This window comes from Nomascus leucogenys, chromosome 5 (genome assembly GCF_006542625.1).
Source record: "Nomascus leucogenys isolate Asia chromosome 5, Asia_NLE_v1, whole genome shotgun sequence".
Classification (NCBI taxonomy): Eukaryota; Metazoa; Chordata; class Mammalia; order Primates; family Hylobatidae; genus Nomascus; species Nomascus leucogenys.
In genome coordinates this window covers 98,079,231-98,223,409 of record NC_044385.1, presented here as the reverse complement: position 1 = coordinate 98,223,409, position 144,179 = coordinate 98,079,231, and the positions used below count along the sequence as shown (strand labels likewise).

Genomic DNA, 144,179 nt, shown 5'->3' with positions numbered 1-144,179 from the left:
CTCCAAATAAGCACCTCATGTATATGAGTCAGTTCATAATTTTTGCACAGATGTCACACTCCACAGGATATAAAAACAAACTAAAGATAGCCAGCCATATAATGTGTAGATATATCATCATTACAGATGCTCAGTAGAGCTTGTGCAGTTTTTTTTCCAAAACAAATCTCAAATCTACATATTTTGAAGATATAAATTCCTCATTTGTTATCCTTGGACATGTTCTTTATTTTTTTTAAGTGAATTTTTAAAAAGTTTCAGGCCCACAAAGCTGGCATGCAACTGACACGGCTGGAAGAGCATCCCTACACAAAGAAGATACAACAAAGACAGGCAGTGTGTTTTTTCCAACACAGCCTATGAGAGCCTGCTTAGTGAGAACTAACCGCATCCTCTCCAATTAATTCAGGCTTTTGACTCAGCCATTTGTAGTTCGGTACCCTGACACATGCGATTTCCTGCAAATCTTCCTTTCGGAGCCTGGAACATACAGCAGTGCATCTCTTAGAGCTGGGCAGAAGGAGGAAAAGTCTTTAATATACCATATACAACAATGCGTCTCTTAGGAACTGGGTGGAAGAGGGGAAAATCTTTTATAGATGGTTCTTCCAGTTGGTTCACACACATGATTCATTTGAGCTCTCTCAGCAGGCTGATGGAATTGTGTGACTGCTGCTGCTCCACTATATTTCTATGACAGTCTAAACAGAGGGTTGAGTAAGGTTAAGGTGGTTCTCTGGGAATTCTGGGGACAGCTGGTTTACAAAAAGAATGTCAAATATTGATCATAATCCGTTCCTCAGAGAGCACCCTAGGAGGGAGGGGCCAGCTGGAGGTTTCATTTTGGTGGCAGAATACTGTTCTTACAGGGAGTCTGATAGCCTAGGTTTGAACCCTGACTCTATTACATCTCAGTGTATGACTCTGAGTTATTTCACTTTCTAAGCCTCAGTTTTTGCATCTGTAAAATCAGGATGATAATGGTACTTAGCTTTAAGCTATTGTGAGGATTAAATAAATAATGCATGTAAAGTGTCTGGCACATAGAGCTTAACCCTTGTTTTTATTGTTGACATTCTGCACATTACTCGGAACCCTTTTCTGCAAGGTGTGTGGGAATCACAGGAAACAAAGAAAGGGAAGCATTACTTCAAATGGAAGGAAGTAAACCAGGGAGCCCGTCACATCCAGCAGTGACATAGGTTAAAAAAATACACAGGAAATTCTTTGCCCATCAATGTATTAATAATAATAACAATATAATGGTAATGGTAGTAGCTAACATAAATTTTATCTCATTTACTTATTAAATCAAACCAATATTTTGTGAAATGATTCCAGTATTGGAATAAAAATGTAATTCTTTAATCATTAAAAAATCTTTATGAATATCTTACATCAACTGTGGGGGACCAGGGAAAAGCAGGGAGACTTGTAGAATCTACACCTCCAGAACAACCCACCTCCATCTTCCGGACAGTTCATCTTCTAAAGTGCAGGACAGACTAGTTGGGGGAGAAAGGAGGAAATGAAAGAGATAGAGTAAAAGGGAGGGAGAGAACAAATTTTTAAGTACCTGTTATGTGCCGAATACAGCACAGAGTACATTGTATCTATTAAAAGGGATAAAGATTTCTCAGGTTTTTGGAGTCAGATTGCAATATAAAAGTAACAGACAGAAATTAAAGACAAATGGAATAAGCATTTCCTGATGTAAAACCTAAGCTATCTCTATAATTTAGAATGTGGAGTTAGATAGACTAGAGATCCAATATATTATACTAATGCTTTAGTACTTCTTTCCTGTTCTGAAATTCTCACAGAAATCAGTGAATAGATGAACCTCTTCACCAAATCTGTTTGACAACTACTTTCTGTGATGTCATGAGGCAAATTACAATGTATTATGTTATTATAAATGATAGTAACATGGACGTGTTAGATATTTTTTTCTTTTTCTTCTATTTTCTCTCCTACTTTCTTTAATCCCTTACCTTCTTCCTTTCCTTCTCTACACCTGCCTACCTTCCCTCCTTCTCTCTCTCTTCCCCTTCCTCCCTCCCTCCTTCCTTCCCTCCCTCCCTCTGTTCTCAGTAATTAAAAACTAGATAGAATATTTTTTCAGGTTATAACCCTGACTTTAGTCATCACACTTATTATCACAAAATTTGATTTTTTGTAATTATTCAGTAATCATTTCTTGTTATTATACTAGAGATATACTTTCCTAATCAGAATAAATTCAAGGATACCCAAACTACAATAGGAAGAAATCGGTTAATGAATGTAATATCCATATTTATTGTTCCCTATGTAGGCTTTTTCCTCTGTTATGGATTCTAGAATGTCATACACAAAAAAAGGCTGCAGAGAGATTTCATATCTGAAGTGAAGTTAATTTTAACAGAATGTAAGTAAGGTCTCTACACTACAAGATATGGATTCTTATTTAAATTTAAAAATCCCCCAAATATGAACTGACCACTTCCCCTAAACAAACTTTGCCCAATATATTTTTGGTAGACTCAGGTTAAACACAATTTTCTCTACATATTATAAGTTACTTGGATACATATGAATTAAACTTAGTAATAATAGTTTGCTGTTAATATTAAACCTTGAATTTTGAAAAACAATTCTAACTGACTTTGCCCTTATTGAATACTTCCTATAAAGAGTGACAATGCTTATGGTGCCGACAGCTGGAAAGCCTCTTGGGGATGCACCAGTCTGCAATAAATGAAAAGCTCTTTTAGACTGAATTTTAGTTGTGTATTGTTATTTGTCTTAGAATTCATTTATTAGTCCAGAGATAATGTGACAGTTGACTCTTACAGTAACACAGTACTCATTACCTAGCCTGACAGAGAGGTGCCAACATCCGCTGGAGACTGTATTTTATTAATCTTCATGGCTCATTTGGAAGCCTGGCTGGCTATCTTGTAATGTGCCCTGGTGCTGACTTGGACCAGTATATGTAGCCATGCTTATGACTGAAGAATATAAACTTGCATGATAAGATCTTTCTCCTTTCTCTGACCTGAAATGCAGAAATCTAGTAAACCCAAGTGGAATGCTATAGCATCCAATAAAAATTTCTTCCTGAGAATCCATAGCATTCCTTCTAGATGCTAAGGACCATTTGCATTTAAAGCTACTCAGTGCTTGGTTGGTATACAGTTGTCCCTTGGCATCCATGGGGGATTCACTCCAGGGCCCTCTGAGAATGCCAAAATTCTTAGAGCCTCAAGTCCTTGATATAAAATGATGTCATATTTACATATAACCTATGTATATCCTCCTGTATTCTTTAAATCATTTCTCGATGGTTTATAATGCCTAATACAACATAAATGCTATGTAAATACTTGTTATACTGTATTGTTTATGGAATAATAAGAAAAGTTGTACATGTTCAGTACTGATGCAATCATTATTTATTTCCCCAACTATTTTTGATCTGTGGTTGGTAGGATCCGCAGATGTGGAACCCATGGATATGGATGGCCGACTATATATGCCAAAATGTGAGAAAGATTTAATTAAGTTTAAGGTAAATTTTTGAATGACTTGAAAGTGTAGTTTGCCATCATTGTCTCTCAATTTTTTTTTAGTGATAAAAATCGACTTCTGAGTTGATCCAGATTTTCTTCAAATGTATTAAATTTTCATAAATCATGGCCTTTGGGTCTTTGAAAAATCTTAGGTTGTGTTTGAACAAGTTAAACTAAACATCATGACTCACAGCTTCCAATGCTCTTGCATAGCTGACTTTTTTGTTTTCAGTTGGATTTTTGTTATGAGTATATTTGGGATTTTATTGAATTCTTTACCACTCATATAGAAATCTCTTATATAGTAGTTGCCTATCAAAAATGATTTTCATAAATATTTTGAAAGAAGGTTGAAACATCTCCAAACCATCAAACTTTAGCGACTTTCTGGACACATGAGTTTCTATTTGGTTACTAAATCTCTACATATAATATCCTATTGGATATTTCTATTGGAGTTTTCACTTATTTCTTACCAATTCAAATGTATTTTACTTCATATTTACTGAAAATAGATTTGATTTGGATGTTTTCTTTGGCACTACACTAATAAGGCTAATCAAGATGAGATTCCAAGGCTTAAAAAAATGAAATCAACATGTGGTTTAATTCTCACTACTAATACTACCCTGAAAGACTGTTAAGCTTCTGATAGAAAACAATAAAAAACAAGGAAATTCACTGTTAAAACGGCAGCATACCATATGTCCTTTAATACCTAATTACAACAGGGGCACAATAAGAAAGTCATTAAACCTGCACCCTATTGTGCATAGGTATCAGAGCGCATATGGTGCATTTCAACCATTAGTATGAATTTGATTGCATCTGTGATTTTCTGCTACAACTTTGACTGTATTTTCAAAAAGAAAATGTTGGTAGACATATTGATCATTGAGAAGAATTGCCAACAATGAGAAATGGGACCATTTTTACCCCTATAGAGATAGGTTATTATAAATTGCATAAAGGCCTACTAACAACCTTGTTTTCTCTTCTGACTTTCAGTGTCTTTTGGTGTAATATTTTCCTCACTGAAAATTTCCCATTCAAACAAATTATTTTTACTTGATAGTTGAGAGAATTTGATTCTGAGTCCTAGCAAAATATGCATTTCTCACTAAATACTGCCTGTAATGTTATAAATTTACATGTCTACATATAAAAAATTATAGATGATGAAAAGGACCACCATTTTTATACTTTATATTATGGAGATGGAATTAATAGTGCTGTATAAATGGGATATTCAAAATTGGTAATATTTTTTCTAGGGCATGGCTACAAAGCCCCCTGTATCTCTATCATCTATCTGTCTATCTTTTTAATGCAAATATGAGGTATGGAGGATCAAGGATTAGTAGAATAAAGGCACCAGGTCCATTCATCTCCGTATCTCTAATGTCTAACTTGTAACATAGGCAGGTGCCTGACACATTTAGATGCGTGATAAACATAATTTGGTTGGAATTAGATTTATATAATTGTATATATAAATTGTATTTCATTCATTCATCCATTCATTTTTTTCAATATTGAGCACTTTCTATTTGCTGTGAACTGTCTTAAGTGCTTGGAACACAGTGATGTAAAAAACAGATAAGCCCTCAGCCACCATACATTCTACCAGAGAAAAATCAGCAAGGCAAAAATAAATGTAGTTTTTCAGCTGATGATAAATACAATGTAGGAAAATAATACAGTGAAGGGGGAAAGAGTGTACCAGGGGCTGTGGGTAGGAATTCTGTTGCTTCTCTGCTCTGGAGCCACATGACAATTAGGGTGCAGGGAGTGAGAGACTAGCTGGGAGTCCTGGGCTTCACGTGACCAATGTAAAAAGGGATAAAGGGGGCCAGACGTGGTTGCTCATGCCTGTAATCCCAGCACTTTGTGAGGCCGAGGTGGGTGGATCAAAAGGTCAAGAGATCGAGACCATCCTGGCCAACATGATGAAACCCCGCTCTACTAAAAATACAAAAATTAGCTGGTCATGGTGGTGTTGGGCCTGTAGTCCCAGCTAGTCGGGAGGCCGAGGCAGGAGAATCGCTTGAACCTGGGAGGCGGAGATTGCAGTGAGCCAAGATCGTGCCACTGTACTCCAGCCTGGTGACAGCAAGACTCCGTCTCAAAAAAAAAAAAAAAAAAAAAAAGGGATAAAGGGCAAGTGAGACTCAATCCTGATGGTTTCAGGGCAGACAGTAGGTGCGGAGATGTTGGATGTTAGGAAACAAAAGGATAGGGTCTTGCCACAGGGTCCTGGAGTTCTGGGTCCCCTCTTCAGTCCTGAAAGAGTGATATGGAGGCTAGGAGATAGGCCACCTAATCTGAAGTTCCTGGAGTACCTGGACCCTCATTCCTACTTCCAAAGTTGTTGAGGATGGGCCTGGCTTGGGGGCTCTCCTGCATAGCACATATTGCTTAATGCTGTCATTAACCCAGAACTAGATCAGGGCCTTACCATAGATGACAAAAATTCCGAGGATAATTATTACTGTTCAGGTTTGTTGCTAAGTATATTTTTCCTATAGCGCAATCATCATTTCCTAAATCATCATTTATTTAGAAAGCTTGAAAAAAAATTAAAAAGTAAAGTTTCATGTTTCCTGAAGTCTGTATAATTGAGGATTCTGTCCTGTGTTAAACATTTGTCCTGCAGTACTATAATTAGTTGTGTAGGCTGTACACATCACATATTGTTTTTGCTGCAAAATACCAATTGATCACTATTTATATATGTTGGACTAATTAGATAATTTTTTCTTTTTTCAAAGGGGTTTGACTATTTAGGTTCAGGGAACTTTAACCTTGCAGCTTGCTGCATGCGAGGGACTGGAATCAGACAAAGGTCTGGTCCTAAACCCAGAATAACTGAAATTTACTTCCTGAAGTTTAGGAATTGCTATAATAAATGCTATGCAGAGAAGTGAAATGTGAACACAAGACTTGAAGATGGAGGTTTTACTATTATGTAATTAACAAGAAATCTTGCTAACCTAAGTTTATGTATGTTTATAGAACTTTTCAACACTTAGAATTTTTGGTAAAGGGCAGGGAGAGGGAAGGATCCTGTCTTTAAAACTGAGTTCATGGGTTAAAAAAGAGAGAACTGCATAGTGATGAGGGTCTACTCTTCATCCTAATGGATTCTTCCCTTAGCAGCCTAATTAGCGAGATTTAAATATCATTTCACTTTCCTTGATCCTCATCTCACAAAAGCATTAAAGACCAACCCAATGGGATATAATTGCAAGTTTGAAATATTTGAAGTCAAATACTCATCCATTCACTGAAACATAGTGAAATTATTGTTTTGAGATTTTTCGAGGGATCAACTTTTTGAGAAGGATTAAAAGGGATGCATTTTTATCAAGCTTTCTAGTGTGCAATATGGGTCCTAATTTCTTACATTTGTTTAAATCTTGGATGAATTTCCAAAAATGGCAATTACAGAAGGGGCTGATCACACCAAGATGTTGCTGAGACTTGTGAAAATGGACTCATATATAAGCATTTCCATAAGCAGAGTGAAACTGAATAAATCAAGAGTGAGAGGATTTAACATAAGAGCCCTGAATTTGCAATGGAACAGTGGGAGACCCTACTCCTGCCACCTTTTCCCTCTGTAATAATTTTCCATTTGTAGCATTGTGAGTATAATTTTGCTGCCACTTCCCAGGGCAATCAGCAGTGGGTTATGGAAAGCACTCAGTGATTCCACAATGACTTCTTAGTACTTATAGATTAACCCTCTGCCACTTAAGCTATGATAGATAATCCTTCAGTCCCTATCCCAGCACAATCTTGTATTACAAATACAGACTGTTCCCTAATTTGACTGTGAATGACTCAATGACAGGGACTGTTGTAACTGTACCTGGCACATAGTAGGTGCTCAATAAATGTTTGATTATTATATGTTACTGCTCCACAGGGATGAGGACAGAGCTCTGTAGACAGTAAATCCTCAGTTAATGCTGTTGTGATTGATCTATTTGGCGGGATGATTGTCCATTGACAAATCCAAATTTTCATCTTTTCTTCCTTCTCTTTTCTGCCAAGAAAGTAATCAGAACTTTTTGCTTCCTTGCCTCAATGTCATTGTTTTGCAGAGCAGAAAACATTATTTTCTTGAAGATACTGCTCAACTTCTCTCTGGCATCCAACCCATACTTAGCACTGGCTTTAGTTTTTGAAAGCCCAGTCTCTTTAAGGATGTTATGTGACAGTCTATATTCCAGAAGAGACAAGAAGAGAGAAAAAGACTTGGAGGAAGAAAGATGGAAGTGGCCGCCTCTGGGTTAGGGAGTGAGTTCTTAAGACTACTACAAAGAAATGTCCCATACTCTTTGGGCCCTTGGCAAGATGCAGGACTTGGTATGAAGGGTCATAGGGCATCTCAGAGGCTGGGCCCTTGGTACTCAGGCTGCAACTCTACAGGAATTTCAGTGATGCAGCAGCTGAGCCTGCATCTCTCTTAGGTTGAGATAGTAGCAGAGTGACCACTTAATCACTTGACCGGAAAATACCCTTCACAAGGACTCTGCTTGCTAAATATCTCTGGGACCCCTAAACAAGTGGGTGATGAAGACCCTAGAGTACAATAAGGAGAATGTTTTTAAAAGGCTTATCTCAGTCATGGCACCAAGACTATAGCTGTACAGACCAAGTGAGGCAGAAAGAGGAGGTGCCATGGAAAGAAATGTGATCAAAATGGACATCTATTTGGAGAGATTTAAGGATTTAAGTACAAATCCCTTTCCAGACTTCCTCAATTTTTTCCCATAGTAGCTACGCACTTCATCTTTAAAACATTATTTGGCTGCAACAATCTGAACCTAATCTGCCTTTCAAGCCTTAGCTCCAGTTATACTCCACATTGAACCACATCCAAGTTAGTGTGTTCTTCAACATCTTCCCATTTCAATTGGGATGTTTGAGTGACCACACTGGAATCATACTATTTTGAGATGTTTCATGCCTTGATATCAGTGTGGCAAATTTGAATTAAGCGTCTTGACTACTTGCATAGTTTTATTTCTTATTTAAAAAGGAGTAAGTACAACTGTTATGCAGAAGAGTAATATGTGTCATTATTCTGGAGATTATTACTAATTATAAAAAGTTTAGTGTGATTCATGTAAAATTTAAACATTTGACGTGGGTTAGAAATAGGAAGAAACTGAGAAGTTGAGATAAAAGAATCCTAGGCTGGCCAGCCATTTGCTACTTGATGCACCCCTTTCTTCCGTGTTGTTCTCATCCACACGCATTCTCATACTCAAGTATAAACCCTTCCCAAAGTAACAGCTGGAGTCCAAACAAGATGAAAAATGACAACAGAGTTTAGGAAAAGAGGATTAAAAGCCCTTAAGCTGTCAGGGTCCTGAGGGCATGTGACAGCTACTGCCCAAGCTAGGATCTGCTCTGTGGGAGCCTTTGGGAAGTCAGTGTCTTTTGTGGCATTTGTGACCTCATCTATCTGAAAAAAGATTATTTATATTTTGAGATGGAGTCTCACTCTGTCACCTAGGCTGGAGTGTAGTGGCACAATCTCGGCTCACTGCAGCCTCTGCCTCCTGGGTTCAAGTGATTCTCCTGCCTTAGTCTCCGAGTAGTTGGGACTACAGGCGTGCACCACCACACCTGACTAATTTTTGTATTTTTAGTAGAGACAGGGTTTCACTATGTTGACCAGGCTGGTCTCGAACACCTGTCCTCAGATTATCTGCCCTCCTCGGCCTCCCAAAGTGCTGTGATGACAGGCATGAGCCACCAGGCCCAGCCTGAGAAGAGGTAATTTTAAAAGCTCTTTCCATGCTTTAACCTTCTCAGTATACGTACTGGAATAAGACACACTGGTTTTCCTGATGCATAGAAATAAATCTTGACGAGGAAATGTTTTATGTTTTCTCTTTCAGTCCTTAGTAAATTAAGAGATAAGTGTGAATTTTAAGGAGATTGGACCCCCTCGTTCTTTGTGACTTTAAAATACAACATAACTTATTGCTTCTATTGGAAACATGGGTCTATTTAGAATAGGTATTTGATTTCTCTTCAATCCTTTTTAAGTTTTTTTTAAAACATGTATTATTCAGCATGAGCAAGAAATACATTCTCCATCTAGGGGCTTAGCCCTTTGAATAACATGTGCTTAGGTCAAGGAACTAGTTTTAAAAATTATACTTTACTACCCATGCAGACTGTAAACAATTCAGTTTCAGAGTACCTTATGATCTTACTATTATTACTATGCTTGTTAGAACTCAGTTTTTAAAGCCATCATTTAATACAGGGTGAATCAGGTCACTATGCGGACATGCTCATCAATGATGCAGAGGAAACTGAAATATAAAACATGAAATCAGAAATTTATTTTACAGACATAGTATGAATATATTATTGTGCTACTCTTTAATTTTTAAATGAATTTGAGGAAGAGCAATTGGTTATGTCCAGGGACATAGATTTGTTTCTTGAAATCATATAATAACTGTATAACCTTGGTCAGGATATTTTAACCTCTCTTACCCTCAGTTTCCCTTTCTGCTAATTGAAAAGTTATCACTAAGCACTCAATCAAGTAATTGTTTGACATGAAATAGCTAAACTATAGTTGGCATTTCAACTCAATATCATTTAGAATGTTCAGTTCTATCTCCTCAGAAGAAAAAGCATAATTGTCAAATTATGACTTTTATCAAATGGAAAAGGCGAGAGAGACATACCCAAACCATTGTTTCTTTTCTGCATTTGTAATCTGTCCTGGTAATGAAAGATAGGTTATACAGCAATTTAGTTGTGAATGGTAAAGTGAATGCATAGTATCAAAGACATTAAAACCACATAAAAGTTAACAATTATTTCTGAGATCTTTGAGTTGAGTAAACTTGACAATGAAAAAGTTTAAGATGGGGTAAGGTGTTACTGGTCACTTCCATTCTTGAGATCATTTAAATATTATGCTGATAAAAAGAAAATAGAATAAAGTAGTATTCTATTAATGAACTTAACAGTAGAACCCAATAGAAATATGTGATAAATAAATACAATGTCAAGTTAGAAAAAAATGTTGTAGTTTCATGTTGTTGGTTTGCAAATTGAATTTTTACATAAAAATTACACTAAATGGAACCTCATTATATAGTGATGAGGTCCAGTATGATCCAAATCATTAAAATCACTGTACTGCTTAATGATTCACTAAGTGGTACTGCAGTGCCATAAATTTAGCACTAGTTTCATGATTCAAAACACCAGACTGAGACACCAGCAAATCGTATGTGGATCATTAAATTTACAATGAATGTCAGAGATGAAATAAGGGGGAAAAAACACTTCGAGAGATAGGGATAATATGTGCTCTAAGGTGACATACATCAAGATAAATGATCTTATACCCCTTGTGCTTGGATAATAATGGGGGGTAGTTTTTTTTTGTTATTCCTCATTTCATAATTTCCAGAGGGGCTGGAAGTCTAAACTCCTACGAATTAAAGCAGCTGTCACTTTGTGACTACCCTGTGATCTGTTTCATTTATATTTGTAATATATACATTTATATATGCCATTACATTTTAAACTCAGCTGATTTTGCCTAGACATTATGGCTCATCTAATTTCCTATCATATTAGTTCACAATGATTTTTATGGCTGAATGAAATTTGGGACCGGTATTACATGAAACCTACCAAGAAAATGAGGTTTAATTCTGAAATCCTTAACAATATTCTTTTAAATCATACCGTTGATGAAATCTTAGCCCTATCTTGGTATTTATTCTCTAGAATTGCTGACAATCTGTGTATTGCATCTTATAAAATGCAATATTAAATATGTTAAATATATGCTACCTTCTCACTATTCATAAGTTTTGCTGTTTAGACAACAGAGGGATTCAAATTTGAGAGTACACTGCTTGCATATATGCTTGGGACATGAAAGGCATGTTTTGTTTTGACTACAAGTAGTATTTTCATATAAAGTATATGAAGCATTATGATTTTTAATAGTCTGTTTAACACTAAAAAGAACAAAAAATTGCTATGTGGTATCTCTAACCCGTTAGCCAAACGTGTTAGCCAGCAGTAGTATTTCTTTGTCAAGAAAACACTAATACTTACTATGTGATGGAGATTATAAAGTGCTGGTCTCAGACATGTTATACCAACTTTTGGATCTGGGGTAGTTTGTCATGCTAGGGGTACACCACAGGCTGTTTTAGTCAATTATGCCAATCAAACCCTGTGGACTTTCAGACCAGAACCTTGTCCACGTTAGCTTTATTAAGTAGCTGTATTGAAATGCCTCTGTGGGGCAGATTGTTTCTTTGGTGGTGGGGAGGCGATTGGCTATTTTTAATCTATCAGAAGAGTGGCATAGACAACAACCGTTCTGAGAGAGCACGGGATGGAGCAGCAAACTCAGAGGAGTCATGGAAATCACATCCATTGTTTCCGTGATTTCTCTGTTAAAAAGATCTCTGAAAGTAAAGGCCATGTGCTGGTGGAGATAATTTGTGGAAGTCACACAGAAAACACTGCTTTATCTTTCTAGCTGAGGATGGAGAAGGATGAACTTTTTTTTTTTTTTTTTTGAGACAGAGTCTTGCTGTGTGGCCCAGGCTAGAGTGCCATGGTGCAATCTTGGCTCACTGCAACCTCCACCTCCTGGGTTCAAGTGATTCTTCTGCCTCAGCCTCCCTCATAGCTGGGATTACAGGCGCCCTCTACCACGCCTGGCTAATTTTTGTATTTTTAGTAGAGACAGGGTTTTGCCCTCTTGGCCAGGCTGGTCTCGAACTCCTGACCTCAAGTGATCGACCCGCCTCGGCCTCCCAAAGTCCTGGGATTACAGGTGTGAGCCACTGCACCCAGCCAGGATGAACTTTTTTCTTGAGGGAAAAGGTGTATTAGTCCAATCTTATGCTGCTAATAAAGATATACTTGAGACTGGGTAATTTATAAAGGAAAGAGGTTTAATTGACTCACAGTTCAGCATGGCTGGGGAGGCCTCAGGAAACCTACAATCATGGCAGAAGGGGAGGCAAACACATCCTTCTTCACGTGGCAGCAGCAAGAAGAAGTGCCAACCAAAAGGGGGAAAAACCCATTATAAAACCATTAGATCTTGTGAGAGCTCACTTTCACAAGAACAGCAACATGGGAGTAACCGCTCTCATGATTCAATTACTTCCCACAGGATCCCCCCAACGACATGTGAGGATTATGGGAACTACAATTACAGATGAGAGTTGGGTGAGGACACAGCCAAACCATATCACAAGGATAGTTTGATTCTGGCTACTGGGCCCTGAAGTAGAACATTGAGAAGGAGATCACTTATTCTTTCTTGTAAAAATAAAAAATGCTTATAAATTCTGCTTTTGTTTGAGGGAAAAGTCCAGTTGAAAGATAAAAGAGGAAATTTGCTCAATGAAAGCATTTAAAATTGACTACTGAAACTTTAGGAGTTTTATTAAAGTTGGCTAAATACTTAAGTCAATTTCTTCTTTTGGTAAGAATGTTAGTAGTAGTAAACAAAGACTATACAGAGCCAAAATGAATCTGTATAGTCTCCTCCCTCTCCAAACATTATGAAGGTCTTAGTCTATCCAAGTGAAATACAGAACAAACACCAAAGGCTAAAGAGAACTATAAAAAAGAAATGTATTCACTTTGTCCTTGAAACTTGGAAAACAATTTCTAGAATAAACAGGTTGTGAAAATAGGATATTCTACCAGCTCCCACTGAGCCTAGTATCTAGAAATTGCTTATAGCAGAGGGGTATAGATAATTAGGAGAGAAAATAAATAGGAGAGAAAACAAAACATGCTGTTGCAGTCTTGCATAATAAGACTTAGGACACGATTGTAAAATGGGGCAGTTCAGTAAGGTTCCAAGACAAAGCAAATGGCCTTTGGTCAAACACTGTCTCTGAAAGAACTTTTTTTTTTTCTTCTGCCTCTGAAATTTCTCCTAAATCTGTGCAAAAAGTATATTTTATAAAATTTCTTATTTGCCCTTAATAATTAATCAGTTTCCCTTATTAGTACTTTGTCCAATAAAAGAGGAAATCATTTTGGAAGAGAGAAACATACGACATAAGGGAATGTTCTATTCAGTTAGGTAGATAAAGTAGATCCCCTTCCTCACCCAACTCCCATATCCTTCAGATCTGTGGACTAGTAGGAAGATGATGAGTGGGCTAGTGGAGGAAAATTATCAGAATTATGTCTTTTAACATTCTTTCTTTGAGGTCTCAAGGATCTGAATGGAGAGGAGGTGAGTTAGCCAGATTAAGATGTAAATAGAGTAGAGGGGCTTGTGTTCAACTGCTTTTTTTTTTGAACTATGCATAAATACTGGGCATGGTGCCCTTGCACCGATATGGGGCAGCCCATACATTGTAAGGCAGCAGAGTAGAGGGCTCAGGCAGACAGAAATTTTGGTTTTCACTCCAGGGTCTTTGTTTGTTATGATGCGACATAAGTAATAAGACGAGGGTTGGTGGACAGCCCTGGAGCTTGACATGTCAGTGACTGAGAAGGACAATGGAGGACAGGAGAGGGATAGAGAATGTGGCAGAGACTCAAAGGGATCTGTGGCACCAACAATAATAGGGGTGTAGAGCAGAGATCAAGTCCATAGGATGGGCTACCAAGCAATGACCAACCCCAGAAAAAATCTACCGCTAGCTCATCAACTACAGGTATTAGTTGTGGAGTATAACAGTATGGCCCTATATGGGAATAAGCCAGCCATTACACAGAGGATTCCAGAGAGCGATTGCATGTCCAAGAACTAGTGCAAGTCTAAGAAATCCCATTAATACCAATATCATGAAGTTTGATAAACTTCTCATCATATACCAGGGCACTGTTTTAGGACTGCCACAAAGGAGGCATGGAAAAAATCTAACAACATCTTCCAAAGGCTGATTTAAACTAAGAGACAGAGACATTTTCAATTATTGGCTCAGATTACGTTTAATCCATATTAAATTTAATTTTCCCTCCATTACTTAATTGATCGGAGCCTTCATGAAGAGTATGAAGTAGGTTATAAAGGAGTCACATTTTCCCTGCATATTTGAGTTGTAATGTGATAAACATATGTAATCGTACAGAAAATTTAATCATCTCTATGGTTGTTGGTTCTCTGTGGGTTGAAAGGAGGAGCTGCACTTCCTTGAGCCTGAACAAAGCTGGAGAGATGAGTGGAATGGAGTCTCTACAACTAGGTCATTAGGCTGGAGGCCAACTGAATGTGCTGCCCAGACAAGGCCTCAAGGTCTCATAAAGAAACGCATATGTCTAGCTTGCAGAGTATATGCAACAGCATAATTATGGAGCCACTGGTGAAAAATTTTCAATAGGAAACTAAGAGCATCTGGGATAAATGGCTTCTCCGTAAATGTCTGGCTTGTGTCTGAACGATCTGTTTCTCCAACATTGTGAGCATTGACTATCCATAAAAAGCTCATCATGGTCAGAAACAATGTTCGTTCAGCTGTTGGTCAACAATATAAACGGCCTTGTTTTGATCAGGTCTTCCATCTCTTTAATGTGATTCCAGTACTTAATATATTTTGCATACTAATGCCTTTTGACTAGGGAAATATCTTTCTTGTGATCTCTCTTTTGAATGTGAGCTGGGTTTTTTTTTTTTTTCAGAGAAGATGCTTGATATTTCTTTAGTTTAGGGATTCGAGGTTGTGCTTCAATCATTTTATGAAAAATTTTAACTTAATCTCATTCTAAGTGGGTTAGCTTCCTATCTTTTGTGAATAGAGATGAGGACTAAAGAAGAGAATAAAGCAGAATGTAGAGAGAAGGCAAAGAAATGTATAATTATTTTCCCTTTTTAGCATTGCATGTATTAGTTTATGCAACTATCTATTTTTACTCATATCACCATATTTCTGAACTTTATAGAACCTTGAAATCTTGTCGAAAACTGGGACATAGAAGCAGTTCCCTTCAGGATAGTATCTAAATAGTGGCTTTCAATTTAATTTCCCTTTGCAATGGGGGTTCTGAAAAAATTTGTGTTTTTTCTTTGGGTCCCTTTTCAGATAACCCCTATTATGAACCACCAATCAATGTGTTGTAAATATTATGTTGTACTAAATTTATACAAAGATTCCATCTCCCACCTCATGGAAGCTCAGACAATGAAGAACATTACAAAAAATTGTTTGTTTTTTGGCGGGGGGAAGAAGGGTGAGTGGCAGAGTTCGTAGGAGGAATGTATTAAAAATGGTAGAGACATCAAACATGGAAAATATTTTTTCCACATATATATATGAAAGAGAGCTTGAATTGGGAGTTGTTCTGGGCCTGCTCTGCCTCTAATGCCATGAGTGACTTTGGCCATGTGTTCCATTTCCCATATCTCATCTGTAAAACCAATCACTGATTTCATACAGTTGATATGGGAATAAAAAGAGCTAAGATCTATAAAAATATTTATCATTATAAAATACCACCCAGTCATGAAATATTAACTATATTAGTATTAACTAGATATTGATGAAATTATCTAACATTTTTGCATTTTATTAGCAGATAATCAGTACAGCATGACCCTATTCTTACTCCTATTCTGTGCTCAGAATCATATAGCTGCTGCTTCTCCTCATGTTGGGTATTTTCCTTATCAGGGTGAAAAGAACTTCGGATTTTCCTATCTTTCATAAGCACAAGGAAACCCAATATCCCCATCCATGCTGAGCCTATGACAGCTTATTGACTGTTAATAACCTTGACAATGTTATTTTTCCTAGAGAAAAAGGAGACTTGATGACTTCTTTGTTCAATTTCACCTAAAAAGTAGTCTTGCCTGGTGCACACAGTAAGTGTCATTGGTAGGGAATTGTCCAGGAGGCATTCAGTATGTAAATGTTCTAATTAGATCAATGTAAAAGAGCAGTCGTACATTCTGTTATAGCAGTGTGTCTGGTTCCATTAATAAAACCTCCCGAAGGCATGCACTACTAGTTTTCTCAATTAGTTTGTCCCAGATCATTTCATCTTAAGGTAGGGAGGGGAGAAAGGGTGGAATGAGAGGGTGAAAGGAGGTGGCAAATTTACAGGTATTTTCTTCAGCTGAGACAGCTGCCCAAATTTCTCCCTTGTTCCACCTGGTCACTATATTCGTCTTTAGAAAATCATATCCCTGCATAGTATTTGGACAAATGAAAAATCAAAACACAAATTCTCCCCTTCCTTTTTCCCTAATGGAACAGATACCACCAGCTGGAGCCCCACCTTCTCTTCCTGTTCTTCTTCCCCTTCCTTATTGTTACTTTCCAGAGAAAATATCATTATGTAAAATTCCTAGCACAATACCTGGCACATAATAGCTGTTTAATTAAGCATTTGTTCTCTTCCCTTTCTCAAAGATATAGCATGCCCAGGCCTCTGAAAATGGAGAGCAAGTATGGATGGCTGTTGAATGCATAATAAGGGGACCCAATTCATATGAGGGAAGACATAGCAATCCTTTCTCCTTACATGTGACTTTGAAATTATCAGGCTATATAGCTGTTTGTTTCAGAAGCATCTGACATTTTTAAAGAGAGATATGTGCAAGAGAGCTTTTTTTTAACATCTGAGAGGAGGGGGAGAGGTAAGAGGGTAAAATCCTAGCAGAGAACATAAATACTGTGTGTGCTGTTGGCTGTTGCACTGTGCTCTTCATCTCCCCTCCATATTGTTCTTTCTCCAATCACTTTCTTCCATATTTGGGTGTAAGCCTTATCAATATCATTTCCAAGTTTCTCCCTTCCCACTCCCCCAAGAGTTAAGAAGCCATTGGAGAATATGGAGAGCAGTAAGAGGTTGACCAATAGAGCAGGGAGTCAGGGCAATGGTAATGACAGCTGGTGACAGTGGACAAGTGTAATGCCTAGAGGCTCTGAGTAGCCCTAGCTTACCTAGTCTATTCTAGCATACCTAGTCTACCTATCTAATTCAAGAAAGCCAAAGAATTTGCTTTCGTAAGGTGTGCTGACTTGCTTCAATTGCCCCTCCCATCCCCCTGAAAGACATAAACCAAGAGAAGGTGAGAAGACATAGAAAGATCATACAGTTAGAATTGAAAGTGAGCCTTAGGTTGACTTTACAGTTCTCAATTGCCTATATAATAAACCCTTGTCATTTCTGAGACTCAGGTTTTCCATCTGTGAATTGGAGACAACGTTATCTATTACATAACTCATGGGATAATGTGTTAAGTGCAATAAAGTATGTGAAAACCTTATGTAAATTGTATTACCTTATATACTCTTTGCACATTTTGTGCAGAATCCACAAGTGTAGTATTTGTGGAGCCATTCCAGAGTAGCTGTATTAAGAAGGGTGACAGAAAAATGACTGAATAATGGTTTATCATTATCTGTAGTGCTATTCTACAGAGGAGAAGGAAACAGTTTGTTGATATATATATATATATAAACATATATATATAAATAAATTGATATATAAATTTTTTTGAGGGGCAATAGAAGGGGATACGTTAAAGATAAAAAAGCATTTACTGGTTATGAAGTAATATGGGTGACCATTTTTGGTTACAAACATTTTTTACCTGGAAGTCTTAATGACCAAGATGGGTATGCACTCAGTGTAAGGTTACAATACAAATGTAAAGGGAGATATTGTAGCTAGAAGTGATGATAATGATGATCAACTAGCTTATAAGTTTATCAATTAAATATTCATTTAAACCATATAAAATATCTCTTATTTCTGAAATTTGTGATATTTGCTAATCCTTGACCTACAAAAATGACAATTTTGTATTGTTCAGTTATTCTAGGAACAAAAGGTAACAGAATGAATTGTGTCAGTGACCTAGAATGTATGATTGAGAATGAGCAGGTGGGTTTGGAAAAAGGTGAGGGAATCTGGGTTGCTAAAGAAGGCATATTAACATGTCTAACCATGGATCCTGGATGGAGAAAATCCAGCATAGTCATTATACAGTGTTAAGATGCTGGGAAAACTGGGATGGACTGAGTGGCAGTCTCTGCTTAGAATGTTTTTCTCTCGCCTTTTCATCTGGCTCACCCCTACTCATCCTTCAGGTTAGCTCACAGAAGCCTTCCCTGTCCTAACACAATAGGTTTTGCCTCGCTCTTACATGCTTTTGTAGTGCTCTGTGACTTTTCTTCATAACAGTTGAGAGAATTGTTATTTTGTGTGCACACATCCATGGGTTTAAATATCTGGCACTTTCACCAGATCGTGGAGCTCAGTGAGGGCAGGAGGCATGTGAGGCTTGCTTGCTACTATTTCTCCAGAGTTTCACATAACATCTGGCATTCAGGAGTTTCAAAATGTCAAGGAGTCTAAGGATGGTGACTTTTTAAGTATAAAACCAGATGATAGAGTGTAGAGGAAGAATGTGAATCAGAAGCTTAGGAGAACAGAGGAAACAGATCTGATGTACAGGCCAAGGGGGAAATGGCAACCAATACCCATTGTGACTTGAAAATTTTAGAGCAGACAAATTGACGTTAACCCATTAGAATTAAGAAGAGAGGGTGGCTCTACGATGTAGTTGCAGAAGTGACCTTAGTAAATGAGAAGGCTGCTCCCTCTTCCTCTACTGCACCACTCTTTTTTTTTAAATTATTTTTTAAAATTGACAAGTAATTGTACACATTCACGGGGTACTGTATTAGTCTGTTTTCACGCTGCTATAAAGAAAGAACTACCCAGTAGTCGTTCAGGAGCAGATTGTTCAGTTTCCATGTAGTTGAGCGGTTTTGAGTGAGTTTCTTAATCCTGAGTTCTAGTTTGATTGCACTGTGGTCTGAGAGACAGTTTGTTATAATTTCTGTTCTTTTATATTTGCTGAGGAGTGCTTTACTTCCAACTATGTGGTGAATTTTGGAATAGGTGTGGTGTGGTGTTGAAAAAAATGTATATTCTGTTGATTTGGGGTGGAGAGTTCTGTAGATGTCTATTAGGTCTGCTTGGTGCAGAGCTGAGTTCAATTCCTGGGTATCCTTGTTAACTTTCTGTCTCATTGATCTGTCTAATGTTGACAGTGGGGTGTTAAAGTCTCCCATTATTATTGTGTGGAAGTCTGAGTCTCTTTGTAGGTCACTAAGGACTTGCTTTATGAATCTGGATGCTCCTGTATTGGGTGCATAAATATTTAGGATAGTTAGCTCTTCTGGTTGAATTGATCCCTTTACTATTATGTAATGGCCTTCTTTGTCTCTTTTGATCTTTGTTGGTATAAAGTCTGTTTTATCAGAGACTAGGATTGCAACCCCTGCCTTTTTTTGTTTTCCATTTGCTTGGTAGATCTTCCTCCATCCCTTTATTTTGAGCCTATGTGTGTCTCTGCACGTGAGATGGGTTTCCTGAATACAGCACACTGATGGGTCTTGACTCTTTATCCAATTTGCCAGTCTGTGTCTTTTAATTGGAGCATTTAGCCCATTTACATTTAAAGTTAATATTGTTATGTGTGAATTTGGTCCTGTCATTATGATGTTAGCTGGTGATTTTGCTCATTAGTTGATGCAGTTTCTTCCTAGCCTTGATGGTCTTTACATTTTGGTGTGTTTTTGCAGTGGCTGGTACCGGTTGTTCCTTTCCATGTTTAGTGCTTCCTTCAGGAGCTCTTTTAGGGCAGGGCTGGTGATGACAAAATCTCTCAGCATTTGCTTGTCTGTAAAGTATTTTATTTCTCCTTCACTTATGAAGCTTAGTTTGGCTGGATATGAAATTCTGGGTTGAAAATTCTTTTCTTTAAGAATGTTGAATATTGGCCCCCAGTCTCTTCTGGCTTGTAGAGTTTCTGCCGAGAGGTCAGCTGTCAGTCTGATGGGCTTCTCTTTGTGGGTAACCCGACCTTTCTCTCTGGCTGCCCTTAACATTTTTTCCTTCATTTCAACTTTGGTGAATCTGACAATTATGTGTCTTGGACTTGCTCTTCTCGAGGAGTATCTTTGTGGTGTTCTCTGTATTTCCTGCATCTGAATGTTGGCCTGCCTTGGTAGATTGGGGAAGTTCTCCTGGATAATATCCTGCAGAGTGTTTTCCAACTTGGTTCCATTCTCCCCATCACTTTCAGGTACACCAATCAGACGTAGATTTGGTCTTTTCACATAGTCCCATATTTCTTGGAGGCTTTGTTCATTTCTTTTTATTCTTTTTTCTCTAAACTTCCCTTCTCGCTTCATTTCATTCATTTCATCTTCCATCAGCGATACGCTTTCTTCCAGTTGATCGTATCAGCTCCTGAGGCTTCTGCATTCTTCATGTAGTTCTCGAGCCTTGGCTTTCAGCTCCATCAGCTACTTTATGGACTTCTCTGCATTGGTTATTTTAGTTAAACATTCGTCTAATTTTTTTTCACAGTTTTTAACTTCTTTGGCATTGGTTTGAATTTCCTCCTGTAGCTCAGAGTAGTTTGATCTTCTGAGGACTTCTTCTCTCAACTTGTCAAAGTCATTCTCCGTCCAGCTTTGTTCCATTGCTGGTGAGGAACTGCGTTCCTTTGGAGGAGGAGAGGTGCTCTGCTTTTTAGAGTTTCCAGTTTTTCTGCTCTGTTTTTTCCCCCCATCTTTGTGGTTTTATCTACTTTTGGTCTTTGAGGATGGTGATGTATAGATGGGTTTTTGGTGTGGATGTCCTTTCTGTTTGTTAGTTTTGCTTCTAACAGACAGGACCCTCAGCTGCAGGTCTGTTGGAGTTTGCTAGAGGTCCACTCCAGACCCTGTTTGCCTGGGTATCAGCAGCAGTGGCTGCAGAACAGCGGTGGCTGTAGAAAAGCTGATCTTGGTGAACTGCAAATGCTGCTGTCTGATCGTTCCTCTGGAAGTTTTGTCTCAGAGGAGTACCCAGCCGTGTGAGGTGTCAGTCTGCCCCTATTGTGGGGTGCCTCCCAGTTAGGCTGCTTGAGGGTGCAGGACCCACTTGAGGAGGCAGTCTGCCTGTTCTCAGATCTCCAGCTATGTGCTGGGAGAACCACTACTCTCTTCAAAGCTGTCAGACAGGGATGTTTAAATCTGCAGAGGTTACTGCTGTCTTTTTGTTTGTCTGTGCCCTGCCCCCAGAGGTGGAGCCTATAGAGGCAGGCAGGCCTCCTTAAGCTGTGGTGGGCTCCACCCAGTTCGAACTTCCCGGCTGCTTTGTTTACCTAATCAAGCCTGGGCAATGGCAGGCTCCCCTCCCTGGAGGCTGGATAATTTATAAACAACAGAGGTTTAATTGATTCACAGTTCCACATGGGTGGGTGGCCTCAGGAAATTTACAATCTTGGCAGAAGGTGAAGGGGAAGCAAGGCACATCTTACATGGTGGCAGGAGAAAGAGAGCAAAAGGAGAAACTGTCAAACATTTTTAAACCATCAGATTTCTCGAGAACTCATTATCATGAGAACAGCATGGGGAAAACCATCCCCATGATCCAATTAACCTCCACCAGGCCCCTCCTGTGACACGTGAGGATTACAATTTGAGATGAGATTTGGGTGGGGACACATAGCCAAACCATATCAGGTATGTAGTGATGGTTTGATATGTATAATACACAGTGATCAGATCAGTGTAATCAGTGTATCCTCTTCTCAAACCACTATCATTTTAAGGTAATTGCCTGATTTTTAAAACATATAATTAGTTAATTTGAGATGGGGTCTCACTGTGTTGCCCAGGCTAGACTCAAACTCCTTGACTCAAGCAATCTTCCTGCCTCAGCCTCCTGAGTAACTGGAACTACAGGTGTATACCACTGGACCTGGCTTTCCCACTCTTTGATCTGGCAGATATTGGGAGAAGAATGATATTCATGAGAGAAGCCATTGAAAGACACTGTGACTTCAAGAAGTCAAGTTAGTTTAGTTAAATAATTAATTAATTATTTAATGTTTTTGTAGAGGTGGAATCTTGCTATCTTGCCCAGGCTGGTCTCCAACTCCTGGGGCTCCTCCTGCCTCAGTCTTCAAAGTGCTTAGGCTATAGACATGGGCAATCACACCTGGCCAAGGGGTCAAGCTCTTGAAGAAACAAAAATGAGGAGCAAGATGAGAAATGAGGTTAGATAATGACCCCCAACTGAATTGTGATCTCAGAGGGACAGAAGGCAGGTCCTGAGGGAGAGCCAGGGGTGGGTAGAAAGAATAAAGATGAGGTGGATATAAGGTAGTTTTCAGAGGAGATTGGTTGAATGGGAAAAGTTGGATCTGGTGTAGCAGATGTGAGTAATGTGAAAGGAAGTCCCTGAGGAAAGAATTGGAATGAAGTAGAGGAGAAATGCTCGCTGTGTGGACAGTGTATGTTGAATGTTCTGGACTGTGAGCAGAATGGGTGCTGAAAGTTACAGATAGAATGTGCCCCCCAGAATTCATATGTTGAATTCTAATCCCCCATTTGACGGCATTCAGAGGTGGGGCCTTCGGGAGGTAATTAGGTCATGAGGGTGGTGTCCTCATATATAGGATTAGTGCTATCATATGAAGAGCCCAGAGAGCTAGTTGGATCTCTTTCTGCCATGTGAGTTTACAAGGAGAAGTCAGCCCTCCTTAGAACCCAACCCTGCCGGCACCCTGATTTCAACTTCCCAGGCTTCAAAACTGCGAGAGACAAATTTTGTTGTTTAAGCCACTCAGTCTATGGTAATTTGTTACGGCAGCCTGAACTCACTAAAATAGTGAAAATACCCAAGGAAGGTTATGGAGCTGTTGCTAGAAATCTCAGCTGTTCAGCAGACCCAGGATTCTGACAAGATGGCTAGTCTGCCAGTATTTTCACACTCTCCTTCCCAGCTAATTTAAGAATGTACAAAAGGTAGGGGGTGAGGTTCCTGCCCTAGAGCTTAGGATTGAACTAGGAGGACAAGCAAACCTCTCTATAATTATTAAAGTAGTTTAATGATATGCTTTAACAGTTATTTTGCTGCATGGCAATTAGATTAAAATGGTAAGTCAGTCACATAAATGAATATAATTAGTAGTGTTTTTGCATAGTTAAATCAAGCATTTAGAGGCCTGTTACGTGAATAATGGTGGTCCAGGGAGAAAGAGAATTTGTGGCTCCTAGCACTTCGGCTAAAGGGAAGGATTATGGATTGCTCCAAGATTCTCTCTTTGATGTGGTCCTTAGAATGCAGGCTGCCTGCTTTCCAGCGACATCACTATATGACTCTAGTTACAGTCTACCCTTGTCCTTCTTCTCAAGACCCGGACACAGGAAGAGGGAGGGGTGGTGAGGGGAATGGGTGAAGGGGTAGACACCTCTCTGCCATGAGAGTATAAAAAGGTCTTGACTTTGGGAAAGTATCTTGTCATCTCTTGCCTTGAAAAAAAAATTATATTTTATTATCTTGAAGCATTTCAAACACAGAGAAAAAGGAGAAAGAATGTAAGTGCCCCATCTCCATCCTTGACAGATTTTGACGGATGGTATATTTACTTCAAGATTTTAGAAAAGGAAATAAATTATACATCATAGATACAGATGAAGTCTCCTTTTGTACTTCTCCCTGATATAATTTCCCTCCACCTAGAGGAGCCACTATTTCAAAATAATTATGCATCCCTTTCTTATGTATTTTTATGCTTTTACTATAGATATGGTTTCTAAAAAAAATTAAGTGTTTTAAAATTCTAATAAATAATGTACTGTACTTAAGAGCTTGAGAGGGTTTATTCAGAAACAAGTTAGAGAATATCCAGTGTTCAAGCTTGAACCTTGTAACATAAGCACTAAGAACATCATTATCTTACATATAAAGAATTCTGGTGTAGGTGATTTCAGGTCAAATGCAGCAGTTCAGTAACATTATTAAAGACCCAGGCTGTTCATGCCCTCTTGCCCTGCCATACTCAGTAAGATGCATTGCTTTCCTAATGCTTGTTGCCTCGGGTGACAAGATAGCTGCAACCAGGAACCATGATCTCACACAACTACATTCGAGGCAAGAAAACAAAGAAAAAAAATCCCGTATTAACTCCTCTTGCTCCCATGTACACACAGCACATAATCCTGCAGCTAGGAATATAATGGATTTATTCGTTTAAAAAAATACTAATTAATTCCCCCCTTTATCCAAATATTTATTTTTTTGATTTACAAATAAAAATGTTACACATTTTTGGCGCGCCATATGATGTTCCGAAATCTGTATACATTGTGGAATGGTGAAATCAAGCTAATAATTACTTCACATATTTATTTGTGGTGATAATACTTAAAAAATCTGCTCTCTGGGCATTTTTCTTTCTTCCCTTTTTTTTTTTTTTTTTTTTAATGAGATGGCATCTCGCTCTGTCATCCAGGCTGGAGTGCAGTGGTGCCATCTTGGCTCACTGCGGCCTCTGCCTCCTAGGTTCAAGCGATTCTCCTGCCTCAGCCTCTTGAGTAGCTGGGATTACAGACACCACCACGCCTGGCTAATTTTTGTATTTTTAGTAGAGACGGGGTTTCACCATGTTGGCCAGGCTGGTCTCAAACTCCTGACCTCAAGTGATCTGCCTGCCTCAGGCTCCCAAAATGCTGGGATTACAGGCATGAGCCACTGCACCTGGCTTCTCTGAGCATTTTTGAAGCATACAGTGCATTGCTATTAACTACTGTCACAATGTTGTACTTATTTCTCTTGTTTAACTGAAATTTTTTATCCTTTGACCAACATCTCCCTAATCCCCCGAACCCTCACTTTTGGTAACCACCATTTTACTCTCTACTTCTGTGAGTTTGACCTTTAAGATTCTACACATAAGTGGAGATCATATGGTAATTGTCTTTCTGGCTTATTTCATTTAACATAGTGTCCTCTGGGTTCATCCAAAATCCTGTCACAAATGTTAGGATTTCCTTTTTTTGTGTGTGTGCTGACTAGTATTCCATTTTGTATATATGCCGTATTTTCTTTATTTTTTGTTGATGGACATTTAGGTTGATTCCATATCTTGGCTATTGTAACTAATTCTGCAATGAACATGAGAGTACAACTATCTCTTTGATATATTTGTTTCATCTCCTTTGAATATGTACCTGGTAGTAAGATTGCTGGATCATAATGTAGCTCTTTTATTAATTTTTGGAGGACTTCCCATAATCTTTTCCTTAAAGGCTATCAGAATTCACATTTCCATCAAGAATGTACAAGTTTTCTTTTTTCTCCATATCCTGACCAACACTTATCTTTCCTCTTTTGATAAAGCCATTCTAGCAAGTGTAAGATGATATCTTATTGTAATTTTAATTTGCATTTCTCTGATAGAGATGTTGAGCATTTTTTCACGTATGTGTTGGCTGCTTGTATGTCTTCTTTTGAGAAACGCCTATTCAGGTTCTTTGCCCATTTTTTAATCATGCTATTTGTTTGTTTGCTATTAAATTGTTTGAGTTCCTTACACATACATGCTCCTTGACTTACTGGAGTTACGTCCCAGTAAACCCACTGGGTCCTAAGTTGGAAATACATTTAATGCACCTAACCTACCAAACACCACAGCTTAGCCTAGCCTACCTTAAACGTGCTCAGAACACTTACATTAGCTTACAGTTGGGCAAAGTCATTTAACACAAAGCCTATTTTATAATAACATATGGAATATCTCAAATTATTGAATGCTGTACTGAAAGTGAAAAATAGAATGATTGTAAGGGTACTAGAAGTTTTTTTTTTTTACTGAATGCCTATTGCTTTCACACCATTGTAAAGCTGAACAATGGTAAGTCGAACTATCATAAGTTGGGGACCCTCTGTATTTGGATATTAATACCAATTTTAGGTATATAGTTAAGTATTTTCTCCCATTCTGTAGGGTTTCTGTTCATTCTGTTGTTTGTGTCCCTGGTTGTGCAGAAGTTTATTAGATATAATTCTATTTGTCTATTTTTGCTTTTGTTGCCTGTATTTTTGGGGTCATGTAGAAAAAAATTATTGTTCAGACTAATGTTGTGGAGCTTTTCCCCTATATTTCTTCCAGTCATTTTCCAGTTTCACATCTTATATTTGCACGTTTAATCCATTTTGAGTTGCTTTTTGTACTTGGGGTAAGCTGAGGGTTTAATTTCATTTTTCTGCATGTGGATATCTGGTTTTCCCAGTAGCATTTATTAAAGAGATTTTCCTTTCTCCATTGTGTGTTCTTGGCATGTTTATCAAAAATTAATGGATTCTGAATGCATGGATTTATGTAATTCTGAACTGTCTATTCAGTCCCATTGGCCTATGCATCTGTTTTTATGCCAGCCCCATGCTGTTTTGATTATTAGAGCTTTGTGGTAGATTTTGAAATCAGATAATGTGATGGTTCTGGCTTTGTTCTTTTTGCTCAAGATTGCTTTGGCTTTTAGTGTCTTTTCATACAAATTGTAGGATTATTTTGTCCATATGAAACATGTCATTGGGATTTTGATAGGGATTACATTGAATCTGTAGATTTCTTTGGGTAGTATAAACATTCTAACAATATTCTTCCAATCCATGAACACAGGATATAATTCTATTTATTTGTGTCATCTTTAATTTATTTAATCAGTGTTTTATAGTTTTCAGTGTACAGATCTTTCACTTCCTTGATTGATTTTATTCCTAAGTATTTAGTATTTTTGGTAGCTATTATAAATAGCTATTGTAAATGGGATTGTTTTCTTGGTTTCTTTTTCAGAGAGTTTACTGTTAGTAAATAGAAATGCTACTGATTTTTTAATGTTGATTTTGTATTATGAAACTTTACTAAATTTATTCTGTTTTTTTGGTGGAGTCTTTAGGGTTTTCTATATATAAGATCATGGGGTCTACAAACAGAGACAATTTAACTTCTTTCTTTCTGATTTGGATACCTTTTTTTCTTTCTCTTGATTAATTGCCCTATGACTTCCCATACTATGTTGAATAGATGTGGTGAGAGTGGGTATCCTCGTTTTGTTCCTGTATTAGTCCATCCTCATGCTGCTACAAAGAAATACTTGAGATTGAGTAATTATAAAGAAAAGAGGTTTAATTGATTCACAGTTTTGCAGGGCTGGGGAGGACTCTGGAAACTTACAATCATGGCAGAAGGCACCTCTTCACAGGGTAGCAGGAGAGAGAATGAGTGCACACGGGAAATACCAGATGCTTATAAAACCATGAGATCTCATGAGACTCACTCACTATCACAAGAATAGAATGGGGGAAACTGCCCTTATGATCTGATTATCTCCACCTGGTCCTGCCCTTGACCCGTGGGGATTATGGGATTACAATTCAAGATGAGATTTTGGGTGGGGACACAACCAAACCACGTCAGTTCCTGATCTTAGAGGAAAGGCTTGCAACTTTTCAGCCTTGAGTATATGTTAGCAGTGGGCTTGTTATATATGGCCTTTATTGTATTGAGGTATGTTTGTTCTCCAACTACCTTGAGAATTTTTTTCATGAAAGGATGTTAAATGTTGACAAATGCATTTTTTTGCATCTATGTAGATAATCATATTCTTTAACCCTTCTTTCTGTTACTGTAGTGTGTCACAGTACGTAACATTGATTTGCAAATGTTGCATCATCCTTGTATCCAGGGATAAATCCCACTTGATTATGATGAATGATCCTTTTAACATTGTTATTATTTTAATGTTCTTTTAGTATTTTGCTGAGAATTTTTGCATCTATTTTCATCAAGGATATTGGCCTATAATTTTCTTTTCTTATGGTATCCTTATCTGGCTTTGGTATCATGGTAATACTGATCTCATGAAACGAGTTTGGAAGTATTCCCTCCTCTTCAATTTCTTAGAAGAGTTTGAGGAGGATTGGTGTTAGTTATTTAAATGTTTGGTAGAACTGAGCAGTGAAGCCATCAGGTCCTGAGTGTATCTTTGATGGGAGACTTTTATTTCTGACTCGGTCTTTGTCACTTATTACTGGTCTGTTCATATTTTTCATTTCTTCATGTTTAGCTTTGGTATGTGTAGAAATTAATCCATTTTTTCTAGGTTATCCAATTCGTTGGCCTATAATTATTCATAGTGGTCTCTTATGATCCTTTATATTTCTGGGGTATAATGTTTCCTCTTTCATTTCTGATTTGAGTCTTCTGTATTCTTAGTCTAGTTAGGAGTTTATTGACTTTTTTTATATTTGCAAAAAACCAACTCAGTTTCGTGGATCTTTTCTTATGTTTTTCGGCCTGTATTTCATTTATTTCTGCTCTAATCTTTATTATTTTCTTCCTTCTACTAACTTTGGCTTAGTTTGTTCTCTTTCTAGTTGCTTAAAGTGTAATATCAGGTTGTTTATTTGAGATCTTTCTTCTTTTTTGATGTGTAGGCATTTAGAGCTAGAAACTTTCCTGTAATAACTGCTTTTGCCGTATCCCATAAGGTTTGGTATGTTGTATTTCCATTTTTCTTTATTTCAAGATATTTAAAATTTTTCTTTTGAATTTCTACCCATTGGTTGTTTAGGAGTATAGTGTTTATTTCTAGCTCTTTGTGAATTTTCCTGAAATTTTATTTCATGCCATTGTGTCCAGAAAAGATACTTGATATGATTTTAATTTTCTTAAATTGTTAAGACTTGTTTTGTGGCCTAACATATCTATTCTGGAGAATGTTCTATGTACACTTGAGAATAATGTGAATTCTGCTGCTGTTGGAGGAAATGGTCTCTATATGTCTGTTAGGTCTATTTGGTCTAAAGTATAGTTCAAGTCCAATGTTTCCTTATTGATTTTCTGTCTGGATGATCTGTTTATTGTTGAAAGTCGAGTATTGAATTCCCCTCCTATTATTGTATTGCAGTCTATCTCTCTCTTCAGATCTATTAATATTTGCTTTATATATTTAAGTGCTCCGATATTGGGTGCATATATATTCACAATTGTTATATCCTCTTGCTGAATTGATCCCTTTATCATTATATAATGACCTTCTTTGTCTTGTTTTACAGTTTTTGACTTAAAGTCTATTTTATCTAAAATAAGTATAGCTATTCCTGTTTTCTTTTGGTTTTCATTTGTGTGGGATATCTTTCCATTCTTTTACTTTCAATCTCTGTGTGTCCTTGAAGTTGAAATGAATCTCTTGTAGGCAGTATATAGTTGGGGCTTGTTTTCCTTTTTTTTTTTTTTTAAAGGCCATTCAGCCACTCTGTGTTTTTCATTGGATAATTTAATCCATTTACATTCAGGGTAATTATTGATAGGTAAGGACTTGCTGCTGTCATTTTATTGTTTTCTGGTTGTTTTGTAGATCCTTTGTTTATTTTCTTCCTCTTTTGCTATCTTCCTTTGTGATTAGGTGACTTTCTCTGGAGGTATGTTTTGATTCCTTTTTATCTTTTGTGTGTCTGCTATAGCTTTTTGCTTATGGTTAACATGAAGCTTATATAAAACATGTTATTGTTATAACAGGATATTTTAAATTTATAACAACTTAACTTTGATCATATAAAAAACCTCCACAGTTTTATCCTCACATTTTTTAACACAATTTATATTTTTTATATTGTGTATTTCTTAACTTATTGTAGCTATTATTATTTTTTAACAGTTTTGTATTTTAACCTTCCTAGTAAAAATAAAAGTGATTTATAGGTCACCACTACAGTATAAGAGTATTCTGAATTTGGCTGTGTATTTACTTTCACTGGTGAGTTTTATACTTTCATATGTTTTCATGTTACTGATTAGTATTCTTTTCTTTCAGCTTGAAGAACTCCTTTTAGCAATTTTTGTGAGACTGGCCTGGTAGTGATGAACTCCTTCAGCTTTTGTTTTTCTGGGAAAGTGTTTATTTTTTCTTCATTTCTGAAATATGGCTTTGCCAAGTAAAATATTCTTGGTTGGCAGCTTTTTTTTTCTTAAGCACTTTGAATACATCATCTCTCCTGGCCTGTAACATTTCTGTCAAGAAATCCACTGCTAGCTTTATTGAAACTCCCTTATATGTGATAAATAATTACTTTTAAAACATCAGGTAGCTTGTTCTAGGTGTTGAAAGCATGTTTTGAAATAACCAGCATCCATACCATAGGGCATTTAGTTTGGGGTAGGAGTGTAACAGAATGAAGGGAGCAGAAAGAAGTGCCCTGAAGGAGTGGTACTGTATTAGAAGCCTAACATTGGTCTCTGCTGCCAGCAGATCAGACATTCAGCAGCAGCAGAAGCTAGATCAGCTTTGATTAAAGAGAATCTGTGCATTGCCTCCATCTCTGTCACCATGACTAGTCTCTCCATAAGCCCATTGTGCAAATACTAGGTTGGCTAAAGGAGTTTGGCTGATAACAACTGGCTAAGGCATAACTGTTCTTTTCTTCTTTCTGTCTTTTTTCCTTGCATAACCTTTCCATTTGATTATTTAGTGCCTCTTGTGCAGTATTTGCTTTCTAGTGTGCAATAGTACATGATACAAAGTTCTTCACATTTTAAGCCTATTCCTGTAAGTTCTCCCACATGGCTCCTCCCAAATCTCCTTGTCCCAAATATTTCATCTTGATCTTTCTAGGTCTCTGCTGAACCAGCTAAGCCATTCATCATTGCTATTGAGTTTATGTATATCTTTATCTTGGGTTACTTTTCTCTCAACACAAAGTAGAAGATCAGGTGCACACTTGAAGTTCTGTCCACTGGGAGAATTTCCCTTCACCATCGTCTTTCACAGCCACTTTGTAGTTGTGGCAGCAATCCATTTTGGGATTGCACCCATGTACTGGGCTGGCTCACCTGTGAATCAAGTCCAGATTATTTCTTCCTCTGTCAGCAATTACAGGGAACTCCCCATGAGAGAATAGCTGTGATCTGAACAAGTGGCATCACTGTCACGGTAGTGAGTGATATAAGGATCTGTGTACCTCCTTGTGCAGCTTAGTTATGCCCTTTGAACCTGCTTGAGCCTGATCCTGGTGCTTCTCATCCCACTCAACCACATGACTTGCTATATTTGACATACACAGCTTATTTTGGGTAGTTATAGCTACATGGTGATTTGATATCTTGTAGTCGGCTGTTTTTTCTTTACCAAGGCCTGACAGTATGGCAAGAACTCCTTCATACGTTGTGTATAGTTCTTTGCTGGAAATGATTTCATCTTGCTTTAGAACTCCAGGAATCTTCATGTGAACCTACTTTTGGGGCTTGGTACAGACACCACATGGTACCTTTTCCTAGCGCAAATTATTCTAGTATCTGGAATCTGCTGGGTCATGTGGCCCAAATAGTCAGGCTGCTTGTATCATAGCCTGCATTGGATTTAATACTCTTTTCTTGATTTGGGTCCCACTCAAAAAGTAGCTGCCTTTTGTATCTCCCCTGACCCCATGACTGGGTCAGAACATTAATTCAAGTGTTGATATGCTACCCCTCCAGAGTCTAGTCACGTCTACTAAGTGTGTATCTTTATTAAGATATGAGGTACAAGGTGCAATAATTTTGCCCTTTAGGAGAAAAAAATGTCGTGGCATGCCTCAGATCACCAAACTCCTGAAAATTTCATTAACGAATCAGCCTTCAGAATCGTGTTGTGTTTATCTCCCACTATCTGGTGTGTTTTACCAAGGTATCCAAAGTACTTGACACTTTGGCTGGGCGCGGTGGCTCACACCTGTAATCCCAGCACTTTGGGAGGCCGAGGCGGGTGGATCACGAGGTCAGGAGATCGAGACCATCCTGGCTAATACGGTGAAACCCCGTCTGTACTAAAAATACAAAAAATTAGCCAGGCATGGTGGCGGGCGCCTGTAGTCCCAGCTACTCGGGAGGCTGAGGCAGGAGAATGGTGTGAACCCGGGAGGTGGAGCTTTCAGTGAGCAGAGATTGCGCCACTGCACTCCAGCCTGGGCGACAGAGTGAGAATGTCTCCAAAAAACAAAAAAAAAGTACTTGACACTTTTTGTTTGTAGGTATAAATAACAGGATGTCATCAATGTAATAGGGCAGCGTGATAGCCTGTAGATTGTCCTGATGGTTTAGGTAACTTCAGGCAATAGCTTAACAATGTGTGGATTTACCCTAGCACTGGGACATCTCATATGAGTGTTTCTTTAAATGTCTCTAAAGGGGTCCTCTCACTTTAACACTTTGCTTTGAATTGCTGATTGATTGCCCTGATCCTGCCCTTTTCCTTTCTCAAAGCTTCTGTGGCAATAGCCTCCTAATTCCACAACCCTTATAATGATTATTTCCTTTGTTCCCCTCAAACACCAGAAATGTGGCATGAGCCAGTGTTTTTCCTCTTGCTTATATTCTGTCCCAGTTCATCACAAGTATAATTTATTTATAACCTGCCAGGGATCATCAGTACTCCGACTACCACAAGTAATGGGCCCTTTGTCCAGCTGGCTGGCAAATAATTCAATTTCAGCATCTTAACCTTAAAACTGTTTCCTAGGACCACTCCTAGCACCAACTGTTTTAGTTCATATTTTCTAAAAGCAGGTCTTGAGACAAATTCTTGTGGGTATTATTTATTTTCTTAGGAGGAAAAGAGTGAGGGATGGGATAGGGAGTGGAAGGCACTTAAACTAAGATGCAGTTTTAGATGAAGTCTAGCTTTAGCCTATTCCCTGAGGAATTGTGCAGGGCATGAATTGTGATATTAAGTTGTTCCTTGAAACAAGCCCATCTCTGCCCCCAGGAAGTTATTAGCTGTGATCTGTCCCCAGGAGTGTGGGTGGGGGGTGCATAGCCTCCTAGGTTAGGCAGCTCTTGCTCAGCTGAGGGCAATTACTTGGGAAAGGTTTTAGTTCCATGCCATTAATAGTCAACAACAACACCAACTAGGGGATGAGCATACCAGTCCTTGCCAAGGGGTCTGGCTAGTACACCAGCAGAATTCACTACAGCAAGAAAAATACTTTCAGAGCCAAATATTTCAAAGAGATCAAATGGATTTAAATATCAGTTAAGTTACATTTCCAGGGATACTTTATCTTCTAGGTGGTCACAATCCACCCGATTTTTTTCTTGTGGGGTTGAACGATGCTGTGATAGAGTGGACACTTGCTTGTTTGGATGTTACCTCTAGACAACCACAAACATTAGCATGATCTGTATTTATTACACTCCATGAATCTCTTCTAAAATTATGGTGTCATTTTCATCAATTCTGTAATTGTTCAGAATTTTTGGATATTTTGAGCTCTGAATGTTCAGGGATGGGAAGCAAGTGCCATCCTCAGCTGCCATCTGCTCAGTCCACATGTCCACATGGAGTCTGCATACTCGTGCGTTGAAAAAATCAGCAATGCTTCTTGTTCCCCTGCAGTCTCAGGTTCAGGGTGCTTGGATGTCTTGTCATATTCACAAAGATGTACAATCTTCTGAGCCACTGGGGGTCTGACAAGTTGGGTCTCTCAGAGCCTATTAATTCCAAAAAGTCCTTCATGTGAGGTAGCAGCTCAATAAATATCTTCAACAAGTTTCTGTGACTCAGTCATCTGAATGCATTAAAATAAAAGAAGTCTCCATGCTCTTGTTATTCTAAACTCCTCTTCTTTCAAAGGCACACAGACTCTTTATGATTAAGGGCATACAATGAAGACAATTCAATCTGATCACTTCTACATCATGCAATGAACTTGAATTGTACAGTTCATAGCACAATGGTACTTTGGAAGCAGAATGCAATCCTTATTTTTTGACTTGAATAAATTAGTCAAATCTTTCATTTTCATTTCAGGTGCCTAATGATGGCAGATGAACTTAGCTATTTCTTTTTAAATCCCATTTCTCAAATTTCTTACTGACAAGAAATAAGATCTTATTAGCTTTTGAGGTTAGCTAATTAGATAAAACTTTTCATTTTTTCCTTTTTCCCCTTCCTCCCTCCCTCCCTCCCTCCCTCCCTTCCTCCCTTCCTTCCTTCCTCTTCCTTCCCTCTCCTTTTCTCTTCCCCCGTTCCTTTCTTCCTTCCTTCATTCCCTTCTTTCCTTCTTTGATTGAAAATCTCTTCACTCTCCATAGGGGAAGAGGTGGATGGAATTTGACCCATAGGGCTTGCTTTTACTTCGGGACGAGTAAATGACTCTTAATTCTATCTAGCAGAAAGTTTCAGGAGGTGAAGGGTAATATATAATTGTATGTTGTGTAGAATGAAGTAACATTCAGACATCTTTTGAACAAAAAACTAAATTTATTTTTTGAAGACACCATATAAGAAACTTTAAAAAACCGAAATCATTTCTTCATTTCTGATACAAATCTTTTGGAGTTCTATGAGAAAATATATCTTCCTCTCAAAAATTAGCTTTGAAGTTTGAAACAGCATATGAGTTCCCCATAGAGAAAAGCACTGATAACCAAAACTTCAAGGTTAATATGTTGCATTGAACTTATTTGTTTACATCATTTATTTAAAATAGACTGGACTTCTCCCAAGGAATTCAAAGTACATAGGAAAAAGAAGAGAATGTGTTCAACATTTTCTGTGATTTCTTTTTCAATTAGAAAAGAATCTAGAGCAATGGAGTGATCCAAGACACGTATGTAGTTGGAACAGACAGGGCTTGAGTATAGACTAGCTGTGGGTTTGAAAGAGAGGGAAGTGTCAAACACTTGTTTGTGGACACTGAATAGATCATGGTGCCATTTTCAGAGACAGGAAAGACTAAGAAGTGAGCATTTTGGAGGCAGGGAATGTATAGAATTTGAGTTTGGGGCACATTAAATTTAGATTGTTTATGAGACATCCAATCGGAGAAGGAGAGATATTAAATAAATCATTGGGTATGTGAGTTTGGGATCCTCAGAATGGTCTAAGCTGGAGATGGAGGTTTTAGATGTTGCTGACACAATGATGGTACTGAAAATTTTAATCTCCTAATAAAGAGTGTATACAGGAAGATGTCCCACATAGTGCCCAGAAGAACTTCAACTTTTGGAAGTCAGGAGAGTAGAAGTAGCTGGCTAAAAAGACACTAGGAAGTACTAGCAGCCACGTTTCAAAAAGGATTGAGTGCCAGTTCTGTTGACTGCTAGTGAGAGTTTAAGAATGAGGATAGAAGAAGTCAATTAGATTTGCAAGGTGAAAGTTGTGCCCTCCTTGGCAAAATTAATTTCAGTGTGATTTTAGGAATGGAAATAATATCAGGGAGTTTGAAGAGTGAATAGGAGGTAAGAATTTTGATGCAGGGTTTGGAGGCAATATTTTCAAGAAGTTTAAGTATGACAGGGAGAGAGCAAAGGAATGGCAATTGGAAGAGGATGGGGAGATATGAGGTCAAAGGAGAATGATGTTTTTAAAGATGTGAGAACATTAGAACCCATTGCTGCTGTGGTAAGAATGAGTTGGTCTAGGTGGAGAAGTTGAAGATACAAGAAAGATAGCTGATGAATAATGTTTAACAAGATGAGAAAGAAAGGGATCTGGAGCTCATTCAGAGGCACTGATTATTGATCTTGAGAAGAGATACTTTCTCTGATGTAACAGGAAAAAAAAGGGACTGACAGCCACAGCAGATTTGTAGATGATATAATGATTTTGCTAATCTTTTTTGATATAGAATAAACTTTCCTCTTAGGATGGAAAAGGATCATGTACAGACTTTTCCTAGGTGTTCTAGTAGCCAAATATTGCATCAAACCCTTTTTGAAGGGTTGAAAACATCAAACCTCTAAGTGCTCTGCTTGTCACATCCATAATTCCCCTTTTAACATTCACACTCTGCTGAGAAATTCTGCCAGCAGATCTATATGGTCTCTGGAAGTTCAACCCTCCAAACCTCGGTGCTTTTAAACCTTTCCTAAAAGTTCAACAATTTGCCCATTAGCAAGGCTACTTGCCGTGACCTTCCATAACAGGTTAAGAAAAGGTTGTTCTTGTCTCTGAGCTTATTGGATATAGAAAATAATATTTCTCCTTGTTATATCTACCTTTTTTACAACACTTAATTTCCTTTGGACCTAGGGATAAAGAAATAAATAGATACTAACTCTAATGTCTCTGAAATAAATGAGATGTTGCAGAAATCATTAAATCTAGAAAACATTCTTTATGATTTCTAAGGTGAGAACAATAGACATCAAAGAAAAAGAAAATGAGATCAGTGTTACTACGTGTGAGCAATTTGTAAATTCTGACATTACTTTAGTGGTAAGCATTAGGCATGATTAAATATGCAGTTATTTAAGGATGGTTCTTCTTCATTTCTGGAAAGATGTGGCAAGTATTTCACACCTCAGAGAGACTACAACAGATAGTGATAACTGGAGATACTGGAGAAAGACCAGGGCAGACTAGGATTAAAATAAAACTTCTATTACATTTTCTGTTCTTTTGACTCAATTTCTGACCTTTTATTGTTTCTTCCCCATGAAGAGTATGGAATGGTGAAAATTAGATCCTCCAGATACCTATGCTGGGACTTCCTTTATACCTGCTAATAATTATAGTATAAAAAGGAAGACTTCAGGGTCAAATATTAATATTTTAAAGTGTGATGGAAACTTTCAGCAAAATGCAACAAATTATAATTTCCTGAACTTGAATTTAAGGTAAAGGAGGAGAATTGCAGGACTAAGATACCATCTGAAACTTAGATGGGGGGAAAGAAAGGCCTAAACCTGGCTTGCATAGCTTTCCTGGTTCTCCTTGTTCTCTTTAAATCGGCTCACAGTCAGCTGAATTCCTGGCCTAGCCCCTGCCTAACAGAAAAACTATCCTCTTGCCAATGCAAGGCTGTTTCATCTCTGTTCTGGAGCTATTTTTTTTTAAGCCACTTCAGTGAGTGTGGGTAACAGACTGTATTTGTCTAAAATGGTGAAATACATACACACACATACATCTATGTGTAATATATATATTTTGTACATATATATATATAAAGAATACAACAATTTGGAATATATATTATTTTGTATTCTTGTATTCTTTTTATAATATGATATTGATATTCTTCTATTAAAGGATGGTGGATTAGGGTTCTGCAGAGGGACAGAACTAATAGGGTAGGTGTATATATGAAAGGGAGTTTATTAAGAATTAACTCACATGATCACAAGGTGAAGTCCCATGATAAGCCATCTGCAAGCTAAGGAGGTAGAAACCCAGCAGTGGCTCATTCCGAGTCCAAGAGCCTCAAAAGTAAAGAAGTCGACAGCGTAGGCTTCAATCTGTAGCTGAAGGCCTGAGAGTCCTGGCAAACCACTAGTGTTAGTCTGAGAGTCCAAAGGCCGAAGACTCTGGAGTCTGATGTCCAAGGGCAAGAAACATCCAGCAGGGGAGAAAGATGGAATCCAGAAAACTCAGCAAGCCAGCTTATCCCACCTTCTTCCATCTGCTTTGTTTTAGCTGGTCTGGCAGCCGATTGGGTGGTGCCCACCCATACCAAGGATGTGTCTTCCTCTCCCAGTCCACTGACTCAAATGTCAGTCTCCTCTGGCAACGCCCTCACAGACACACCCAGAAACAATACTTTACCAGCTATTTAAGCATCCTTCAATTCAATCAAGTTGACACGTAATATTAACCATCACAGATGGCGTCTGTGTTTCCTTTTCTTGAATCTGGATAGTCCTGTGAATACAGTAGAAGTGATATTGTTTTACTGGTGAAACTAGGTTAGAAAGGCGTGTGTTTAGCTTCTGCCTGGTTCTTTCTTTCTAGATGTTTGTCTTTCAACTCAACCACAATGGAAGAGGAAGCATTCTAGCCCATGCAGAGAGGTCACATGGAGAAAACCATGTGGAAAAAAACTAAGACCCTCAGACAAGTGCCAGCATCAACTGCGAGACACGAGTGAATGAGTCTTCAGTAATTTTAGTCCCTCACCTTTGAGCCATTCCAGCTGACCCTGGGTGGAGCAGGGATGAGCTGTCACTGCCAAGCCCTGGCCAAATTATAGCTTTGTGAACAAAATAAATGCTATCATTTATTAAGCCACTAGGTTTTGGGAAAGCTTGCTCTATAGCAATAATAACTGGAATATCTTCCCACAAAAATATTCTCTCTCTCTCTCTTTTTTTTTTTTTTTTGTTTCAAGACAGAGTCTTGCTCTGTCACCCAGGCTGGAGTGCAGCAGTGCAATCTCAGCTCACTGCAACCTCTGCCTCCCGAGTTAAAGCTATTCTTGTGCCTCAGCCTCCTGAGTAGCTGAGATTATAGGCATGCACCACCATGCTTGGCTATTTCTGTATTTTTAGTAGAGATGGGGTTTTGTCCTGTTGCCCGGGCTGGTCTTGAACTCTTGACCTCAAGTGATCTGCCTGCTTCTGCCTCCCAAAGTCCTGGAATTACAGGTGTGAGCCACCACCCCTGGCCTCTTTCTCTTTTTGGTATGTTCGATTTTTAACTCTTTCTCCTCACCCATGAATGTATTCATTTCCCACTTGAAAAACAAAAACTCTTATGACTCTACTTTCTCTTTCCATTTATAGTCTTAGAAATCTCCTGTTCTTGAATATTCTATACTGGTACCTGTCCTTTTGGAGAAAAATCAATTAGCCAAAAGTGAATTTACTGGAAATGAAATTCATGAATGTCTAATTTGCCAAATATTCCATTTACCACAAAGCTGTTTACCTCAGTTGTTTGGTATAGATTGTAGGTCCCTGGGGGCTGTGGGATGCCATGGCCCTCAGACATTTCCCTACCCCTGTCCTCTCTCCTCTATTCTTTTATTTTCCTTTGCTGATTCTAGCCTTGTTCTCTGATCCCCCATTTGTCCAATTTCTTCTCCCCAACGTCCTCTCTTGGTTCCTTAATCTCTCTTTCTGGCCCTGAATCTGTGTAGTCTTCTCAGCCTCAACCTCCCCCAAGTCAACTTCTCAGGAAACTTCCTCTCCAGGATTGGTGTCATGGGCCATGCATCCTTCTCTCTTTTCCTGGCAAAGGCCTATTCTCCCTAGCATAGCTCCTAATTTGCCTAATTTGTCTGTGTCCCAGCATCAGATGCAAACTGCACATTCTTTGAAATGCTGTTATAAACTCCAAACGAAAACAAGTCAATTAGCAAGTCATAAACCTCTGTAAACTTTATAAATAGATAAAAGGAACATGATTTTGGCAAATTGATAAAATCTGAAAATTTAACACATTGGCAGACTGGTCATCTAGTGAATTGACATAATACTTGGGATCCTCATCAGAGCATGTCCATTCCCTGTGCAGTAGACATTGGTGAGCTGCAGTTACTCAACGAGCAAACTACATGCCTTGCAAGGCATAAGCAGCCCCATCTGACCACTGTGTGTTGCTTCAACCTCTCTCCCACCACCTACCTTCTGTCTTATTAAAGTTCAGGGAACACTGAACTCATTAGTCTTTAGGAAGCCCTTGCACCCCCTTACACCTCTTGCCTCTGTTCCCTTGCACATGCCCTTTCTTCTGTTTGCAAAACCTGTTCTGCTCTTGTTCACTTGGCAAATGTCTTCTGAAGTTTCAAGTCCTTGACTTTCTGAGGCCATGTTGCACATTTAGCTTGTCTGTCATTCACTACTGCCTCTGCGTTTGCACAGCTCTCCATCACCAGCAGAGTGTTTTATCGCAATTGAATGTCACCACTGGACTGTTAGACCTTGGAGGGCAGGCATCATAACTTTCATCTCTGTATACTCACTATCTACCATAGATACTGGCACATAGTAGGCTCTCAATAAATCTTTCTTGATAGAATAGCATTAACCTAGAAAGTATTGCTCCTACAATCTGCTGTTTAAAAATAATTCCTTCACAGAACCAATTTAAAATTGCTCCCTTAGGCTATATAATAAAGAGACATATAAAAAACATAAACATGTCTACAATTTGTTTTAGACTTCTACTAAAATCACAGTTCACTTTTGTGGTCGAAAGCCTCTTGAATGTATATCTGTGTTACTAATTTGTCTTAGTATTAATGGAAGGAAAAAGCTGGTATCTACTAGCTCAAAGCAGGCTTCCTTTTATTAGATATTTTATCAGATAACAGGAGGCATGCCCTCACCCCATACCCATTTTTGTCTTTACTTACAGGGAGCTCAGAGCTATGTTAATTTTTGTGTGTATAATTTTCTCCAAACTTGGATTCAAGTGTTAGCTCTGTTTCTTCTTAGCTCTGTGACCTTTCTGGGCCTTAATTTCCTTATATATAAAATTGGGGGTCATAGCTGGTCAGCAGACTCGCAGAAGTTTTGGAAAACCACATGAAACGTTGTAGGGAGAAACATTTTAGAAAGTGCTATCCAAATATATTACATTTTGATTGTTCTTCCTGAATAACTATCTTAAAAATTATGACCTGTACAACTTAATATTTTTAGTTCCTTCTTTTGCAGTCAGGAAACACAGAAAGGGTTCAAATATAGTAATCATACTCACTTCCATTTCCTACACTGTAGGTGAAAATTTTTAAATCTATATTTTTACGACAGTATTGAACACATATCTTTAATTGTAAGCTTCCTCAAACTATTTTATGATAGCAGACGGGGTATGTTAAAAGTAAAAGTTCAATAAGAAGGAGCTAATTTGCTCCTGACAGGTAATTTCATAGGAAACTACAGATACTTATGAACTAATTCTATATAATAATAATAATAACTCATTTATTAATTATTGTGGGCCCAATTCTGCACTAAGTGCTTAAATACATTATCTTTATTTTTTTATTTTTTTAACAACAAAAAAAGTTGTTGCCTTTTATCTGTGTACTTTAAAGAGAAGGAACTGAGGTTTAAGAAGTTAAAGAAGTCACATGGAGCTGGCGCCATGCCTCATGCCTGTAATCCCAGCATTTTGGGATGCCAAGGTGGGCCGATCGCCTGAGGTCAGGAGATCAAGACCAGCCTGACCAACACTGTGAAACCACGAAACCACGTGGTGGCACCTGCCTGTAATCCCAGCTACTTGGGAGCCTGAGGCAGGAGAATCGTTTGAACCTGGGAGGCGGAGGTTGCAATGAGCCGAGATCGCACCATTGCACTCCAGCCTGGGCAACAAGAGTGAAACTCCATCTCAAAAAAAAAAAAGATATATATATATATATATATATATTCTACTTATGCCACTATTCATATTCCTTTAGTAATAAGTTATTTACTGCCCACTTTTACTGTTCAAGTCTACTGTATCTTATACTATACCTAGTTTGGATACTCTTGATCATATATGCATTATTGTATGATTTTTTCATAATTATATTTTAAAATTGGGTCCAGTGATAATCATTCTCATTTCCTGAAAAAAAGTTAATAATTGTGTTTTAAAAATATTTTATAATATTCTTGAACTACAAATTAAAAGCAAACCTTTAAATGTGATCTTGCCTTCAGATAAGATACCATTTCTACTAACCTTGAGCTAATAAATCTATCGGACTCAGGTTGCCCACAATGGGTTCATTCTTTTTTTTTTTTCTCATTTTTGTTTGGATTGAGATTTGCTCAGTTTTTTGGGCAAAGAACTTAAGAGACTGTACAGACAGATGATCTTTCCTTATAGTAAGACTTTAATTTCTGAATATAAGTAAATCCCTATTACAAAAAGTCCTTTCAGTTTACAGAGTGATTCACAATTGGATCTCTTGAAAGTCATCTTCTTTAAAGTCATTAAAATATCATTTGATTTATAAACAATGAAAGATCGTAAATATTAGTGAAGTGTGAGACACCTGAACTAATGTTGGGCAGTGTTGGGAAATATATCAAAAAACAATATTTGGTCTTTTAAAAATCTTGTGTAAATTGTTTTACAGGACAAAATCTTGTATATATACTAGATATATATGATTATTTATGTCTGTTATATCTCAGATCACATCTAATTTTGCTTGACTATCAAACAGAAAATTGAATATGACTTGAACTTTTAATTGAGCCTCTAATTGAATGCTGGATTTATTTGGGTAAATATTCCATCATTCATCAAAGAAGATATTTCTCTTGTATGCAGAAGATGTCATTGTTCAAAAAGTGATCCTAGACTTGACCTTATCTGTTACCTTTTGTTAGTCTTAAGTCCTTTCTTTCATATTCGTGTATCTTACAATGCTTAGCAACGTGTCTGACATTAACAGCGTGGCTAAAAACTTGATAAGTTTTAGCCATTCATCTCCTCCTTCATCTCATAGCACACTTCAACTCCAAATCATTATCATTTCATGTCTATTATAACCTTCTAATGTGTCTCCTTATCTCTCCATCCTGTAGATTAATATCAGAAAAATAGTTTCAAAAATACAACATCCCATCCTGGGTAACAAAGTGAGACTCCGTCTCTACCAAAAAATAAAAAAATTAGCTGGGCTTGGTGGTGTGCGCCTGTGGTCCCAGCTACTTGGAGGCTGAGGCAGGAGGATCACTTTAAGCCTGGGAGTTTGAGGCTGCAGTGAGCTATGATAGCACCACTGCATTCCAGCCTGGGTGACAGAGTGAGACCTTCTTTCAAATAAATATATAAATAATTAAATAAAAATGCAACTTCACATATGATATCTTTCTAGTAAAGGCTTTCAGGGGCTCTGCACAATGCCCCAAACCTGTTAACTTCTCTCTTATTTAGCATTTATCTGCTTCCCAACCTTCTGTCCCACTATCACACTATGTCTCTGCATGGGTCCTCTGCTGCAGCCTAACTGGTCTATTCATAATTTCTCAAACCCAACCTGCATAACTTCATGGCTTCTTTTCCTTTGCCTACAATTCCTTCCCTTCCTCTCCACTTAGCTCAGTGCTCTCCTTCCTTCTGGCTCATTTCAAATTCCTCCAGCAATTATTGTTACTCCAGCAAGTGCCCCTTTACTTCACATTTGCTGTTATAAAGTGTAACTAAGCTTTTTTTTTTCAATATATGCTTGGCATCCCCCAAGATATTACATGTTGCTTGAGGCAAGGATCACATCTTATTTTGCTTTCTACTTAGTAGGTCATCAGTAAGACATTGTGAGTGGTAATGATTCTCTCTTCTCACTAGAGTCAGAAATGTCTGGACTTACAGAGCAGTTTTTATAAGCTGCTTTCTTTGGCTTTCTTTGCCAAAGAGGTGTATGTATAAGTATGTGGCTTTATCACTCTGCCTCAGAGCACTCCGAGCTCCTTGTTTACCTCTGGGAGCAGAGGAGGTCAGGCCTGGTTAGTGTTCCCTGGAGCTGTCTCCTCTCCTGTATGTTTGGAGCTGAAAAGAATCTAAAGTTAACCAGGCCAGTAGTCACAGCTCATTCCTGTCTCCTCTGAAGTATTTTGTTAAGAGGTATCTTATCGACCTTGTTGTCTTTCTTGAGGATTCTTACCCTCCTTTGAACTCCTGATTTTAGTGTTACCAAGCAATTAAAATAGAATTCTTCCTCTCTTTCTGAACTACCTCTGATAGTTCTTAAAAGAGAGAGAAAAAAAGGCAAAACTTATATAGGGAGGCTTTTGAACTATTATTTTATTTTCAATTATTCCAGAAAGCACAGTCAAATAGAAAATTTATATTTACAATAGTTCCCTACCCCATATGTTTGGTAAAACTGGACTGTTTGTTAATTACATCCAGTTATTTCACTAGTAGAAACATCCAATTTAGAAACATTTGACTTTATACTAAAGAAATAAAATACAATGGAAGAGAAAAAAATGCTTTAATATACTCATAGCCTTTTATTGCTTCAGTGAGCAGGTGAGGAAGAGAAGCAATTCTTTATTTCCAAATTATAAAGTACGATCAAATTTGAAGCTGTGAAAATATTGAACTTTTGCTGGAAAAAAATAAATGATTTGAAGCCCTGGTGATCACACAGAGAATCCAGACAATTTGACAGCTATGAATTTATCTCACTTGTGAATGAATAACCTTTGTAACTCACTTGGGACTTAAATATTCCAAACACATTTCCCTGGAAACACTTCAAAAGGCATAGTTCATTTCTGTCTTTACCAAACAGCCCCTTTGGTTACCTTTAGTTTGCTGGCTTTGTGGTTTGAGTAAGGACTTGAAAGTTTGAAAATTAACATAGTTAAAGGTTGCCAGTGGGTTTTGCTCCTATAATAATAAAACAAGATTAACTCTTTGATTATTTTGTGGTTTAAACAGTTTCTTTTTTAACCTCTGAAATAAGAGAACTACACTGACATTATTTACAAAATTTCCGTTCTGTACCTGAGCTAAAGTTCAATATATTTGTATTTAAAAGAGGACACATTTCCCCTAACATACATGTAGCAGACCAGAATTACATGATTTAGTTGAATTCCACACAGTGCTTAGAGACTTGCTGAAAACAAATTATTTTTTTAAAGATAGATCCAGGACTTTAGGTAAAGTGTAATAATAGTTTTAGAGAGTTTCTTGCACTATTATTTAAGAATCAAAACTACAAATGCACTTCCAGCATGGTGCTAAATTCGGAACCTTGAGCATCAAACAGTCCTGCTTCGAGGTTCTTAGAACTGATTAATTTTTTTCTTGCCCCACTCCACATAGCAGGCACATGCTGAATATTGTTGATGCAGTAACATTCCTGTCAAATGACATGTCAAACCTGTTCCTAACTGTCATTATAAGACTTAAAAATAGTGCATGAAAGTATAATTAAGACATTAGTATTCAATTAAAAACATGTCTATTTGGTAATCCCAGTTACTCAGGGGGCTGAGGTAGGAGGATTGCTAGAGCCCAGAGTTCTAGACTAGTTTGAGCAACATAGTAACACCCCATCTCAAACATATATATGTGTTTATTTAGGGTAGTCTTGAAATGTTCTTCGTGTTTAAGACCATAGACTGCACTACTTTACTGTTACTGCGTGGGAAGAGTTCATGGAAAAAGATGAACTTCAGCTTCTGTGAGAGAAGAGGTTGGTCCATTGCAGATGTGATGATGTTTCCAGAAATTGACATAGAAAGATTATGGTCAAAATAAAATTTTAAGCTTTAACTTTTAACAGCTGAGATTTAACCCACGTTTACTTATTTTTGCCCTCGTTAAAAGAAGCTATTCATTTTCATAAAATTTGTTTTATAAGCCGTTTTATTTCAAAAGAGATGTGTTTTTTGTTTCTTTGGTAAAGAAAATGGCTCAGGGCAAGCATGGCTTTTCTCCTTTTTGCATCTCATTTTAAAGGATCTTTCCTGGAAATCTGGCAAACTCTTGGACAACTTCTACCACATTTTCTTCCCCTTCCTGGCAAGGGTCTCTGTCTTCTGTTACTCCATGCTCACTGGTAAGAGAATTTCTACCATCATCTTTACTTACTGAGAACTAAATCAACATTTGCAACTTTTGCCCTAGCTTCACTCCTGTAATTCCAATGACACACTTAGATGCATAAATATGTTTGAAACCGTACCCCTTCTCCCTGGTTATCTACTCTTAAAGTCAGCTTCTCTCGTTGGCTGTTCTCTTTCGGTTCATGACACCTTGAGATAGTAGGATGAATTTTTCTTTGCCAGGGATAATTTTGTTGCAAGACATAGATACCAGTTTAAACTAGGTTAAGCAAAAGGAGACATGTGAGGAAGGATATAGAGTATTGGTATGAACTACAGGCAGGAAGAGCTGCTGGATCTCACTAGGGAGCAGGGAACTGGTCAAGTAAGCCAGACGAAGGCAGGTACTCCCTCCTCTGTAGTTTTAAGTGGTGTCTTGTCATTTTTTTTTTCTGCATATCTGCCAGTTTCTTCTTCTCCTCCACCTCCTCCTCCTCCTCATTCTCCTTTCTTCCCTCCTTTACTCTTCCTCTTGCACCCTCTTTAGTCTATTATATTTACATAGCATCTTCATAGAGTCCCAAAAATGTCTCTCTAAGCCCTGAGTCTTCCAGGACCTGCAGCTGACACTCTTCCAGATTTCAATTCCAGATTTCTGGGTTTGCATGGTCCAGAATGGGCCCCATGCAGTCTTCATCACCCAGCCCAGTTCAATCCATGCTTGATCAAAGGAGGAATGGATGATTCAGTATAAGTATGAGGAACTATAAGGAGCCATGTTCCATAGCTGAGCAGGAGCACATGAGCCTAGTAGCACCTTTAAATTATCTACTAGGTAGTCGAAAGAACATTTTGTATCATCCTCCAAGGGGATAATGTTTACTATCAGAGGTTCCATTTCTTTATTTCCAGGATGAACATGTTTTGCAAATTAATTTTAGTGTGCTACACAAATGTAAGATGCTGTCTTAGTCATTCAGGTTCTAAAGTTTGATGTCATGGGTGTTCTTTGCCTCCTAGATCTTACCAGTCACCATTGTTTGTCAATTATTTCTTCACAATGTCTATTGAAGGATCTCATCACCTTTAGAGAGCTGTGGTCGTGCCCCTTAAAGTGGATTTGGAGGTTTTATACCCCTTGTGGCAAGTTCCTGCTGGGACCAGCAGCTGCAGCCACTTGGTCCCCAAGTCAGCCCCAAGTTGGGGTCCTCAGGCAATTGCTGTGCCTGACAGGATGTGCGAGGTCATTGAGCAGGCACTTGATAGGTTTGCCAAATGCCCAGAACCTAATGAATGCAGTAATCTTGTCTCCTCCCCATTCTACAGACCAAGAAATGGGTGCCCGACACTGTACCTGGGTCCCCTAAATTCAGATCATGAAGGTGGAAGAGATCTTGGCCAGCAAGTGCCATTGGCTACCCACCAAGCAGTTCCATAACTCCAAGATTAAGTTCCCACTGTCCTACTGGGTCGCACATCGCCAGCACAAGCTACACTCCACCACCAAGAGATCCAACACCTTCTTCTAGGTGCAGGGCCCTCTCACCCTGGGTCTGCCAAAATAAACTCCTCAAGAATGCCGAAAACAAAATCCACCATCACACAAATGTTTCCTGATTCCATTTCTTTCCCAGATCCTTCCTTCTACTGGTACCAACATTCTTGCTGAGCTTCTTATCATCTTCCCCATTTCTCCTATTATAGAAGCTTTTTAATTTTAATTATTCATCCTACTTGTAGTCTCTTTTTTTGCCAATTCATCATTCATATTGCTGACAAGTTGGTCATAAAGCACTCCTTCAATCTTGTCATTCTCCTACTTGAAGACTTCAGTGACTCCCCACAGCCTACCAGAAGTCTAAATGGCTTATTTTGACAGTGTAAGACCTTGACCATCACTGCAACCTTTGCAGACAGCTCTAACTATTCACTTCCCTGGCTTTGTACTCCAGCTAAACTCTGCCCTAACCTGCCTTGAACTTTTCTAATTTTATGCTTTTGCTTAAACCAATTTTGCTGGCCTGAAATGCACTCCTTTCTCTCTGCCTCCATAAATCCCATCCATCATTCAAGTCACAGTGCAAGTCCTTTCTTCTTTCTGAAGCCTTCCAAATTCAGTCCAGCCCAAGTGATGCTGTGTGCTCTTAATTATAACTCTGAATTAGTATTTTTTGCCTGTCCCATTCATTTAACAAGTCCTCTACTTCCAAGAATATAATTCTGTTATGCCATGCAACTTAAAAACCTTTCAATGGTTTTGTTTCTTCAATTAGATTATACATTTCATGTGGCAGAGACATTTCTTCTATCTTCCTCATGACACCGATTACCATACCTTACACAGAGCAACAGCTCCTAAAATACTAAACATTAAGACAGAAATATCTTCAGAGAGTTTTCCACAATGCTGAATATATATCAACCTGCTAAAACTTGGTTGATTTTTTATTTTAATTTGTTGTTCTTACACTATTTGTATTTTAATTCATTCTTCTCTAAAATAAATAAAATTTATTTTAATTTTTTTCATTTCAAATAAAGCAAAAAAAGTTAATTTATAGACTTTAAAAATAGGAATTATTTTATATTAACATGGAAGTTATAGCTTTCAGGTTGCAGTACAACTTTAGTCGTGGTTACAGTTGTAGTTTCAGTTTTCAGGTTGCAGTGTGAAGGGTAGAAGTGTGAGATTGTTGACTGACTCCTAGTATCTTATTATCTGAGTAATAGAATAGGAGGAGAACAGAATTGATTTCCAGGCACAGAAAAATGTCCTGTGACTTACAGGGCTAGGCAGAAGGGAAGGAATATGTCAAATGTTAAAATGCAGTGGCCTGTTGCCAAAAGAAATGCAAAGCAGCATTAAGAATGCTTGGGTGACCTGAAGAGTGAACTGCTGGTTCTACAAGTTTCTAATGGCTTAGGACAGGGTTTTTGTCATGGGGAGAAGGTAGTCTTTAACTTCTCCCTCATCGCAAATTTCCACTCAGCTTTCTGGGAACTTTTTTCTATTTTTTTTTTTCCTATGGGAATGCATCTTTGATATATTTGGAGTAAATGGAATAATATTTATTTGGAAAAAAGAAGCTTAGCATTTAATTTGCTTGTTTACTCAGTAAATTGAAGACTTGATGCACTAAATACCAACAATAGATATAATTTCTTGTATCTCATGGGGAGAAGAGTATAAAGCAAAATGTAACTATAACCATAAGACCATAAGAAATCAGATTTAGGAACTGAGATATTTCTGGTATAATTAGAGGTAGATGGGGTTATTTTGATTTTATCTGTGCCTACCTTTCTTAAAATTATACATGTGGGCATATGATCTCTTTGAAAGAATCTTCTGATGTTAAAATCATATTTGTCCTATCAATTAGAATTTGTCCTTTCCTCTTTGAATGTGTCATTTCTTTGAAATAATTGTTCTAAGGCCTCTTTGGTTTACTAAGCTTTAATTGTATTTGATATCTCCTTAATGTAACTTACATTTCCCCAAATTTGTATCTTTTTAAAGCCATGCAGTTCTGAAAATACTAATCCTGGTCATTCATTCATTCTACATTCCAATGAGTGTTTGCTATGTGGCAGGCACTGCGTTGGAACCAACGATAGAGTACAAATCATAGAATCACAGAGCTCTAACATCAGAAGCAATTGTTTTTAGTGTTGATATCCTTCTCTTCACAATGACAGAAGCAAAATTGAAGAGTTTAAGTTTCCAAGGGTCTTCAGCAGTGGGCTTATTCCTCCTAGACCCTCTTGAAACTATGAATGCTTCTTAAGTCTTTTTGTTAGTCTTTGACAATTTTAAAGAATATGTTTCTTTAAAATTGGAGCTTATCAGAAAGCTCTCTCCTCATCCATAGTGATTTCTTTACATAATAACCTTTAAAATTTTTATAGAGCTATGTCATTAATACAATTGCTATCAAAGCTTAGAATATAGCAGAAAAAAATGCGCATGGTATATAATGTCATGCAATATGAAGGTGCCATCAGATAGAAAGGAAGTAGAGCTAACAAATGCCAAACAAACAAGTATGTAGCGTTTACATCTTTTTACAACTGGGAAAAGAACTAGGGAGATGGGGGTGGGGATAGGGCATGGTGGTTAGGATTTGACTCCAGGTTTTTCTAAATACAAACACAGTGCTATTTCCACTGGGTGCCATATCTCCAAGGTAGCCGCATTTGGACAATTTACCTGTCAGGATCACTTGTGTCCTATTTCCTATTTTTGAAGCCACAAAATTGTGATCTTGACACCCATAGGTCCTTATAATTCTTTTATTAGGAGACCAAATATGATAGCAGATGTTCAAAAATGCCTAGAAGAAGATTGTTTGGACATAAAACTGGGCCTGGTGGTAAAAATGTAACAGGTGCATCTGAAAAAGAAAACAAAGAGAAGAAAAAGAAAAGCATTCTTCATTTAATAGAAAAAAAAACCCAAACCTACTTTAGGCCTAAGGAGAATGATTGGCTTAGCATACATTCATTTAACTAATTACAGAAAATATAAATATGTTTTTACAGCATAAAGGTTGAGTCGACTTGGCATGGAAATTTTAGAAAAAATATACAGCATTTGCCGTACTACCTTTAATTAATTACTATTATTTTACAGTTGGAAGGTGGACATTTTTAATAAAAAGTTGATGAAAGAGAGAACATTTGGCATTATTACAAGATTTGAAGAAGCAGATTCCTATTCTTTCTGCCAAAAAGTATTTAGGACTGATTCCAGCTCATTCTTTCAGCCAAACACCTATATTTTAAGTTTATCAATATTTTCAATGTTTCAGAGCAAGTTTGAAATTACCACCTTGATAACCTGGTACACTTAACTGAAATTTTTATAATCCTAAAACAAAATCTGTAGCAGAGTGTAACTTTTTTTCTCTGTTATTTGCCTATCTCCTCCTTCACAGTTTGGATGGGAGAGAACATCCTGATAATGTTCAGAGCTGTTGTAGAGAGTTCTTTGGTTCACAGTAGAATGAGAAAGAGACTAAAAGTGATAGACATAAAACTGAAACAGTGATCTGATCCTGTATCATTCTTCGTCTCTAATAATCCGTATGTATAATTTCAAGGGCTTTGGTGCATTTATGGGTGTTTATGGACTTTACAATGAAAAAAGTCAAGAATATTTGAGCCTCCTTCGATAGCAATATACCTAAACTTATTAAGCTGTGATAAATGCATTAAGAAAAGTATCTAGTCAAATACCTACACACATAATAAATTTAAAAATATGTCATAATGCTGCAATTTGTAAAGCTGAAAATCTTCTTGGTTTTCAACTTCCGAGTATTTCGGTGCATCTTCCTCTCGTATAAAGCTCAAGGGTATACAAGTTTCAGCGATCACAAAACAACTTGAGGGTTAAGCATATCCAATTGGCTTTTTAAAAAGATGACGTAGAAAGCTTAGAAGATCAGTTCTCTTTCATTCCACCAGACATTGTGCCAGTTGTTCCTTGAGTGATCATTCTAATTGTATAAGGATATCTTTTATTTTTAAGCCTAGTCCACTTCTGCTTTAAGTACTATGAAAAAAATTCCTTATTTTTTGGTGATGTTGGTTAACTTTTAATTACTCTTCCTTTCTATGGTTGATCTCAGAATTATTTCATTGTAACACATCACTAAGTAATAACTGTTATCTACAGGCTGCATCTGCCAGAAGATAACCAATATTGTTAGTCTACATTGCCAGAAGTTTAAATTCCTTATCCTCAAGCAAAATTTCATAAGGGGACCCTCAGTATTTTTCTAAAAATCATCCATTTTTGAAGAGGTAAATAGCTCTTCAGATATCTTTTTAATGTAAATGAATTCTTCTGTACTTTTTAGTAACAACTTCAATGGAATATAGGGAAATACTGTACAATTTACTTCTATAAGCGTACAATTCAAATTTTTTAGTGTGTTCACTGAGTTATACTATTATCACCACTGTCTAATTTCAGACCATTTTCATCATCCCAAAGAGAAACCCTGTACCCATTAGCAGTTACTCTCCATTCTTCCTTCTCCTACATCTTGGCAACCACAAATGTACTCTCTGTCTCTTTGGATTTACCTACTAAGGATATTTCTGACAAATGATGTCATCAAATATATGGCTTGTTATATCTGACTGTTTTTAAAAAAATTCAACATAATGTTTGTAAGGTTCATTCATGTTGTAGCATTTATCAATATTTTATTCCTGGCAGGGCTTACAGGTGGCTCATGCCTGTAATCTCAGCACTTTGAGAGGCTGAGGCAGGCAGATGACTTGAGCCCAGGAGTTCAAGACCAGCCTAGGCAACTTGCAAAACTCTGTCTCTGTAAAAAATACAAAAAATTAGCTAGGCGTGGTGATGCACGTCTGTGGTCCCAGCTACTAGGGAGGCTGAGGGGAGAGGATCACCTGAGCCTGGGAGGTTGAGGCTTCAGTGAGCCATGATTACTCCACTACACTCCAGCCTGGGCATCAGAGTGAGGTCCTGTCTCACAAAATTTTTTTTTCATTCTTTTTCATGGCTGCATACTATTTCATGAGATGCATATACTGCACTTTATTTTTCCATTCATCAGTTGATGGACATTTGAGTTCTTTCCACTTTTTGGATAATGTAATTAATGATGCTATGAACATTTGTGTACAAGTTATTTTATGTAGACATATGTTTTTAATTCTTTTGGGTATATGCCTAAGAGTATTAATAGAATATCTGGTCATATGCAAACTCTGTGTTTAATTTTTTGAGGACCTGCCAAACTGTTTTCCAAAATGGCTGCGTTTTATAATCTCACTAGCTTTGTGTGAGGGATCCAATTTCTCCACATCTTCAGGCAGACTTGTTCTTTTCTATAGCTATATATTTGTATCTGTGGGGAAGCAGCTCCACATTACATTTATTAAATATTTAGTAAAGCATCTCTACTTTTGTGCATCTCTGTTTCCATGATTATTGCCCATTCCAACGTCATCTCGTTTTTGAACAACTGCAGCAACTCTTAAATGCTTCCTTCATGATATCCTTATCTATACAATAGTCACAGAGAGCTTTTAAAAATGTATGTGGCAAACACAAACGTTATTTCAGAAAGCACATGTGCTAGAATTTTTTCTGTGAATACTTCTGTATCTGCAATAAAACATCAGTAAAACCAAAGTTTTTCAGGCTCTTTGAATTTAGATTTATATTTCTTTTAAATGTATCTCTGAGTTTTGATTTGCTTTAACATTGGTGTGGGAAGTTGTGGTTCATTTGGGTTTATCTGCAAAACATTTAGATTAAAACGGCAGTAAAAGTCAAGCATTTATAAGATACTAATAGCTAACTTTTATTGAGTACCTACTACGTACTGAGCAGTCACCTAAGTACTTTCTGTATGTTTAACTCATTTATTCCTCATAAAAATTCTGGTAAGGTATTATTAAACTTATTTCACACTACAGGGGAATAGAGGGACAGAGAAATTAAGTAACTTGCCCAAGGTCACACAGCCAGTAAGTAGTAGAGTCAAGATTCTAACCAAAAAATCTGGTTACAGAGCTGACATTGGTACCCACCAAACTATCCTGCCATTTTGTCTTACTTATCGTCTGAAATATATAAGACTTAAAATAGTAGGTGACGACCAATTTTTTTTTACTTTGACTTGATGTCTATTGAAGAAATCTAGCATCTGAGACTATGGGGAAAAAAAAGAAAAACTTTAAAAAATTAAAAAATTAGAAGTTAATCATTTTCTGGTGTTCAGTAGGGTAGTTTAAAATATTCACACTTTTATTAATTTTGAATAATATCACCATGTCCAATTATAAGGTTGTATATTTTAAACATCCATGTTTCTATAATACCACCTAGAGGTTTACAGAATTACTTCTGCTGTGCTTAAAAACAACAGCTTGAGCAAAAAAGTATTGGACAACTTAAAGGATAACTTCTAAAAGACATTCTTAGAAAAATAACGTTTTCTGAAATGTACACAATAGTCAATGTCATATTATGATATTGTCTGCCAGTTCACATGCTGCTCTTTCCTCCATGTACATCTTTTAAACTATCTAACAGAGCACTGTGTGTTTCTGAACATTTACATTCAATTTGTTAAATGTCACTGGGGAAAAATAAAACAGAGAGGACATCAGCTAATAATGTACTTTTACATTCCGTCATCCTATGCATGGTTCCATGTCTCACCATGCTGACCTAATTTGCCATGACAGGAACATGGCCTTGATTTCAGAACATTCCAACTGTGGCAATCACTAAACCTTATTGGGAATTTTTGCCCCTTTAGCAAATTGAACCAGATTGCTTTTCTCAGGACCATTTGAGATGGGTATCTGTGAGCAAGGTGGGTGGGCTATGATGAAGAGTTGAGAAATGGAGATTTTATATTACAAATATACTGAAGCTTTATGCAAATGTATATCATTACAGGATGACTGATTTTTGCTGTGAAGGTAGATTTGGGGAGAAAAAATTTAAAAAGCATATTTTATTAATACTTCCTAATGTGTGGCCTGGGGCAAACCTCTTTCCTGAGTTTCCTCAAGTCTAAAATGAGGATGATAATGATAATATCTATATTTCAGAGTTTATCAGTTAGATGAGGATTCACTCTAAGCATTTAGAACAATATCCAGCATTCAAAAAATACAAATTCTGATTGTTATCATTTTTACTTTAACATTTTTGAAATAAAAATTATTCTGTGTTTATAAGAATAATTTATCCTTAAATTCTTTGGCTGGCTGATCAACTGTAATATATAGATTGTATTATATTTCTATAACAACTTATGGTGCACCAGTACTTGATCATAGGCATATAATTTGTATGCGTGTCTCAGGCCTCAGCAGCCCACAGGTAAAAGTGTTGTTTCATCACAAGATTAATAGTGGGCTTTTGACAGTGCCTGGCCCCCATCTGTTTGCCCAGGATGTCAGTTCCCATGCTTTTACATTTATTCTAGTAGCTTCACATGTTAGGATAAGTTTTGTTCACCATCTCCTGTGTGAACTTCTTCATCAAGGGTCCTCACTAGTCCCCACACCAGAAGCCCTTGGGAGACTGATGTACTGTCCGCATGTGTGCCACCTGGAGCCCTCAAAGACATGGGACATTGATGTGGACAAGAATGTCTGCCCCCTCAAACCCCAAATGTTTCTTGGGTCCCTGAAGGGGCCCTACCTGAGCCCGGAATCTCACACTGGGTTTATTGTCTCCCTAGACCTCTCACATAGGAGAGTATCTTGCAGATACTGAACTGGAACTTTAAAAATTCCCCTCTTTGAGTCATATTACCATCAAGATTTGAACATTTTACCTTCAAGTATAAACCGAGAGAGGGAGAACCCTGATTCTGCCTGGAACAGAAGAATTTAGTCAGCATTCATTTTTTGAGCTCTTTAGTGAGGCTGTGGCTTTGTAGGGAGGTCTCTAAATAATGCTTTTCTGAAAAAAAGAAGTTAAGTAGTGGGCCTGGAGACTGGAACAGTAGTTCTCAAATTTTGGGTCTCAAGATGCTTTTTAACTCTTAAAAAATTATGGGAGACCTTAAAAAGCTTTTGATTTATGTGGGTTATTGATATTTACTTAATAGAACTTTAAACTCAGAAGTTATAAAATAATTGAATATACAGTCATGTGTCACTTAATGATGGGGCTACATTCTGAGAAATGTGTCATTAGGTGATTTCATCATTGTGGGAATATCACAAAGGAACTTACTCAAACCTAGATGGTGTAGCCTATTACATATCTAGGTTATATGGTCTAGCCATTGTTCCTTGGCTACAAACTTGTACAACATGTCACGCTACTGAATACTGTAGGCAGTTGTAACACAATGGTAATTAATTGTATATCTAAATATATCTAAACATAGAGCAGATACAGTAAAAATATGGTAGGAAAGATTTTTAAAAAGGACACATTTGTGTAGGACATTTAGCAGGAATGGAGCTTGTGGGACTGGAAGTTGCCCTGGGAGTCAGTGGGTGAGTGGTGAGTGAATGTGAAGGCTTAGAACGTTACTGTCCACTATTGTAGACATTATAAACAGTGTACACATAGGCTACACTAAATTTACTTAAAAACTTTTCTTTCTTCAATAATAAAATTACCTTAGCTCACTGTAAATGTTTTACTTTGTACACTTTTACATTATTTTATAACTTTTTAACTTTTTTGTATTCATACTTAGCTTAAAACACATTGTACAGATGTAAGAATATATCTTCTTTATAACCTTATTCTATAAGCTTTTTTCTACTTTTACAATTGTTTTTCTTTGTAAACTTTTTTTTTGTCAGAAACAAAGACACAAAAACACACATTAGCCTAGGCCTGCACTGGGTGAGGATCATCAATATCACTGTCTTCCACTTCCACATCTTGTCCCACTAGATGGTCTTCAGGGGTAATAACATACATGGAGCTGTCATCTCCCATAACAAGGCCTTTTTCTGGAATACCTACTGAAGGACCTGCCTGAGGGGCTGTTTTACAACTTCTCTTTTTTTCTTTTTGTAAGTAGAAAGAGTATGCTCTGAAATAATAACAAAAGTACAGCATAGTAAATACATAAACTGGTAACCTAGTCATTTGTGATCACTATTAGTATTCCATACTATACATAATTGTACATGCTGGACTCTCATACAACTGGCAGCACAGTAGGTTTTTTTGCACCAGCTTCACCGTAAACACCTGAGTGATGCATTGTGCTGCAATGTGATGGCTACAATTTCACTAGGCAATAGGAAATTTTTCGGCTTTATTATCTTATATGACTACTGTTGTATATACTGTCCATCATTGACTAAAATGTTATGTGGTGCTTGACTGTAAGTTGACTTTAAAATATCAATGATATCAATAAAAATCAATAATAAACTCATTAACATGTTACCATAAATATTTTTCTTTTAAAAAACTATATTTTCCGAAACCAGAAAAAAATTAGAAGAGTGGCACTGCTTAATATTTTGCAAATGTCTGGCTTAATAGAAAGCACCTAGATTCTCATGTCTTCTGTGTTCAGTGTTTTAAGATATCACACATCATGTAGCTTCTGGAAAATGGCACTGTATGAGTGTAAAAGAATGAGAGTGAAAAGGAAAGTAACGTTTTAGTATATGAGAATGGTTTTGATCTTGCAGACCTCCTGAAAAAGGCTTACAGGCCCCATGTTGAGAACTTCTCTACTGCAGCTTGAGTAACTTATTCCCTGGGGAGATCTCAGGCTACTATTTAGAGAAAAGCTGTCCTCGCCAGTCGTGGTGATTGTGGAAAGAATAAGCGGAGAGCAAGGTAGAAGAGGCAGTGGATGAATACATCCTAATCTCCTTCTGGACCCAAATCCAGCCTTTGTGACTGGGGGAGTTAGAGGAAATCATAGTAGTGGAGATGGAGTGGCCCTGTGACTGAGGGCTGTGGGGCAGACCTCTTGGGACTAGAACCAAGGGGGAACCATAGCCACTTCCCAGGGCTTCTTGGCATCCATAGGTGCTGATGAGCTGGGGCCTAATTGGCAGGGACAACTCCAGTCTCTGAATGGTGAGAGAACTGAGCATAGGTGCTAGTGGGGCCAGCTACCAGGCATCTGAGATGTACTGCTGGAGGATAAGTGAAAAGACCTGAATGTGGATTCCTCCTTTCTCCCCCCATTAGAGGCCCCTTAGGCTCTACTTTTGCTTACCCTCAGTTGCCATCTTGGAGTAAAGCAGGGTGTGGTAGAAGGAATCAGAATGGTTGGATATTTATGTTAAAAAAAGGCTAAGTTATCTTTAAAAATTCAAATGGACAGATTGACAGAAATTAATGGATTATTGCTGTGGTTTGAATGTGTCTCCTAAATTTGATGTGTTGGAAATGCAATCTCCCAATTTATATGTTGATGGTATTTGGAGGTGAGGCTTTTGGGAGGTAATTATAATTAGATAAGGTTATCAGGGTGGGACCCCTATAATGGGGCTGTAGCTTTATAAGAAGAGGAAGAGAGACCTAAACAGCACACCGTTACCCTCACCATGTGAAGCCCTTTGCCAAGTTATGATGCAGCAAGAAGGCCCTCACCAGATGCTAGCACCATGCTCATTGACTTACCAGTCCCTAAAACTGTAAACTAACTGAAACTCTATTATTTATAAATTACTCAGTCTGGTATTCTATTATAGCAACACAAATGGACTATGACAATTGTATACCTAATGTAGCCTTTTTCTCCTTCTTCTGCTACCTAACATGTTGGAACCTTATGAATGAGATCAGATAGTTATAGAAAATATAAAGATATTGTATTAGTCCATTTTCACATTGCTATAAAGAAATACCTGAGACTGGGTAATTTATAAAGGAAAGAGGTTTAATTGACTCACTTCAGCATGGCTGAAGAGGCCTCAGGAAACTTAAAATTATGGCAGAAGGCAAAGGAGAAACAAGCACCTTCTTCACAAGGTGGCAGAAAAAAAAGAGAGAGTGAAGAAGGAAGAGTCCCTTATAAAACCATCAGATCTCATGAGAAATCACTGACTCACTATCATGAGAAGAGTATGGGGGAAACTGCCCCCATGATCCAATCACCTCCCACCAGATCCCTCCCTTCACATGTGAGAATGACAAGTTAGTTACTTCCACGATACAATGGGGTACAGGCATTGGATAAATTCTCTAATTTCAAATGAGAGAAATTGGCCAAAATAAAGGGGCCACAGGCCCTATGCAAGTCTGAAATCCAATGGGCCAGTCATTAAATCAAAAGCTCCAAACTACTCTCCTTTGGCTCTATGTCTCACATCCAGGGCACACTGATGCAAGAGGTGGGTTCCCACGACCTTGGGCAGCTCTGCCCCTGTGGCTTTGCAGGGTACAGCACCCCCCAGCTGCTTTCATGGGCTGGTATTGAGTGACTGTGACTTTTCCAGGTGCACGTGCAGGCTGTTGGTGGATCTATCATACTGGGGTCTGGAGGACAATGGCCTCCTTCTCACAGCTCCACTAGGCAGTGCCCCAGTGCAGACTCTGTGTGGGGTCTCCAACCCTACATTTCCCTTCCATAGTGACCTAGCAGAGATTTTTTCATGATGGCTCAACCCCTGCAGCAGACTTCTGCCTGGACATCCATGTGTTTCCATACATCCTCTGAAACCTAGGCCAAGGTTCCCAAAGCTCAACTCGTGTCTTCTGTGTACCCACAGGCCCAACACCACATGGAAGCCACCAAGACTTGGGGCTTGCAGCCTCTGAAGCAATGGCTTGAGATGTATGTTGGTTCCTTTTAGCCACAGCTGAAGCTGAAGCAGCTGGGATGCAGGGCGCCATATCCCAAGGGTGCACAGAGCATCAGGGCCCTGGGCCCAGCCCACAAAACAATTTTTCCCTCTTAGGCTTCTGGGCCTGTGATGGGAGGAGCTGCCACAAAGTTCTCTGACATGCCCTGGAGACATTTTCCCCATTGTCTTGGTGATTAACATTCGATGTTACTTATGCAAATATCTGCAGCTGGCTTCAGTTTCGCCCCAGAAAATGAGTTTTTCTTTTCTACCACGTGGTCAGGCTGCAAAATTTCCAAACGTTTGTGCTCTATCACCTCTTGAATGCTTTGCTACTTAGAAATTTCTTCTGCCAGATACCCTAAATCAGCTCTCTGAAGTTCAAAGTTCCACACTTCTCTAGGGCAGGGGCAAAATGCCACCAGTCTCTTTGCTAAAGCATGGCAAGAGTCACCTTTGCTCCAGTTCTCAAGAAGTTCCTCATCTCCATCTGAGACCATCTCAACCTGGACTTCATTGTCCACATCACTATCAGCATTTTGGTCAAAAGCATTCAACAAGTCTCTAGGAAGTTCCAAACTTTCCCACATTTTCCTGTCTTCTTCCGAACCCTCCAACTGTTCCAACCTCTCCTCATTACTGAGTTCCAAAGTCACTTCCATGTTTTCAGGTTATCTTTATAGCAGTGCCCCACTCTTCAAGATACCAATTTCTTGTATTAGTCTGTTTTCACACTGCTATAAAGAATATGTGAGACTGGATAATTTATAAAGAAAAGAGGTTTAATTGACTCACAGTTCCACATGGTGGGGGAGGCCTCAGGAAAACTATAATAATGGTGGAATGCAAAGGAAAACCAAGTACCTTCTTCATAAGGTGGCAGGAAAAAGAGAATGCGAGTGAATGGGGAAGAGCCCATCAGTGGGTTCTTGAATCTCATGAAATCTCACTGTTATGAGAAAAGCATGGGGGAAACTGCCCCCATAGTTCAATCACCTCTCATCAGGTTCCTCCCTTGACACATGGGGATTACAATTTGAGATGAGATTTTGGTGGGGACACAGCCAAATCATATCAGATGCTCGATTTCTCTTCATGTTTGAGTGAAGTGTGCTTAAATGAGTAACTGCACGATAGCTCACAATAAGTCCAAGAAGCCTGAAAGAAAGCCATTGTGCCATTCTTTATTACCTTACCTCTCCTTGTGTCTCAATTCCCAAAACTTCTCACTTTCTTCTAACCCCTAACAGTATCGTCATGCATACTACCTTTTGTATATGGAGCCAGCAAGGTTACTGGTCTGCCAATTCCTCATCAATGTTTTTTGAGTCTGTAATAACTAGATCATTTTGCTGTATCTCTCTTTGTGTGTATATGTGTGTGCTTGTGTGCTTATGCATATATAATTTTAGAAGTATGTATGTTTAGGAGTATGTATGTTATATATGCTTATGCATATATAATTTTAGGAGTATGTATGTTCTACTCAAAATCTTTGAAATTACCTACATTTTAAGACTCTAGGGTCAGAGTTTTCATAGATGAAATAAGGAGTTTTTTTCCTGTTATTCTTTCTTCACAAATTTTTGATTTGCAGTACTGGGCCTAATCCATATTACTAATATGATGTACTGGATTTCTGCTGTGAGTCCTCTTAGACTTATTCTTCATTCTATTTCCTGATCCCTACTCTCTGCTGCTGGTAGGACTTATTTGGAATACAACAGTAAGCTTCTTTGCTCACTGGTTCCGTCACCCACTGATTTTCACCAATGGGGTAAACCAGCTGGGCATCAGAGGGAGGGTTAAAAGTGAGGTTGGCTCCCTACCTGCAAAGTTGCCAAGAAGTGACTACATACTTTAAGGTTATGGCTGTGCCAGGTGGCCCTGTCCTCGTAGCCTCTCTTGTCTCTTGTTTCCTTTGACTGCTCTACCTCCTTTAGGCCTGGGGACAGTAATGGTCTTCTACTCTTACTAGCTCTAGATACTGTACTCTCTCTGTGGCTTCCCTACATGTCATCCATAGCTTTGTAAATAGTTTATTGAATATTCCTCTCATTATGCAGTGAGCCACCTGTTCTCACCAGGAGCATGACTGATATACATGGGCGTCTTTAGTTTATCAAACCCAGTTTTCTCAGCAGTAATATAAGTCCCTGTCATCTTATTTATAATGCTGTATCTAGAACTCAGCATCTGAAATTACTTATAGATTAAGTGTACTATTCAATTCTTGAATATAGAGCTTGTATACTTCTTAAAACCAGGGAAGGGGGATATCATCAGACCTTATTTCAGGGGCTTGTGTTTGCCCAATTTTTTCCCCTTCTCCCTTCCTTCCTCCTTTATTCCTTCCTCTCCTTTCTCCCTTTTATTTTTTTCTTCCTTTCTTCTCAAACATGTTTCTCAATCTGGGAAACTACATCCCAATAATCTTGTGTGGATTGGCAATGAATAGTAAAAGAGCTTTGAAATAGTTAATGCCATAGAATACTTTTTCTTTTCTGTTGAACCAAGATAGAGCTTTTAAGATAGTTCTTTCTTATCTTGGATGATAGCAATGCAGTGGCTACAATATTTCAAAGGTCAGGCCCAGTACATGATGGAAAGCTGATGAAAATAGCTCTTGAGTTAAATCTGGGTAAAACTAGTAGTGTAGAACAGGAATTGATAAGAATAGGGTTTTGGCTAGGAACATCTTAAACTTAGGGTCAGTTAAAGATAGTGAAATCCGCGCAGGAGAATTGTGAGTCTGAACTGGCTCACAGCAGAGAAACCATCAAATCAAGTTCATCATCCCTTAAATAAAGAGCAAGCATTAGATCTCAGGCTAATATTATAACTGAGACTGTGTAAAAGCTATCTTGAATATTACATGAAGATGGCTGTCAGGATAACTGTATATTCAATAGCACATCAAGGATTTTCTTATTGACAGGATAAAACACTGGGATGAAATCAGCAGCTGGTGTGATGATGTTGTTTTACATGTGCTCGGGATGATTCTGCCAAATGTATTCTACTTTGCATTTTACTTCATAGAGGAGTTCTTTTTTCTCTTAAGAGTATGGTAAAAATGAATAAAATAAAGAATCTTAATTTCTACACTCTTAGTGTAGAAATATTGGATATTTAAAATATAGATCTCATCTGTGGAAACTATTTCACGTCAAATAATTTAGATAGTCGCCAAATTCTTTGAGGATTGCCTTACTGTTATTGGAAAGTGTACCTTGGGATTCATTTTACATCTCCAATATCAGTTCAATGCATTTGCTTTCATAAAATTTTGGTCTGTGCTTGCTGCTGAATTTGAGAGAAGTCTCCAAATTATTGAATCAGAGGCTTCCCCTTCCCTCAGAATCCCCTCATTTTCCAATGATAAAAATTCTACCAATTGTTCAAACCAAACACAAATGACAACTTCTCAAGAAGCTTTACCAGATCCTCCAGGTCCTAATTACCCCTTTCCGTTTTTTAGCATAAGATCTTACATGTACCTTTACTGAACCCTTATTTCCTTCTACTTTATAGTATAGAAATATAAAAGAGCTTCTGCATAACAAAAGAAACTATCAATGGAGTAAACAGACAACCTACAGAATGAGAGAAAACTTTTGCAAACTGTGCATCTGACAAAGGTCTAACATCTAGCATCTCTAAGGAACTTGAACAAATTTACAAGAAAAAAACAAACCCATTAAAACGTGGGCAAAGGACATGAACAGACATTTTTCAAAAGATCTACATGCAGCCAACAATCATATGAAGAAAAGCTCAATGTCACTGATCAATAGAGAAATGCAAATCAAAACCAAAGTGAGGCACCATCTCACACCAATCAGAATGACTATTATTAAAAAGTCAAAAAATAACAGTTGCTGGTGAGGCTGTGGAGAAACAAGGAACACTTTTACACTGTTGGTGGGAATGTATATTAGTTCAACCATTGTGGAAAATAGTGTGGTGATTCCTCAAATATAAGCTTCTTTAATGTAAGTTACTTAGTTACTTTTTAAAAAATCTAGTAATAGCTTTCTGGTGCTTAAAATACATTAGATTTAGTAGGCAACTCTTTTTTTAAAAAAAAACATACTCTTAAGTACTGTGCTCAATGATAAGAAAATGTTCTAAGCTAGTTACAGATAGACCTTAAGTGCTTAGCAAGACGCAAATAGAATACATAAAAAGAATGATGCTTTTCCCCAATCTGACTTTAAAAGAAAAAGCACGTTGGGGTATATATAAAAGGAATTTCCCTTTCTAATTGGAAAAAACTCAATGAAGTTATGAGGAATTTTGAAGTTGATAGACTGTTCATGCAAAGGAAGATTCATTTGAATTACCTTTATTTTCAACAGGTTGAGGGAACTTGAAATTTGTTAATGATAATACAGGTGAGAACATTCTAACTAGCAACAGTTTCCTTGTTTGAAACCACTCTTCGGTGCAGGGTTTTCATGCACAGCATGCAAATGCATGTCATGTTCATAAATCCAATCACAAATGATGGTTTTATGACCAAACTGTATTTCTTCCAAACAAAGTGGCAGTAATATTTTTAAAAATCTGCAAGCCCTTTGAGAGTCTTCAAAAAGAATTTCATCATCTTTTCTCATTGAAGTGAAGATATTTATAACTGAGAGGATGCTGTATTGCCACTGTGGGGAAGAATTGCATTCCTCACCTAAAATATAGCCACCAATAGTGTACATGTTTTGCATTTAGCATTCAAAATATATGGGGAACAAGAACTAAGTAGATGCAGTAGGATCTAGAAATTAGCCTAAGTCAGCTCTGGAGACCAGATTTAGGGAGGACTGTAAATCATACCCTTGGAATGCAACATTACTATTCAGAATACTCTAAAATGTACTATGGATCAGAAACCTATTTCTTAGCCTACAAGTTGTTTGTTCTCTAGGTTGTATCAGACCCTCTGTGATTTCATAAAGGTATGCTATTCAGGTTTTAAGGCCATTTTAGGACTTTTCTGTAAACACTGAGTTTCATAGATACAAAGTTCCCTGAGGGTCTATAGGTCTACAACTGTGTTTTCATGATGATGAAACATAAAGACTGAGGGATATTCTTTTCCAAGATGCTTTCCTCCCCCTAATTCCTGGTAGGGGATAAGCTTTTGAAAGGTTTTCTTTTTCTTTTTTGTCCTATGAAAAGCCATATTGTACATTCCCAGCATAACTTCTAGGGACATTTACACCATAATTTTGAAGAGCTCATAGTGATTTCAACACTTCAGCAAAGGGCACAGTGAAACAATATTTTGGAAGACATCTTCATCAATTTATTGACCAGTGTAATCTCTGTCTTCAACAGAGGCCTACGATTTAGATGAGCTCTGTTGCAAATGCAGCAGTGCTGTGTAGCCTCCTCTCTGGGCCTGCTAGAGTTGTCAAATAATAATCAAGATTATGGGAGAGTGAGCTCTGATAATGGCCCTGAAATTTCTTTTAAGATGAAGCTTCCTCACATAGACTCTGTGCTCTGCATCCTGAATTCTGTAAGTGGTGCACAGGTGTAATGTTCACTCGCGTGGCAGATGTTTGAATGTCTGAATCTACCTACTCATCTTCTGGAGCAGTGTTCTGTGTTTAACGGCCACCCTGGCAAGAGCGTTCTGTCATTAATTTGTTCAAGAGGTGTTTTCTGAGCATCAGGTGTGGAGCAGGCATGCTCTCATGCTGTGGCTGCCATAGTGACCAAGTCCAAGTCTCCGCCCTCATGGGGTGTGTGTGCTTCTAATGGAAGAGCAAAGCAATACACAGAGAAAGAAACAAATTCAAGAGAGTGACAAGTGCTACGAAGAAATTGGTTGAGGTTTTGTGTTCAGGAGGTGGTCGTGGGAGTTGCCTCAGACTGTACATAACATCTCTGTGGTCATATATTTTATTTGAAACTACTTTTTAATTTGGAGCATGCAGGGAATACCGTCTCAACGCCGAAGGGGTCTTCTTGGCCTGTGATACAGGTCTGCTTTGGTTTCTGTTGGGAAGTACCATTAGAACCCTCTGTATAAACTCCCCATAGGTGGCGATTCCACAGCAGTATTCAGGATGGCAGTGATGCGGCAGGTAGCAGAGCTCTGCAGTCCAAACATCAATATCCTGCTTAGACTGTTGATTACATTTGTGAAATGTAAATCTCTGAGCAGTGACTCCTGGGATTGGCTAGAAATACACTTTCAAGATCCTTAGTGAGAAATGTGCCTTTTAAGGATTCTTGAAAAGATCAGGGGAGAATCCCTTCTCTTATTCAATTAATTGATTCTTTTTATAAGGCAGTGAGTCAAAATGTTCAGAATTTTAGGTGGCAGAAATTATCCAAAGGGATTTTCAAAAATATTCCTTTTGTTTACTATGCAAAATAATGTTAAGTAGGAATTAAATAAAACTCACACTGTTTTCTCAGCTCTCTGTTGCTGAGGTGTCTTTCTCTTCCCACACCTATCTCTCCATTTTAGGGCATTCAAGTGGCATAATTTGATGACTGTTTGTGGAGGGGCAGTTGTCTGCAGCTTGCATGGAAGACAACCATAACATCCAATTATGATTAAAAGACGGTGTCCTGATTATTCAATAGAAATATTGTTGTCATATATCCAGAGAGAAAACAAGACAGAGGAACTCTGTGGAACATCTCATACTTCCTTTTCTTTCCCTTGCTGCAACTTATTATACAGTTTCTTTTAGGATGGAATGATCAAGGCCCTGTTGTACCAAGCTTAACTATATTGGTGGTAGTTCATGAAGCTCATCTTTTTCCACATGCAAACACACAAGACCTTTGGCCTGTAAGGCAGGACATTTCAGTGGTTTTAAGATTAAGACTCAGTGAGGGAGCTTCCTACAGCTCTGTTTGGGCTTCACAGATCTTCAGGGACAAAGTTGGCTGTTATTCTGAATCTTTATTCTTGCTTGTGAGTAGAACGTGTCAAAGAATATCAGTATTTGAATCCCCAAAAGTGGAATCATTGACATCAGCTTTTCATCATATGCCCCCAAGTTTTAGAGTGGAGGCTAGAGTCAAGTGCTTATTGCTGTTCGTACTGGAGTCATATACAGTCTTGACTGTTGACATGCATATTATTTTCTCTTGTACTGGTTTATTTGTCTTCATTGGGGAAAATTATTCTGCCTGATTCCACTTTTACTCCATTTGCATCCTTGTAGGATCAGAGTAAAGTGAGAAGAAAACAAATTAAACCAATGGGACCTCCCTGTACAAAACACTGACTAACATATTGCCATGAGATTTAGGTCTCGTATTCTTTAAAGGTGTCCATTGTTTTGCTCTTCTACTTCTACAGTTCAAATCACATTTCACTGAATAACTATTCATATTACAAGTGAGATACTTGAACATTATGATAATTTTTTTAAATCCAGGGAAATTTCCTGATGAATAAATTGGGAAATAAAATAGACTCATAAGTTGTGCAGTAGTGTTATTTTTTTCTTTTTGTTTTACCAGCAGAGGAATGTGAAAAGAAGCTGGATATTTTGATGGGGTCAATCTCAAAATGCTTCTTAAAGATGTAGGGTGGCCGGGTGTGGTGGTTCACACCTGTAATCCCAGCACTTTGGGAGGCCGAGGTGGGCAGATCACAAGGTCAAGAGATCAAGACCATCCTGGCCCACATGGTGAAACCCAGTCTCTACTAAAAATACAAAAATTAGCTGGGCGTGGTGGTGCACAGCTGTTGTCCCAGCTACTCAGGAGGCTGAGGCAGGAGAATTGCTTGAACCCAGGAGGCAGAGGTTGCAATGAGCAAAGATCGTGCCATTGCACTCCAGCCTGGTGACAGAGCGAGACTCCATCTCAAAGAAAAAAGATGTAGGGTAACAATACAGGTTATATAGTTTGGAAATCCATTTATCAACTATGAAATTTTAATATTTTTGCCTTTTGTAGAAACATTAACACTGCATGACACACAGTAGAGAGAAGCGGTAAACCTATCCATACTGGGAACTAGAAAGGGAGATTTTAAAAAATATTTCATCCAAGTAAACTGGTATAACATGAAATTGATATGAAATACAAGTATGGCTATCTTGTATTTTTTTCTGAAGAATCATTTCGTATTAGAAAAAATAATACTTGTCACATTAATTTCAGTCATGTTCTAAGATTATCAAGTACAAACAATGAGATTGTTCGTGTGGGCCAAACAATTTGTTCCTATCTATACTCTTAAGAGAAGAACTGCTCTGCATGGCTTCAGTTTAATCTGGATTTTAGAAACTTATCCTATTAACTTCTATAGATAGAAGTACCTTTTTTGCTTTCTGTTAGTGAAATTTTTGTTTATATAACTGGCCCTGGATATCTTGGCTGCCTGTTTAAAATGAAACTTTAAAAAAAGCAGTGTAATTTTTATGTAACTGTATTAGGCCTTAATTCAACTCTGCTTTATTTTAAACAACAGAACTATGAAAGTTAGTCAATACATACGATTGCATTATCCTGCGGGGGTTTCAGTAATGTAATAAAATTGAAATAAGTTTTATCTGAAAAAAGAAACATGGGAATTTATAAATTATAAAGCCTAATAGAAAATCCAAAAACAATTAGTGTTGTATAGTTTTTCAACAGATAGATAATATAAATGAAGCATATATGTATTTTTTAAATGAGCCATACATATATAAAAATATGTACACAGGTATTCCACTTGAAGTAGCAGGGGTACCAAACATAAAGATTCACTCTGAGAATAAAGGTGTGCAATTTTGAATCAAATGGTCTAAAGAATTCAGACTGAGAACCAACAGCATATTGAATCAGGATTATGGCCCAGATAGGGGCTGGGGAGGTAGGAACTAGAGCCAGAGACCTACATGTAAGATGTCGGTGTCAGTAGGGAGGCAAAGTTATAAACCAGCAATTCATGCAGAAATTCAATGAAAAAAAAAATGTCAGCCACAAGATCTCAAGTGGGTCAGGTATCATGAATAAGGGATCATGGATCAAGGGTCCAGTGCAGGAGGTGTACTGTCAACAGGAAAGTTGCAAGAATTGCAAACAAAAAACACCACCAAAATCCCTCCTGTATACCCTATATCCAAGTTCACCATTTTTAAACATTTTGCCACATTTGTTTTATCATTTCTCTCTCTCTCTCTCTCTCTTTGTGTGTGTGTATATATATATAAAACATGTATGTATATAGTTTAGAAATACATAGACACCCCATGTACACATAGTTTAGAAATACATACACACCCCACATACATATATATATGTACTCACATACGTACATGTATATGAATGTGTGTATACATATATATGTATATATGTATGTGGGGTGGTTGGGGTGTGTGTGTGCATATGTGTTTCTAAACTACTTGAAAATAACTTAGAGACATCATACTACCTTCCCTCTAATTATTTCCTAAGAGTAAGAACAAAGACATTCGCTTATATAGCCATAACACTGTTATTAAGATCAGAACATTAACACCGATTATAATACCGTTTTCAAATATACCTACTTTATTCAATTTTCACCAATTGTCGTTCTTCAGGGCATGTTTTTCCTGTGCTCTAGGATTCAATTCAAGGTTATGCATTGCATTTAGTTTTCATATCTCTCTGTTCTTCCTCTCTCTTTTTCTGGCAATTTTATTTTAATTAGGGGACTTTTTAATTGGGGGGAGTAACTTGTAATTTTGATATAATTTGCAACTTCTAGAAAAACACAAAAATATGAAGGACTTCTATATATCCTCTACTCAGATTTACCAATTGTTTATATATTTATATATACACATATGTGTATATGTGTGTATGTATATGCATGTGTGTATATATATATGTAAATATGCAGGATGGCGAGGTCAGATGAAATAAGCTAGAACTATGTAAGGCAAAAATCAGAGGCACTTCATGATCTCTGAATGAATTAACATTTATTAAACTGTTTTGCATATGGTTTTCAGTACTCTGCCTCTACTTTCATGAAATTCTGTGAATCAAGAAAGCAACTTTATAATGTTGATGGGAACCCAGAGCTCAGGCTCTATGAAGAAGCCACAGGGCAGTCTTAGGATTCAGCCTCTGCCAACCTAAGGTTCTAAATTTTAGGCTGCAGCAGAGGTAACACAAAGAACATTAGAATGTTGGCACAAAGAAGTCTTTTTGCACTTTTTTTTTGGTATATTAAAACTTCTCCAGAGTTAATAAATAAATTCATGAAGTCAGAGAGGACACAGAGTCTCCATGTAAAGTAGTTGGGCAAAGATTGAATACTTTTGGGTCTAGTCACAGCCTCAATTAAACTCCAGGAGCCTTAGTTGCAGCCTTCTTGAAGGTCATTTTCTATTGCTGACAATAGATAGGAGTCTGTTGGAATACTGAAGATTCAGCAGATACTGTATTTGGTATGTGCTAATTTACTGGAACTATATGATCTGATCTCATCAAGAAACTTTTGGATTTGTCACCAGGCTGATTCAGATAAGCTAAATTCCCTTCAGCAAGACAAAAGAGGAAGTCATTTATGTAAGCAGAGATTCATTTTAGACTGACTCAGTTTTCTGAGATGGAGGCTGAGGACTTGAAAGACGCAGGTTCCACTGAATTCCACAAGCTGAAGCAGACACGAGTGAAAAAGTGACTGGCACATAGTAGGAGCTGAAGTTATTCTTGTTAAAATTATACTCTGATGTTGCATCACCTTTAAGTCTGCTTCCAATTTTTTAAAGAGGCTAATCATGTAAGGATGTGGTGGGATATTAATTGTTTCGCTCACTGACTGCTTGCCTGTTTTACATTTTCACAGTTTGTGAGGCTGAAGAGAAGAAGTGAAAGGAAATGAGGCCCTAGCCTGCCAATTTTCTATTTATTACCAACCTGGATTTGTGATTTAGTGGGACTTGAGAATTAAACAGTTGTTTGACAATGTCTTGGGGTTTAGAGGTGCATTGATTTTTGCAATCCCTGCTCTACTAATACCTTGAATAACAGATAATATGTTTTGTTTGTGGAACTCTGTCACTTTAATTCTCTTAAAATATTTTGTAATCTGAGCCATTTTTGCTTGCTGGCATTTATCTTTTTCCAAGCATTTCTGTTTTTTAACTTCACTTTTTTTAGGCTCTTGTTATTTATCTCGTAGTTTTCATAATGAGGCCATCTATTAAGATTTAAGTCAACCATTTCATGAAAGAAAAAAAAAACATGCAAGAAGAAAATACATGTCTACAGAGCCAGGATTGAATCTTCCACCTCTGATATTCCTAAAGCACCTGTAAGTTTTTAGTCCATACTTGTTTATGAATACAAATATAAATCACCAAGGGCCACCCGTAGGCCATGAAAATTACACATCGCTAGGGTAGTCTTGAGTCTTCTCATGATTGACTTGCTCTATTATTCCACATAGAAAACATCTCTAATGTGGAAGAGAAAACTTTGGTCCTATGGAACTGTGCTATCTTTTCATTGGGAGCACTTCTCATACTCAGAGCCAAAAAGAGATTTATATCTAATTCTGGATGACAAAGGCAAGACTACAGTCACCCAGGGGAAATTAGGCTTAAATCTTCCACTGTTTTTTTCATAAATAGTGAACATGGTCACAAACACTTAGATTTTTAAAATGTCAGATGCTATTTCAATGTAAAGGTACATTGGAATGTACCTGTACCTCATGTAAGGAATCCTATAACGATTTTCTAAGTATCCTAAATGCCCCTGCCTAAAAGTTTTACATTTTTAGATTTGATCATGGCCATCAAAGGTTTAGCACTAAGCAGAATGCATGACAATGACAAGACCATAGAATATAAAAATATTTCTCAAGTTTAAGCACCCACATTTTATAATTTTAATCAAGGAAATCAAAGTATATTTGAACAATCCATAAAGAGTCAGTGTGCAGATGGACTCTTTAAGAAAAGAATCCTCATAATAACTCCATCTGGTGCCAGGGAATATAATGCAGTTTCAAGCAGCTATCATGAGGATTTTTGGGAAATCTTTAAAGAATTTCTGATCTCATGACAAATGTGTAATCACTATCTGTCACCATTTTAGATGTGGGATAGCAAATGGGAGCCAGAAATAGGAAAAGGCCAGAATATGTGTATGAAGCTGTTTAGAAATTGTATGAAAGAACTTATCACCTTGGAAAGAACAGTCATTTCAGAAACTAGAGAGTCATGGTTAGCAATAAAGCAGCGGGGTCAATAATGAAACTGCACAGCAACATCACCACCACCAACATCACCACCACCACCATCACCATCACCACCAAGGAAGATCATACTCACCCCAGGGACAAGATGAGTGTTGAACCTGTGTGTTAGATTGTTGATAGAGCACTCTTGATTAAGGTGGAAGGAGCACGGGACTGTGGCTCCCCGCCTGAATGAATTGTTCCATTCTAAGAAGTATTTTGCTCACACAGGTGGCGTTAAAAAATAAAGTAGATACATAGAAAAACAGACAGACAGATAGATAGATAGAACAGGTAGCAGGCATGTGTTGGCTGCTAATTTTTCTAGGTCAGATTTACCACCTGGCCTCTGTACAATACAAATTTGATCTGTAGGACAGTGGTTGAGCTTTTTTCCTTGGCTTGGTATCAAAAAAGACTGTGTTTAAATAGTTCTTAGAGGTGAATAAATAGTTCCTGTCAAGCGTGTACTTGATTTACAAAAAACTCCATATTTTTCATTCTTACCACCGTAGATAGAAGTATCATTGAGAAAAGAGCATCTGGGAATTCTGGGATTATACTAGCTTGCTTTCTGAATTATCTTCATTCAGCAGGCAATTCTAATTTTATGTTCTTTTGGAAGGCCTGATATAAGAATCCAGTTTCCTTAAAAAAAAAACAAAAAAACAGAAAACAATTTTAAGCTATCTCATGAGAGTTAAACTTTTTATTGGTAATGAAAAAATATATATATAGATACAGAGAGACGGAGAGATAAATGGAAGAAAGACTTCATCTTTACCAAAATTTATTATCAAATTATGCCTAGCTAATCTACCTATGAAAATCTGAGCAGACACATTGTTGGAGAAGTAAAGAAGTTCCTCTGTGAGAGACTTCCTCTATGTTCTTGTACGTCATGGTCAGAATGCATTTTAAATATTTGAAGTAAAAACATTCGAAGTAAAACACAACTTACAATTTAAGTTTCTTCTAAAAGTTCTAGGCAAAAAATATATACATTAGAAAGAGAAGCAAAGTTATCTATACGTACTATAAAAATAAAATTGTGATGTAAATCAAAGACTTTCTTGCATATATAGAAGGATAAACATGTTTAACGTTGTGGTGAAGTATATGCAGGCTTCCTAAACAATGATATTTACAGGTACAATTTTAAATAAAAAATATTTCTTTCTTGCCAATAAAAACACTTAACATTTTTCAATAAAATTATCTTTGCCAGGCTCTTTTCTTGCTTTGTAGTTTATAATCCAAGATAGAATTGATTTAAACATTCTCACCACAGGATCTACAAGTTTGGTGAATACAATAATGGAAATAGTAAAACAATGTTTTAGGTGAGAAACAGCAGGATTCTGACAGAAAGATTTCCTGTTGATACAGGGTAATAATGCAAAGAAGGATTGGATATCTCATTTTCAATGAAGGAAGACTTTCATGGAGGAGGCCAAAATCAGCAACATCTTCTATCAAGAAGTGATGAATGCTTTACAACATAAGAGAGATTTTGCAACAGAATTTTTCTTATGTTTGTTTGATACGGAGATTTATGACTCATAATGATTTAAAAATTTATATTTTCATTCTGTCACCTGATATTTTTAGGAAATAAGAATGTGGCCCCTATCTGACCCCAACCATATCCCTTTAGTTTAATGTTTGTCCCAAAGTTGTGCCTATGTGTGTTCACCATCCATTCTCAATGTTCAATCAAGTGCAATAGTAGCAACAACAGCAACATCAGAAATGGATGTGACTAGCACTTGAATTATAAAACATTTCCCCTTATTCTACTTCACATCTTCACAAAACTCTGTGAAGTTGTTAGAGCTGGTATTAGTACTTCTTCCCCCCCCCCCCGCCAATATAGAATCTAGATTGAGCAAAAAGGTCAATTGACTTTAGCTAAGGTCAAAGATTGATCAATTAGAAAATGGGAGCTGAAGTTCCTAGTTGATTCTCCGACAAAGAAGGGAATCAGAGGCATGGTCTTGGAGTGGGCTGGACCTGGAGTGAGCGCTCAGCTTTCCCCTGCCTCACGTTCTAGAATCCTTGAATAATATGACTGCTGAGCTCCTGGTGACTCGGGACATGTCATTGAGAGAACTCACCATGACGGAGACCTTGTCAAGAAATATGTTATTGTGCTGTGTACCTAAATTACCCAGATTAGTTACAGAGATTAATTTAGAGAGTGTTCTAATGTACAATTTCTATTCATCAATTTGTATAAATACATCATGTTTGTTTATATACCTTTTTTGGCCCTGTAAATTAATCTTTGTGTAGATATTCCTGAGTTTCAGGAATATGTAGACTCACCCCAAGGTATTCTAAATTTATAAGCTAACCAGATCTTAGATCCAGCCTCAACAGAAGTGAAGATTATACTCTCTTAAGTGGAGAGTTGAAGGTGTTTACTGGGACATGACTATATACTATAAAATGAAATAGGGGGCAATGAAACTCTAAATTTCAACCGGGTAGATGGCTAATCAGGCTCATTTGTATTTAGGAGGTTCTTCCTTACCCTGAAAAAACAAAAAAACCCTAATACCTTGAATCTTTACTCTTTTACCCTTTCAGCATGTCCATGTTTTGTATATTTGATATACACAGATATATATTTACATATGCCAATCCTTTCCATATTACTATTTTATAATTTTTCCCAATGTTCCAGTGCTTCCCTTTAGTAATATTTGTTTCCATTCTTTTTAAATTAAAAATATTGTACAAGCTAAGCTCTCCCTTTCAACTCTTTGATATACGAGAGTTGAGATACCTTTGAATAATTAGGGTACCCATCTCCTCAACATGAGCTGTCATTGAGGATGTCCTAATTTTAACTCTAATTTTAGTTCATCACTTTCCCCTCCAACAAATTATTAAAACATATAAATATTTTACATAATTTTAAGTGGCCCTCCAGTTTACAGTTTATAACAGTAATATAATGGAATGTTCCCTCATTCATAACAGTAGAAATTGTCTCATGTTTTCCCATTTAGAAGTAGTTTCTGGTAGTATAAACTGTAATGTAAGCGCTGTTATTTGCATTCACTTTAAGAAGAATTACTTGGTAAGTACAAAGTAATTAAGCAATAAGACATGACAGGCATTGCATTTTGGGGAAATTATTATACATCTCAGATGTCTTGAGAGGTTCGGGCCAAAGGCTGAATGGCTTCAACCACCCAAGAAGAATAATAAACCCTCAAGAAATGTACCACCTGTCATATCTTATTGCTATTATGGAATGGAAATCACGAAACCAAAACAGGGGGAAAAGGTTAAATCTGTGCCCTTGCTGAGGATTACTTACATGACTATGACATCACTGACAGTTCTATGTGTGTCCAGAGAATTCTAAAGCCATTGCATAATTATTGCACAAACAATACAACTCATTTGAAACTGCTGCTTCAGCATTCCACAATGCCATCTTTGTCATATACCAGTCCCCTGATGTCCTCTTTTTGCAGAAATCATATTAGTGCTCTTAATCCCAAGCTTTCCTCTTTCACTGATCATACAGCTTCAGGGGCAGGGGTGGGTAAGCAAGAGGAGGTCGAGATTGTTATGTAGAAATAATCTTGCCCCCTAGAGGATTGGAGGCATTTGGTTCCTTGTATGCCTTGTAACACCCCAAGGTCATTATCTCATGATAATCACATCTCCTGGAGTTGCCTTATTGCTTAAGTGTAACACTAAATTTTAATTACAATGAAATAGAGCCCTTCTGGTAGTTTACACAACATCTTGTGTTCTCATTGCCAGATGGAAATACTGCAGAGCTTTTACTATAATCGCATGTGGTGGTCCTGGACTCCATTACAATAAACACGTATTGAGGAAAGCACTTTGTTTTGTGGAACGAATCCACTTTCTTTTGGAGTATTTCAAGTCAACAGATTATTAAAAGATTTCTGCTTTGTTTAAAAATATTGAAGCACTATCGTACTATTTTTTTCTGATTTGACTGTAATGGATAAACGTCATTTAAAAAAATCAAAAAGTGGAGTGCTGCCTACTAACAGATGAGAGATTATTTTACATGCAGGACTTGATTTTTATCTTCTCTCCTTAGTTATTTGTTTTATTTTGAAACTTCGGTGCACCTGAACGCACATTTTTTTTTTTTAAGAACCTTGTATTTTCTTCTGAATTTACCACATTTTCCCAAGTGATTACTGTACATTTAGTTCCAGGATTTGGGCAGTTTCTTGGGCTGCCCTGTCATTCTGATTCCTTCATAACCACTAATTTGCTTGTCAGATAGGCGTACAGTCCTAAGAAAGACTTTGAACCAGGCCTGAGAACTATGAGGTAGCTAGAGAGGTGGTACATACTACCATCTTTAAAGAATGATTATAATAAGAAAAAAGACAACTCTAAACACGAAGTGTGACTACAGTGATCTTTAGAATGCTTTGATATTCTTATTTCTGATAAAAATTCTAGGTTAAACAGTAGGCTTGCCACAAAGATGCAAATTCAACGTAAGTCTCCCTCCCTGCCTCCCTTCCTTCCTTCCCATATTGCTGCTGTAAGCTGCTCCTTTGCTAAAATTCCAGGGCTTCTCCTTCATGGGTACTGGAGAGTACAAAATTGGTTTCTACCTTGCCGATCCTGTCACTCTGGCCCCTTCTCTTCTTACAAAACACCGGGCCTGTCTTCCCTAGGGTCCTGCCTGGAATGCTCTTTTCCCAGATGCCCAGCAAATCCCTCACCTCCTTCAAGCCTCTGCTTACAAGTCACCTGCTGAAGAAGGTGTGCACTGATCATGCTGTTTAAAATTGTAACCTGCTTCCTGTCTCATGTCTAGATCTCCCTTACCTTGTTCTACTTTGTCTTTTTCTATGGTATTTATCATCTTCTAATCTACTATATGACTAATTTATCAGGCTAATATTTATTGATCTCCTCATGATAGAATCCAAGCTCTCTGAGAGCAGGGATCCTTTGTGGTTTTGTTTACTGATATATCTTGTGTCTAGGGCAGTGCTTGGCAGACAGTAACTGTTTGTTAAATTACTTTTGAATGAATGAAGGAATAATGAAAGTAGATGTGGAATACCCCAGAGTTTTTGGCAGTCCCTAGGACTTCACAGAAGGACCTGGGCTGGACTTTTTAGTGCTAACACTTTTCTTAATGTACAGAAAAACCTAAGTATGATCCAGCTCCTTACTTCAAAATACAAAACGCTCAGGCAAGCAGAATCAGAGAGTTTGGATCCTGCATTGGCAAAGTTATTTTAGGAAGAGATTCAATCATTATTTCCTTAATATTTGCTTACCACAAAATAATATATCCAATGTCATATCTGTAATAATTTTTTACATTCAAGTGTTTATATTCCATTCACTTTCCTAAATACTGGTTATTTTAGCAGATCCTTCTGCACAGTAAAAACATACTACCACAATTCTATCAATTTATGTTTTAATCTGTGATATTATTATAGGCATTTTTGTAAATTTACAACAATTCAATTGCATGCTACTCCACAACTGAACGATATTATTGTATTAAATTATTCACTTTAGATATCGAAGACAGGTATAGTCACCCAAATATTTATTAAGTTGCCAGTCTGGAAAATAGTATCTTTTCTCAAAAGGTTAAAAATTATTTTATTCTTACATTGCAGTGTGGATAAAATATTAACAATAAGTAATTATTTTTGAAAGCAATGATTTTAAAAATTAATGGTTTAAAACAAATTAAAGAGACTATACACAATATATTGTGTTAGCATCCACTTTTCTCCTCTTGAAGGTGAAATTTTAATAGTTTTATTATTGCTGCAATCTTAAAACTTAACAAAACTTCTCAAAAGGCTTAGGTCTGTGCATTTTTATTTTACAGTATATGTAAATATGATTGAAAGCTGCATTTTTATATGTTAGCATTCTATGCCCATTAGGTTTTGTTTTATTTCGTTTTCCATAATTCAACAATATTTGCCACAAGGATAGTTTATAAAGCTTCCAAGATATGGGTCTGTTTTTAACTTTGCTTAGGCCATTCAATGTTTATGTATATTTAAAATCCTTTCTCACCTTTGAATCTTTTTCCTCCTACTCTATTGTATTAGTGCTTTGCTTTGGGATTGGATTTAATCTCACCATATCTTATCAAAGACTGCTTAAAATTCTTAATGACTGTAGGACAAAATCCAGACTCTTTGCAGGCCTATAATGCTTGATCTGTTCTGGCTGATTCTTCCATTTCATTTTGTGGACTATGTCTTGGTGATTAAAACCTCAGTTACACTGGCTTCTAACCTTCTAGAACCTTCCAAGCACTTGCTGTTTCCTCAGCATGAAACAGCTTGCTCCTAGTTTTCAGATAATCAGCTAGCCACCTCTCCTGCGTCTTAGCTTGAATATCTTCTCAGAGAAACCTGTCCTAACCAGTATGTTTCATTATAACACCTGGTTTATTTTATGCATTGCTTATTCCAGTCTGTAATTATTTTATTTATTTTTTGGTTCATTGTTATTCTCTCCCATCATAACGTAAGCTACTTGAAGGTAGGGCCCTTATCTGTCTTGCTGACCACTGTTTCTCTAGCAACTTGTACATATCAGGAATTCAATGTTTGTTGAATGGATGGATGGATGGATGAATGAATGAATAACAAAATTAAAAGTCGGGGTACATATATATATATATATCTACTGTTGTGAAATTTCCTGATATCTCACTAATAGTAACTTTATTTCTCTCCAGGATCATTTTTTGGATTTAAAACTAGAGAAGGACAGAAAGCTTTGTAATAAGTGTCTGTTGAAATTAGGGGTTTAAGATTTACAAGGATTTTTTTTCATTAGTACTCTCTAATCCCCTCCTGGAAATCACACTTTTCCTGTATTTTCTCGTCCCACACAGTAGGGTTAAAATTTGTGCTTTTCTATACTCTATATTAATTTCACTGATAATCGTATTTCTATATACTTTGGTTTATATAAGGCCAATGGAAGATTTTAAGGGGTGTTTAAGAAATTGTCTCCCAGCCATTCCTTTATTCACTACACAGTAGGCACTATGCAAAGAGACTCTCAGATGTTTAGTTACACTGAGAAATTATTTTGATTCTTGCCCAGCTTGAAAGTCCTTAATATTTTCTTTAAAGTTATTTATACCATGAGAACCCAAATTATCACGCTGACACCATAAAATTTGATTGAGCTTTTATTTTTTCTAATTGGCCATATGAAATAATACAGGGCATGTAGGATGCCTCAAATTTATTGTTACTTCCTTTGTAGTTCAATACCAACTAGACTTAGCATGACCAAGTAAAAATATAAAGAAAACATTCAACATCATTTTGTAATTGTCTGGAAACAGGAAGCCAAACTATTATCAATAGCACAGGGCAATCCCATTGTGGAAATTTCACCCTGACTGTACCCTCTTATCTTGTTCTGCTCTTACACACAGGTCATATTATGCACTGCTTTGTGCTAGTTTGACAAGAACTAATGTGGATGCTTAAATATTTTAAAGGCTGAACGCTTCTGAATGATAAAATACGGAGCTGATCAACTCTTCCTGTTGCGTTTGTGGTTAATGATAAAGTAATTTAATACTTTTCTCTTTTTTGGTCTCTTAGTAGTTTCAACAACAAACATTAAAGTTCCTTTAAGCAAAAATCTTCAAATAAGGCCATGCAATGACACTTTTTAACTACAGTTGTTTTTTATTCAGCCATAAAATCTATCTTTCATAAAGAAACCCACTTACATGTCTTACTTCAGTGAAGGTTATTTGTAGACTGAAGGTCTTTTCTTGTCAAGATATGATGAATACCATGTGTGAAGACAGAAGAGCATCAGACCTGTATTAGCTGGAAAACCCACTGATCTGTGAATAACCTAAAAAAGAAAACCTGAAGATTAGCAATGTCGCTTTTAAGAATGATCCATCAAATTCAACAAGCAGATTCACAGAGATGAATCATCTGGTTTCTTTTATACCTACTATACAGTAAAGGTTATTTCCTTTCCCTACAAATAGAAGTTTGAAAATAAAGGGAGGCTTTTAAACACGCCTTGGTATAAGTCACTAGTCTTAAAGTGTTTCTGATATTTTAAATATAAATCCTTACTAATGACAATTAAAATGGTGTTGCCTGTTCATTCAGTATTGGAGTCAATATTTTAGGGAGTCAGTCTCTGTTCTTCTGTTAGTGTGTGTTGAAGGGAGACCAAATTCTCAGTATATTGCCTCAAAATTTTTTACACTATTAATTTTATGAGAAGTTAAAATATCTGTTGAAATTATTTTTAGGAGTTGCCTAGGTAGCTTACATAGTCAGTTACAATGTAGATAAATACAAATAATTAGCTAAGTTTCTATTCTGAATGCCAAGTCAATTGATTAAAAGCATAGAAGATTTAGGGTAAATAAAAATCATTATATAGAGGTATAATTTTGTTAACAGTAAGTGCTTTGTTCCTATTTTTAAAATTTTAAAATAGATCAAAAAGTGTACGTTTAAAATATACATTGCATAGTATAATTTTTCTCAGTTCTAATGTGTTTGTAGTGGTTTCATTCATTTCTTTTCACATTGTGTGGATCGAATAACTTAAAAACAGAAAGCACTAAAGAGGAATCACCTTAAGGATTTTGTCAAATTTCTTTTATATCAGTGTTTTTATTAAACACGTCCTAATACAACTGAAGTGAAATTTATTTTATTTTTTTATTGATGTATACCAATATTAGACAACAAAAATAAATAATTACACTGCAATACAGCTACTGAAACTGAATTTTTGTGCCTTAATTCCTAAGGAAGACTTCTGGCAGTATACATACTTTAGTAAATCAAATTAGCCATTGGGTGATTTTTTTTGTTGTTAAGCTAGCAGTAATTTAGATTTCACGGTGTTTTTTTTTTTTAATTTTTTTTAAAGATAGGTTTAACACAAAGGATAAATGCTTGAGGGGATGGATATCCCATTTTACATGATGTGATTATTATGCATTACATGTCTGTATCTCATGTGCCCTATATACACCTATGTAGCCACAAAAATTAAAATAAAAAACATATACATTTCATTTTGGAGGATGTCTTTTATAGAATTTTTAACCATGCCTATTAAAATAATTAGTTTCTAACATGCCAACCTAATGAAAAATAATTTTTATAATGATTGAATGACAAACTTTCTTTGTGTTTAGGGAATTAATAATCATTCATGCTTTGATATGAAACATTCTGATAATGTTATTTATAACCATTTACATTATGTAAATTAAATAGGAAAATAGAAACACCATGCTTTCAAGAGTGAGTTATAGTTCCATGAACGAGAAGTTTGCTGTTAGAAAAATTTTACTGTTTGGAACCACTCTGGGGCATTCAAAGATTTCATTTCTCATCACATTATCTTAGAGTAATGAAGAAATAAGGAAGAGCTAAAAATCCTTATCCAAAGACTTAAATTGATTTTGTTTTAGATGAAATTTGAGGGCATGTTTTATAGAATTACATTCTTTCTAAAAGTCAGATATTAACTATTTTAGAAAACAGATTAAGCCCTGAACTTTTTAAAATTCCATTTTTTAATGAGTTTCTAAAACTGAGAATGGCAGTCTCAGTTCAAAGAGTAAGAAAAGAAAACTCCTCTGATTATTAGAAACTTAAACACTGCAAGAGGCCTTGAAGCTTTCGTCCCACCTACTAGAACAGCCATAAATCATAGGTGAACACGGAGCAAGAACCGTCAGCGATGCTTAGATATAGAGCTGCGGCAAAGTGAAAAACATGGAATTTTAGAATTTAGCACCCAAGGCCCAGCCAAATATTATTGATTTTTAATTTTAGCTAAAATCGTCACCTGTTCAATTTAATAATCCTTTCTGTGGATGATAAAGCAAACTTTAAATAAAACATGGCTTTAAATAGATGTGGCATTTATGACAACCAAAGAGTGAAACAATTTTATTAAGTGGTAATGTTCATGGGGCTGCAGCAATAAACGACATATGCAGTTGATTAAATCCAGGAGGGAGTTGAGGGTGAAATCCTCCTTTTGGGAATATTTGTCCACAGACCCTTCCCATTCTCTCTTCTGATGGTGCAAATAAGATGGGACAGTGGGGCAACTTTAGACATTTGCTTTTTTGGACATTTTTCCCTCCTCTGTTCTGTGTGGTGGCTATGTTTACCCATTGGCTGAACTTAAGACAGAGTTTTAGATTAGAAAAGGACCATTCCTTTTCATTCAAGACTGAAAATTTGCTTGTCTATGTCAGTGACCACTGAGGAATTATTCTCTTATTTCTTAGATTATATCAGGGCTTCTAATTATTGTCCTCCAAAAGTAGGTCAGTTTTTAATGTCAGTTTCTTTCCAGAAAACAACTTGAGTGATCAGGGGAAGTAACTGGTTTGGAAATATATGAATAATTGAATCCAATTCCAGAAAGAAATCTAGACTATAGTCAATAGCAGAAAGAAAGAAAAGGAACCGAATAGAATTTAGCATCAAAGCACTATATTCTGATGTAGTTGCAGAAGGATATAACAATGAGAAGAAACTGATTAAAGAGAGATGTTTAAGATCTCCCTCTAAATTTTACTTTTGGAAACTTGGATATAATATGTTACACATGAATGTATATTTCATGATTCAATTTTTGCTTCAAAAATGTATACGTACTATACACATATATGTCTATATAAGCACAAAATATATTGGGAAAATTGGAAGGATATACACTAAAATCTTAGTAGACACTGATCAGTTTTCATTTAAATTTTAAATAAATGACTGAGTTATGGCTAATTTTTATACATGTGTGTTTTTCTATACATATTAAAAACCCACAGAAAGACAAACCTTTTGGATTTTTCCACTGCAACCACCATTAAAGTGTATAAAATTTGAATATATTTTCACAGAAATAAAAGTCAAAATTTAAAAATCAAACATATTTTATATATTTTTAAAAATTTATTATAGCTATTTAAAATTATTGACTACATTAAAAATAAGACTACAAGTTATTAAGGGATATCAGTAAGTCCAAAGCTTTTTAACACAGCTGAAAATGTTCAATTTATTATTTTAAAAAATTAATTTAAAATTTTTTGTGCAAATAAAATGATTCTAGTGTTCAATGACCATCTAACAGGTAATGTATAATATTGCTATTATGTTTTATGTGAGTTTCATCTAGACCTACATGTATATAAAATTAAGGGCAATATGAATTTCGTAATATGGTGAAATATTTTTCAGCTGCTGTGTGCAACTATTGCAAATACTCTGCTAATTCATGAAATTCTTTAACTTAAATACAAAAAGAAACTAGAAAATGGCTGATGGACACTACTAGGAAATAATCTTTACAATGTGAGTGTTGGTTGTATCCCTATTGTCTGAGAGGAAGAGTTCAAATTAATTTAAATCTCAGGAATCTAAGTGCTTCTTCTGCAGGTTACAGCACAATCTACAAACACTGAGGGAGGGCGCTGTAACACAATTGTCTTTTGTTTTGAAGACATTGGGCAAAGCAACACAAAGAAGCATTTCTCTGGGGTCCTAGCCATGTTAGATAAGACGGAGTCAATTAGCCTATAATGTTGGAGGTACCTATGTATTTTAAACACACATTTAATTTCTCATGTGTGTTTATGATATGCGGGACCACATACAGCATGAGGTCCAGGGTAACTGGTCTATGGAGGTACTTTCTATTGTCTATTTCAAATCCATAAATATTTATTGGGCACCTGCCATCTCCAAGACACTAAGCTGTAGAGAAAACATAAGAACATAATCCAAATTATACCCATATTGGACAGATTTTTTTTAACATCTTAGGGATGATGTGAGTTAAGAAGTAAGTACTTGCATAAATTGTACCAGTAGCAGGCTAACTTGGAAGAGGGACTGTATGAAAGAGCCAAAGACTAAGACTGCTAAATGAAGAGTACGGATTTTGGGGTGTGTGTGTAATGGAACAACATGTTAGGCTAAGATATTTGCATTTTATTCTATATGTTGTGGGAAAGTATAGTAAGTTTTTGAGTCCAGAGATAGGGCATAATCACTGGACCAGTTTATATACTTAATTGAAATGTTTCTGCTTGTTTAAATAATACTTATATAGTAATGGGGTTGTCAAAGCATAGAATATGGATGGACTTTGATGTAATTAAATATTTAGCGGTCACAAGTCCCTGTCTAACGCCATACTGATTTAAGTATAGGCATTTCCTAGAACAAAAGATGGATTATAAAAGTCAGGTATTTTATTCCTTAATTGCTTAGAAGCTAGTCTCTAGTTACAGCTCTGAGCTTTAGCTGAGGTAAGAGTGTTTCAGCAAAAGTTAAATTTAATAGAATGCATTAATTCTTCTCCATAACAACTAGAACCTAGTACACATTTTAGAATGCATTTACAGCATGTTAAAAGGGCAGACATTTATAAGGATATAACAAACCACCCTGCTAAGTTTTAGCTAGAAAATAGAACTATATGTTACTGTATTGTAAAATAATTGACTTAGCTTTTTTCAAAGAATAGATGGCATGTGCACTTATAAAGTCACCAGTTTTATGGAGAAAATTTCAAAACGTGTTGGCTATTGCTAATTGAGTCATATTTATATTCAATTCTTTGGCAAGTTTTATTTTTGGAGTAGGAAAGAGAAGATGGAATTCTGGCAAGAATTATTTATATTTTCTTCTATGAGAAGCATTAAATCGAAGTTAAAACTATTAGATAAAAACAGAAAGAAAAATAGACACCCACATCTAAAGAGCACAAAATAAGAAACTAGACAAACATAGATAAAAGAATATGAGCCATGATTTTGCTTATTTTGCATTGAGAGCAAGCTAGTTGTTTTCTTTATATGTTCAAGCAGTACCCAGATAGTTGCAAACACTTGTCACTCCTTCAGCTTACCTTCAGTATTGAAGCTAGCTAGCTGGCTTGTGGATACTTCACATAAACTACCATTTAGAATATTCTAATACAGGAATTTGGAGACAAAGAGTCCTCTCAGATGGGAATGAGAGACACTGGGATTAAGCAGTTTTGGACTCTATGGCAATAGTCCTCCCCAAATTCATTGAAATGAGTTTGCTCTGCACTGCAAATGTCTTTTCACCCTCTGTGAGAGAGAAAATTCTCCTATGGAGTGTGGGTTGAGCCATGAGTTTAATCTTGTATGTGAATTGAAGAAGACTTAGTAGGGACCTTTGTGATGTATCTTACTAAACTAAGGGGGTAGAAGCATATGACAATAATATTATTATATGATACATAATACTTTAATATGATTTTAGTAATCTGCTTTCTCTGCAGCGCTTGCCATTTTAGGTGAACTTTCACTGCTCTGCCCCTTATTTTTCTTTAAAAGGATTCTTTTTCTTAATTGCTTATTGCTGTGGTATTTAGCCCATTATCATAGCTCTTTAAAGTATATAAAACTGTATTGCATTCAGAACCAGGCAATATTAAATGAGATCCAGACCTCAGCAAATCAGAGAACTAATTAGGAATGTATCTAATTCTATCAAGAAAACCATCTTGTTTTATTATTCTCATTAAGTGAATAATTATTCTTTAAAACTTTTATTTTAAGGCATTCATAAACACAGAAACAGTGGAACTTTAAGTAATGATCCCATTGATTATATTGTTTCTCGAATTTCTGTCCAAATAAAAATTTAAGAATCATTTTGTAAATATTCTAGATAAAGTAATTACATAATATAAGGAAAAGAGACATTGACTTTGGGCAGTCATGTATCATATATACTGATTCATCTTGGATACATGTGTTACCAAAAATCATATAAAATCTAATTCATGTAACATAGCCTAACTAAAATGGAACCTACATAAAGCATTAAATAAGTGGTTAATGTTAAAGTCCCATTTATAACCAAGCACTATATTATAAATCATCTACCCCTAATTATAAATCAGTTGATATAATCACTGGTTAACAATTGATATAATAACATATAATCTGGTTCTTACTGTGCTCTCATAATTCATGACCATCTAGACATACCATTATAAACATGCCAAACTTAAGACAACAATGAACTGAGTTCAAACCAGCTTGAAAAGGATCAAGGACTGATACAAGACTGCACTACTGTATCATCAGAGATCTTAAAAAGTAATTGAAAACACTCGCCACATCTCGATACCGTGGAGGTATACTGACTGACAGATTCTATAGCAATCACGGGAGAACTAAAGTAGGAAAGGCCAAGGTATCCCTTAGGAGACAAAGATTTTTTAGATGTTACGCATAAAACATCAAGGTAAGGCAAGCAAGCATGTGGCTTTGAAGCATGGTTTTTCTCCCTCAGTTGCCCTGCTTTCTCCATAGTGGTATCACCAAAAGTCCTTACAATGATTGAGAAGATTCCATAAAGTTTTGAATGTAGGAGATCTCTAAGCCATAAGTCACTGATATGTACCACTCCTAACACTCTAAGATGCAAAAATGCTATTAACAATAGTAAATTAGAGTGGGGGATCATAGGTAATGTAGGAGGAAAGAATGACTTCTGAAGAAGCTTATGCAACAAAGTTAAACATTAATTCATTGATAGATGAGTGGTAATAGAGACAGACCAATCAACCAGTCAGCAGTCTGTTGGTCAGTGGCATGGTGGTTTATTCTGTATGTGTACATGATCCTTTCTGTTTCCACCTCATTCCTCTAGCACACAAATCCCACGTTTTCAATATATCATCCTTTAATGATACATCTGAGAGATTAGAGCCCTTCTACTCTATACTACTATTTGTTCAGCATGTTGGCTATTTTATTGAACAAGAGTTCAATAAATTTGTAATATATCTAGTCTTTTTTCTGTTTTCATTTTTTTCTATTTTGTAAGTTTCATAAAGGCAGGAAAAACCTCTACGATCAAGGATGGCATTAAATAAATAACTTTATTCATTTGAATTTTGAGATAAACTCATTTTATAATTACTATTGGTGATATATCCCTGAGATGATATTTATATCCTTTTCTGGAAAATATATATGCAATTTTCTAATGGTTTATGGAAAAGTATATTTTATACTGTCTTGGAGGGATTTTTGTTTCAGTTAACAACTCTAAGAAAATCATCATAGTTTGTAGAAATTTATGCTTTAGTCTTTCCCTCCCTCCTTCCCTCCCTCCCTCCTTTCCTCTTTTTTTTGCTAATTTTTACCAGAAAGGGAAGTCAGATTTTACTTTTCTTTATAATACTTTAGAAACTTCTTTGAGGTAATACAGCTGTTTGTTTTGGAGATCTAAATGAATAATTCTGTGAAATATAGACTAGAAGACTATATTGGATTTTCAGTTTCTCTGTCAGAAACTTCCTAAGATTCTCAGGAAGAAGTAGAAGGACAAAGATGCTATGAAAAGTTAGTCTAGAGTGGTCTGAATGGACCTGGTCCAAATGGGAAAGGCTTAAAGTGGTTCTATTGTGTCAAATAAGCATTTGAGCTTCTTTTTTTTCCAAGGATAAGATGTTAAATTTTTTTCAAGCCTGAAATTAGTTGAAATTCTCTTCTTCCATAATTAAGTAATAATATGTGACAAAGCATGAGTTATTACATAATAATTCATACCTTTTGCTTTGCTAAGAATGAGGCCATAGGATGAGTGCTTGTTTAAACGCACAAGGTATGAGTTATTATATCATAATTCACACCTTGAAATGCCATATTGTGATTATAAAATGGCCCTGTGCAAATATTATTAATTTTTTAAAGTTCAGAAATAAATTATTAAAAATAACACATTATGACTTCAAAAGAATCTCTCTAATGTGAATTCATTAAAAATGGAATAAAAAATAAATTAGTGTACACTGAACTGAAATTATATATAACCTTTCTTGAACTATTTTCATTGACATACTGTTGTGAAGCATACATTCTATAATTTGCAGCTGTTGTGTAGATGTTTCCTTCCTTGAACACTCCAACACATAATGTATTCTGGATTTTTTTTTTCCTCTCAAGGGCACAACTTCACAGCAGCTGTAAGTCAGAGTCTTTGCAGTCAGGTTCAGTACTGTTTATTTTGTTTATCAGGGTTGCATATACAAATCATAAAGGGCAATTCTCTTCATTGGACTGCTGGCCACTACTCTTTAAAGCTCGGTCCTTCACTGGGTTCTAGAACAAAGCCCTTTGCTGGTCTCTCTCTACTTCCCTTTTTCCCATGTCTTTTACCAGTTTATCTTCATCTTCCTCCCCATTGGCTATGGGTGCTCTCCAAAAGTTGCCACACTTTTATTTTCTTTTCTGTTTGGTCTTACTTCACTAAGACATTATCAGTTTCAATGATTCACTCTCTGCGGGTAACCCCATAATACTGCTCTATTTCCAAAATTTCACTGACTCCAAATTACTAGTATTTCTTATTTTATTTATTCCAGTGAATATTCCAAACCTTAGAATTCTCAGTCTCTGAGGTTAGACGTCCTTCAGTCATTGTTTATTCTTTTTATCTTTTTGATCCAACTTTGTGGACTTTTGAACACCTACTTTGTGCTAGCTACTTAGTGAGGAATAATTCAAGGTGACTATCAAGAACTTTATTGTCATAAAAGAACCAATTATGCAAATAAGTAAATTTAATATGAGGAAGAATGTGATATGCATAATAGACAAATGAGCACATTTGACTGCCTCCACCTGAAGTTATTATGAAAAGCTTCATGGAGAAGAGATATTTGAGGTGGTTTTGAAGATGAATGAAGTTTCCAAAAGTAAGTGGTTCATTTCAGGGGTAATCAAAATCACAAAGACCTGTAGGAAACGATGCAGAAAGTCTTCACTGTATTAGAATTTTGCAAAACTATGTCAGTTCTGTAAAAATGTTTTCATAGTAATAATAATAATAAATTTGAAATAAGAAATCATTGCCCTTTATTCACAGTCACCAAGTCTCATATGTTTATCTCATATTTCATTTATTGCATATGTTTCACACTTTTCTCTTGAATGTTCTATTTATGTGGCTTTAACTGTAACTTGGAAACCCACTATTTTATTCTGAATTACTATAGCACACTTTTATCTGGTCTCATCCAACCTATCCTTTTTCTATTCTATTCTGTACTCTGCTACCAGATTAAGCTTCCTAAAATTCAGATTTTTCTATTTATCCTCTGATCATGAGATTTTAGTATCTTTCTATCACCTCCCAGTTCAAAGTTCTGTGCCCAACTAGAATAAGCACAGATGTTCCAGATCTTCCAACATCTATCTTATCTCACCTCTCCAACTGTATTTCCCGTGACTTACCCAAATGCTGGCCTCATAGTCTTCTGCACAAATACCCTCCTGCTTTTATTTACAAATTCTGTTAATTATTCTTCAAGTCATCTCTATATGCCCTCTACTCTTACTTAAGTTCCAGCCGAATTTGCACCTTCTCTATGAAATGATCTTCAGTTCTCACAAACCCCATCTTGTTCTTCCATATGAATTCCCAAATTTCTATCATACCTAATATTAGTATGACTTATTCTATCATTCAATAGCAATTAGTTTAAAACAGCTAGTAAATTTAAAATACTGCAGGGGTAAAGGAAAGAACAAAGGGAGAAGGACAAAAATATTATTGTGTCTTTCTTTTGTATCACATGCTGCTTAGCATTTCCAAACACCTAAGTCTTGGTCCCTAAGGAGTTTCAATCTAGACGTGAAGAGTCAATGTACAAACCTGTGATGCAAAGGAGATAATGCTAAATGCAGCCTACAGGTCACAGAGTGGTGCTATCATGGAGAAAGGACACCGTGATTCTTACTGGTGCAACTAGGAATGGCTTCAGAGAGTGACATGAACTGGGAGGAAGAACAGACCTTGGAATGTGCAGAAAGGGGTATATAATATGATAACATTTTATCATATTACTTATGATATTGCCTATCCAGGCATGGGCAATATCATAAGTAAATATGAAGAGCTAGAAAAATATGGGAGATATTTGGAGAAGAGTGATTAGTCTCATTTGGCTAGATCATTGTTTAACCTGTCATTCAGTTCTAAATGCATCATCAGATTGTTCCCTTATAGCTACATTAAAAGCCTCTAGAAACATAAAATGTGACCTCATTTTTAAAAAATGGCCTAGTGAATATAGTACAGGCTAAGGCCATAATAGTCACTCAATAAATACATATTTAATGTAATTTTATTAACCCACAACAATTTTCTAAATAATATTTGCATTTATGTATCACTTTTATTCTTCAGATCTTTATGAGGAGTCGTTTTCCCATTTGATCTTTCAAAGGGCTTCCTGAAGTTGGGAATCTTTTAGACTCAGAGTGTTTAAATACTGAGTTAAATGGGTAATAATTAGAATTTAACGCTTCAAGTGAAGACAGCTTTTATGTTTTATAATTCTCCAATACTCTGATTTCTTAGACTTCTGATACTTCATGGCTACAGATGATTTTGCATTTATTTTTGTTTCGTTAACAATGACCTAGAGCCTGTTTTATGGCAAGTGCTGGAAAAGGGGTTGGGAGATCTAGGGGAAACCAAATCCTAGAATGATTAGTGCTGGTGTAAAACCTCAGAAGGAGAAAATGGTTTGTTCACTAGGTAAGAATGTGCACTGGGAAGTAGTAAGAACTAAGGAAGCAATACATTACATAAAACAGGTTTCTTAAAGTTTAGTCCAGTCCTATTCAATATATATAATGTTAAAAATCAACTGGGTGCCAGCCACTGTGATACATAAGGCTAACCTAAACAATTCACAGACTGGAAAGGACCTACCAGTAAGACAGCGAGTCTCTCAATGCAGACTTGGAACTGTGCTTACCAGGTTTAATCCTACTTCTTATTGTAAATAAGACCAAAGTTTCCCTAGACATTAAAAAAGGTACATATTAAAGATGATTTTCTAGCTCTATACAAGGACAAAAAAGTAAACCTTTATAACCTATGACATGTTTCAGCTGGGTTTACTGTGCTATTATTGGAACATCATTATAGTTGGACCCCTATAACAGTCATCTACAGCTTCCAAAATACATAAAATACACAATTTTGTGTCCATAAATTAACTGCTTCATTATCAAATGTTGGCCAGATAGCAGAAGACAAAGTCAGTCAATGACATGGAAAAAAAAATCCCTGATTCTTGGAACTACATTTATGGCTTAGTGAAATGTAGTAACAACACTTTCTTTATTTCAGCTACTAAAAGTAGGTCCTTGCTGAATTACTTTTCCTGCCTTTAAACTCTTTCTGTAGATAAGATGATGGAGGAAGAGCAAGAGAAAATCAAAAAACAAACTTAATAACACCATACCTTCGAAGCAGCTTGATTTATAATGAGTTTGTGGGAACATTCTGAACCTATTTCATGTTGAATTACAGTCCACCTTTACAAGTGGCTGCTAAAGAAGGAGTTCATGAACATGCTCCTCTTACTAGTTCAATCGTCTTCCTGCTCAGCCACTAAAATTTAAAATGCGATACAAACAAAATGCATCTATAAATTTATATAGTAACTACACAAACAAATGCAAACTCATTCTTAGTAACCATAAAATTACCTTCTGTTATCTATCACTTTGTGAATTATAGTTTCATCGCTTGGAACAGCCAACAGCACAGAATTACACTGCTTCTCTTCTTACCCCTGTGTCACTACTGTTCTTCTGGCTAGAGCAGCAATCAATAGTCTCGTAGATAAACAAATGATTAAAGGCCAAGATGAACTACTGCAAATAAGAATCACATTATCTATCTTTGCACTGAATATAATTAAAAAAACCCAGTGTCGTCTTTTGGACACCTGGCTTCAATCATAATCTATTCAAAGTCCTGTTGTTTCTCTGATTCACATTCTTAAAAATCTTTAGAAAGAGCAAGTTTGTAAACAGATACAAAGTAAACAATGAAAGATAGGTAGACTTGGGTGGGTTACTTATTGTTGAATACACATAACTACATAATGAGACCTTGAAATTTTAGCTTCAAAGTCACTAGAATTGTAAAGCCTTTTCTTAGTTAGTGCTAGTTCAACATCCAAACTGTGTTGTTGGTTAGGTAAATATGAGATTTTGCCAAGTTTTATATTGGGTAACTGTGCAACAATGTGGTTCAAGTGAAAGATGAAGACATGTTTTTCATCTCTAATTTCTTATAAATATAAACAAATAAATTTTCCTGAAGTTATGAGCTATGCAAGATTCACTTTTCATTTCTTAGATGAGAAAAATAAATATGAGAGTAGAAGTATATTCCCAATGTGTTTTATGCATAGAGATTCTAAGGCTAAACTATTATGATTTTATTTTTAATTCATTGATATATTGCTATTTAGTAATATTCAATTAAAAGTTAATCAGTGTGGTTGATGGTCATTTTACTTATACCTTATTTTAGTTTGAATAATTTTCTTATGCTATAGTAAATGTGTTTTATTAAACTCTAATCGTAACATTGAACTAGATCCATTTTTGATTATTATCTAGTCATACCAGTGGCTTTAAGTGAAGACATTTTAGAAATGCAGTAACAGAAACTGGAATTTGAATACAAGCTTGACAACTAAGAACAAGGAAGTCTTTCAGGAAGCAGATTAAAATGGCAGAAAGGGAAAGATATCACATAAGAGATAAAGCATTTATAGAATCAATATGTGGGCCAACATTCAACTAGTAGCACCATCAAAGATATAATCGAAGACAATTTTCTTAAACAGAAAGATCAATGTCCAGTACAATGTGCAAAACAAAACAAAAACTAGACCACCAATGTGAAGTCCTCAGAACACCAAGGATACTCTAAAAGCTTCTAAAAAGAAACAAATATAAATAAAGCGACAAACACCAGATTAATCTTGATGGAGTTCAGGACACACTACCCCAAAATATGGTGACACACCATGTCAAAATATGGCACCTTGGCATGTTGAAGAATTTAGACTGAGAAATTAAGCAAACTGCAGGAGAACAAAGGTCACTCTTATCTTTCCCCACCCTTGTCACGTAAAGTAATTCATAAAGCCAAAAAGGATTTTCTGACTTTCCCCTTAAGCAGATCAGAAGACCTTCATGTGTGAGGTCCCCTCCTTATATCTGGAGGAAAGAAGCAGCCTTATCTCCAAAGACACAGAGATGCCAAGAAGAATCTGGACAAAGAGGCCTTGCTAAATTTCCTTGTTTGTTTCCATTACATTATACTCTCTTGCCTTATCATATTTTGTACCCACTCTCCATTCTTCAGCAAATCTATTATAAAAAACACTCAAGTTTAACTGATTCTTCAGGTCTTCATTTCTTTTCAAAGGTTCCCATGTAATATAAACTTCTATGGAAATGAATTCCTATGCTTTTCTTGTTAATCTGTTTTCTTGTTCATGTCTTCTGTTAGGGACCTCCAGCCAATGAACCTAAAATGGGAGGAAGAAAAAGATGTATTTCCTCTCCTACAGCATCAACTGCACATCTGTGTAATTGGATGCTAGAAATGAATAGAGCACAATCTTTGAAGGTTTGAGAAATAATCATTTTAATCTACAATTACATATCCAGCTAATCTCTCCATCAAATTTGAAATTAGAAGATAAATATTTTCATGTCTGAAAGGATACAGAAGATTTAGCTCTCTTTCTTTGGAAGCTACTTCAGGATAGATTCTGAACTTTTAAACCAAAAAAGAGAAAGAAATAGAATCCAGAGACTGGGAAGAATTGACCCAAGGTATCAGTGGTGCAGCAGATCTGGAGAGCGAGTCTAGATGAGAACGGGACTCGGGAGGAGGTTCTGGAAGATGAGTTTCTGGGATGAAGGGGGAATCTCAGAGATTCAATATTTTTTGAGATTTTGAAATGGTTTAAGAAAGCAATAAAGGAATGCAATACAAGAAAAAAATTTCACGGGAAAAAACCTAAGGAAAACCCAACAAAATGATAAATCTGTGCATAATGTAATTATATTACACTAGTGGTTATTCCGTACATAATTTTCACACAGTCATAACAATGAAACATTGTCATTTTATACAAGAAATGCTGAGAAACATAATTGTGCTTTACAGTACAGAACATAAATGCCATTACTCTTATTAAAGGGAAAGCAAGCATGGCTAAATTTGGGATTGAAAGAAGAAAAGGAAATTACAGGTAAAGCAAGAGGGTTTGGCATCCTTATTGTTCTCTGAATTAAGTCAGGAAATTGATCTGATGAAACAAGTAAAGCTAACTGCATATTATTTAAAGTCATAAAAGTTACCAATAGATTAAATATTAATGATATGGGAAAAGGGATGTAGGAGTGGTATAAAGTGGTTAAATATACCTCAATCATAGAAGAAAGAAATATTCTTCATTACCAAATAACATACCTGTTGACTGAAGGAAGAAAGGAACAAGGAAAGATAACTTGGCAGTGGAATTTGTAGTCTGCAAATGATATTGGCATGCAAGATTTTTACCCTTTACCAACAATTGACTGCCTATTCCATGCCAAACACTGTGCTAGCTTTCGGAGAAATATAGATAAATGACTTAATAGAGAATGCAATAAAATATGAGAAAAAGACATGTTTAATAATTGCAGTCAACATTATGAATAACATAATGGCAGTCTGTATCCATTCCTGTGAGACTACAAGGGGTGGAGTGAGCGACTGTGCCTTGTGGGGACCAGTTGGTTAAAGTTGTCTATAGCAGTAAACCTTGAATAGAATCATTAAGATCATCCATATAAGTTAATCATAAAATCATGGTGTGGTTGCTGAGAGTGGAGTTCAGGGATGGCACTCCAAGTATAGAAAACAGCATGTAGGGTACAGCCTGGAATTCTCATAGTTTGAAGTGCCTACAATTAGTGAGCCATGGAAATTAAAGTGCAAAAAGAAATATTAGATTGGTGCAAAAGTAATAGTGGCTTTGCAATTTTAATGGCAAAACTGCCATTACTTTTGCACTGACCTAATAATTGCACAAAGTAAGTCAACAGTAATTGAAGGTCATGTTTTGAATGGCCTTACATTTTATTGTAACGAGCTCAGTGCTCCACCTGAAGTGTAATGAGGAGTCAGTCACTGAAGGAGCTTAGGCAGTGAAGTTGTATGGTCAGTTTTGCTTTGCCATCAACCTCTGTGTGGGAGAGAGCAGATTTATTGGGGTCTAATAGAGAATAACGGGCATTTTAGAAGTGATTTAAAGAGGATATCCTCAAATGGTCACCAGATATCTGGTCACCAGATAATGTTTGCATTCATAAAGGAATACTTTCATGAAGGAGTTGGCAACAAACTTTGGAAATTCAGAGAGTAAATAAAAATAATTTTGGAAGAGTGCACAACAAGAAAGGATAAAGAATAATAAATATGTCCATCTGGTGGAGGTTGATAACTCAGCATAAAAAGAGATTTGTCATCAGCAGGCACACTGATGAGGCCGAGTAAATTAATGTATTATAATACTAAGCCAAGTTATTTCCATTAGACCAAAGTTTTTCCATAAGTGAGGGCCTTAAACATAAAGGTCCTAAGAATTAGGGCCTCAGAGGAAGTTTACTGGATTGAGTCAATATCAGCATGCCGTTAGGGAAATCGTAAGTGAAAAGGAAGAACATGTTATTTTAGTTCCAATTATTAGTCTAAGTTCTTTATCTTCTTTCATAAATGAAGAAAAATGATTGAAATTCAGGGTAGTGGTAAAGAGATTGAATAAATTTTAAGTCAATCTAAGATTTTCAAATCAAAATCTCAAAGTAAGGGACAATGCATATCATTTCAGACTGTTCAAAAATGTTTTTCACATCTCTTCTGTGAACAATGATCCATTGTTACTCTATCATAGGGATTTGCATAGTATAACCATTTGCTAATATCACTAATTTTTCTTAGTAACTTAGATTCACAGTCAATACAAACTCTTCAGCAACTCTGCCAAGGAAATTGATATTGCTACTTCCAAAATTGATTTTTTTTGACCTAAGGCATCTTAACTTTTTTTTTTTTTTTTTTTTTTCAAACTACAGCCAGCTATTAGGCCATGCTTAAGAGACTTTCAGAAAGGAACAGTGATGACAGGAAACATATAACCCTATATTTAAAATATTTATTTTTATTTTTATTATTGTTATGAAAATTACTTTTCTAAGAGAATGGAGTTTAAATGAACACTCTCTGAAGTCCATTTCCTAGAGTAATCAATAATGACCTCATTTGTATGAAAAAGAGAGTACCTGTACATTTCAAGAGTAAAATTTATGGCACCCATATAAGTCAAGGGATAGGAATTTCTAACACTTTGAGACAGCAAACGCAGATTTATGTTGAAATACTTAATTTAGCTTTGATAAGACCTCCTATTCCTATACAAACATATATTTTCACTAAATGAAGCTCAGGATCAATCAGAAATCTTGGTCTTCTATCATTAACACTTGAAAACTGTCTGCTCAAAAACTCACCTAATACTGTTCTTATGAGGTCAAATAGCTGGTGCCTCATTTGCAAAGAAGAGCTAGAACTTGCTGGCTAGGTAAAAATGAAAGTAATTTTAACTGACCCATTAGAAAGTGGCAGGAATGATTTAGCACAATAACAAAGCAGTTGGTAGTGCTGTTAAATACTTTCATTCTCAGACAGGAGTTCTGAGGTTTGGGCAATGGTGTATTGCAAGCACTTCCTTTTTGCATATTTGAGTGTATCATCAAAATGACTTCCTTTTTGTCATCAAGCAATGTTCACTTATACAGCTAAAGGCAACCTTTGGAGTGGAGATGTCCATCAACAGCAAGCAGCATGGACACTCCCAGTTCTTTTTGGATGGGGTGTCCTTACACACATGTCTGGTTTGGCTGCATAGCAACAGCAAGGTTATTCACATGTATTATCTACATAATAATGCTTCATTTGCATAGCTTTTTATATGCATGCTATAACTGCCAACATTTCAGTTAAAATAATATTGGAATTAAATATGAGCAGAAGGAAAAAATTAGTAGTTGAGATGGAAAAAGGATGCTCTCATGTGTGATTAGAAAATGATGGGGATTTGATGAAGTGGAAAGGTAGAAAGCTGTTCTGGATGCCAACTACCTGTATAAGCCCTAGCATCAATGATAGTGACATGTGATGGCATTCTGCATCAGAAAGAATCCCTTTGCAATTTTGATAAGTATACATAGTACGAAAGTCAGAATCCATTGATGAACTTAAAGAAGCATTTGCCAGGAAGAGAGGAGCAAAGGATCAAAATGTTTTATTATTAAAATGCTTTCTGTGCCTGCAGTTCGTTAACAGAACTGTTCATTCCTCTAGTCATTTGTTCGTTTAAGACAAAGATATCTCTACATTTTCCTGCTGTCTTTTTAGAGTGCGATTTGGAAATGGGTCCCTATGGAAAATTAAAGTAGAAAGCAAAATGAAGACTGAAATCAATAGATAGCTATTTCTTTGTGTGTGTGTGTGTGTGTGTGTGTGTGTGTGTGTTTTATCATTTTGTTATAAGCAAAATTTTTTGCTAAATATTTATTTTCAGATGATTTGAGTAATGGGAAATGGTAAAGCAATTACAAGTTTGGGGTAATTTCTAATTTCATTTTCTTTGGAAATCTTATGTTGGAGAAATACATGTAAAGATACATAAAACGGAGGCAAGCCACAGACCAATTCCATTTTACCTGGATTCTGTTCTATGATATTAGTAGTGAGTAACTGGGGCCTTTCTTACAATGTAGAATCAGAGAAGGTTAAACAGAGCCTATTGTTTAGAATAAGCAACTATAGAAAAGGAAGAGGTACTTGTGCAATTAAAGATCAGGGGATCTGGTTGAAATTTTGTTGTCAAGTTTAGTAAGATGAAAGTGAGACACAAGTTTCTATTGTTACTATATCATACATGAGAAAAAAATAAATATGACCCAGTCCACTATAGTGTCAGAAATGGAAGTCTGGTGGCCTTTTTGGATGTGATTTTGGATTTTTATTTCTGAAGTTCCTGAAGGCAACAGACATATTGCAAAGAATTTATTTGTTTGGTTGTTTTGTAATGTTAATTTTAAAAAATTAAAGCATTTATTTTTTATAAAAGTTGAACAATTTAGAAAAGCATAATGAAGAAAATAAATACTACCATGGTATTAGATAACTTCCTAACTTGACTATTCTATAAAATCAAGATAGTATTTTCAGAGGAAAGACTGTATAATTTGTAATTTTCATAGCTATGATGTTATATTCAAATATAATTTATCAGAATTCATATTGTGATTATAATTTAAATTTGTGATGCTTTTAATTGTTAATGCTTTTTATATACTTTCCATTGTATAAAGTAGTTAGGATAGATGTTATAAGATTTTTTCCTGAATATTTAGGAGGTAAACTGCACTCCAGCCTGGGTGACAGAGTGAGACTCTGTCTCAAAAGAAAAAGTATATTAAATTTTGTCTAGTAACTTAATGTATGAGAAAATGGATATATTGGAGCAAAAAGCAAGCAATAGTAGCTCAAAATATTATAGGCATTTCAGAGAGGATATCCCATAAACAAAATCACTTATGTATTAATTTTAGAAAACAGTGGAACAGTTAAACATACTTTACTTTCTCTTATAACAAGTCTTTACTTAAGGATCATAATGTTTTATTATTAAAATTCCTTCTGTGCCTGCAGCTCATTAATAGAACTGTTCTTTCATTCCTCTAGCATGCCAAGCATATAGTTTTTTTTTTTTTTTTTTTGAGAGGGAGTCTCGCTGTGTCGCCCAGGCTGGAGTGCAGTGGTGCGATCTCGGCTCACTGCAAGCTCTGCCTCCCGGGTTCACGCCATTCTCCTGCCTCAGCCTCCAGAGTAGCTGGGACTACAGGCGCCCGCCACCACACCCCGCTAACTTTTTTGTATTTTTAGTAGAGACGGGGTTTCACCGTGTTAGCCGGGATGGTCTCGATCTCCTGACCTTGCAATCCACCTGCTTCAGCCTCCCAAAGTGCTGGGATTACAGGTGTGAGCCACTGCGCCCGGCCGCCAAGCATATAGTTTTTAAGGGGTTCATGGTGAGAAAACATTTTACATTGAAAGACTGAGGCTGCAAAGTGATCCCCATCAAGCTACCATTGACTTTTTTCACAGAATTGGAAAAAACTACTTTAAATTTCATATGGAACCAAAAAAGAGCCCGCAAACTCAATAGGAATTGAATTTTTAAAATATGGTCCTGCTTATTGATTTGTTTTAGAAGCTTCTATTTAGTAGATGTGACCAATTTGGACTCCTTTTTAATATATTTCTTGGAAAAATTTAACAAACCTTAGTCAATTATTTTATAAAGGATCACATATTCTTTTTCTGTCAGTGTGGCTCAGATTTTGCTGGTTGGAACAAATGAGCACTGGGTCCTGAGTAGTGCAAGAGGTTGTTCTCTAAAGGCAGAGCTGAGTATCTGTTTGGGGATCTAGCAGTGTTGAGCAGCTCAGTCTGATCGCCCTCCTTTTCTGATGTTCTATTTGGGTGGCCCAGTGCTATGGTGCAAGATACCATTAGTGTGCCCAGATGGCTGGATGGATAAATTCCTCTGTCATCAGTCCCTCCCCCCTGCTCTGAGAGAAATGCTCCCTCTACCTGCCTTGACTCTGGCCCAGCAAGTAGAGCATCCTCTTCCTTCCTTGAGAGTCCTGAAGCCACACCCGGCTCCTCTGCTCTTTGCAGTAATATTTTCAATAATACGTTAACTAAGACTAACTTCTATGACAAAACATATGTCAATTTCCTGCTCTAGTGATCTACATGCCTTTTATGTGCACCTTCTATCTCATGGACTGGAGGAAAAAAGCACAAGGAGAAAAGGGGAAAAGTTTGACAAGATATGAAGTATAAGAAAGGGAGAGTTCATTGTGAGAATAGAAGGATGGAAAAAAGTGGAATGACTGGCTATGGTCAGAGGATCCGCATTTCTCCACTTGTAAGACATTTGTTTTCCTAAACAGTTTGCTAAAGCAATTGAGTTTTTGTGTTACTTACCATATAGAGTGTTGTTCATTGCTGATTTAAAGATGAGACCCTTTTGACTTTGTTCCACATGTGTGTGTGCCCAAAGCTAAGACTGTTTAACTGTTCACCATTTCCCCTTTTCTTAGCCCCTTGCCAGGATGGGCCAATCCTGATCAGAAAGGAGAGAAATAAAGAGGCCATTATTGACAATGGTATAATACAGCTGTGGGGTAGCTTTGGGGGAATATCTTCCTTTCTCCTGTGCTGTGCTCAATCCAAGTTGCAGGAGGTAATTCTCAATTCCAGATAAAAATTTAAAATTAATAAAAGGAGGTCATTTCAAGGTGAGAATCACCAAAAAGAAAAGGAACAAGTATCTCTCATTTTTTTGTATACTCAAACCAAAACACAAATTACAAGGACAGGAAAGTACATATCTTTGTCTCTATTCATCTTTCATGAATTAAATACCAGTAATTGTTTTTTTTAAAGTCAAGTTTATACAGGACAAACATCACATGTGCTTAAGTTTATGATATGCTTGATTGAGCAAGAAATGAGAGAGGTGATGTTCTTGGTGGCAGAGAGTACTTTGAGATAAGAGGAAGGAATTTGAACGAGGTGCTTAATTAGTACTGTCTCCTTTGGAAATTAACTAATATTTAAACAACCTACATACCTATGAGTGAAAAAGCACAAGAAAAGACTGGCCAGTATAAGAAAGAATGTGATTATATTTTTCTGAGGCAGCAAGGCATTGTGGTTAAGAGCATGGACGCAGGAGCTCCATTGATGGGATTTGAATTGCAGCTTTCCCACTTACTGGCTGTGAGATTGTGGGCAAGTTACTGAACCTCTCTGTGCTTCAATTTCAGTGAGAACAATGATGATGATAGTGGACATCTAATACACTGGTGATATTAAAACATTATATGGAAAGTGCTTATAGAAAGCATCATAAAACAATTTTTATTGAACATAAAGTTTTAACCAAAGGAGGTTAGGTTTGTAATGGAGTAATTTTATCTGTAGGAATCTGTTTAAAGGCAGAAAGTATGGAGAGTAAATTTGAGGTATAAATTAAGGGTCAGTGTTAATTGCTGTTATGTTTTTAATTGTGCTCTATTTCTTAAGAGTAGTTTGACTATTCTATCTTCTGTCCTCATCAACCCATGGAACACTCTAATTAGGTAAGCTTGTCAGAAGACAGACAACATGGGCATTTACCTACTGATTGAAAAGGCTAAGAAAGCTAAACTTGATTTATAGATCATTAATGATTATATTTTGTCAAAATTTTTGAGTCTGGAAATTAAATATATTTAGGCTAGGTCTGACGTGAAGACTCACACCTATAGTCCTAGCACTTTGGGAGGCCGAGGCAGGTGAATCACTAGAGCCCAGGAGTTCGAGATCAGTCTGTCCAACATGGTGAACCCTATCTCTACAAAAAAATACAAAATGTAGCTGGGTGTATTTGTGCACGTCTATAGTCCCAGCTACTCTGGAAGCTGAGGTGGGAGGATCACCAGCCCAGGGGGTTGAAGCTGCAGTGAGCCAAGCTGTGATCATATCACTGCACTCCAGCTGGGGTGACAGCCAGAGTTTATCTCAGAAAAGAAAAAAGAAATTAAATTTATTTAGAAATCAGGTGTTTAAGTCCTAATCACCTGTCTGATGAGGACTTTTTGAGAACCATGTTGATAGCTCCTCTGAATATTCTCCATACACATAACCCTAAACTGTCTAGTATTTATTAAGGCTCTTAAAATATAGGTCAAATCATTTTTACAAATCATTTTCAAGGTGATACAAGAACAGGTATACACAGCCCAATCCACCTAACATATGATTACCCAATGCAGAAATGTGCATCATTGCCATTTAGATACTTCAGTGATCTAGTAGTTTTAGAAATGATGTTAATATGTATGTGGCTAAATCCATATTTAGTATTCTGCAGATGAAGTCAAAGTACACTTTGCCCTTAAGGGGGAAGATGACAATCAGAGTACAAAGGGAATATTGCATAAGAAGCCTGCGTGTTTGATTTTTGAAGGCCACGCTGTCCCAAAAGAAGATTAGGCAGCTTTTGACTGTCTTTTGTTTACAGAATCAGAAATAAGATTACAAATTACCAAATAAACTCCCTGAAGAGCACTGAAAGTTTTGAGTTTGCAATTGCTTCCTGTGTCATTCAGGGCCCTGTGGAGAGGTGTGATGCCATTTTTAATGCATGCTCTTAATAGATCTTTTTCTTGATGTGAAATCATCTCATATTATCAGTCAAGCTGACTTATTCTCTCCATCTTCAAAGAGAAAATTCAAACTATATCCTTCCCTGAAATTTTCACTCATTATCTTCTATGAATGACTTTTAATGCACCTTTAATATCAGTAACTTTCAGAATATCAGATGTTAGTTACATTCAAAGTGTGAGTTTTTATTGACTGTTAATAAATATACTGTTTTGTCCGTCCCCCTGCCATGGGATGTTAAGAATGAACATTTTAGCAAGTTTAACTACATTTCTCTGGAATTAAACTGAAATTATTTTATATTGAGAACCTTTTCTGTCTTGTTTTTATTGAAGAGGAAACATGAAAAGAAGGCATATTCAGCTTCAAGATGAATGAATGGTGCTCAGTGTTGACACTGAACAAAGATGAGGAAAGACATCATCTTTTGCCTACTTTCTTTGCTCCTAGTTAAAACCTAAAATGGAATTAAAGCTCTGCTTTACGGTGCATGCAGAACTCTAGATAAATGTTGATTACTAATGTGGATGTCGTATCTGTGTCACTAGTGCACCCTATGACACGTAGGACACATCTTTAAGAATAGGTATGGTGCTGAGAATTCTGATGGATGCCTGGTTATACTGTAACAACACTGTTCACTCCATGAACAATAATTGCTTGTTAAACTCCATGCATATGCCCTATGATGAAAATGTTTGAGCCTAGATATGCTGCAGAGTGGGGAATCTAAAGTCTTTTGGAAGCGGGTGAATGTAAGATAGTAAGATTGAGGGGGGAATCTAATAATGACATTTACCTATCAATCTTCCAATCCAGTGACTTGGATTCTATACTAGTTCAGTCAAACATAAACTCAATCTAGTTATAAAATTCTGGACAATTTCTTATTGGGCAATCCCATTTTTGTTATGATTTAAACAGATACTAGTTTATCAGAAATTTATCTACTATGGTAGTACAAACTAAAGCTCTACTATCAGTTATAAAAAGCTTCCACACATTAAATATCTGTAAATCTGCATCCTTTTTAAATAGATTGCTTGTTCTTTATGTTAATTATGGCTTAGACTTCATTTTTGGTGCATTTCTGTTTCCAGACATGGAATGCCCCAGTAACTCTTATCAAAAAATATATGAATAAGCAAAGGATTTTAGTTTATCTTGTTCTTTGAAGTTTTGAGAAATACGTATAGTAATTTAATTAATTCTATCCACATTTTATTTCATATAAATAAAGTTTCATATAGCAACTTCTAACCTAGTAACCTTGAGCAGCAATTAGCTGTTTCTTTATTATCTCTCTTCATTTCTGGGGTCTTCAATATCTGTCTTGACTGCAAATTGACGTCACATTTTTGTCATCATGACTGCTTACTTGACTCCTTCAGGTTTCATGTTGAATAGTGGTCATCTATTATATGCTACCTGATTATCTATTGGCTTTTCTGGGAGCTGCTGAAAATGGTATACAAATGGTTTGAAAATGGTTTCAAACATAATTTTATAAGCATAAATGGAGCTAATGCACTATTTCTCAGTATGGGATTTTACTTAGTCCACTTGACTACTTGTAAAGAATGTGTCTGGACAGTGACTCAAAGAACCTTTTTAAAAGAGCATATGAATCATACTCAATGATTTATTCACGTATCTATTTTAAAAATTCCATTGGTCATGCTAAAAAAGGTTGCAAGCCCTTTGACTTAAGTATTCCTATAATGGCTGTTAAAATCAATTCTGGCATTAAAGTCTCCAAGAATGAACAATGCATTGAGTGGAAAATTGATTACATGGTCAAAGAACAGTCCTTTGTGGCCTCGTTTGCTTTTTCGATTAGCACAGCTGTCATGGCTGTTGTAGGTGGTCCTCCAAACTTATAGGAAAAAAAAACCTGTCCTTGACACTGAATGTTTGTCTATGGATTTTTGGGAAATAAATATGTTTTTGCTTGCTTATTAGTACCTACTGATGTAGGTACCAATGTCAAGTTGAGTTTTGCAAAGATAAAGGAAGGGTACGGAGACTAATGTGTGAAGAAAAATGAGCTGAGTGATATAGAAAACACTTCTAGGACTTTTATCTTAGTTTATGAGAAATACATTCTTTTGTAAGGCAGGCTGTTCTGATTGTATCTATAGTAATGCCTATAGAACTATTTTTTTGGTAGAAAATCAGTTGATGTATGGATTTGTGAAATACTGTAGCTAAAAATGCATTTCCTTTTCAGCCATCAAAAAGACGCTTTCAGGCCAAGCCTTCTTTCTGGACCTCAGGGAGGGACTTATCCACCTACATTGATCTTGCATGCTTTTCCTTGAATTGCAGCCCGTGAATGCATAATAAGTGCTTATCAAAGTGTTATCAATTTATCTTGGATATATTTATTTCCTTATTGCCTTATTTTGTACTTTTCCTTTATAAGGAACAGGTTTCAGATCAAAACCTCCTATAGTTCTGGAATGTTGAGCTGCTCTGCTCGATATATCAATCCCTCTGGCTTGCCAGGCTAGCAGAAAAAGGATAACTTTCTACTTCTGTTCTTCTTGCCTATTGTATTAGTTTCCTCTTGCTGCTGTAAGAAATTACCACAAACTTATTGGCATAAAACAGCACGAATTTATGATCTTACAATTCTGAAGGGCAGAAGTCTGAAATGGATCTCACTAAGCTTAAGTGAATGATGTGGTTTGGCTATGTCCCCACCCAAATCTCATTTTGCATTATAGTTCTCATAATCCTTATGTGTCGTGGGAGGAACTTGATGGGAGGTGATTGAATCATGGGGGCAGTTACCCTCATGCTGTTCTCATGATAGTGAGTGAGTTCTCATGAGATCTGATAGTTTTATAAGGGGCTTTCCTTTCCTTCACTCATTCTCCTCCTTCCTGCTGCTATGTAAAGAAGGATGTGTTTGCTTCCTCTTCTGCCATGATTGTAAGTTTTCTGAGGCCTCCCCAGTCCTGCAGAACAGTAAGTCAATTGAACCCCTTCCTTTATGAATTACCCAGTCTCAGGTATTCCTTCATAGCAGTGTAAGAATGGACTAATACAGTGAAGATGTTGGCAGGGCTATAGTCTCATTGGAGGCTCGATGGGGGATTTCATTTCCTTACCTCTCCCAGATTCTGGAGGCCACCTGCATTCCTTGGCTTGTGATTTTCTTTCATCTTCAAAGCCAGCAATGGCCAGTCCATTCTTTTTCACACTGCATCACTCTGACGCTGACTCTCTTGTCTCCATCTTTCACTTATAAGAATCCTGTGATTACATTTGATCTACTCAAATAATCCAGGATAATCTCTTTATCTCAAACTCAGCTGATTAGTAACTTGAATTCTCTCTGTAACCTTAATCCTCCTTTGTCATGTAAGAGCATATGAACAAGTTCCAGGGGTTAGGATGTGGACATCTTCGTGGTGGGGTGGGGCATTTGTCTGTCTGTTGCACTTATATTGACTCAAAGTAAATTTACTGCATTCAAAGCATTTCCAGTAACTATGTCATCACAGCTGGGTCTTTGACTAGGAAAGGTACCATGTGTCTGTAGAATTTCAGTGGTCTTCCCATGAGCCTCCATGAAGCTGGTATTTCCATCTGCAACAGGGATTTTTTAATCTGAGGTTTATGGACTTTTATGGGCTTCACAAATATGGGTCTTTGGATCCTTTGTAATTCTATGTTAAATATATTGGTAAGTGCATTTTTTATTTTCAAAGAAGTCATGAGCAAAAATTATATAATTTTTTATATATAATTCTACATATCCCTACATCCAATTGTCATTTTTCCAAAATCATAGTTTTGATTCTTTTCCTTCCTTCTCAGAAAATGAGAGTGGGTTGCAATGATTTTGAGCTTATATTAAAACTTACAAGCATTTGATTCAAGATTTTCCACTAGAACCTACTTAGTATTCTGGAAGGTTAACATAGAGGAATTTCTGATATTTTATTGGTTTTTTTTTTTTAACTGGACTAAGTACCTTTGGTGACTAAATTACTAGTAAATCTTTCAGTCAGCTTTTCCATTTCTACAACTTTGAGCATCATGCAAAGCATAAATATATCCCAGAGCTGAATCAAGAAGAATTAAAGGTTTCTTGGAAGATTTTATCTTTCCACTGCCAATCCTGTTTCTCTTTATTCTATTTGCTATTTTGGGGGCAAAACTTGCTCTAAACTTTTTTAAATGTCTTTTGCTTTTTATATCTAGGATTCTTTTATTTGCATAAATTTATGGGATATAAGTGTATGTTTGTTACATGCATAGATTATGTAGTAGTGAAGTGAAAAAAAGATACTATTGGTATGGTTTTGATGTCACAGATAAAATGTGAAGGAAGAATTAAGTTTGTGGGCTACCAAATTTCTCTCAGAAACTCTTTCTTCCCTCAAGTGTCTTATCTTTCTCTCATCTGGTTGTCAAGTAAAACCGTGTTTCTTAACTGATAATTAAGACTCTGGCTTTCGCGTGCTTGAATGGTAAAAGGAACTCAGGTGTTTAGGAAGAAATGTCCAAATTTTTCCTCTTCCCTGGTCATTCTATGAATTGAAGGCCTGCGAAACTTTTGTCCTTCATGTCCTTGGCATTTCTCTCCTGAGAAACTCATCAGAACCTTTTCATATCACAGTGGGCTCTGTTAGGGCAGGTAGGTGAATTATTTGTGAGAATCTGCCATGCTTCCCTCTCCCAAAGTAGTTGCCATGTATCCGACCTTGGGAGGCAGTGGATAAATGAGGATTTGGCACGACACCTCTGAAAGATTGCCAAGCCTTGCTAAACCCTACTGTCTAGCTACCTACCACTTTCCATCCTTCAAATCTTAGCTCATCAGTTTAATTAAGTCTTAGCAGACACCTGCCAGGCCTCCATTATAGGGGTAGATTTTTAAAACTCACTTCTTAAATCAAGAAACTTTTATTAAGCACTTACTGTATGCAAGACAGTGTTATATGTAATGAAATAGTGGGTCATACATCTTACTTTATCTGATACTTGCTCCCATAAAGCTTAAAACATAGTTTAAAAGGTAAAGAAGAGAGACAGAGGGAGAGAGAGAGGAAAGAAGAGACATAGAGAGGGGAAGAGAGAAAGAGGGAGATATAGACAGATAGATTGATAGGTATAGATATTAAATAATACCAATTAAAGAAATATCACAGGTGATATTTTCGCCAAATGACTAATTGCCAAATGAGTGCTATGAAGTTAGGTGGCCTTGGTTCATAGACAGGAGAGATCATTGTGTGTTGGAGGGTGAACTTGAGATAGTTTTGAAAGATAGCCAGGTGGAGAATAGAGTGGCAATTTTGAATAGGTGGAAATTGCATGGACTGGAGACTGGAATGATCTGATATAGATCGTTTATTAAAACAGTCTTTTTTAGCTTTATGCCTTACAAAAGCCCATGATTTACTCTTTTTAAGCTTTTTTTTTTTTTTTTTTTGAGATGGAGTCTTGCTCTGTTGTCCAGGCTGGAGTGCGGTGGCACAAATCTCGGCTCACTGCAACCTCAGCCTCCCGGGTTCCAGCAGTTCTCCCACCTCAACCTCCTGAGGAGCTGGGACTACAGGAACGCACCACCACACCTGGCTAATTTTTGTGTTTTTAGTAGAGCTGCGGTTTCACCATATTGGTCAGGCTGGTTTTGAACTTCTGACCTTAGATGATCCACCCAACTCAGCCCCCCAAAGTGTTGGGATTACAGGTATGAGCCTGGCCTATAACTCCATGCAGTTGGTAATCTAACCATAGAAGAAAATAAGGATTAATTTACATTGATTATACATGTAAATACGTGCTTTAATTCATATTTACAGGCAACAAGCACATATTTGATTATTAAAATATGTAATTAACCCTGTCAGCAATATTCACAAAGCCGCATGCTGAAAAAATGTTTTTATTTCATCAATAGAATGTTTTTTGCCAAAATAACTTTAAAACCTTCTTTAGAGTATGTTAACTTTTCACAATCATGAACTTTTTTTGGCCCCTGTCTTCAGCTTGACATTTCTTTGAGATATTTGTAGTTGCTGTACTATATTTACTTGTGATTAAATGGAACCCTCAGCTTGTTGATAATAACTTTCGGCTTGTAAAGAGCAATACAAAAATTTAAATCATTTAAAGTATAACCCTTCCTTGATATCAGCCATCCAACATTATTCTAATAAAAGAATGCCTAACATACTTTTAATGAATTTCCTTTTATATGAGAGAAAATATTTAGTAAGAGAATTTAAGATGCCCATTAGAGCATCTCATTCATAAATGTCCAGGATGTTCATCTTGCAGGACCTGATGATTAAAAAAAAAGGATTATGTACTGAATAGAATTATCCAGCAAGTGAATTTACCATTGGAGAAGAAAGCTCCAAAGGCATGACTACAAAGATCCTTTATTAAAACTTGGCATAGTAAAAAAAAAAATCTTTTTCTCTCCTTTAACAAATCTCTGTACAACAGGAAACTCACCTTTCCACTCCCCTCCCCCCCTTTTTTTTCCATAGTAGGCACATAGATGATAGAAAGGAATTTTCAGCTGAATGCTAGTTAGTGACTTTGAAGGAACTGTTAACAGCTGTTCCAGGCCAAAATAGATTACTCTGTTTTATGCAAAACCTATCAGCATTTTTGTATTGCACATTTTTTTATTTTCTCAGAGTTAATTGCTAAATGTCATCCACTCCTTCTGTTCTAGTGAGGCTGCATTTTCTCAAGATGTTTTATAACTTTCTCCTTGGAGATTTCAATCTCCGTCAAATATTCTATTTTTTTCTTAAACAGTACCTTAGAAGGAAGAACATTTCGAATGTCCCTTATGGTAAAGATGAGGAGAAACATTAATCTCCCTCTATGTTATCTTTATTTTTGATCAGAAATTTCAAGGGATGTATATATTTGAAAAAAATAGGTTGAAGCTTAAACATTTCATTCATACTCTTCTTGCCTTTTTATTTCTCTAGTCTTCCTTTACAATAGCTGTGCTTTTCTAATTCTTGGATTAAATGATCAAATTGTATCCACTGTATTTTTCTGTATAAGTCTGAAAAAATAATTTAACAGCAAGCTCATAGGTTCTAAAATACCTTTTTTCAAAAGTACTCATGCACTTTAGTGGGAGTCTCTTGAGCTCTTTCAAAAATGTCTGGGTTGAAGACATTTGTTTATATTCCTTACCTAAAGGGTATCTTCCTCTTTTCACAATGTAACTAGGTCCTTTAGTCAAAATGTCAAACACCAGCCTGTCAACAAATCATGAAATAGGTAAGTTTCCTCTGAAGGTCACGCATAGAATTGCTCATCAAAGAATTATACCCAAGGTCTTGTAGCTTGACCACTTATGTTTGCTCATTTCACATTAATTTTTTTCTTTCTTTTTTGGTAAAGCTACCATCACCCTACCTGGATTTCTCCACCTCTATGCTTGCATTAGCATCAAGTTTTTATGTTTTGAATCATAAGGGGTGCTCATCTAAACCTCCACTGCATTCAGTACTTTAAATAGGTAGAGATAAACAAAACAATACAAAACAACTGCCCAGGTGTCTCTGTTTTCTCCTCGGTTACACTGGGCAGTGGGGAGGTGGGGAAAGATGTCAGGAACTCTCAGAAAAGACAAACAAACAAAAAACCTAAAACCAAAACTAGCGAAGGTTGGGAGCTGAAAGAAGGAAATACCCTGACAATACCTGGGTGCAGATTTCCTCGGAATGAAGCTTTCCATATAGGCACCTCACATTAAAAGCTTTTTAGTTATCCCACTCAACCAGCCTGCCAAATTGCCTCAAACCTAATTACTGGACAAAGACACTGCTGCAGGTAAGTCATTGTCCCTGGAGGCTGACAGTTAAACGTCTTATTGGTTACCTTGGAGAAGTAACACACTACTTATCTGCCATGGCATGAACTCACTAGACATTTAAATATGTGGGCTAGATTCTAAAGTGTGGGCATCTGAGCAGCTGGGTACAGATTGTGGAATAAAGATTTTGGAACATTACAGAAGTAGAAAACCTATGTAGTCTCAAGAGGTCATGCCACAAAGTCAATGAGGTTACTAAAATAGGTGGCTACTAAAGTAGGTGATGATGAATTTTGTATGCTTCAGTTTTTCTAGCCTTAAAAAAAAACCTTATCCAAAGTTCAGAGTGTACACTGAATATAAAAAAATAGAAAAAGTGATGATCCTTCCCAGAAAACAGAAATACTATTCCATAAATGCTACACATTTTTCAGAAGCCTTGGATGGACTGGGAAGTCTTTAAGAATAACAAGGAAATCTGAAAAATCTACTACATTGGACCACAACATTTAAAAAAGATTTTGAAAAGAGACATTCCTAAAAATGAAGGAGCTTGCTCCTGGTAGACTGTCATGGTTACTTGAGGTTGGGTTTTTCCTTCTGTTGTATCCACTGAAGGTGGTGCCCAGTCTTATTGAGAGACGTTGAATCATCCTCAGATGTGTTTCCTGAATATGGAGTTACTTAACCTAACTTGTCCACCAGCTCTCTTGTATGATGAGTTATTGATAAGACTATTTTAATCTTGTTTTCCAATTTAGAAAGGTTGTATAAGATCTGTCATTATTTTTAATACTTGAATATTATTCTAGTGTATAGAGGAGCTGTAATTTAATTAACCAATCCTCTGTGGTTAGCCATTTAAGTGTTATTGATTTTTCAACATTACAAATAAACTCATGATAAACATCCTTATTCAAGGATGTAAGAATGGCTCCATAAGAGCTGGCTACCAGTCATAAACTCACCAATAGTGTGTGAGTGCCCATTTCCACATATCTTTATAAACACTATGATATTTGAAAAACCTTCCCCATCTGATAATTTGTATTTAATTTGCATTTCTCTGATTATTAGTGATATTAAATTTATTTTACTTGGTTAGAACGTAGGTCAGCAAACAGCCCACAGGCCAAATCTGACCCATGGACTGTTTTTTATACAGACCCAAGTTAAGAATTGTTTTTACGCTTTTAAAGGGTTTTAAACAATCAAACGAGAAAGAAAAATATGAGAAAAAGATTATATGGCCTGCAAAGCTTAAAATATTTACTATCTACATCTTTACAGAAAATGTTTAAACCCCTGACTCAGCGTGAAATAATAGTAATTTAAAATAGCAAACGTTAGTAATCCTAACTAGAGGGCAGACACAGTGCTAAAGGCTTTGTATGTACTGCTTTATTAAATCTCTGCAGCAATTCTACCAGACAGATATTCTTTCCTATTTCTAAGCTGAGAAAACAGTTCAGAGAGGTTAAGTAACTTGCCCAACGTCTCATCTCCTAAGACTGTACATTTAAGTACTATGCTAAATTGTATATGATTTTGTTACATTCATACATTAATTTTGAGACAACTAAAATCTCTATTAAGGCTTTATATCCAGAGACATGATGTCTCAATTTATTCACATCTTCTTTTATGTTCCTCTGTAAAGTTTTGTAGTTTTCTTTATAAAGATGCCATGTATCATTAATATTTTCCCCCAGGCATTTTATATTTTTGGTTGTATTATGAATGAGATAATTTCCCATTTCTAGATTTTCGACAGTTATTATTATCTAGGAAAGGAACTGAATCATGTTATGTTAATTCTGTAACTAGTCATAGTTTTGAATTTCCCTAATAGTTGTAGTCAAATTTCATTTGTTCCCTTTTGTGGTGTCTAGGTAGATAATAATAACAGGTTTGCTACCTCATCTATAATATTAATATTTTTCCCTGTTTAATGATTTCACCGATTGTACTTTCAGAATGATGTTAACAGGCATCCTTGTATTCAGATTCTCTTTTTTTGATACAGCCATGCTCTGTCACTCAGGCTGGGGTGCAGTGAAACGATCTTGGCTCACTGCAACCTCCATCTCCCAGGTTCAAGCAATTTTTGTGCCTTAGTCTCCCGAGTATTTGGGGCTGCAGGCGCAGCCACCATGCCTAGCTAATTTTTGTTTTTTTGACCGGGTTTCCCCATGTAGGCCAGATTGGTCTCGAACTCCTGACCTCAAGTAATCTGCCTGCCTAGACCTCCGAAAGTGCTGGCCTGTATTCAGTTTTTTATAGGGATGAGTCTACTCCCTATCATTCAACGAGATCCTGAATGTTGTTTTGTGATAGATTTTAAGGCATGGTAAGAAACTGTTGTCCTACCTACAGAAGAACAATACACACTGGGGTCTTTTGGAGAGTGGAGGGTGGGAGGAGGGAGAGGATCAGGAAAAATTACTAATGGGTACTAGGTTTAATACTTGGGTGATGAAATAATCTGTACAACAAATTCCCATGACACAAGTTTACCCATGCAACAAGCCTACATGTGTATCCTTGAACTTAAAACAACAGTTAAAAAAGAAACTGTTGTCCTATTCTCATTTTACTCAGAATTTATTATTTTGAATTTTTGTAGAATCTTATTAAATACCTTTTGGGTATCTAATGAGATGATTATACAATAAGAGCAAACTATCTTTACATTCTTAAAATGATCTTTATTTGGTCACGGTGTTTGCTAACCTTTAAGAACACTGTTATGGATTCATTTTGTTTGTTTGTTTAAGGATGCTTTGTATTTCAGTCCTATATGAATTTGCTCTACAGTTTTCTTTCCTTGAAATTTTCTTTCTTCAGTAATGTTAATACTGTAAAATGAATGGGGATATTTTTCATTTCTTTAATGCTTTTGAAAACATCTTTTAAAGCATCTGTAGGAATGATTTGTCTTTCAAATGGATAATCAGTGAAGTTTGTCTATTAAAAACATGTGGGCCCCATGTCATTTTCAGGGGTAGCTCTTCGGTAGTTCTACTTTCTTACATTCCATAGTTGTTAGATTGGATAGCAGTTTGAGTCAGCTTTGGTGATTTATTTTCATTAAAAATTTTGACTACATATTTATCATGTACAATATGATGGTTTAATATATGTATACATTGTAGAAGGCTAAATTGAGCTAATTAACGTATGCATTACCTTACATACTTTTCGTTTTTGTGGCGAGAACACTTAAAATTTACTCTCAGCCATTTCCAAGAATAGAAAACATTGTTACTAACAATAGTCACAATGGTGTACAAGAGACATCTTCAGCGGATTCCTCCTTTCTAACTGAAATTTTGTATCCTTTGAGCATTATCGCCCTACTCTCCTTCTCTACCCAGCCCCAGGTTACTACTATTCTATTCTATACTTCTATCAGTTCAGTTTTTTAAGATTCCACTAATGAGTGAGATCATGCAGTATTTGTCTTTCTGTGCATGACTTATTTCACTTTATTTAATATACTCTGGATTTATCCATGGTGTCACAAATAACAGGATTTTATTCTTTTTTAAGGGTATATAATCTTCCATTGTAGATATATATATATATGTGTGTGTGTGTGTGTGTGTATATGTATCTATATATATATACTCACACACATATACATAGTGAGTACGTGTGTATATGTGTGTATATAAATATGCAATACACACATGTACACACTATGTATATATATACCTACACACACACACTATATATATATATATATATATATATATATATATACCTATACACACACTATATACACACACACACAAATACACACTATGTTTTCTTTGTCCATTCATTGATGGGCTTAGGTTAATTTCATATCTTGGCTATTGTGAATAATGCTGTAATGAACGTGGGAGCACAGATATCTCTTTGGCATGCTGTTCTCATTTCCTCTGGATATGTACCCAGTAGTAGTGGGATTATTGAATTATAAGCTGTTTTACTATAAATCTAAGTATTCTGTTTGCAAGTACATTTTCAACATCCATCCATTCATTCAATGTATTTTAATATATATGCATTGACCTCTCCAATGTGCTAAATTCCTGGGGATAAAATGGTGAAAAAAGCATAGACTTTGTCCTCAGGAAGCTTTTATTTTTATGGCAGAGACAGGCAGAAAACAAAGAAAAGATGAATAATCAAAATAATTACAGAATAATCCAAACAACTCAGTGGTAAGGCCACTGAAGGAAAGAACAGTGTATTGGGATAGGAAATGGCAGTGGAGGAGGTGGCTGAGAAGAAGGCAGCCATGCAGAGCTTGGGTGGCAGAGAATAATGGATACAAAAACTACATATTCCATCTATGTGTCCTAACGTGGGAACAGAACCTAGCATGCTCTGGAAATGTTCAGAGTTGCAGAAGCTGGAGCCTGGTGAGCAAAGACATAGGGAGGCATCAGCTGTGGTAGAGCAGAGATGGTACCAGATCTTACAGGGCACATAAGGTTTGCTTATGGGTTTTAATGTTGTATGTAATGCAATGAAAGCCATTGAAGAATATGAAGCAGGGAAATGAAATTATCCAATTTGAGTTTTAAAATATATTTTTTGACAGCTGCATAGAGAACATGTTAAGGGCCCTTTAAGGTAGAAGTAGGGAGATCAGCTAGGAAGCTGTTGGGGTAGTCCGGGTGACAGATGATAGTGGATTGGATTAGAATAATGGCCCTGGAGAGGGAGAGAACTGGAAAGTTTCAAGATATATATTTTTCATATAGAATAGAAAAGTTTGGTTGGTAGATTGAATATGGAGGTTTGAAGGAAGGAGGGAGAGGAGTAAAGGATATCTCCTAGGCTTCTGGTTTAGCCACTTTGTGCTGCTTTTTGCTGAGTTAGGGAAGACTACATGAAGTGAAACAACATTGAAGAAAATTTTGTTGGTACATGTTAAGTTTGAGATGCGTACGAGATATCTGAGCTGAGATGTCAAATAGCAGCTGGACGGATGAGTCTAGAGTTTCCTGGAGATATAAACTGACAGTCATAAGTATATACATGGTCTTTCAAGCTATCAGAATGGGTGCTATTGTATAGGACAACAGGTAAACATATGAGGACCGAGAACAAATCCCAAGGAATTCCAACATTGAAAGTTCAGTTGGAGGTAGAGGCAGCAAAAGAGAGTGTACGGAAAACTGGGAAGTGGTGATGTTGTGAGGCTGAGCAAGGAGGACCTTAGGCAGACCATTTCTGAAGATTCATTGTTCAGTGGTGGTCCTTCCATAAGTGACTTTCTTACTGAGGTTATTATTCTGAATCATTTCTTAGTTGGCTGGAGAAATGTAGTTACTTCTCACGGGGTGAGATCTCAGGTGGAATACTTACCGAGTCATTGATATCTGAGACAGTCTTGCTGCATTACATATGAATAAACTTTGGTATATCTCTAAATCCTGGATCCCAACTTCTCAAAACTCAGTTATCCTCCACATGCACATACTGTTGCTAAGATGCTTATGGTCAGTGTGAAATTCAATAATTCTACCAGGCTATTTATAATTATTATTTTTTTCTAATGACTATTTTTCTAGTGCAGGACAAATTATTTCTATTCTTGATGCAGGATTTTCTTCAGTTTAGGTGTGTTTTTGTCTGTTATCTCTTTGGATATGGATTGTTTTTCATTTGTACCAGTCTTGAGAAACACAAATTACCTGTATGTAGGGTTGTGATTGTCTGTTCTCAGTCTTCTCTCTAATAATTGTCATTGGCTTTTCTTTTCCACTGTATTCTGGGAGGTTTTTTCAAGGCCAAACTCTGTATTTGACTTTCACACAGTTCATTTTGTTCTCTGGAGCTTATTAAACACTAGAAATTTTAATGAATTAAGTATTGACATTCCATTATTACCTGTTTCATTTCAAATCATTCCTGATCTGACATGCCTTCCTTTGCACTTCTGCTCACCAATTAGTTGGTTCTCTTTCATCTCTGTCCTTTGACTTATTGTCTCAATTTGCATCTTTATTTTTGTAGAAACAATGTTTTTTCCAGCTTGTATCTGAAATACTTTGCCTGCACTAAATATTATAAAAATGTTTTCTGCTTCTGACCTTGTTGACTCCAGTTAAAGATTTCTTTTACAGGCCCTATTATCGATATCTATTTTCCACTTATTTCTTCTCTTAAATAGTGAGCATTGTGACCAAGCATGAGATTATCCCTGGAAACAGGGAGAATTGTTGTTGGGTTTCCTGATTTATTTGGATACAGATGGACACCTGCCTTTAAGCAGAAATCTCAAAGCTAATTCATGATCAATTACTTGACAGAAGCAGGAGAAAAAGCGAAGTATTCACTTACCAAGAACAATGGTGCTATTGAGAAATGTCCTCTGGAGATGCTCCATTCGGTATTGCCACATGATACCTGTTCGTTATCCCACTGCCTCCACTGCCTTGGCATTTTTCCTGGAATTTTGCTTACTCATAGAATTTTCATCTGGAAATATTCTATGCCTCCTTAGCCCCAGAGTGTTTGAGAGGCCTTGGAGCTCCACCTTGAACTTTCTGTGATGAGTCATCTTTAGTCGGTCTTCCTTAATCTACCTAGCAGAAGTTCCTTGGTGCTTCTGACATTTTCATGACTCTCTTTTCTAGCTCCCAATGTTGATGCAGTCCTCCCATTTTATGTTATTAAAATTATTGATTTTAGAATTGGGGGAGGGCTTGGTGATTGGGGAAGTAATCATGTGCTCAAGTTCACATCATTCTCTACTCCCTGTTCTACATTATTTTTAACAATAGAATATTATACAGCCATTAAAATTACTTGCTAACTGCAATATATAAATGTTTTCTGTAGTATAAACTTAATTTCATTGAAAATAGTTCCGTATATTTTAACTCTACATATGTAAACAAAAGGACTAAAAGTAACAGCCATAAAACATTACTCGTGGTTATTTCTAGGGTATAAAATTGTAGGTGACTTTTACTTTCTTCTTTGTAACCAGGTATATCTCTCTAAATTTTCTATATTAAATATGTATAACTTTTAAAGCTATAAAATGAACTGTCAGTTTCAAATATCATATACTCCAGGCACCAGCCACAGGGACTTTTCATTCCTTTCCTAATACGGTATATTCTTTGCTAGGTCCTAGTTTGGAAAGTGGTTTGTCTTTGTTATTGTTTCTATGTGGCTCACTACAATCTTTTCTTCCCCTGAGTGGTGGGGAGCTCAAAGGGCTTAGTTAGAGTTGCCTCCCTTTACTTCCTGGGCATGTTTCTCTCTCATAAGAGAGGAAACTAGGAGCCTTCCATGTGTGCATGCCTCAGACCTTCCGTTTTACCTTATCTAGAGCAGAAAATGTTTGAAATTTCTAATACGTGGGTGACAACCTTTCTTATTTTTAGGCTGCATGTTCCCATGTAAGTTTGTTTTGAGAAAATTTTGCTACAGTGTTTGAAAAACTTTGATGGGCATGCTGGTTACTCAGTGGCTGACAGTAATACAGGTTGAACAAAAACTGGTATTTGTTGGGGGAAAATTTTTCTCTTTAATAGAAATGAAAGGCTATTTACTGGTCCCAAAATATATATAAATTTATCAAAGGGGAAGAAAAGTTACATTTAATACGTTTCTACTATATATGTTTAAAATATTTAAAAATTTTTTGTTATGGAAAATTTGAAATATATGGAAAGATAAAGAGAATAATATAAACTCCCAGATATTCATCACCCAGCTTCAATAATTGTTATCCCCTTTCTGACTCAGGGACAGCTATACTTTCACTTTTTTTCCTATAGTATATTTCGCAAATCTCAGACATTTCACATAAGTGCTTAATATGTCTGTAACGTATAAAGACGTTTAGAAAAAATTAGCCACCATGCCATTATTGCACATGACAAACCAAAGAAACAGGTTACTAATTATTACCTACCATCTATTTATATCGAAATCTCCCCAATTATTTTTTAAAAAATTATTTTATAATTGGTTTGTATTATAGTTTGGATATTTGTCCCCACCCAAGTCTCATGTTGAAATGTAATTCCCAGTGTTGGAGGTGGGGCGTGGTAGGAGATGAATGCATCATGGGGGCAGATTTCCATATGTGGTTTGTCCTCATGACAGTTAGTGAATTCTCATGAGATCTGATTGTTTAAAAGTGTGTGATACCTCCTATCCTTCTCTCTCTTTCTCTCTTGCTCCTGCGTTTGCCATGTGATGTGCCTGCTCCTCCTTTGCCTTCTGCCACGATTGTAAACTTCCTGAGGCTTCCCTAGAAGCCGAGCAGATGCCAGCACCGTGCTTCCTGTAAAGCCTGCAGGATGATGAGCCAATGAAACCTCTTTTCTTTATAAATTACCCAGTCTCAGATACTTCTTTATAGCAATGCAAGAATGGCCAAATAGAGTTTGCCTAAATCAGGATCTAAACAAGTTACATACACGATATCTTTGTCCTCAGGCTCCTATAACAAACCACCTTAGTCTGGGTAACTTATAAACAACAGACATTTGTTTCTCATGGTTATGGAGCCCACAAAGTCCAAGATCAAGGTGCCAGCATATTCGTTGTCTGAGGAAGGTAAACTTCCTCATAGGCTGTGCCTTCTAGCTGTGTCTTCACATGGTAGAAGGGGCAAGGCAGTTCTCTGGGCCTCTTTTATAAGAACACCAATCCCATTTAGTAGGAGATAATCTAATTACTTCTACCTGCCTCCCTGCCACCTCCTAATACAATAGCATCAGCTTGGGTTTGGGATTTCAAAATACGGATTTTGGGGAAACACAAATATTCAGACCATAGCACTCGGCATCTGGCTGATATGTCTCTCTCTCTTTAATCTTTAAGTGCCCTTCTACCCTCTTTGTGCCATTTATTTTGTTAAGGAAACCTGACCACTTACCATGAAGCATATTCTATATTTTGGATTTGGCTGGTTGCTCCCTTGTAATGTTTTTAAGCCTTTTGCTATTCCTTATATTTAATGACAGTGATTTTTAAAGAAAGTTTTGTCACTGTTTTACACATCATAAAACTGTGCCTCAGAGAATTTAAGTAACTTATCAGTGGCAGAGCTGGAATTTCAATACCCATCTGCCTGATTTTAAGACCCAGACTCTCTCTACAATACCTTACTTCATAAATATATAGTTACTTAAAAAAGGAACAAGGATGTGGAAAGGAAGAAGAGAGATGGGGAAAAGCTGCAGAATTTTGTTTCCGTTGTAGGATTTTATCATGGTACAATATGAGGTAAGGAGAAACTAGAATAACTCAGTTTTTGGCTATCAGTTTGTATTCTCTTTCTTTTTATCACATACTCACAATGTCTGGAATTCAGAGGGTTTTAAAATTCTCAATAAATGATTCTGTTGCATTGAAAGAGTGAATGCGTAAGGTAGGTTTTACTAAAGATCTTGTGCAGCTGGAGCAGTGTTTAACATCCCCATGCCGTGTGTATTATTTGCAAGGGCAGGTGTAACAAAGTGCCACAAACTGGATATCTTAGAGAACAGAACAGAAATGTATTGTCTCACAGTCTGGAGGATAGGAGTCTGAAATTATGGTATTGGTAGGGTTGATTCCCTCTGAGGGCTATGAGGGAAAGATCTGTTTTGTGGCTTGCATATGGCCATCTTTATTTACATACTGGCCTGTACACGTCTTCATATCCCAAATTCTCCTTTATATAAGGTCACCAGTTATATTGGATTAGGGACACCCCTTTTCCACACAATGACCTCATTTCAACTTGATTATTACTATAAAGACCCTATCTCTAAATAATGCCATATTTTTATGTGCTGGGGTTTAGGACTTCAACATATGAATTTAGGAAGGATACAGTACAACCCATCATAACATGTAACACATATTGTAGCACATGGATTCACAAAGCTTGTGTATTTCTTCCAGGTCCTTCTACCCTTGCCACCATCCTTCATCCTGAAACATCAAGCTTCATTACAAATGCATTTCTCTTCCTGTTTCCTGGAAGCATCTCCATACATTTCTCTTTGTCCTAGGTTCCAGGGCCCTGTTTCCAAGGAGGTTTTCAAAGCATTCAACCTACAAAGAATCCTTCTTAGGAAGATTTTTATATTAGTGTCAAGCTAGGCAAAAACTAATTGCCAGTTCCAGGCTTTTTAAATTCAGATACATGAAAACCTCGATTGAGGACAAGCTCGAGTAGTACCTAAACCTGAAAATATTTTGTGAGCCAGAAACAATCATTCTCATTTGTTATGAGGAAAAACCCAACATTCAATAAACTGTGGTTTCATCAGTTTTATACATATATTTTTTTATTTCTTTAGATTTTATTTTACTTTTTAATTCTAGTTGTTGGCAATGTTACCAATGTTCAGCTGCTTTTATGAAAGATATTAGTTCTTGTTTTTATAAAGCTGATGAATGAAGAAGTTTACTGTTCTATTTCAGCACACTATGACTGCAATTTAAACCTGGAGGCTTTCAGCTTACACAGTGATACCTCTCCTAAGTGGATCTCCTAAGTACATTCATGCTTCTTTGAAAGGGGTAAATAAACATTGGGAACTTTGAATCTAAACGTTCCAAATAAAAATGGTAAAAGACACCTTAGTGGAGGAACATAGAGTCGTAAATGACCTAGAATTTCAAAATATATTAAAGTGTGTGGAATAACTTTTGACTTAAAAAGATTTTATTATCATTTTTTTTAACCTGGAGTTACTTAAGCTAGTATTCCTTGAAGTACTTTTCCTGGCTATCCAGGAAAAGAGGGCAAGTTCAGAAGTGGGTCAGTTGTTAGGTAGATACTAAGAATTAAAAAGAATGCTACAAATAACCCACAAACTGGATCATCTGTGTGAATAATCTAGAGTTGTCTGAGCTTAGAATTAGTGAAATCTAGTGACTATAGGAGTATTTCACATAATTTGTATAGGAAAGAAAATCTCCTGCAATATACAGAAATCCAATCATTTTTGATCTGTTATTTTCTCTCAAGAAACCTCGCACACATCAATGAAGTTTCAGTTAAAAACAGCACTCTAGGAATAAAGCTCCTCCATTATCTCAAGCTCTGCCACTATCCTGCATGTCAATACTCAGACCAGAAACCTTTTTCTAAGGTTGATGGATGCACTGTGTCTCAGTGTGTATGTGCCTATAGTTAGATTTTGCTTTTAAAAAGGAGCCATTAACCGTGCCTATTTCAAAGTGTTTTCCCTTTTTTATCTGCGCTATCAAGCTGATGTTTAACTATTTCACAACATGTATTTCTCTGAAGTGTAGCAAAGGTGAACCAGAATTCTCTTTAGCACATGAATTTTATTTTGAATGATGTAGAAAGTGTCTCCCATATGTTCAGAAAAGTAAATTATTATAGAGATTATTTTTCCCTCAAGTCTGATAACTCAGAGGACAGCAATCTGGGGTCTAGAAAGTTGTAACTGATGTCTAGATATTACCAGTATCTAAAGCTAGTCTCTTTGGTTGAGCCATATAAAATTGCCAATACTATACCATTCTTTACCATATTTCATATGTGATATGGTCTGGTTCTGTGTCCCCACCCAAATCTCACCTTGAGTTGCAGTAATCCCCACATGTCCAGAGAGGGACCTGGTGGGAGGTAATTGAATCATGGAGGTGGGTTTTCCCATGCTGATCTTGTGATATTTGATGGTTTCAAAAAGGGGAGTTTCCCTGCACATACTCTCTTGCCTGCTGCCATTAAGATGTGCCTTTGCTCTTCCTTTGCCTTCTGCCATGATCCTGAGGTCTCCCCAGCCACATGGAACTGTGAGTCCTTTAAACTTCTTTCCTTTATGAATTACCCAGTCTCAGGTATATCTTTATTAGCAGCATGAGAGCAAACTAATACAATATGGTTCATAATAATTTCTTTAAAGAATTATATGTTATATTTTGGCTATAAATAGGAAAGAAATGTTACTTAAAGGCAAATAGAACAAATAAAGAGTAACAGTTTTTTTAATGAAAAAATAGATTTTATTAACCACTTCTGTGACTTAGTTCATAATTTTAAGAAGCACACCTTAATGTCAGCGAATGAACTTTTGCATTGGTCCAGTCTAAATGTAATATACAAAATTTCATGATGGCAGGGGTTTACATTTATTCATAATTAGTAAATAATCATAGATAATTTCAGACCTCCATTCGTGTTATGAAGCAGATTAAATAGAATGATATGGTGGGGAATGATTAGGGACCACTGTTGCTCAGGTGGTCTGGAAAGGTCTCCCTGAGGATTTGAGGGATGATTTTAAGAGATTGAATTTGAGCCCTTAGTCATGAGAATGAGGCAATGATATAAAGATTGGAGGAAGATCCTTTTGAGGAGAAGGAACCGAAAGTGCGAGGGCTGTGAGATGGGAATGAACTGGGGCCTTCGAGGGAGAGAAGAAAGATCAATGTGTCTAATCAACTGTTCTGAGAAATTCATGAGACAAAGGCAGACTCTCTGCAAATAGTTGTTGAATGGCTGACTGACGCAAAAGCCCTGGGCATGTGACTTAATGTTGCTGAATCACAGATTCCTCATTTATAAATGGCAAGAATTAATAAGTACCACAACAGCTTTTTTGGACAATGATAAAGTATAAAGGGCATGTGACAGACACAAAGTAAATCCTCAATAAATGCAGAGCTTTCATTTTAGGCTTGTTGTTTTCAGGCAACCAAACCTTTAATGAACACTTTAGTGCCTAGGCCAGCAAAATGAATGAATCATATAATTTTTGCCTTAATAACATTTATAATTTTCTTGAGGGTATAAAACAAGCTTCCAGACTGTACAGTACCAACAAAATAAAAGTACAGAGAAGGCGGGGAAAAGTGTAGTGGAAATAACCTTGGGGAGATAAAAGAGAGTCATTTGGGAGATGTGTAATTTAACTGGCCTTGAACATTAAGACCTTTTCTTTAAAGGGCCTTCTAGGAGGGAGTGTAAAAACAGGAAAAAACATAGTAGTAAGATTAAGAATGGCCTATTCAGGGGAATAGGGAAGAGGAGCGAGGTTGTTCTGATTAGTAGAAGCATGTTTCAGTGACCACGAATAATTGGCAAAATGTGTAGCTAAGGAAATTGAGGGCAAAAAGATCTAAGAAAGCAAAATCTTGAAAGTGAGGAAGAAGAGCCTGAACTTGAAGCAGTAGGTGTCAGTATTTCCTTAAACAGCATGCCAGGAAGGCGTATGCTGAACAATTGGAAGAAACGAGACCTTGGAAGGAAAGGATTTGGTAGGATAAGAGCCATAAATCTAAAATGGAAGAAGCACATATGAAGGACAACTTGAAGGGATTAAGCAACACTTAGTGGCAACATTTTTATTTTGACAATATAGCTACCATGAATTAAGGATGATAATTTCAAGAACTAGGCTAACTGCTGCACATTTGTCATCTCTATTAATCTAATGACCTAGGGACCATTATTCACGTTTTACAGATGAGGAAGTAAAGCTTGCAGAGATTAAGATATTTTTTAAAAAAATAATATTTGAGTCTCTTCACCATTGCTAATGGATATCCATGCCTCCTAGAATAAATCAAGTTGCTTCTTTTAGCCCTGAAAATCTTAGAAGATAAAGATGAGTTTAGAAAGATTAAAATAGGTTGAGAAGTCACAGCAACAACCACAAGAAGGCTGGGCAATTTTGTAGCCTGCTTCCTCTTGTAATTTATCAGTTCTTCATTCTGGAGCTTTTCTATCCTGACTGGTGACCACAAGGAGAGAACAGCACTGAGAAGCAATGTCAATGGATGAGGCTTTTCTTAATTACTTTGGTTGTCAAGGCTTAAGTTATGTTACATTAGTAACAGAATTCTATCTTTATATTTTCTATAGGGACCACTGTTACTCAGGTGGTCTGGAAAGGTCCCCCTGAAGATTTGAAGGATTGGATTTTAAGAGATTGGATTTAAGACCTTAGTCATGAGAATGAGGCAATGATATGAGAATCAGGATACACACACACACACACACACACACACACACACACACACACACACACACATACACACACACACACACCCCCCATATAGATTTTTTGGCAAATATCTAATATAAATATACTGCAGTGGTCACAGATAATCAGTGGTAGGGTGTGCCTTTTGATTGGTTTTGTTCTTCTTGTTTGATCCATTCAAAGTTGAGCCTCTGAAGTTTCCAGAATAAATATTAACTAATTAGGTGATAAATTATGAGATGTCACTGACATGCAGGGCACTATAGTAGGCACTATGAATAAAACAAAAATGGCCTTTTAAGAAGCTTATACACTTAAGCAGCTGAGAATAGTGGCTAGTCAATTACCCAAAGGGCAGGGAGACAGCCCACTGTGATGCCCATAGCCTAAGAATATTCCTTGGAATATGTTCTAAATGCTTTAATCTTTCCTACTCTTTGTCTCTCCCGCTTTGAATGTCTATCTCTATCTGCTGTACTCTTTGCTTGTCTCATCATTTTCACTTTTATTTTCTCTCCCTTAAAACTTTTTCTACCCCTGTCTCCATTAATAAGCATATTTCTTAGTATCAGGTTTAAGGAGTAGGTTTTCTATCCTTAGGTATTAATTTTAAATGCAGGCAACTTCAACAGCTTAAAATTTAAAAAACCTTGGATTAAGTTACTTTATAGACTTTTTTTGGTCCAATGAACTTTGATTAAAAATATGCTTCCTTATCTCTGACTAATACTATTTGAGGTTTAATTTCCAGATATCTTCTTTTCAATTAGTTTTGTCTAATAAACCCAATCATAGACATATACACATATACACAGAGATCCCAGGAGTGTTAAACTAAATTTTTAATTTTTCTGGGGATTCAGCCCAGATTGATTTAACTTTTTAAAAATTTTCTTTGTGTCCTAGATCTTGTTTTAAAATAGGCAATTTATAATTACTAATTAGCCAGAATATAAAGATGAAGAAGATGATTAGCTCAAGAAAGCCTTAGTTTTTCTCAAAGATTGAAATCACAGCAATAGGTATACACAATGTAAACACTTTCCTATATAATAAAAGCTTGTTTCTTCCCTGGTAGTACAGATCCTCATCATTATTACACATGAATTAACCCTGCTAGAAAATTCAGTCATCTTATTAGCCTACTAAATTTTATCTCCCTTTATTTTCTGTTGATCTCTTTTTTTGAGCAGTGACTTAGTTCTGACAGACTTACATGTAATTCACCATTGTTTAGTTCTTTTATCAGAGTGTTCCCAAAAAGTCACAAAAATAAGAAAATGGCTATTCCATAAATATTTTTACTGGAGATGTAGAAAGTATATTCTGAAAGCTAAGAGGATGTATTTCTCTAAAAATAGCTCCTCAAGGCCTACTTAGTTTTAGACTTGAGATTTAGATAGCTTTTAAGAGTATACAGGCAGCCTTCCATAGCCACAGGTTTTGCATCCATGGATTTAACCAACCTGGTGAATCCAGGAGGATCCACTGTATGTGTTTTCCTTCCATGTTTGGTTTAATTTGAAGATGCAGAACCTTGTTTATGGAAAGTGACTGCATTACCCCATTTTCTGTAAGAGACTTGAGCATATATGGATTTTGGTACGCTTAGGGGTCCTGGAACCAACCCTCACCCTGTGGATATGGAGGGCCAACTATATTTAATGGGATGTTGGTAAAAGTTAAACAAAAAGCCCTGATTTGTTAAGCATGCCAATTTCTGTGGTGTGCTCCCATCATATCTGATTTCAAGCCACCAACCTGAAATCACTAGATGCAAAGTTTCAAAGATGCCCGCTAGCCTATTATTATATACTGTTACCACTACACACAAAAAAACTCAAGATAATTGATAATAGTAAAATCTAGTGAAATTATTAAGGAGTGATAAGTTTTGAGTATTGTTTTTGTTTTAAATCTAATTTTAAAAATGTTTAATAATGGCTGTGTTTGACAACTGCTCACAAAATTCCTGAAAAATTAACAATAAACTCTGTAAGCTCATATGAGCTAACTTCAGCACACCATTGAATCACAGTAGTAAAATGCTTAAGTGATTCCAGAAAATGAAATTTCAAATTTGTAAATTTAAGTTTCCAGTTCTGCCTAAATGCTCAGAGAACACTTTTAGTGATTTGGACAAAGAAAGGGAAGAAATAGCTAAAGGAAACAAAGAAAGCAATACAATTTTTTAAAGGAAAAAACATTTGGAAAAAGTGACACATTTAGGAACTCAAGATGGGTGAATGAGTTGAGAAAATTGTGGGAGAATCTCTATTTTTTTTAGTTTAGCTCATCTCCAGTTCATGAATTTATCACTGGCAAACCCTGAGAAAGGATGAAGTGTATTTCTCGGTTTATGTTCTGTTAACGAAATACTTCCAAATTTGAGTGGCTTACAGCATCAATGATTAATTTCTAACTCACACGATGTGTCCATGGTGGGTTGACTGTAGTCCTGCCCCATGCTGTTTGTATTCTAGGACCTAGGTACGTAGAGCAGACTTTAACTGGGACATAGCCTGTCTCATAGCAGAGAGGAAAGAGAGATGGCTCAACTGTGTGCTAGTTTCTAAAACAACACTTGTATTACCTGCTCCTATTTCATTGGCCAAAGCAATCTATACAGCCATGCTTGATATAGTCAGGATGTCTTCTCTCAAGGAGGAATGTTGAAGGGAGGGAGAGAGCTCTTGGGAGGAAGAGCAAATATTTTGAATATAATGTGATCTCCTACATGGAGAAAGGAAAAGGTATCAAAAATATGGCAATTGTTGTAGCAGAGGATGCTGGAGTTTCCCAACATTCGTATTCTCCTCCTCTTCTTGATCAGACATTGTTTAGGCTCCGTTAAAAGCAGTAGTGGACACAGAAGTGAGTTCTGGCTAAGGCCAGAGTCTTTTGGCCAGAGTTGCCGCTTCTGTTTACCTTTCCTTGGCCAAATTAAGTTATATGGCCAAACTTGAGTTCCACGGAGTGAAGATGTACACTCTTCTTCCAAAGAGGACTGTCAAAGGGTGGGGTATCCCAGGGTGAGGTAATGAATATTTTGAACATTAATACAATCTGCCACATGAAGGATGGAAAAGGTACCAAAAGATGTTGTGGCAGAGGCTTTTATGTCCTCCTTATGACCCCACATGTGCAATCCTGTCTCCTTCCCCATCTGCCCACTGACTGGAACAGGTGCCAAGGAACAAGTGGAGAGCAGAGCCCCAAGATGGAAAGCACCTGAGCCCTTGAAGGATGAGGGCACATAGAACCCTCCTGCCACATTGGATGATGACATAAGTGGGAGAGAAACTCTCATTTGAGAAGCCACTGAGATTTCAGGCTGTCTTGTTATTGTTGCCACAGCATGACTGTATTAGTCAGGGCCCTCTAGAGGGGCAGAACTAATAGGAGAGATGTAGATAGGAAGGGGAGTTTATTAAGGAGTGTTGACTCACATGACCACAAGGTGAGGTCCCACATATAGGCTGTCTGCAAGCTGAGGACAAGGAAGCCAGTCCAAGTCCCAAAGCTGAACTTGGAGTCTGATGTTTGAAGGCAGGAAACATCCAGCACGGTAGAATGATGTAGCCCAGAAGACTAAGCCAGTCTAGACTTTCCACATTCTTCTGCATGCTTTCATTCTGTCTGTGCTTGCAGCCGATTAGATTGTGCCCACCCAGATTGAGGATGGGTCTGCCTTTCCCAGTCTACTAACTCAAATGTTAATCTCCTTTGGCAACACCCTCACAGACATACCCAGGAACAATACTTTGCATCCTTCAGTCCAATCACTATTAACCATCACAATATACCTAGTTTGCTTTGACAAATACAGGTTGCTCCTGAAATTATTAATGAGTAAGTATGATATCAATCCCTTTGAACACTGGATTAAAAAATTACCTCCGCAAAAATGTATTCATCCTGATCTCTGGAATCTATAAATGTTACTTTATATTAAAGGAGAGTTTTTGCAGATGTGATTAAAGATGTCACGATGGGGAGATTGTTGTGGATCCTATCCACAATCATGGATACCTGAATACAATCATATGTATCCATGTAAAATGTAGTCAGAGGGAGATTTGAACACAGACAGAAGAGGAGATTTTGATTCATCTCAGTGATAGTGATTTAAGACTTCTGGCCTCTAGAACTGTGAGAAAGTAAGTTTCTGTTCTTTTTTTTTTTTTTTTTCCTGAGACGGAGTCTTGCTCTGTTGCCTAGGCTGGAGTGCAATGGCATGCGATCTCAGCTCACTGCAACCCCTGCCTCCCGAGTTCAAGCAATTCTCCTGTCTCAACCTCTGGAGTAGCTGGGATTACAGGCACGTGCCACCACACCTGGCTAATTTTTGTATTTTTAGTAGAGACGTGGTTTCACCATGTTGGCCAGGCTGGTCTCGAACTCCTGCCCTTGTGATCCACCCACTTTGGCCTCCCAAGGTGCTGGGATTGAGCCACAGCGCCTGGCCAAGTTTCTGTTCTTTTAAGCAACCACATTTGTAGTAATTTGTTATAGCAGCCATAAAAAACTAACACAAGCACCAAGATAAAGTGTTGACAGGGAACCAAGTGTCAATGTTCAGTCTCAATAAGGTTATGTCCAAAAGAGAACATGTTAGGAGATGTTAGGTAGAACACTTTCAAGTTTTCTTATAAGACTTTATAAAACTCACAAGTCTTCTAATTTATAAACTGAGTTCATATGATTTCAAACAATCCCAAAGCCTGAGAGCAGGAATAATAATTACTTCATCTAAAATCTCCAGTCTCCTAATTTTACATGTAAAAAGAAAACAGACCTAGATATGTTATGAGACTTGTTCCCAATTAAACAGCTTAATCTTAGAGTCAGTAGTAGAATGTAATTTTTCCAACTCCTAATCCTCAAGGACATTAAAATTGCAAAAGCAAAGCTAGGGGTTTGTGTGTGTGTGTAGAGGTAGGAGGAAAGTATGTGAAGCCTCCCCTCAAATGCATTGCAGTGGCTCCTGTGATGAGCTGCCACATCCTGTCCTCCAGGACTGAAGCATTTATTCACCAGTAGCTGAGTGCTGGCAACTGACACCTCATAGCCCCCTCATTTGAAGTGAGGCCTTCGTCCACAGTTATGCCGGAGCTATTTTTAATTTTTGGAGAAACCTTCATACTGTTTTGTTTAAATGGCTGTACTAATTTACAATATCACCAACAGTATATCAGGGTTCCCTTTTCTCCATATCTTTGCCAACACTTGTTATCTGTCATCTTTTTTATAATGGCCAATCTAATAGGTGTGTGGCGATTTCTTATTGTGGTTTTGATTTGCATTTCTCTGATTAGAGATGTTGAACATTTTTTTCAGATATCTTTTGGAAATTTGGATGTCTTATTTTTAAGTCTTTTGCCCATTTTTAAATAGAGCGATTTGTTTTCTTATTAAGTAGTTTGAGTTCCTTGTATGTTTTGGATATTAGCCCCTTAGCTGATGCATGCTTTGCAAATGTTTTCCCTAATCTATGGGTTGTCTATTCACTCTATTGTTTTCTTTGCCGTGCAGAAGCTGTTTAGTTTGATGTAATTCTGTTTGTATATTTTTGCTCATGTTGCCTGTGATTTTGTGGTCATACACAAGACATCACTGCCCAGACCAATGTCATAAAGCTTTTCCTCTGTGTTTTCTTCTAGTAGTTTTATAGTTTCAGGTCTTCCATTCAAATCTTTATCTATTTTGAGTTGATTCTTGTATAAGGGTGAGATAAGGGCCCATTTTCAGTTTTCTGTATATGAATATCTAGTTTTCCTAACACCATGTAGTGAAGAGTGATCTTTCTCTATTGGGTGTTCTGGGCATCTTTGTCAAAAATCATTTGGCCATAGATACGTGAGTTTCTTTCTCGGCTCTCTATCCTATTTCATTGGCTAGTATGTTTGTTTTTATGCCAGTATCATGTTGTTTTAGTTACTATAGTTTTGTAATATATTTTGAGATCACATAGTGTTGATGCCTCTAGCTTTGTTCTTTTTGGTTAAGATTGCTTTGGCCATTCTGGGTCTTTTGTAGTTTCACATAAATTTTAGGATTATTTTTTCTATTAATGTTTTTGTTAAGAATGACTTTGGAATTTTGTTATGGATTGCATTGAACATGCAGATTGTTTGGGAATGTTGTTGTTATTTTTTTAGTTTTCATCTTACTTGACTTATCAGCAGTATTTAATAAAGATGATCACTTTGCTTCATTGAAACACTTTCTCTGTGTTTCCAGAATTCTACGTGCTCTTGGTTTTCTCTTTCTTCTCTGGCTCTAGTTTCTTAGCTTTGTGAGTACCCAGGAAATAGACTTTGGACTTCATTTTTCTCTATCTACATTTTTCCCCTTGACATTTCATTCAAGTTCATGGCTTTCTTTCTTAATTTTTAAGATATAGAGTCTTGTTCTATTGCCCAAGCTGGAGTGCAGTGGTGCAATTATAGCTCACTGAAACCTTGAATTCCCAGGCTCAAGCAATCCTCTCACCTCAGCCTCCAGAGTAACTAGAATTACAGCTGTGTGCCACCATGCCCAGCTAATTTTTTAACTGTTTTTTGTAGAGATGGGATCTTGCTGAGTGGTCTCTGGGCTCAAGCAATCCTTCCACCTCAGCTTCCCAAAGTGCTGAGACTATAGGTATGGGCCACCATATCCTACCAAGCTCATGGCTTTAAATGTTACTGACATGCTGACACCTTTCAAATGTAATGTTAAAAACCTAATCTCTCCACTGAAGTCCAACTACCATTGCAACATCTGTACTAAAACATCTACTAAGTGTCTCAAATTTAACTTTTCAGAATGTAAACTCTTGATTTTTCCCTGCAATCTGCTATACCTAGATCTTAATGGAGTTATGCTTCACATCTTTTCTCTCACACCCCACATTTGATCCAACAGCAAATCCTATATGCATTATCTTTAAATTGTATTTAAGATCTGACCACTTTTCAACATCTTCTCTGTTTCTGTCCTGATTTGACACCACCTTCTTTCTTCTGGATGACTGCATTAGCCTCCTAAATTTCTCCCTGATTCTATTATTTTCCCCACTGCAGTCAGTTATTTTTACAGCAACGACCAGAATGAACCTTAAAAATGTCAAATTGCATTATTTACTACTGAAGTCCCTCCAGTATTCCCATCTTATTCAGAGTAGAAGCCAAAATTTGTAAAATGGTGTCTTTGGACTTTATGCATGTAGACCCTGATGATATTTGTGATCTCATCTTATACTCTCTACTTACTCACTTTGATTCTGCCTCTCTGCCGTTACTCAAGCACTCTAGCAAGTGCCTGCTCAGGGCCTTTGCCCCTGCTGTTCCTACCACCTAGAATGCTCTTCCCCAGACAACTGTGTGGCTCATCAATTCACCTTTCTCAGCCATTATTCAAATCCTACTTTCTCAATGCAGCCTTCTTGGACCACTTTATTTAAAATTGCATACCTCTCCCAATCTACCAATTAAACATTCCCCAGCCTCCTTCCTGTTTTTTATTTAAATAGCACATAATCACCATTTAACATAATACATTAAGTTAAAAATATTACATATCTGGGGGTAAAAGTGCCGATTTCTTATATATGTAATATGTATGAATATAAATATGTAACATATTTATATGTATGTAAGAAATACATACATATAAAACAAATACATATTTGATTTACATATCCATTCATCTTCTCTCCTTGAAATGTAAGCTCTATGAGAGAAGAAATTTGTCTGTTTACTGTTATGCCATTAGTATACTTAGAGTAGTGAGTGGCACATAATAGGGACTCAATAAATACTGATGGAATGCATACAGTGTATAGTTTGGAATAAAGACCTCAAATGGTGACGCTAGTATACCCACTTCCCCATTCACCTTATTCCACTCCCATTCATTGCCTCTTCACTCCTGTGATGAAAAAACATCAAATTCACTTTCCAAACAGTAGAGTTGACTCCTACTGTTCTGCTTACTCTTAGCACATTCTTGAGCAAGTTGCTTAATTTCTCTGCCTCATTTTCTTTATTTCTTCATTGAACAATATAATAGCAACCTTGCATGGTTGTTCTGACAATAAAATAAGAGGGTATATCTATAGTACAAATAAGAGGTTTCTTTTTTTTTTTATTACGAATTGCTGTTTACACCTGGAAATGCCTTGTTTGGAGGACATATATTTAGCCTATGTCTTTTCTTTGAAATTTTGAATATTGTGCTTTTTATTAAAAAATAAACACAATGAAGAGTGATAGAATGTTACATAGACCACTTTACAGCACTGCTTGTTCATGGTCACGTATTTTCAATGATGACTATAATGAACAAACATTCTAACTGCAGGATACTTCAGGGAGTACTGAAGAGCATCAGGTAAAGTTGGAACTACACAGAGACTGCACAGAGAGGGAGGTTCGCTCTTATGAAAAGCAAGACAATAATATTCTGGCAGGATATGAAGATAAGGTTATGTGAGACAAGAGGCTTAAAGAAAGAAGAGAGATAATAAGCCAACTGATTGCATATTCTATTCATAAAAGTCTGCTGTTTTCTCATCCTTGCAATGATTACTAATAGATTTATACTTAAAACGGAGTGGGGAGTATCATTTGTTATTTTGGTTTTGCAGCAGCCATTCTCCCTTATTTACAACATCCAGGTTTCATCATGGGGATTACCCTTGTCTCTGAGGTGGAGTCCTGGTGGCATTGTAATCAAAGTGCTGTGCCTTCCCATAGGACAAGCAAGTAAGGGAGCAACAAAGAACTCCTGGGAAGTCCCTTCATCCAGATATTTCCTCTCTTCAGAGTGATACACCCAAGGGCAGTTACCTTGCAAACATGCAGTCAGGAGGACTCTTTCATAGACTAGAACCATTGTACAGAGTAATGTAAGCAAGGATACTTTTTAGAGTTCCATTATTCCCACGATGTTGGTTGGAAGAAAAGGTGAGTAGTTCTTGCCTTCCAGAATCCCAGAGGAGCCCTTTATCCTGCCCATGTCTAAGCCTAGTTTTCCAGCCTCAACTTCTTTCTGTGAGCTGCCCATTATTTTTTCAATGAATTCTCCCCTTTTAAAAATCCTAAGAAAGTCACTAACATGATGAAATAGGATATATCAGCCTTCATCGCTTTACACACAAAAAAACACAAATATAGGGACAGCTATCTACAAATCAAAACATCCCTGAGAGGGCTCAGGAGCCTATTAAATAACTTTTATCCACACAGTGGAGTGAAAAAACCTCATAAAACAACAATGACAACAACCACAACCAGACAACAACCACAACCAAGCAACAACAACAACAACAAAATGGAGAATACCTACACAGAATAGATTGCTGGTGAGATTGGAATACTTGAGATGTAAGAGACTACTAATAACACAGAAAGGCAGAGGTTATTGATAACAGCCGAATGGTGAAAACTACCATGGTTCCCAATGGGGCTTGCTCCACAGAGGACACCAGCACACCAGCATATTTTGCCACTGAGGTAACCAATGGCCACTTCTGCCAGGGAACTCTCCAGAGAGGGAGATATAGCTATATAATCCCCTGCTGCAAGAAACAGCCTTTGTTGAGCCATTTCAAGAAAGGGGCTGCAAACTCTCTTAGCCCCCTCAAGAATTGCTATATTTATATATCAGATAAAATAGACATTAAGTCAAAATCTGTAACATGAGACAAAAAAGGTCATTACATAATGATAAAGGGGTCAATTCATCAAGAAGTTATAACAATTATAAATATAAAGGCACTCAACATTGGAGCACCTAAATATATAAAGGAAATACTAGTAGATCTGAAGAAAGAGATCAACTACAAGACAATAATATTAGGGGGCTTTAGTAGCCCATTTTCAGCAATGGACAGATCGTTCAGACAGAAAATCAAAGAAACACTAGACTTGAACTGCGTTTTAGACCAAATGGACCTAATAGACATATACAGAACATTCCATCTAACAGCAGTAGAATACACGTTCTTATTTAGTGCACACAGAACATTCTGCGGGGTAGATCCCATATTAGACTACAACACATGTCTTAACAAATTCAAAATGACTGAAATTATATCAAGTATCTTTTCTGACTACAACTGTAAGAAACTAGAAATCAATAATGGAAGGAATTTCAGAAAATTCAAATATGTGGAAATCAAACAATATACTCATAAGGAAACTAAAAGGAAAATTTAAAAAATATCTAAAGACAACAAAACTTATAGGATGCAGGAAAAGCAGTTTTAACAGAGAAGTTTTTAGCAATACATGCATGCATAAAAAAAGAAGAACCCAAATAAACAACCTAATATCACATCTCAAAAAACTTAAAAAAGAAAAAACTAAGCCCAAACTGAGTAGAAGGATGTAGTAGTAAAGTTCAAACCAGAAATAAATGAAATAAAGGCTAGAAAAACAAAAAAGATCAACAAAACTAAGAGTTGCATTTTGAAAAAGGTGAATGAAATTGATAAACTTATAGCTAGATGAGCTAGAAAAAAAGACGGAGGTTCAAATGAAAATAATTGAAAGTGGGGCGTTACAACTAATACCACAGAATTACAAAGAGCCAAAAGAGACCACTAAGAAAAATACACCAACAAATACACCGACAAATTGGATAACTGAGAATAAATGGATAAATTCCTAGATGCATACAATTTACCAAGACTAAATTATGAAGAAATAAAAACCTGAACAGATCAATAACAAGTAAAAAGATTGAAACAGTAGTTAAAAGTCTTTCATTAAAGAAAAGCCCAGGACCTGATAGATTCATTGCCGAATTCTACGAAACATTTAAAGAACAATATTCCTTCTCAAACTCTTTCAAAAAGTGGAAGAAGAGGGAAAACTCCCAAACTGATTTCACAAGGTTTAGTATTACCCTGAAATCAAAGCCAGACAAGGATATCAGAAAATTAGAGGACAATATCCTTCATAAATAGATCTGAAGAGATGCAAAAATCTTCAACAAAATACTAGTAAACCAAACTTAACAGCACGTTAGAAGAATCATTCACTATGATCAAATAAATGTATCTTTGGTATGCAAGGATGGTTACAAATTTAGAAATGTGATATATCACATTAATACGAGGAAGTACACAAGCCATATGATCACCTCAATTGATGGAGAAAATGCATTTGACAAAATTAGACATCTTTCATGATAAAAAACTTTCAAGAAATTAGGTATAGAAGGAATTTATTTCAACAACAACAAAAAAATGCCATATGAAAGCCCATAACTAGCACCATATTCAATAGTGAAAAGTTGAAAGCTTTTTGTGTCAGATAAGATCAGAAATAAGACAAGGATACCCACATTCATCACAACTATTTAACATAGTACTGGAAATCCTAGCCAGAACAATTAGACAAGAAGAAGAAATATAAGGCATCCAAGTCAGAAATGAAACAGTTAAATGGTCTCTGTTTACAGACAATGTAATCTCATATATAGAAAACCCTAAAGAACCTCACCAGAAAGCTGTTAGAACTAATAAACAAATTCAGTAAATTTGCAGGATACAAAATCAACATATGTAAATCAATAGCATTTCTATACACTAACACAAATTATCAGATAAAGAAACCATGAAAACAATCCCATTCACAATGGCTACAAATAAAATATTTAGGAATAAATTTAACCAAGGAGGTGAAAGACCTGTACGTTGAAAACTATACAGCATTGATGAAAGACATTGAAGAAGGCATAAATAAATGGAAAGATGGCCCCTGTTCATCGGTTGGAAAAATTAATATTGTTCAAATGTTCATAGTATCCAAAGCTATCTACAGATCCAAAGAAACCCTTATCAAAATTCCAATGACATTTTTCACAGAAATAGAAAATTCCTAAAATTTGTGTGAAGCCATAAAATACACAGAATAGCCAAAGAAATTCTGGGTAAAAAAGACAAAACTGGGGTCATCACATTATCTGATTTCAAAACGTACTACAAGACTATAGTAATTAAAACAGCATGGTACTGGCATAGAAATAGTCGCAAAAACCAACAGGACAGAATAGAGAGTACAGAAATAAACTGAAACATTTATGGTCAAATAATTGTCCACAAAGATACCAAGAACACCTGATGGGGAAAGGGCAGTCTCTTTAATAAAGGGTATTGGGAAAACTGGATATCCAAATGCAGAAGGATGAAGTTAGACCCTCAACTCCTACCATATGTAAAAATCAAATCAAAATGGATTAAAGTCTTAAACATAAGACTTGCAACTATAAAACTACTGAATAAAACATAGAGAAAAGCTCCATGACATTGGTCTGGGCAATAATTTCTCTGGATATGATCCCAAAAGCACAGCCAATATGAACAAAAAAAGACAAATGGAATTATAACAAACTAAAAATCTTCACAGCAAAGGAAACAATCAAGTGAAGAGATAACCCATGGAATGTGAAAATATGTTTGCAAACCATCTGATAAGGTGTTAATATCCAAAATACGTAAGAAATCAATAGTAAGGAGCCAAATGATTAGATTTTAATATGGGCAAAGAATCTGAAGAGATTTTTCTCAAAAGAAGACATACAAGTGATCAACAGGCATATGAAAAAATGCTCAACATGACTAATCATCAGGAAAATACAATTTAAAACCACAATGAGATATCACCTCATAGCTGTTAGAATGGTTATTATCAAAAACACAAAAGATAAGTGTTGGTAAGGATGTGGAGCAAAGGGAACCCTAGTACACTGTTGGTGGGAATGTAAATTAGTACAGCCATTTTTGAAAACAGTGTGAAGATTCCTCAAAATATTAAAAATGGAACCACCATATGGTCCAGTAATACCACTATGTGGCATATATCCAAAGGAGATGAAATCAGTAAATTGAAGAGATATTTTCACTCCCATTTTCACTGCAGCATTATTCACAATAGCCAAGATATGAAATCAGCCTAAGTGTTCACCAGTGGATAAATGGATAAAGAAAATGTAGTATATATACAAAGGAATACTATTAGCCTCTTCAAAGAAAATCCTGTCATTTGTGGCAACATGGAAGAACCTGGAGGACATTGTGTTAAACGAAATAAGTCAGGCACAGAAAGACAAATACCATATGGAAACTAGAAAAGTCAAATTCGTAGAATCAGAATAAAATGGTGGTTACCAGAGGCTGGGAAATGGGTGAACGACGTAAAATTTTAGCTGGACAGATGAAATAATTTCAAGAGATCTATTACATGTCATGGTGACTATGGTTGATAACAATAGGTTGTGTACTTGAAAATTGCTGAGTGTAGAATTTAAGGGTTCTCACCACAAAAAAAGATGAGTGAGGTAATATAGATGTTAAATACCTTGTTTTAGCCATTGTACAAAACATAATGTTGTATGCCGTAAATATGTACAATTTTTACTTGCCAAAAAATAATCTTAAATTACTAGTGTTGGTTTCTATAGCGTGTAAATAGATGAATTGGGATATAGCAAGATCAAAATATGAGAAAAGATGATCTCTGTAGATCACTCAACAGTCTCAACTGCTTTGAATACAGTCACAGGCCACTCTCAGCTTGCTCTGTCAAGATATTATCCTCCTGCAGCATTAAGCAGTGGATTGTTTCTATCATCCACGCACAATTCCTACCTTACATATTTCCATTGTAGAAAAATGTTCATTATAAATAGCGTAAGAGAATAATATGCTTTGTAGATGACATTTTCCCAGAAAAGGCCAAAAGTACATAGGGATATGTAGTAGTTACAATTCCTCTTTGCTCCGTCTTTTCACCAATTGCAATGTATTAACAAAAATGCAGAGATAATATGGAGAATAGGGGTTTGTTAATATAGAGGAAAAAAACCAGATACAGAATAGGGAATCTAATAGACCTATAGGCACTGCTTTCCTTATTCCTGTTCTTTAATTTTTCTATCCCCCTCCTCTTTGCCAATAAGAATCTTACCATTATCACACAGAACGTGCTGTTGACTTTAAGTATCAATTGCAAGTAAAATAGCTTAAACATCAAAATGTGGACATAAAAAATTAGCTTTTGAACATACCTATTTATTGAAATTTGGTAAAATAAAGGAACGGAAGAGATATAAGAGCAAATAAAGAGCAAAGAAAGTACAAAGGATGTAATAGTAGAAGAGATGCCAAGTAAATTCTGAAGACAGGGAAGATGGTAGATAAGCAATAACTATGTTATTAAAATTAGAGAAAACCAAGAATTGCAGATGAGTTTCCACTAATAAACCCTGAGTAGGCTCAAAAGGAGAGGTATCAGGTCATTGTGCAGGTGAGGACATGGGCAGCAATGAGAAGAGTGTCGGTTAGCAGTCTTTAAGGAGTGGTGAAACTGCAGATTCTTGCTGTAGTGGCCAAGTTTTTTGTATATAGTAGATAGTTGACAATTTTTATTAATTGAAATTGCATGGCTTTGTAGCAAATTTTCACTGACATTTGACAAATAAAGGTTGTTTTTAAAACCCAAGAGAAGATAAGTAACACTTGATTAAAGGTGCTTTGGAGTCTGTGTAAAAACATACTACAGGATGTGTCTATGAAATAATGGTGGAGGACACTGAGAGAAAGAGAAAATGTAATTGGTAAAGCTGAGTGACAGGTGCATGGGATTCATTTCACTATTCTCTTTATTTTTTCATAATAAAAAGAAAAATTTTAAGTGCTTAAAGAAAAGCTCCAAAGTTGGCAGTCTACTTATTGTTACCTCTTCTTCTCTGGAACTAACCTGAGTATTGACCTTAAATGAGCAACTCATTTAAGAGAACAACCAGTTCATTCTGCCTGGTGCCATTGTTTCCCACAAATCAATATTTCTACTGCATTGTTTGAGGTTGGGCTGCCTATGTCTTACAAGTGGTTTAACATGGAGGCACTTGTGGCTACACCCGAGTGGAGGGTGGTTACTGAATCACTGAAAGAACAACTGAAATCACGTGAGTCTAGGAACAAACAAGAAGAGAGCAAAAGAGGGACAGCTTCTTGCAAATGACAGAGTGGTCTTTTACAGTCCCTATGAAGACTGCACAAATTACCTTTGGGATGTTTTGTCTGTTCATTTCTGAATTGTGAACGGGCTTTTACTTCTTAAGAGATACAGATGTTATTCATCATTACAAGCCTGATTCTTTAGAGAGCTGAGATCTGGTCTTGACACATCATACTGTATTTAATAAGAATAAGCGTCTCAGGATTAGGATATAAATCTTGTTTAGAAAATTCTAGAATAAGGGGAGCTTAGAAATGGGAATGAGAAAGACAGGCATCAAGTAAGAGAGACAGAAGATGGATGGGAGCGAGATGGTAGGAAAGGGAAGGAAATGACATATTTTCCTTTCAAGTCTGTGCCTAGCTCTTATTTTCAGTATAGTAATTTGATTCATGCTTATACTCTGTGTCTGATTTATTACTGATTTCATCATGAGTGCCCAGCTCCACTGGCTCTTGCCCATTTGTCTCCAAGGTAGTGAAACCACCATCCACACAATGACTGTACCAGTTGACCCTGTTAGCACTTTTAACTTTCCACTTAAACATCTCCTTTTGCTAGTTATTTTTAGATTTATAGTTGTATGGGATGTGTATGTTGTATAGCAATATGATACCTATGGAATGTTCTGCACTGTGTAAATCAATCACCATAATAGCATCTCTGGGTGAAACCAGGGGCAGAGAGGACAGGATGAAATGGGGACAGAGAATGGAATAGAGGATATGGGCAACAAAATGTGACAGACGGGTGAAAATATGGCTGGAAAAAGTACTTAGGAATTGAGAACAAAGAGTGATCATGGAGGGGGTGAAAAATGAATTTTTAATGAGAGAGTAAACTAAAAATGAAAATTTAAGGATGAATAAGGACAAATGTATAATTAAGAGAGAAAGTTATTCTACAGACCAAGGAGCATTAGAGGACAAATTGTAAGTGGATTTTTGCATAAGTGTACCTGGGATTTAATAAAATGAAAGAATATGAAATCTCACTTATTCACAGTGTGTTATGAATGCATCTAAATAAAGGAAATCTTTGATGATATTCTAAATACTGGCACAGAAAATAATACAAAAATTTGGGGCAATAGGATGTCCTGGTCGCCAGGGACTGGTGAAAACTGGTTACGATTAAGAATGAAAAAAGGCCGGGTGTGGTGGCTCACGCCTGTAATCCCAGCACTTGAGAGGCCGAGGCAGGAGGATCACATGAGGTCGGGAGTTTGAGACCAGACTGACCAACATGAAGAAACCCCGTCTCTACTAAAAATACAAAATTAGCTGGGCAGAGTGGCACATGCCTGTAATCCCAGCTACTTGGGAGGCTGAGGCAGGAATCTTGATGAGCTGAGATCACACCATTGCACTCCAGGCCTGGGCAACAAGAGCAAAACTCCATCTCAAAAAAAAAAAAAAAAAAAAAAAGAAAAAAAGAATAGTAATCAAATGTTCTTGTGAATAAATAAAAAAATTAACAAAGTTTGAGGCTTATATCAGGGCAAATAAAATACAAAAGTAGTCCTCAAATGAGAGTCTTGGAGGAAAAATTACTCTTCTAAATTTTATCTATTAAATTGTTAAACACTGGACGACGTTATCTTCTTATTGTTTGTAAATTATGGGAAAACTCCTTTAGATGCATGGTACCTATTTATTTGTGTATTTGGTATTCTGCTTAAGCATTCCCTGCTTCTATTATGTCTCTTGAGTTAATAAAGAGAAAAAAAATTGAGCCACCACCAATAACTTGTAGGAGAGTATTACATGCAGAGATGCACTGCCAAGATCCTTTTGATGATTTATTTTACCTCTTCAGAATAACTTGATTTTAAAAGACCAGTAATTAAAGGTTAGCTTTAATTATGGAATAATCTTCACTTTGTCATTTTCTTCTTAAGACATTCAACAATTGTGTTTTTTACTACCAAAGTTTCATGCTTGGTTTTAAGCAGAATTATAGTAATTGTTTTAGAATTTTTAATTGGATGCATAATAATTGAGGTGAAGACTCTTTAGCTAATTTCCCTAAAAGTTAACTTGCTACTAAATAAGCATGAAAGATATTTTCTGTTTCCATTATATTATTATATTAATAATTATACCAGTTAAAGTTTAAACAGCCTTCAAGGACAAAATTCAATGTCGTAACATGAAAATAAAAAAGATTTACATTGTTCCTTGTCATTAACTTTATTTAAATTGTATGCTTTACTAATTTTTAAATGAATTACTTTGTTTTCAATTACATTTGAAAAACTAGGTGAGATTCCAGATGTAGTATTTAAAGCTATGGACATATGACAGATATCTGAGACAAAATAACCATGAATAATTTTCTTTGAACTGTGTTAAATAATGCACTGATAATCTATTGATCTAAGAATGATTAAATTGATTTTCGGTTGTGTCTGTCTTTGTGGAACATTTTTTTCCTCCAACAACATAATCCCCTGTAGAAAACAGACAAAATAAAATTGAAACTATATTCCTAATGTTTGCAGATTTTCTTTAACCAGAAAATATAATTTTAAATTAAATATAAATTATAGTTTAAAATATTGCTGTACATGAAACATAATTGTTTTAAGCCAAAATTGTTCATATAGTTTGTCTTTTTGTATTGAAGCCAAATTTTCCTGAAAAACTGTTGTAAAATGATTGTATTGGTTAAAGTGCAAATTATAAAATGAGGCTTGACTTTTTAAAACTTCAGTTGTATTAAACAACTTCCTGTAAGACAAGTTTCAGCAGATCAGCACAAAATTTTCTTAATTTCATTACAGTCTGTAAATTAAAATTAATGAGTCTGACACCCACAATTAACAATGAAAAATGCAGATTGTTATAATTACTTAAGCAATAACATTGCTTTACATAGAAGACTTAAGGTGCTCCACAAATTATTTACAAGTGTTACATAAAACACAAAAAATGACAATTTCAATTTATTTTATCAATGCAAAAAACCAAAATCCTTACTAAAACCTTTCTCGTTTGGGAATCTCTCGCCATGCATAATTAAGCAAATTTGATTGCAATTAAGCCTGGCTTCTACAGTAGAGTTTTAATTAATGCAAATCTGGCATCTACATCTATAAGATTAATTTTAGTGAATTAAAAGAAAACAACAAAGCATATTTGAAAGTGCAGTTATATTGTTGAAAGGACAGAATTTAAAAGCTGGTTATTTTTCAGCCTTCCGTGTATATAGCCTTTGACTTAGACTTTAAAGAGTGAATATTTTATTCAGATTTGTTGTTTTATTTTTAAATGCCTTATTAAACAAGATCATCAAAATTATACAAAGCCACTTCAGAGAGGTATCTTAAAAATTCAGTATACCTTAGGAGTAAAGTACACACACACACTTACACACACAAACTTACACACACACATACACGAGCCTTTGCAGAAATAGATGTGAACTTATCCACAAATATATGAGTACATAGACTTTATTTTGCATGTTTTAAAACATGTTAATGTTTACATCTCAAGTTTTAAAATATCAATGGGGTACCATTGTTGAGGACATATTCTTTTTTTTTTTTTTTTGAGACAGAGTCTCACTCTTGCTCAGGCTGGAGTGCAGTGGCGCGATCTCGGCTCACTGCAAGCTCTGCCTCCCGGGTTCACGCCATTCTCCTGCCTCAGCCTCCCGAGTAGCTGGGACTACAGGCGCCCGCCACCACGGCCAGCTAATTTTTTGTATTTTTAGTAGAGACGGGGTTTCACCGTGGTCTTGATCTCCTGACCTCGTGATCCACCTGCCTCGGCCTCCCAGAATGCTGGGATTACAGGCGTGAGCCACCGCGCCCGGCCTGGACATATTCTTTTTAATAACAGTGCTTGAAGTAGAATACTAGCTAAAGTGTATTAGTAACTTGTATTGCCATGCACATATTTGTTAACACTATTTGATGTAATTTTATTTAATTTTCCATTGAAGTTTTCTCACTCCATATTTGACAGAAATACAGATGTTCTTGAAAATATTAAAATGATTAAGTATCCTAAACTAATACATGACATGATTTGGAAAGAAACTTAAAGATTTTGATCTTCTAAAGTTCCTGGTTATTATTTTAACAATTATTTGTCTTGAAAAATCATTTGCTATTAGAAAAGGAATTTCTTGATATCTAAAATTTCATGCCTTTTTTCATAGAATACATTGATGAGGTGGCTATAAACATGGGAATATTTCTACCTCCATTTTGGCCAAGGCCCTTATTACCCCAGATGATGGAGAAATTAGGACAGTGCAGGACTTGTAAGGGAGCTGGCAGACCACCAATATTATAAGCCTCAGCCAATACTAACTTCAAAAATATGAAAAGTGTCAAAGTGGGAGAGTAAAGAGGCTAATACTTTGGAAAATGTTAAAGTAGTGTGACATTTTCAGTTTTCCTGACCCCCAAAGGGAGGACCTCTTCTCCCTTACCCATAGCCTTGTAGGAGGCAGGGTTTTGAGAATATTATTTGAGGAGATTGACAATGATCCTGAAATTGAGGGGCTGGTGTTGACTCAGGTGAGTGCTCAAAGGCAAGAGGCAGAGTAAAGAGAGAGAAACTTGGCTTTACTGAGGGACAGCTACATTCAGCATTTAACAGAAAACATTGTCCTGGCCAAGAGAGCTACCAGGAAGCCCCACACCTGAGAAACACAATAAGGTGCCAGTGAGGAAGAGTCAGCTTTGCCCATGTGCAGAGTCCAGAGAGTATTGACTTTAAAAACTGTCCAACCTCAGAAGTCTCCATTGCCATTTGCCTTATTGTCAGTCAAGTAAAACCCGTTCCTACCTATTACCTGCTCTGTCTCCCCCACCAACCTAGAAATGCAGAAGCATCTTGGAGGGAAAAGAGAGCAAAGGATATAAATAAAAGGTTAGTAACAGAAAAGAAGTCACTGGCCCCCTTTTTGCAGCAGTTCCAACCAGTGCACAAAGCTTTAACATTAAATGAGATTTGGACTTTTAACTATGACACAGACTGTGAATTTTCACTACTGAGATGAGATGGGACCACTTTTTTTTTTTATTAAAAGTGGCATTACTTATTTTCTGAGAGGTACAAAAAAGTCATAGGATCAAGGAATAGAGACTATCTGGTAATGCTGAGAGGCTCTGAATAGGCACCCTGTGAATTCTGTTAGCCAATTACATGAACAAGGTAACTTTCATAGGTCAAGGTCATGTCAATAACAAGTAAAATTATAATCATAAGTAGTTATTGAGCACTTATATGACACTGATTTCAGTCTACAATGATGTCAAAACTATTTTGTATTTTAAAACGGATTTCTGTGGATTTATTACTAAAAGGGCTTAGATTATATATGAATATATATATCATATATTCATATCATATATATCATTTATATTTATGTATGATATATATAAATCGTATATATCATATACTATATATAAAGGCTTTGGATTATATAATACATATATTTATTATATATATTTAGATCCTATATAGTGTATCTCTCTGTGTGTGTAGTTTATATGTAATTTTTTACATTAAAACTTTTGTTTTAAAATCATTCTGGATTCACAGGAAATTGCAAAACAGAATATCAAGAAATCCTGTGTAGCCTTAACTGTATTTCTCTCAATGGTATCATCTTACACAATTATAGTACAATATCAAAGCAAGTAAATTCATGTTACAAACCACAGACATTATGCAGAATTCACAAAAGTTATACTCTTTTTTAGTATTTCTTCTACCTTCTATGCTTTAGTGCACTACCCTCTCAATCAGACAATTTTAAATTTATGGGATACCTATATATTAGGCATTATGTGAACAAGAGTATTGCCGTACATGGGCATTCACAATCTACAGGGAGAGGAAGACTCATAATAAAGAATTACCATATTTCATCTAGTCTAAGACACCCTCAATTGTAAGATGCATCATTATTTTATTTGACACTGAAAAATTATACCAAATAATAACATTTTTGCCATTATAAGAGACCTCTTGATTTCAGAGATGTTAAAAT

The 144,179-nt window shown here is 36.5% G+C and overlaps 1 long non-coding RNA gene and 2 other non-coding genes across 3 annotated transcripts; all 3 read left to right on the top strand.

The window, feature by feature from the left end:
- Positions 1-46,639: 46,639 nt before the first annotated feature.
- On the top strand, positions 46,640-46,749 carry LOC115835296. The gene has a single exon (XR_004030284.1). It is a non-coding gene; the product is annotated as a small nucleolar RNA SNORA68 (small nucleolar RNA).
- Positions 46,750-53,244: 6,495 nt separating this feature from the next.
- On the top strand, positions 53,245-53,309 carry LOC115835308. Its single transcript, XR_004030296.1, has one exon. It is a non-coding gene; the product is annotated as a small nucleolar RNA SNORD37 (small nucleolar RNA).
- A 5,811-nt stretch (positions 53,310-59,120) lies between these two features.
- LOC115835109 lies at positions 59,121-73,804 on the top strand. Its single transcript, XR_004030029.1, has 3 exons — positions 59,121-59,203; positions 72,762-72,771; positions 73,794-73,804. It is a non-coding gene; the product is annotated as an uncharacterized LOC115835109 (long non-coding RNA).
- Positions 73,805-144,179: the final 70,375 nt, after the last annotated feature.